This window comes from Vigna angularis, chromosome 1, assembly GCF_016808095.1.
Source record: "Vigna angularis cultivar LongXiaoDou No.4 chromosome 1, ASM1680809v1, whole genome shotgun sequence".
NCBI lineage: Eukaryota > Viridiplantae > Streptophyta > Magnoliopsida > Fabales > Fabaceae > Vigna > Vigna angularis.
This window is the reverse complement of record NC_068970.1, coordinates 19,906,301-20,050,479: the sequence shown is the minus strand read 5'-3', so window position 1 is coordinate 20,050,479 and position 144,179 is coordinate 19,906,301. Positions and strand designations below refer to the sequence as shown.

The 144,179-nt window shown below is 34.2% G+C and overlaps 6 protein-coding genes and 1 pseudogene across 9 annotated transcripts; 1 reads left to right on the top strand and 6 right to left on the bottom strand.

The window, feature by feature from the left end:
• Positions 1–1,194: 1,194 nt before the first annotated feature.
• On the bottom strand, positions 1,195–2,122 carry LOC108319152 (cold-regulated 413 plasma membrane protein 2). The gene is made up of 4 exons (XM_017550190.2): positions 1,864–2,122; positions 1,670–1,777; positions 1,521–1,591; positions 1,195–1,442 (listed from the first exon to the last, which is right to left on the bottom strand). Exons 1-4 carry the CDS (start codon positions 2,043–2,045, stop codon positions 1,195–1,197), a joined length of 609 nt encoding a protein of 202 aa, XP_017405679.1. The 5' UTR covers positions 2,046–2,122.
• Positions 2,123–17,956: 15,834 nt separating this feature from the next.
• On the bottom strand, positions 17,957–20,847 carry LOC108319176 (BTB/POZ domain-containing protein At5g66560). Its single transcript, XM_017550220.2, has 4 exons — positions 20,285–20,847; positions 20,138–20,207; positions 18,745–20,013; positions 17,957–18,658 (listed from the first exon to the last, which is right to left on the bottom strand). Exons 1-4 carry the CDS (start codon positions 20,323–20,325, stop codon positions 18,074–18,076), a joined length of 1,965 nt encoding a protein of 654 aa, XP_017405709.1. The 5' UTR covers positions 20,326–20,847; the 3' UTR covers positions 17,957–18,073.
• Positions 20,848–26,727: 5,880 nt separating this feature from the next.
• Positions 26,728–27,888, top strand: LOC108319169 (thioredoxin-like protein HCF164, chloroplastic). Of its 2 annotated transcripts, XM_017550210.2 has the most exons (4): positions 26,728–26,973; positions 27,183–27,386; positions 27,586–27,672; positions 27,806–27,888. In XM_017550210.2, exons 1-3 carry the CDS (start codon positions 26,815–26,817, stop codon positions 27,631–27,633), a joined length of 411 nt encoding a protein of 136 aa, XP_017405699.1. In that variant the 5' UTR covers positions 26,728–26,814; the 3' UTR covers positions 27,634–27,672; positions 27,806–27,888. The 2 variants fall into 2 exon arrangements, with proteins under 2 accessions (XP_017405699.1, XP_017405698.1); XM_017550209.2 differs by having other exon boundaries at positions 26,730–26,973; positions 27,586–27,888.
• A 1,259-nt stretch (positions 27,889–29,147) lies between these two features.
• Positions 29,148–33,653, bottom strand: LOC108319168 (wall-associated receptor kinase-like 14). 3 transcript variants are annotated; one of them, XM_017550208.2, is made up of 4 exons: positions 33,382–33,653; positions 32,371–33,169; positions 31,013–31,099; positions 29,148–30,663 (listed from the first exon to the last, which is right to left on the bottom strand). In XM_017550208.2, exons 2-4 carry the CDS (start codon positions 33,110–33,112, stop codon positions 29,393–29,395), a joined length of 2,100 nt encoding a protein of 699 aa, XP_017405697.1. In that variant the 5' UTR covers positions 33,113–33,169; positions 33,382–33,653; the 3' UTR covers positions 29,148–29,392. The 3 variants fall into 3 exon arrangements, with proteins under 3 accessions (XP_017405697.1, XP_052733255.1, XP_052733254.1); XM_052877295.1 differs by having other exon boundaries at positions 32,371–33,166; XM_052877294.1 differs by having other exon boundaries at positions 32,371–33,653.
• An 11,545-nt stretch (positions 33,654–45,198) lies between these two features.
• On the bottom strand, positions 45,199–46,100 carry LOC108319164 (uncharacterized). The gene has a single exon (XM_017550202.2). It carries the CDS (start codon positions 46,070–46,072, stop codon positions 45,761–45,763), a length of 312 nt encoding a protein of 103 aa, XP_017405691.1. The 5' UTR covers positions 46,073–46,100; the 3' UTR covers positions 45,199–45,760.
• Positions 46,101–60,108: 14,008 nt separating this feature from the next.
• LOC108319166 (uncharacterized) lies at positions 60,109–130,731 on the bottom strand. The gene is given in 37 exon segments (XM_017550204.2): positions 60,109–60,319; positions 60,322–60,520; positions 60,967–61,110; positions 61,573–61,656; positions 63,056–63,178; positions 63,291–63,389; positions 63,482–63,564; positions 67,513–67,661; positions 67,733–67,839; positions 67,930–68,019; positions 68,108–68,230; positions 68,408–68,575; positions 68,705–68,821; positions 69,360–69,679; positions 77,449–77,545; positions 77,626–78,033; positions 78,109–78,370; positions 78,485–78,571; positions 78,661–78,746; positions 78,896–79,170; positions 79,244–79,660; positions 80,736–80,949; positions 89,612–89,667; positions 102,947–103,098; positions 106,005–106,096; positions 106,322–106,438; positions 106,527–106,644; positions 106,750–107,405; positions 110,771–110,895; positions 110,975–111,101; positions 111,260–111,696; positions 111,773–112,046; positions 112,232–113,098; positions 118,219–118,333; positions 126,533–128,733; positions 130,000–130,096; positions 130,206–130,731. Coding segments are annotated over 37 exon segments (9,408 nt in total). The 5' UTR covers positions 130,487–130,731; the 3' UTR covers positions 60,109–60,278.
• LOC128195117 (5.8S ribosomal RNA) lies at positions 120,629–120,766 on the bottom strand (annotated as a pseudogene).
• Positions 130,732–144,179: the final 13,448 nt, after the last annotated feature.

The window sequence follows — 144,179 nt, the reverse complement described above, 5'->3', positions numbered from 1 at the left end:
GTAGTAATTTTTACATCAATTTTAACCAGTATAAAAAGTAGTAACTTTTACATCAATTTTGGAACCATTATAAAAAGTAGAAATTTTTTATATCCTATACTTTTATACTAATTTTATAATCAGTATAAAAAATGTTTTTTAATCAGTATAACAAGTCTTTTTCACATTAATTTATACGAGTACACAAAAGAAATATCAAACACTTTAAAGTGATTCCGACATAGCCTCGAAAGATCACAGTGATGATGCTCCGAGATCTTTTGCACCAAAAAGTGCAATGCAACACTTTCTCCAATGTCAACAATGTCAGGTGAGGGATCAAACGCAAGAAAAAGCACAAATAAAAAAAAATCCTAAAAAAGAATAATCGCAACAAATTTAAAAACATGGCAAAGGTTTTGCCATAAACCTTGCTTTGATACGAAACCTCAAGCTATTGCAACTATTACGAGAATCTTTTAATGTGTTTTTTAGTTTCAAACTCTTACTCTCATAAACTTTGATAGAATAGTATATTATAATCCCAAATTTTATAGAATAATTCAAAAATTGACTGATAAAATGGATCATGTTTATAAAAATATTGATTTAACATCAATGTCTATTTTAACCCACATATTTGGAAAATTATCAACAATTTAAAGTTTCAAACCTTTAGTTGAAATGTAAAAAAAAACGTAATTACTCAAATCAATTTCAAATTACACACTAATGTTTAATTAACATATATATTTCGATTTATCTATGTAAAAATTAAAATGGTAATATATCATACATAATTTTTTATGTAATAATAATATTCCGTGCTTTCAATGTTTGCGTCTTTTAAAATTATTATTTATTTTATTCACAAAAGTTTACCGATTCTTTACTAAACAAATAAAGACTAAAAAAGTATACAGAATTCAATTTTTTTTCCATCCATGAAAATTCAAGAAAATTAGTTATTAGCTATTTTTTGCCTTAATATTCCAAAATAGTGTTCAAAATAAATTTTGCAGGAGAGGATTCGCTGAATGTTCAGAACTGCCGAGGGAAATTATGTTAAATTCTACATAGGTGTGATAATGGAGTTATTTTGTGAAGACTAGTAACAAACTTCACCATCTAAAGTTTTATTTTTCTAACAGATTACATCATCACCAACTGCTATGTCTTGTATTTTTTTTCTTTGATGTCAATGATGCCTTATACTTAATGGATAATGAATGCACAAATAGGATAGACAATGAGGAGGAGGATGCCAAGAGTATTTGATATTCCATGTTTCTGTGTGAAAGAATTTCTGAATCCACCAGAAGCCCTGATATGTTCTTGTAGAAGGTAACAACCAATGAAAAGATCAATCGCTAATCCAATCCAGTTATTCCTTAATTTCTGAGCAAATATGTCGGGGGCTACTATCAAAATAAGAATCATTGAACCAGGAATTTCCAGCCAATCTGCACGTCATTTACGACACTAGTTATGCAAAATTGATCATGCATATTGAAACAAGGCTTAGAAATAGTTAAGCATACCAGGAAAATGTCTAGGGAAGAAAAGCCTCAGCACAACTGCGACGAATGCAATCCATTTTCCCACATCACCTCTGAACGATTATACTAAATCAATGTATATTTTGTAAAGCGATAACAAAAGAAAGAGAAACTATAAATGTCATGGTCACCTTAAAAAGGAGAACAGCGATTCAGGAAAGCTGAAAAATATATAAGGCACTAATAACGCTGTCAATATATTCGTCCTCCAGTTTGTGCTATCCAGTATCAGCAAATAACTGAAACAAATATTTGTCTAAGAACTCAATTAAATTAACATAAATATTAATCTTATATTTTTAAGAGGCAAGAAATTTGAACTTACATGGCAGCGAAGGAAGCGAGCCATTTAAAGAAAGAACCGCCAAAGGCTTTGCCTCCTACCAGGGTTGCATCGTGGAGGAGCTTCTTGGCCGCAAGCTTTAGCTCGTTTAGATCGGAATCAATTAAACTATCAACTACAGTATCGCTTTTCGTATCCACGTACTGTTGTAATATTCTACGCATTGTGCTTCTGATCTCTGCTCACAATTCACCACCAATGAATGAATGCAGTAAGTCGTTGATGTGCAGTGATGGAGAACGATAAGGGTATGGAGAGTTTGAAAGTGAGGAAGTGTAGAATGTTGTGTTATATATGATATGAGGTCCTAATTCGTTGTTTGGACCAATGGTGAGGGAATGTAAAACTATGCGAACTTTCGGATCCTCTTCGCTTTCACTCTTTTTATGTTTACCATGTCCTATTACGGGTTTGTGATCCAAATTGCATTCCGTCCTTTTCTTTAACATCTTGCAAACTGTCATTAATACTATATGCAAAATAAACTTTATTTTTTGCATGTTAAACTATAATTAAATAAATTTGATTTTTTTTTATCTGCTGCAACTAATCTAAAAGGCAGTTTTTTAATGTAATCTTATTTTGATCAATTTAGGTCATCTCCGACATAGGTATAAGAAACGTAAAAGAAGGATCCTCTTAAGTTGGTTTTCAAGTGATGCTTACGTTAGGTTATTATACGTACCATGTTCATACCATTGCGGGTTATGTGATTTCATCATTTTAACATCCATTAAATACTTCTTTTATGTATCGTATAATTATTTGATGCTTTTCTCTTTGTGTATGATATGAGTAGTTATAGAGGAAGAATTTGGATGACTAATTATACATTCTTTTTGCCCATATCTTAATTGGGAATAAATCATGTTTTATTCACTTATAATAGATGCGTAGTCCACGATAATAAAATCACTCGAGTTAATAAGATGAGTGTAATATAATATGTACATAATCTAAAATTATTTTCACAATATATGTCAAAGACATTCTATCTTGTTTTAAGTATGTACTCCGTAAACGACACAAAAATATTTGAGCCAAAGTTATATTAAATTTTAAGTTAGGGTTAATTTTTATCTATTAACCAATTATAAATTTATTTTTTCAAATTATGAAATAAACAATTTAAAATACAATATACATTGTTAATATTTAATTATTTATATCAAATCTTAAATAAACAAAATATTCCTATCGACGTACTTTTTTAATGCTAGTAGTTTCTCCTCTAACTGTTTGACCCATTTCTAAATAGATAATAAAATATTCTCTACCTATGATAGTAAGTATTTGTGAGCATACATAAGTATTTTTGTTATTCCTAATCAATATTAACTAAAATACATATTAAAAATAAATAAAGTTAATGTTGATTAATTTAATGTTTATATTTATTTAAGTTAGTATGGTGTAAATGAATGTTAATTATGAATAAAAGTAAGATAAATATTAAAATTAAGTAAGATTTAGTATCAATTTAACAAATATTATAATCTTATTTAATTTTAATATTTAATTTATTTAATTTAACATCAGATAAACAAATATTCAATATTAACAAACAAAAAAATTAAAATAACAAGCTTATCATCGATTTAGTAGACTAACCTATTTGTTTTTAATATTTTATTTAAGTACGTTAATGCTTAACAAACACTAATTATAAAAAAACAAAAATAAATAAGGTTAATTAGTATTAATTTAACTAACACTAACTTCATTATTTTTAATATTTATATTTATTTTATTGTTAACTTAATCAATGCTAAATTATATATTCTAAATTCATGTGCATTCTTCATATTAAATATTAATTGTAAGTTATTTTTAATCTAAACCCAGATTGAAAAATGACAAATATATTTACTCATAAATTTCTTCTTTTATTTTTATATCAATTCTATCATATTCATTTTTATTCATATTCATAAATCTCATCATTTATTTTCATTCACATTCATAAATTTCTTCACACTTATATATTTCATCCACACTAATTATCTCCTTCACCCACATTCATTTCCTTCATCAACACTAATATTTTACATCCACACATCTATTTCATCTACATTTTTTTTTCTCAGTTCATCCATATTCTTCTCCTCATCTCCTTTATTTATATACATCTTTTTCATTTACATTCATCTTTTCCATTTACACTCACCTCCTTAATTCATTATAATTTTTTATATCATTAAACATAAAGGTTTTTTTTTTAATTTATTGTCATTAGCATTAACCAAGCCAATACAAAAGTTTTAAAATAAAACTCTTAACATCGATCAAGATGGCTCTAAACTGCTTAATTAAATAATTAATTAATTTAAAATTAGTGATAACTTAGCATTGATTAAACTGATACTAGTTAGAATTCAAAGCAAATTTTAACAAATTAGCATTCATAATTTTGACATTATATACACATGCAATGCAAAGCTGAAGCAATTAGCATCAACTTTTTTTTAGCATCGATTTTTGACCATGCTATATAAGTTTTTTCTCATAATGTAAATTCGACCTATAACGATATAAATTATTATTTTATTATGATATTATAGAAAATGGGAGTAAAGTAGATGGGTTTAATGAATACTAATATTAAAATATATTTTTCCTGTTTTTTATATATATACAAAATCTAATCTAAATACTCTGAAACATATTCTCCAGTGTGGGGACATTGAAAGGCTCCCACAATAACCATGGTCATAATATTAATAAATGTTTGACTGCTTATACCATGTGCAAGCCACAAACTTTTTAGACGAGGAAGATTTGATGGTGTATAGTGAGAATACAAGACTTTGTCTAATATGAATAATGCTTTTAAAGTCCAACGGCTCATTAAACTCATAAAAATAAAGATGTAAAATTTAATAGTTTAATTGGCATAAAATCGGAATCAAATTATTAAATAACATCATAATTTTATGATAATGAACTTCAATAAAACACAAATTTATAAATTAATATTTAAAATACATAGAATAGTTTAAAATAATATATATATATATATATATATATATATATTATTTAATTAAAATTTTAATAATACCAATGAGTTTTATTAGGTCGGGACGAAAATTCCACGTGATTTAAAAGTTATAGGATTAGTTGTTTCTTTCTTCAGTTATAACTCCTCTTAATTATATCTTTGTTAAATTGTAATTGGGTCTTCCTTTTATATAATTTTCTTTGTCTTTCTTTTATTAATTATATTCATTCGTTCATTTATTCATTTAATAGACAATATGTTTTCTCTCTTATTTCTTATTCTTTTATTTTCTTTGTAAAATGATGTTTGTTAATAGTTTTTCTTAAGATGAAGTTTGCATTTATTTATACATGATAAATATACTTTATTTATAATTAATATGATATTTTTAACAATTTACACGTATAATAAAAATAACTAATAATTTAGGTTGATTTTTATTTTAATTTAAAACTACAATTGATCAGTTATTGTTCAACAATTTCTTATTTGATAAATTATTAAACGGGTTCACATCCGTTGTACCGATTTGATATGGATGTTGGTTTTCCCGTACAATCACTCTAGACTCGAATGCAATCACAATACTATCAATTTAAGTATTATAGTTATAATCTTCATTTTAAACTTAATTAACTAAACATGGAACCAATTATGGTTCGCTAATTAAGTATGGGAGTTTAATATAAATGCATAATGTTTTCTATTTTAATTTACTGTTTTTATTACATACATAATTTTACTTTTAACATTTATGCCAAAACAAAATAACTATTTCCTAAAAATGATAAGTACATACCTTAGAAGTTGTTAGTTGTTGACAGTTATATATTTTGTTAACATTTAATGACATGCATTTTTAAATAGTTTTAAATTGTATGCAACTTTTCTTCAAGTAATTGTTTATAATATTATTAAAAAGAAAATTTAGCTTCTTAAGTAGACCAGATAGATTCAAACCAATGAGAGTGAGGATGAACAAAAAGAGGGAGAGAGAGGAGGGAAAAGGGTGTTACAAACTTATTATAATCGTAGCTCTTAGATCAGATAATGTTCTTAGTATCTATCATTGTTATGCAAATATAATCGTACACTTCTAAACCTTATTATATCATGGTAAATATGTATTATTTATAGACAATGTTGGATCTCCCTTATACATTATTTCATATTGAAACATATATATAATTATACATGAATATATGATTTGATAGCAGTTTAAATATATATATATATATATATATATATATATATATATATATATATATATATATATATATATATATATATATATATATATATATATATATAAGTTTAATAAACAATAAATTCTATTAAAATAAGTTTTAAATGATTTTGATATCAAAATTTTGAATTTAAATCAATTCTAAAAAATTGAGTTATAAAATAATATTCTATATGTATTTATATATTATAAATCTATCTTATTTATGATAATTCAGACATCTCTAACCTAAAGGTGTAAAATTGGTATAATCAGGAAACTATAAAGCTGAAGTAAAATAAAAAAAATAAATCCTTTCTGAATGAGATGTGAATGACTTCCCAGCCATGCATATATGCTGAACTTGCAAGATAAGTCTAAAATAATAATTTAGAAGGGTTGAGAAAGAGGAAAGAACCATACCGAAAGACACATGATTATGTAACTTTTTATATGCAATTTTGTATTATATAAGATTGACTCAGTTGCAGGCTTAAGAAGCTTGCTGCATACTTCAACATGCTTGCTGGTGAAGCTAACTAAAGGGATCGAAATCTTATTTTAGGGTATAGGACTTACGCGAGTTCACTTGAGTTTGGTCAAGCTTATCTTTCAACCCAATCATAATATTTTGAATTCAATTAGTTCGGGTTTATGTATTTTTCTATTATATCCAATTCAATATAATACATATTTAAATTAGGTTTGGCCACTTAAGTTAATGGACTTAATTTCTTTCATAAAAATTATAATTTTAATATTTATTTTAAACATTTTAGAATACTTTTTAAAATAAATTATATTATTTAATATTTTAAACACATATTTAATAAATAAAATAAATTTAATAATAATTATTGTTACTGTGGGCTCATAGCCAACCGAACGGTAAAGGTGCAGAAGAGTCGACCGACCGATGATACCTCTCAGGTCAATGAGCCGATCCGTAAAAACAACCGTTAAGGTTAAGGTAATCAATGATAATAACTGTCGTTGATGGAGAGTCAATGAAAATAATTGTAATTTATTGACAGTTAATCGGAATAATGTCATTTATTGGTGATTAATGAGTCAGACCTAAAACTCGTTGTAATTACCAGATTTATTACGCAAAGTCACTGACTTCAGCGTCAGAGTGTCTTTTGCAGGCACCTCCCCTGCGGCCTGGACAAGAAAAAGAAAGAAGACAACACAACTGAATGATGGAGCAGACAATTTTAAATGTTTTGGATTAAGAATCTAAATCCCGTCGAAACAATTATATTTTTATTTTTATTTAATAATTCTTACTGAGTTAGAGTTAAGTATTTGAGTTTAATATATAGAACACGTATCTTAACTCATAGGAGATTATACTAAATAGATTGAGTATTTAAAATCATCATATGTAATTATATGTAACAATTTAAAAGAGAAAATAAATTTAATTTAAATATGTAAGAATGTATGGACAAATATAATTTTTTTTATATTCTTTTAAAAATACACGTGTGTTTCATTTAAAAATTTTAAAGTATTTTTTCATGGATTAGAAACAACAAAGGGAATTGAATTGTATTTTTTATTAAATTATACATGAAGATTTTGCTTCTTTGAAAGATAAAGATTATTTTTTCCTAAAAGAACAAGGGAGAGACCATATATTTTCACTGTTGATTTGTTGTAATTAGTTCTAGAAAAGCTTTCAAATTTCACTTTCGTACAAAAATTTAGTATTATTTATAGTATTAGTGACTCTTAGCCACACACACTCATATTCATTTTCCGTGTTTCAAGTATTTATAAGTTGTCTCATCTTGCACTGCCAAATAAATTAAAAAGAATATTAAATCAAGGTGTTTTAAATAGACGAATGAAAATTTTAAACTCAAACTTATAGCAAAAGCACTCAAAGAGATAATTATACTGAAAGTTCACCTTCTTTCATGTTTCCTGATAAGGCTTTCGAAAGGTAATCTTCTGCATCATCCTCTTAGAACATGATTTGTATGCCATTTTTTAAAATTATAGATTAAATATCTTTTTTGTTTATTATAATGCATAAAAGTGACTACGGTAAATATATTGTTTCGGTTGTATTGGGTCGATAAACGATAATCTTGTTCTAGTCTGCACTAAGTCTTAGTTGTTCGCGTTTGTCCTTCAATCCACTCCAAGCTGATTGAGGATTGACCTACATAAAACATTACGATGCTCAAGTTAAATGTATCTCAGAAAATCTTAAAGTATTAGAATATATCAAAAAGTGTCTTTACCTCCACATCAAATCTTTATTTATAAAATTTATAGTAATCAAACATATTAATTAATCATTATTGGCCATTAAGATATTCATTAACCATCCATTAATGATTGTTACCCTATTAATGAGTTTTTAACTACTTCAACCTTTGTTGTTACCGATTATGTCCGATTGACACATGATATCATATGGTACACATATTTATTTAAGCACATTCTTTAGAAATATTTGTTAATTTTTAGAATCAATTATCAATCACTTCTTAAAAGCAATCTAAATATAAATGTATAAGCATAAAATTATCTTAATTAAATAGCAAAAACAAATATTTGTTTTGTTTATTTGTAAATTTAATATTTAATTATGCTCTAGATTACTAATACAAATATGACTGATAAATAAGAAATATTACTTAAGATAATAAAAAAAATGAAGAATATTTTAAGTTAATATATTTGTATATTATTTTTAGAAAGTATGATCCTATCAAGTAATAATGAATTTGTTATTTTGTATAAATTAGATAATTAATTATATTTTTATTTGTAATATAATATGACTAATTCATAAAATGACGAATTGAGCCATATAGATCATAACAATGGTTTTCTGAGAAATTGCAGAGAGCTTATAGTTGGATGTGTAAAGCTATATATAAGTTATCTAGATATAGGTTGCTGAACTAAATCTAACTAGGGTTTCGTGGAAAATTTTGGTTTTGCTTTATAATTTTGAATATTGTAAAGATTGAGTATTATGTTGATGTATTATAAGGCAAACAAATATATAACAACTACTCACAAATTTTCAAATACAGCTGCAAATTTCATTGCATTAATAATACTGAAACATCTTTAAGAGCTCCATTATCCCTTAGTAATTATATTTACACATAATACATTTTCTTCACTTGAATGAATATTTTCCTAATATATCAAAGGTTTAGCAAGCACCATGGAGAAGGGAAACCGTTTTTGCATTTTCAGTTAATATTGCGATTAAATATTTCTTAATGCGTTGCATTGCACTGAGTTTAAGAAGAACTCGTTTTTAGGCACCGGTTCTATATGTAATCGAGGTATATTAACTGGTAGGTGGGTTTTAGGCACCGGTTCTTCCTGCAACCGAGGTCGTAACATTTTTCTGCTTCGGTCCTGTATGTACCCGAGGTCTATAAGATCCTCTTAATTTCACTTTTGCCACCGCGTTTTGATAGACAGTGGTTTAGTGTGAAACGATGCATATTTTGCGAGTTTAAAACCAAATATTGTACTAGTGATATATAAAATAGAGTGTGAGGTTAATTTGTAAAAAAATAGTTACAAAATATGTGGTAATTTTGTGAATGTGACAATTTTATTTTGAAAGATAATATAGTTTTTTCTTGATATTATAACTTTCACATGAACATAATAGCAAAGATTAAATTTCTTGAACTTTTTCTCACTTGTAGTTTTCATCTCTTCAATTTTTTTTAGAACGTATTGAACTTACTAATAACTCTGTCTTCTGTAAGATCGGGCGTCACCTACCTATCCACTTGTTGTGATTCTTCAGTTTTACTTTTCATCCAAACTAATGGAATGGTACATGCAGAGTTACTGTGATGTTCAAATTAATTTATGTCCAAACCACTGTAATATATATATATATATATATATATATATATATATATATATATATAACAACTACGTGGATTCTTAATTATACTATTCAAAATGAACTTTTACTTTTTAGATGAACTAATTAGGTCCCAATTACCATTTAATAATGGATATGCAAGTTAATTGAGATTATCCATTTAATAATGTTTTATTCCTGTTTGAGTACATTTAATAGTTCTAAAGTAGGGTTTAGGTCAAATACATTTTAAATATTTTTTTCCCCTCCTGCCCTTTAAGGCAACTTTTAAGCATAAAAATGTAACAGAGTTTTAAACTTAAAGTGAACAATATCTTGAATGCAGATATTAACCTTTAACGATATTTTGATAGACTTAGGATTTGAATGTTGGCATCTTTTATGAGGACGAAAACTCTTCTTATCCTCGATTGAGGAGTTTGTTCCGGTACATCTAATAGTTTTATATCATACTAGTAAAAAATCGTATTTTTAATTTGTATATTACGCTTCGATTCCAGCAAAACCGAAGCGTATCAAAATGATGTGACAGTTTCGTAATATTTAGAATACTATATGCCCCGGTTGTCAAGCAACCGATCTCTAAAGAGAATACTGCCTCGGTTAGCAGGGCGAACCGAGGCATAAGCCCCACATATATTGTATTAATTAAACCTTTCACCTGGTACGTTTGTGGTGGCAGAGATACTACCTCGGTTGGTAGGAAGGACCGAGACATATAAGCCTTTACTGCCACGGGGTAGGAAGGACCGCGGCATATAAGCCTTTCTAATATACGAAAGATGAAATTTTTCCCCAAATGCCTCAGTCAAGATGGGAAAACCTAGTGCGATTGAGTGCCTTCTTTCTCGCGTCGTCTTCTCCGAGTGCGGCCTCGTCCCCGACCACTCCACTGGCAACATCCTCTGCTCCGAGTGCGGCCTCGTCCCCAACCACTCCACCGGCGACATCGCCTGCTCCGAGTGTGGCCTTGTCCCCGACCACTCCACCGGCGACATCGTCTGCTCCGAGTGAGGCCTCGTCCCCGACCACTCCACCGGCGACATCGTCTGCTCCGAGTGCAGCCTCGTCACCGACCACTCTGCCGACGACATCGTCTGCTCCGAGTGCGGCCTCATCCTCGAGTCCCACTCCATCGACGAGACCTCCGACGGGCGACAACGACCTCAACCGTGTCGGTGGTCCCTTTAACAGGAACGAACTTCAGTGCTTCCAACTAGAACAGAAAGTTGATCGGAGTCAGGTTCTTTGCCAAGGGTTGCGAGGCCATGTTGGGTCCTATTAACGAGACTGAGGAGTCTAGATCCCCTCACGACGATGACGGTCACGACACCCACACAGCCAGCACAACCGCAGGATCAGTGGTTTCTAGCGCAAGTCTTTTTGGTTACGCATCCGGGACAGCGCAAGGGATGGCGATGCACGCGAGAGTCGCTGCTTACAAGGTTTGCTGAAAGGGAGGGTGGAATGGTTGATTATTACAGAGGAGCTGGTGGCTGATGCTCATTTGTTGCTGGCGTCGGCGGTGGGGAAGAAATTGATTTTTGGGGATGACAACCTTCGCAATGCTCATTGCATCAAAACCCATAAGCCTTTTATTCTTACAAAAGCTAAAAAGGTATTTTTTTTTCTGATTTTCAAGACGTTGCTGGTATTTCTGATTTTCTGATTTTTTATGGCAAAGTTATGCACTCCATGAACTACTCCAATCTGGACAATGACACTGCTGCTGAATTGATCAAAGGAAAAGGAATAGTAGTAATAGGCTCACATAAACATGTTATTGATCTTGCAGCTGAATGTGCAAATGCAAATGGTGAGAAATTGTTTTGGTTGCAAAATATTATACTCAACCTGCAGAAGAATTTATTTCAGTTTTGTCCTACATCACTGGCTAGTTTAGTACTTCTCAATTTTTCCCTTATGATGTTTTACTCCACAAATCACTTTTGCAGGAGTCATGCATCCTTGCACAATTATCCAAAGGATTGCATACTGGTTTTTTTCCAAATTTCCAGACTTGTGGCCATTGAAGAAGTATGGATTGATACCTAGTCACAACTTTATATGTGTAATGGGACCACCAAATGCATCTATTAATACAAACTAATATCCCACTACACAAGAATGTATTCTTTCATAAAATATAAAAAAAAAACCCTTATACTGCCTTGGTTCAACTCCAAACCGAGGCATAAGACCCCCTGTACTGACTCGGTTCACCAGTAACCGAGGCAAAAGCATACACCTTTATGCCCCGGTTCAGAACCGAGGCAAAAAGTGGTAGACTTTTTACCTCTCCTGTATATACCTCGGTTGCGGAACCACTGCAGATAGACGAAAATAACCGCTGTCATTTTCCTTTACTGCACTAGTGTCACTTAGGAGTCGAGATCAAAAATAAATTTTAACGTATGTTATTTTAGGCTTTTGACATCGGTTAAATGCCCGACGTCATAGTAGGAAACATTAAATTGTTGTTTGTTGTTCTTACAACAAGCGTCAATTTATGCACTTGTTTTTTTTTTAACTTTTCACCACTGAAACCATGGAAAATCAATATGCAATATAGGAATACACTACAAAAATTTCCAGAATTTTAGAAGTAGTAACAATCAATGAAAAGTGCAACAACCAATATATATAAAAAACCAAAAATGAAATTAATCATGAGGGTGAGGGAGTAGACAGGTGCCATTGTGAAGGTGAGGAGAAGACAACCACCGTTGGAGGAGGAAAAAAGAGAACTCAATAGTGTTTCAAATGGTGTCTATGTATGAAACCAATATGTTAAAATGAAAAGAAATCATACATAAAGTTATCAATCAATGGACATTTGGGTTAAGTGGGACAAACATTACTTTTGGTGGTCGCCGAAAACTTCCCCAGAGACGTTCGATCCGCAATGAAGAAAATACGCACCAAAATAGTGAAACAAGTGTTCTTTCTCGCGCTCTTAAAATATCTTCGCCCTCAAATTTTTATGAATTTAAACACTAATAGACGTTTGTTCTTTGACCAACACACATCAAAAAGGCAATTAACGTCTGTTCCTCTGATGGACAGATGTTTACTGAGTCTTTTAAAATATCTTTGCACTCAAATTTTTATGAATTTGAGCACCAATAGACGTCTGTTTTTTGACCAACAGACGTCAAAAGACAATTAACGTCTATTCCTCTCACTAAGAGACGACAATTACATGATTTTATTTACAATATTATCATCGATCATTTTTTATCTTGGGTATTTAGTTTTCGTTGAACGTTTTATGGCCATTTTACACTATTTTACACTATTTTACACTAAAGAGGTAAAGTAAACTATCATGACTTAACAAATTTAATCTCCTCATCATTTTGTTAGATTAATGAATTTTTAAATAAATATATATATATATATATATATATATATATATGATTTTATTTTATTTTTTTCACGTCGAGGGTTGTTTGTTAGACTCAATCAATGACGATGCCTAATTCTTAAAATATTTAAAATTTTTTATAATAATAACACTAAACAAATTGGTTGGAAAACATTCCAAACAGTATTATTTACTAAGCTCTTGAGAAGATATTTTGAACAATATTGTGTCCAGACCACATTTTTTTTATATTTTCTTAAAAAAAACATAGTTTGCCTAAAAGTTAAATTGAATGTCTCCAAATATGGTTGTATTCAAGACTGCGTCCAAGGCACACAAACACCTTCTAAAGAATTTTCCCGTTTTAATATTTCTTATATGTTTATCCTCTTTTTCTGGCTAACGTCTGTATCATGCACTAATGGATAAAAGCAACCACCGACACAATTGTGCAATGCAACTTTACAAACGGAATTATCGCTTTGACGCTGTTGTTTTTCATACAAGTAGTAGAAACAAGTTTTATATTCTTCTTATAAAGGACAACTATATTGTTCATTTGTCTCTCTTTGTACTAAGATGTTATATCAGAAGTTGTCACCTACTTTTAAAGTCAAAATGATATCGATACACCTAGAATTTGGCTCTTCAAAAGGAGTTGAATGTATTACAATTATACGTTCATTTTGAAAGGAGAATAAACTTATTTTTCATAAATTTTGAAAATTTTATGAAAATGAATGAATAGTATTCTTACATGACCCAGACCCAAAGCACACTATAAAGATTTCACAAGAAGTCTTCACTCTTTTAACCTTCAAGCCTATGTTCAAGTATTGTTTCTACTTCAGAGAAATGTGTTTACAAAAAACACTTCTTCAAGTCAGATGTATGTTAGATTGTAATAAATGATGTAACAATAAACATGTAAACAAGGCTAATTATATTAAATTTAATAAATATGCTTAATGATCTTGTTAACACGTTTTAACTCTCAATCTTCTTTACTAACTCATAGTTGATCATTAGTATTACAATGCAATGAGATTGATGTGATCTAGGTCACAACAAAAAAAGATGATATCAATCATGTCTTCATGGTTGTTTCAGATGATCTAGATAAGTATATAGGTCGAGATTCTCTTTGTTATAAGTGTAAAAAAATTATCTCGATCATTATGGATCAAGATGGTATCAAGATATATTCTCAGGTATATAGATCAATATGGTCTCAATTACAAATAGTGCAAGTATTTGAATTAATCAATTCTTATTAAACCAATGTTATATTCAATATTTTTTAAAATTTAAAAGCATATTGATCAAGTTAAGAGCAATATGAGATGAGGGCAAGAGAAAAAAAATGATACTTATTCATCTTCACAGGAGAGTGACGTTTAGTTGGTTAATCACTCTAATTAAGTTAATCTAATAATTTTTCAAATTTTAGAAAAAACCTTAAAAGAATATATAATAGAATCAAATATTTTAAAGCTTGTAAGATCCACAACATCATTAATAAAACTTTATCTATCACAAGTAAATTCTCTTAGTCACCCTACATAAGAACAACATAACTTAGAAAAAAAGAAAAGGATTATGAAACAAGCTTGCCTAGAAAAAACTTAAACCAAAAATAAAATAATGATGTATTCTCGATTAATAGCTCAAAATAAGTGTTTTTATATAATGCAAAGATCTTACTCAAAGGATTTTTTTCAAATGTCAAGTATTTTTGTTGATTAAATTTTGAGTTATTTCCTATTTAAAAAGAGGAAGAGCCACACCTTGGTAAATTTAATAGGTTTAACCAACTAAAACTCATTTCAGTAAGTTATAACAAAGTCAAAATGAAATTACACAATTTTATAGTTAGTTAAAACAAGATTTTGTTTAATTGATTTTACTCAATTAGAAGTTTGTTTTAATATGTTAAAGTAGAGCTCACTTCATTTATTAAATTACTTGATGGTTTTAGTTGACTAATTCCATAATTTAGTTGATTAAAACTCCCTAACTTGTAAACTCACCAAGTTTAAAAGGATTTTAATTGACCAAAACTCTTTCTGATTAACTAAAACATAGATAAGCATTTTAATAAAAATTCTTAACATTCTTATAGACCAATTATAGACCAATTTCATCAATTTTAATGTTGGAAGTCTCACATCGACTAGAGATTAGGCCAAATTATAATATATATAATTGGGGTGCAAACCTCATTTTAAAAGCCGGTTTTGTGAGATCGAGTTAGGTTTAAATCTCACTTCTTAATATGGTATCAGAGCCAGGTTCTGATCCATGGGACCTGTGGGTTACAAAGTTAACTAATATCTATTTAACAAAGATAAGGAACAATTGCATACTCTAAAACTGCATAAGTCATAAATCAATAAAAATTTCAACTCCAATATCAACACCTCATCACTTTAATCCTCAAACAAATAACTTCAATTTTTTCTTGGATCTTCAATGTCAACAAAGAAAAGTCATAAGGAAGAATAACTAGAAAGATAACATAAAAACGAAAGTCTACATGTGAGATAATACAAAGACTTTTGGATGAAAGCTTTTACATTTTACTCATTTACTCTTTTGCATTTGCATAAACTAAAGTTTTATGCTTCACTTTTTATCCTTATTTTGTGAATAGTTAAACTCACCAATTTTTGTTTGTGAAAGTAAAATTCATTTAATGTTAAAAAAATACGTCATTATTTTTTAATTAAATTGTGGCTAGACATAAATAACTTATATATGTTTTCACAAAATTTCTATATTTGTTGTAAATAAAGAGTGTTATTTCTAAAATTACTTATCACGAATTTGGATTGTTTTTGTTTTTGTAAGTGGAACCATTCTGAAAGGAAATCTAGACGTAGTTTATATTGAATCAATACAAAAACAAACATCTTCTTGTTTTCTTTTTCTCCCACTTTGAAACCATTGAATGTTTTATAATCTTTTTCCTAACTTATATATGTTCTCTTTTAAAAGGTTATGAAAAATAAATGTCTTTGTTATTCTAAGGTTGAATAGGATGAGATACTATTGTCGTGTAAGTGTGAAGAATTTTGTAGATCAAATATAATGAATCTATTGTTCTTAGTAGTTAATGGTGAATATTCTCTATGGTTTAATAAAGTGAATTATTCTTATTGTTATGTTTTATTTAAGATGAAGACATAGTTATTTTAATCGAATGGTAATTTGGATTTTTTTTTCTTGAATATTGGATATATGTCACAAGTGAATATTTAATATTGGATTTTTTTTTCTTGAATATTGGATATATTTTAATCGAATGGATTTTTTTTTCTTGAATATTGGATATATGTCACAAGTGGCTAATTTACTTTGTTTATATTATTTTGGAATTAATATATTTGGGTAACCTTGCAATAGCCGGGGAGAATATTGACTTTTTGAGTATTTCGTAGCACTATAAATTGAATTCGTTCTTCAAATAAATATAGATTTTAATGTATACTAAAAAAATATGTTTTCTATGAAGTGATCTTGGATTTGTCAAACTAGAGACGGATAATTCGAAAACTGAAAAGCTAGAATAAAAACATTAAAGCGTTATTGAATATATAAATTTTAATTAAATTTTGTAAGATAATTTTTAATTGTTTAGACAGTATTTAGTACAGGAGAATTATGATTATCCCCAAAAAATTTAAACAACAGTGTGTCAATTAGGTGTTTAAATTTAAACAGGAAAATGAGCCTTGCTAATAATGTGATCGAAGCATCCGTTATCCTGTTAGAGTAGTTTAAGTAACAAAAACAAATTTAACACTTTTATACATAATTTGTTATTTGTATTGCTTTAATTAAAATCCTTAAAATACTTACCTTGAAAATAATACAGATAGAGAGGTCATTTTCATGTTTGCCAGCTTGACAATTGTTTTTATTTTCCAATTAAATGTTGAAGTCAACAACAACAGCAAAAAAGAAGATGAAAGCTCAAAGTTTGCGACTAAAAACTTCCTGGCGTAATAATGATGGGTATAGAATTAAGGAAGACATGAAATAATAAGTTTGACTATTTGTACCCCCCTTCTACCCAAACCAAGGAGAAATGGAAGCAAAAGCAATTATGAGTCCAGCGTGAAACCCAGAAAGTGGAGAAGCCTTTGTAGCTGTTTCTGCGGATCATGATCACTAGTACTTTCAGTTTGGGAAAAGCACTTTAGCATAACCCCACCTTTTATTAGAAGCAATTATGAGTGTGATTGAGTACTGCAACCAACAATAATAATCACACAAACTTCGAAGAATTTTCCATTACCTATTTGCTGTCTCCACCATGCCACCCACTATCATTCATACCCTATTATTTCATGTCTTGTGTTTCTCACCACATCTCCATCACGTCAAAAGTTGATCTCCTCCAACAATTTAAATCCAATAATTGGTGCACTGTAGTGCCATGGCAAAAACAAACATCTTATCAACTCAAATTAATTTATAAAGCATTTCAAGCAACATTATTTTAAGTTTCAATTAATTAAAACATATTTTAGTAATTTAAATTATATAGTAATAAAAGTTCATCTCAAATTTTAGAAAGTAAAACTATATATTGATCAATTAAAATTAAATTTATGGAAATTTATAGAAAAAAAATGAAGAGTTACAAGTGGGGACCCGTATGACATTTACTCCAACAATGATTCTCACGTGAGAGGAGGAACTGTAACATGGTGACTATTCATGATGGGGATGCTGCTGCTGCGGCTGCTGGTGGTGGCGCCCTTTGCGGGTATCGACAGCCGTTGACTCATGCGAATCACAAACTTGAGTTTTAAACTTGCAACCAAACTTTCGCCCCAGCGACGCCCTCCAACCGCTGCCATGGCCGTCGCTTCCGCCGGACTTATCAAACTTGGCGATGACTCTCTTCATCGAGGAACACTCGCGTTCCAGTTGATGAACCCGCGTCCTCATGCTATCCATGTCCAAGCGCAGCACCTGATTCTCCCTAACCGCGACGCGCCACGTGCCGTTCCCTTCCTGCACATGCTCTAACCCTAACCCTTCTTCGCCTTCCTCTACTTCCCGTTCCAGCACCGCCGATTGCCGCCCAGGCTCGGCAGCCGCCTCCGCAGCCATCAGCGTTCCGGCGATGGCGTGTCGAAGCTGAAGCTGCTCGAAGAACAGCACCTGAACAACCGCGCGCAGCGGAAGCCTCTCGTTTTGCGCCGCGTGAGTGCACGCCTCCAGCGTCAACTTCTGACAGTCCAACAATCCGCAAATGTTCTCTCTCTCCTCTTCCGAGACCCACGGATGTGCCTGCAGAAGTGAATATCAACATTATTGACAACTCCATCAAACGAGAAAAATGGTAATTAACCCCAATGGAATCGGTAGTTCGGTACCTTCAGATACACATCGACTGCTCGGTAGAGACCGTCGTGGAAGAGTCTTGCCTCGTCGGGAAGCGAGATGGCGAAATTGTAGAACTTCTCCGGCTTGAGATTCGCGTCGGAAGCTATCTCCGATAGGTACCCGTCGATGAGTTTTCCAACGAGCATCAGCGCCGGCGACCTCGCTGCTGCGGGGTCTTCGTTCGATGCGGCGTTTCTTGCCTCTAAACTTTCCAGAAAATAACTCAAAATCCTCTCCACGCACTCGACGTCGTAAAGCGTTTCGTTCAGGTAGGAGTAACTCGGCACGAGAAGGTCGTCGAGCGTGGCTTCTTCGAGCTGCAGTCCTATCTTCTTTTCCAACGCGTCTCTGCAGGCTTCGGAAGCGCTCAGTATATTCGCCGTTCGTAACAATCCGAAAAAAAACCTCGTCGCTGTTGCGGCCTTCGAACTCTTCTGAAGCGGAAGATTCGAAACCAGCGTCTCCAGAAGCTCCTTCTGCTCCGCCTCTGTCGCAACGGACGACGACGACGACGAAGGTAACGGCAACGGCTTCCGATTCGATCTTGAAACACCAGGAATGTACTTCTTAGCATAATACATCACGCAGGTTTCAATAATCTCAGGACTCAGGTCCGCAGTTTTCATCGCAAGAATCAATCTCTTGAACAGAGGCAAACGCAGAAGCGCCAGATCTTCAAACCAAGAATCGCCGTGACCGGCGCCGGCCTTTCTTCTTCCTGCACCGTCAATTCCATTCCAGAGGACCTGTTTGGAAGCAGTAGTGGCGTCACTCACCGGCCATCCGAACAATGCAGGATCCGCGGACGAAGCTCTGGAAACCACAGAATCAACGCACCTCTGCGTGATTCCGAGCGTTTCCGCCATAGGCATCAAGGAGTCACAAGATTTTAGGGTTTTGACGGAGTCCTTGAGGCTCTTGAGCACGTGCTGCGAGAGGAACCTCTCGGTCTTGGAAACGAGGTTGTCTTCGGAGTAATCTTCTGTCATGTCGAGAAACTCGCCGGCACACCGGAGCGCGGCCACATTGGACGGGGAGAGGTCGATCTTGACGCCGTAACAGAATTTGGCGGCCATCTCGAAGGCCTCAGAGCCGCCGGGGAAGCCCGTGAACGTCACGTGGCACTGCTCTTCAACGATTTCGTCTTCGTCTTCGGTTTCTTGCTGCTGCTGCTGCTGCTGTGGGGCAGAGGAATGAGTCGCTGCCTCTTGCTGCGTTATAAGGTGGTGGAGCTTTCGGCTTTTGGACATGAGAGGAAACTGAAATAGGTATCAGAGACAAAGTTCAGAGATTGGAGTACGGATTATTGTCGCTACTGGAAGTGGAAATGTACCCATGTGGCATGTGTGTGAGAGATTTGATACTCTGTATGTTGAGGCTTACCTTGTGGAGATGGAATGTCATGTCATCAACTTCCACCACAATGTCACTCGGCAATCCCGTTGTGCAGAACCTGCAGAGTAGAAATGTGAGAAGAAGAAAAAGCTTGAAGAAAGTGGATGTGCATGAAGCAATAAGTTTCAGTCTAACCACGCTTGCCCTTTGGAGCTGGGTTTTTCCGTTGATGACATTTTTCCCTGTAAATTAAATATACGGGGATATGATTTTGGTGTTCTCTGGGATTTCCTATGTAGGTTACTGGACAGTCAGATCCATGAGAATGGGAAGATTTGAGGGAACGGAGACGCTGAAAATTTTGCGACTACGAAAGATTAGACTGGACAGATGCAAAATGTGGGGGGATAATACCCAGAGTTGTGGTAGTGTTGCAGGGGCTGAAATGGACTTGACTTGCACTACCAATTGGAAAAAAGAAAGGGAAGATGAGAATGAAATAAATTGTTTGTTTGTGCTTTCTGTTGAGGTTTTATGAAAGAAAACAACAGCTGAAAAACTTTAACAAAAGATAATTAAAAAATAAAAAATAAAAGTGAAACGGAATGGAATCCACAAACTCGAAGCGGACAAATGGACCTAGAGCAAATTCCTAAAAAGGGGATCACATTGGATCGTTTTTCCCTCCTTTACCAAACCTTCTTTCTTTTTCTTTTCTACGACTCATCAGATCACAATTTCACTCTCACCTTCTCCGTCTCTCTCCTCAGATTATAGAGGTTAATACCCTCAACAAAAGGGAAGTATCTTCCATGAGGTTTCTCCTTAAAACAATTTCAAAAGACAATAATCACCTATTAGACCATACAGTATCTTATTGATTGCCAACCACTTTCTTACATTTTTTTTAATACTTAAGTTTTGCGCAAATGATGGAATATTTTTAATTTTATAAATGAAATCCCGGTCATTGACTTACTCACTTCATTAATTTAGTTTAATAAATAAATTAACTATAGCTTTATATTACACCCAACGGATGGGATATTGTGTCCTAATGTAACCTATTCAGTTATTCAATATGACAGTCTTCAATAAAGACATGAAGTTAAGCACTACTAAAAAAAATGAGATCAATTTTAATTACTATGATTACCAGAGTACTTTACTTATTATCTGTCAACGTCATCGGCTAAGAATAAGTGAGTGTAACATCGTTCAAAAATATGTGAAAAGTATTGAAGCAAGAGCAGAGGTCAATTCTAGTGGTTAAATGTATGAAAGGATATTTGAAATTTGTGATGAGCAAACCACCGGGTCCAGCTCACATACTCACTCCATCGACTTTAATTGGTTCGAGATTTTCCATACTTTATCAAGTGGGCATACATATAAATAGTCATAAGTAGCAAACTGTGTATAAAAAGAAAGTTGCTTGATATGCATTACAGAATCATTATTGTTAAGATTTTTTAGTTTTCAAACTTTTGAAGTTTTCACCTCTGGTCCCCCTGTCATGCTCTTCTGAAAATGCCCCTCTCCCTTCATTTATGTTGCCATATCTGCCCTTTCATACATCCTTACTAACAATTTATGGCTGCATTTAATAAGTAGACAGTCATTGTAAGATAAATTATTAATTATTCCCATCACAAGTTCAAAGTGAACGCAAGTGTTTTTCAAATGTTCAAACTGTGTAGGAGACGACCGTCCAAGGAGAAGATCTGAGGGCACAATGTCCTCAACATGGATGTGGAAATGGTCAAATAAGCCCCACCTACCCTACATGGGTTTGAAATTTCTTTGAATGAACAAAGTTACTTGGATGATAAATCAATTATTTCAGAATGTGGTTTACTTATAGGTAATAGCCATGTCTTTGATGCTTCTTTTCACGTGTTTGGTGGCTCACCATCAGACGATTTGCACAAAACAAGTCGTGTCATTGTGTCAATAATGTACCCTATTAATCTGACCATGCATTTGGGTGTTCTCCAAGAACAATATAATGACAAACCACCAAAACCAAAATAACAAAGGGATAATTACAACACTAGCTTCTTTCACCCTCTTTCATTAGGCTAATTTGTTTAATCTACTTTCAATCCGATTCATAGGTATAAACAAACTAATTCAGGTCAATGTGTTTCACCTATTTGAATAGTAAAAAACCAAACACATTTTTACTCGTTTCAATTTTACCAACCCCAGATGTAAATATATGTTTCATAGTAAAAACGACTTTAAATCAAAGTGTATTCTTCTTATATTTAAAATCCCAAATGTCCCTCCATTTCCCTGTTCACCAATTCCCGCCTTTTTTTTCTTTCGCTCGAGGACATACACACATTTACAAAGAGTAGGTTAAAACAGGCTAGGAGCACAAAAACATGATACAAGATAGTAAAATAAGAGCAACTATTCAATTCAACAAGCTATGCGTGGCAAGCTTAAGAACCTTATATGAAAGTAATAAAACAATCAGCTCGAGAACAGAGGAAATTATTCTTTATTAATTGAACCATAACCATAGAAAAGCATGCATGTTTATGTCTATTATTTTAACCCCACCACCTCTACCTTACATCATCATATCCTAGGAAAATATTATTAGATATAATATATAAGTATAAAAAACAGGACTTCACACAAATTGTTAAATTTTACTGACTTCTTAATATTCTTTCCAAATGCTCTTCTCTCAACATATTATTTTGATTCCGTAATCTAAAGTTAAATATTAATTGAAGTTAAACTATTTGAAAAAAATAGTAATTAAAATAAAAAATAATTCAAATTTCCTTTTATTATTTAAAAAAATATAACTTTTTTCTTGCAAATAAGACCGAATCATAAATTTTTTTATTAATGGAGTATAACATAGTTTTTACAGAATCACAACAAAATCCACACTTGGCATAACATAACAAGAACAACATATGACTATTTTCATAGTATTATCATGTCAGCAACACCTAGGAGCAACATAGGTATCCAAATCCTGATTTATTTTTCCCCTCTCTCTCTGTCCTCATCGTCCCACCATAAGCAAAATATTCATTTCAGACCATCCACTGCGAGTGCTTCAAGAAATTGAGGGTTCCCAGCAGAAACACCATTTAGAAAAAAGTAAAATTCCTCTTTATAATCCTCTTTAGCACATTTATAGTCCTCCGTGCTCTGAACTATATATGTACGTAAATTAATCTGAATGTCTATCATTCAAGTATTATGAATAAGACAGCTGAACCGAAATCGCAGATTAAAGTGACAAGATGAACTGAAATAAACATTGAGATTAATTTGACACAACATAGTACACTATAATTAAACTCGCCTTTTCTTTATTATTATTCCTTTCGTAGAATCTCTGACCAAAGGAAAAGAAGACTGGTGTTCTCTACCACACCTAGGAGTAAACTGATCTAAATATAATTAGTTGACAATTTTTTTTAACCCATCAATGTTTGGATCAACTTTGATTACAACAGCAAAACTTTGACAGAATATTATAGATACTGGTAAATTTGAAGTTTCATATTTGAACGATATGCTATAACATTCAGTGACGGTTTTTAGTGAGACTCGAATCATGAATGAAGAACAAAGACTGAAAGTACATGGTAAATTGAAGTTTTATCCAAATATAATCCACGTGAAATGTTGAGCAAAGAGGAAGCTACTTGAATATGGTTGGTTCAAAGTGAAGTGCTTTTCTGGTAACCAAACAGGCCTTTGATAATTTGACCTGCGTATCTCCAACAATCAAACGTGCTTATACCTTGGGGTGGAGTTGTTGATTGTGTTGGTTGCAGTTGCTGTTGCTGTTGTCGGGGTATGACAACGCCAGGCCATGAGCGACACATACAATGGTTTCCCTCCCCTATGTTTCTGTAAACACTGGCCAAGTGGTCGCCACACCCAGCCCAGGAATATTTTCCACACTTCTGGCACAACACCTTGTAACACATGATGCTTTCTGTTACACTTCCGTTTTCTGCTTCTACCAATTGAATGTGGAACGACTTACTCAACCTAGAATAGAAAAGAGACATAAATACTAAGTTGGCACCTTGTAAACATCTACTATTTTCTTAGTTATGCCTGAAACTCATAGCAGCAACAGCTTGCTATTAAGGTAGTAACGCCCTGCATAGAGAGAATCACTTTTGAGATTGGAGTTTTCACCCACCCCACCTTGATCGGTTTTAACGTTTCAGGTAACAAAGATTGAAGTCATATGCGTTGCAAAAGCTTGTTTGTTGTTTTTTTTTTTTGAATTTGTTTGTTGTTATTGTTGTTTAGTTGAACATAGTTGTTGTTGTTTGATTGAACTTATTTGTTACTTATTATTGTTGATTGTTGTTGATACTATATTACATGTTCATAGTTCATACTTTATAAAATATCAAAAACTGAAATTTGTTGTTTGTCTGTTTTTTAGATTTTGTAGAGTTGTAAAAAAATTCATAATTAATTAAAAAACAAAAAAAATGATTAACGTCGAATATTGACAAAATTCAACGTTAATTTGTTTTAGTGTGAATGTCGAATTGTTCTATGTTCAACGTCAATTTAACGTTGACCTCGAATTCGACATGAAAGAACAAAAAACACCGACGTTATACGATGTTTTTGTACTAGTTAGTGGTGGTGGCTTGGGGTTAACATGAAGGTTCACTAGTGATGCAAGCTGAAGAGGAGAGAGTCGGGGTGACGATGGTGGCTTAGGGATGATGTGGGGGTTTGTCGATGATGCAAATGCTCGTCAATGACTTGCGATACTGATGTCGGTGCATCATCGGTGACACATAGATGGAGGACATAGGTAATGGTAACGGTGGTGATTTAAATGAGGAATAGAAAAAAGGAAAACAAATAAAAAATGGATGAGAATCAAAAGCATGAAAATGACCTACAGTGGTGGTGGCACAATGATGGACCGATGACGAAGAATAAAAGATGATGAAATAAAAAAAAATTAAAAAGGAAAAAAAGATTTAATCACACATTTTACCAATGAACATTTATTATTGTCCGTACTTACCAACAGATGTTTTTATTTGTTGGTAAAGTTTATCAACAATTATTTTATCAACAAATTTTTTTTTGTTTATAGTTTTTTATAAACCATATTTACGGATAAAAAATTTCCATTAACTATAAAATGTCATGGATAATATGTATTTTCTGGGAATAATGATGTGATGACAAAACTATCCACAATCTCAGGTTTATTGTTTGAGGTTTAATTCTATGAAATACACCGAGATTTCCTCCGTAAACTGCCAAGGAATGAATATAAACAGAATGTGATATGTACAAACAAATTGGCCAAGCATTTTTACTATCCAAGAAGATACACTTTGAATGTTTCTCAATGAAGAGTTCGAAACATCTTTAGCTAGAATAATATTATAATTAACTTGTATTTACTGACAATTAAAATAAAATAATGTACTTTTCATAAAAAGAATTTATAGAGTGATGTGTGTATTCCTCTCACCATTTGGTGGTACAATCCAAGAAAACTTTTGATGTTTTAGACGACGATAGCTTTGTCATCAAAGAAAAACATGTTAGTAGTATTTATTTTTTTCAAGTAAGACTGCAGTTGATAATTCTTCAAAAACACTTTTGTTCGGTTTCTTCGGATAGGAAAAGTGGTTACGACTGATGAAGTTTAAGAAACATGGCATGTCTGGTCCTAATAAATAATAGATTTAATTAAATTTTTAATATTTTATAAATACTTATATTTTTAAGTTTCTGTTTCTGTTGAATGGGACTGGAGAAAACTCCTTCTGCCTCAGCCCGGAAACACTCCTCCTCGTCCGATCGGTCCTTCTTCCTTCGCTCTCCTCGTGCTCGTTCTCCACGCAAATGGGTTGACCTACAGCAAACACTCTGACGCTCAAGTCAGAATGGGCTTTGGCAAGTCTATATAATTATCACATAACAGAGAGTTTACCTTCTCTTTTGACTGCTATTTATATGATTTCAGAGAATATTACCCATTAATTTACTTTTTAATGGCTTTCAATGCGCATCTTAAATACTCGACAATGACCGTTACCTCATTAACTAATCATTCATGAGCCTTCAACTGCTGTCTCCAGCCCATAGTTTTAGGTGTTCGCCCGGCCGGTCGTATTGCTTTTAAGAGATCCAATCAGACATACTAGGCTAAGACACCCGATCGGATATATCTCGGCACTGTCTAAACTCTTCCCGATCGGTTGTCCGCCCTCGATAGTAACAGTTTCTATTAAAATGTTTCTACTCTATAGAATGTTTAAAATATATTTTTTTTTTGTACAAGTACTTTGATTTTACTGTTAATAAGTTGATATAACTATTATTTTTATCCTTTTATCTTCAACTCCTCGAGGAGGGAATGAGCCTGACTAACAGGCTAGTTGAAAGAAATTAAAGAAAGAAAGAAATTGCAAGTTAAGTAATGAATTATGAAGAGGAAAACAAAAAATAAAGATTATGCATCATTAATAGAAAAAATAAAGAAAGAAAAAGAAGATTTATTTTAATATAGCTTATGTCATACCCCAACAGAAATATAGAGAGAAATCTAAACAGCAGTTGCAATCAAACTCAGCGTACAAGTTACCACCATTAGTTCCGTGTTATTGACTACATGCTACAGCAACTGCTACAAATACGTAACCACAGGATCTTTCCTTTCTAAGTTCTTCCTTTAATCTCTCTCAATGTCTCGCTTCTCTGTAAGTCTCCCAACTCTCCACACATTCCCACCATACTTAAAACATCATCAACCTCTTCCATTCCTTCCAACAATTCCGTTCCACCGTCACAAGAACCGTCAAGTCAAGATCTTAAATCAAAACCTAGACAAATCCTCAACAACGGTATTTTTTATTTTATTTCATTATTATATAATTAAAGAAATTTTAAAATTGCAAAGAAACCGAAGTAGATATTCAAATTTATAAAAAAAATGTAAATCTTTTAATGTCTCACGGTTAAAGCAAAACCCATAAGATCTTGAAGCTAAAATAAAATTTTAAAGATAGGAAGTACATGAGATGAGATGTTCCAATGAAATGTGTGATGTCAGGAAAAATCTGTAGCAGATTTTGACAACAGCAAAGGAACGAGTACCCCAAAAGGTTTTCCTCGCAAATTCCCAAGCAAAGACTTGAAGAAGAAAATCGCCATCGCTTCCTTTCTAGGAGCTATGGGACTTCTTTTATCTACAAGGCTTCACTTCTTTGGTGTTCCTTCGAAGGATCATTGTGCCCATGCATTCCCGTCCGAAGAGGTTTGTTCCCTAACGGCTCCCCGTTTCAGAATTTATCAGTCTTTTATGTCACAGACATTCAATAATTTTAGTCAAGATATATAATTTCTATCAAAATAGATAGAACATAAAAAGTGAGTGCATGAAATTAAAAAGGGGTGTGAGAATATCAGGAGTCCTTAGACTTATGGGATTGTTTCTGTGGTGTTGTATGTTCTAGGCTCAGCACAACGGGAAGCCCACTGTGGTGGAGTTTGATGCAGATTAGTTTGAATTACGTGTGGAATTAGCTCCTACTGTGCACAAAGTTGAGCAGCATTTTCAACTGATGACTTCAATTGATGCCTTCTGCAAAATTTCTCTAATTATTGTGCTTCTTGTGACCTTTTCGTGTACAATAATTTACTATCTTGATTCCACTGACATATATCTGTGAACAGGAAATGGGCGAGCTTTGTTGTTATGTAGAATGTGGATAATACCATGTGTGAACATGAGCAATTTATATTCTGCTTCCCTCTCACTCTCTGGTCATGCAACTTGTGTCAAATCAGACTCAGCTCACAACTAAGAAACCTAAACGAAATATGTTTGATGAATTGAACAAGATGCGCGTCTTCCAGAACTTTGTTAGGTTCTATATTCCTTTTACTCGGACACTCTTCTGGTTCAAGTCTAGTTGTAATGTTTCTTGTTGCAACACAAAATTATGTTTTCGCATTAATCAAAATATCTGTTACTTTTCCATAACCTGGAAGAAGACGTTGGTTTCAGCGAACTGTTTAAAAGCAAAAGTAACTCTCTTTTCAGTAAAAGATCGTGCAGTTTTTGTTAAAAAAGGTGAAATAAAAGTAGTGTGCTACAACTGGGATCATTGGGAACTTAAAATCAATATATAGGATTGCATGAACCGATACTATTTCTAATAGCAACACCAGGGGATACTTTTCATGGGACTGGTTAACCTCTTCATGGAACTATCATTTTTATTATTCCTACAACACAAATGCTACACAATCTGAACGCTTCATGTCAAAGCAAATTTCGTTACTTGTTCCTATCTTTGCCACCCAAATTATGGGTACTTTCAATAAGGGATTACAGCAAACAGTTAAAAACATAACCGTGAAGGAGCCATTACGTTCTAAACGATTAACCTTAATTTGAATGAATAAACCCATAGCATAAATATATGTCAAATTGTCATTAGTTCCCGACACTACCATTGAATGCAAAGTTAGGCCTACTGATATCATCAAAGACTAGAGAGGAAGAGTTGTTGGATAGTATTTCTTTTGAAACAAAATCTTATATTAGTCTCCAATCTATCTAATTTACAGCAATTTAGTCACTTATAAGTTGAATTTGTTGCAGTAATTTTTTTTTGTCGAAGAACTAAATTGGTGTGTATTTAAGTAGTTTTTTCTGTGGAATAACTAGATTGGTTTAGGAGGCACCAAGTTTCAATGGGCGCAGTAATGATTAAAATACCTTTTCAGTCAGCGTCAATTGCTTACTCTGAGCCTTTCCCTTTACTAAACTTTTCTACAAAAGGGGGCGCAGTAGGAATCGGAACCACGATATAAAACACCAATGAAAACCATGTTTGGTGTAACGTCACTTATTAACTCATTGACTTGGATAACTTCTATTGAAGCACCGTTAGCAAATATCAAAAGCAACATTCCATCACTGACTTAACATATTCAAACAAGATAGTTACAGGCTCAGTTGTTGGTTATTCCAGCAACAAATTCTACAAGCTAACTCTTCGTAGGTCACTTTCTTACGAACAAAGAATAGTGAATAGATTAATTCTGTATATTGAGTACATAGGATCGGTGAACATAATTAAATTGTCTTGGACATTGTTGGTACGATTCAGAGAGAAAGAAAGAAGAATCTCGATGCCAATCATCATCCAGATGGCTATATATCCTACAATTGAAAAAGAAAAAAGAAAACCATTGAATGACGTTTGCCATTCAAATAATGGGTATTTCACCCAAAATAAGTATATTTACTAACTAGCAATTTGTAGAAGGTGAGCTAGTTCCACTGAGCCAAGCATCATGCACAGATACAGGAGAGTTGTCCTTCACTTCCTTCACTGATTGCAAAAACATTTCACTCTTGGGTGGAACAATCAATGTCTCACTCCCTTGCCCTGCAACTCTCTCAAAACTAACACCAACCAATGAATTCTCTCTTCCTATTCGAGGCGATGAACAAACGGACCCAACCGATGAAGCTGTGCATATGGTTTCCTCCAAAGCTTCCCACTCACTGCGTCTGATAACTTCAAGCTCCTCAGCCACTTCAATCATGGTAGGCCTCATGTCACTATGAAAAGCAAGGCATCTAAATGCAAGCTCAGCCACCTTGTGAACAGAATAGAGTGTCCAAGCATCCCTATGTGGCTCAAGGAAGGGATCAATGATATCATCGAGACAACCCCTCCTAATCCTTTCAACTGCAAGTGCAGCCAAATTGATTTCACTTGTAGGTCGCGAAAAATCAACCACTTTCATTGCACTTATTATCTCTACCAAAACCACTCCAAAACTGTAGACATCACTTTTATCAGAAAGGTGAAAGTTCTGGTGGTATTGGGGATCAACATAGCCCGGGGTCCCTTGTGGGGCGGTTGAGATATGTGATGTTTCTGACATTCCAAGCCTAGAAAGCCCAAAATCTGCCACTTTTGATTGAAAACTGTAGTCCAAGAGTATGTTGCTGGATTTTATGTCTCTGTGATATATCGGAGGGTTAATGGCAGAATGGAGATATGCTATAGCATTAGCAGTTTCTGTAGCAATGGTTAGTCTTGTTGTCCATGAAAGTATTCCGCCCCTCTCCCTTTGCAAATGTTCAGATAGTGTTCCATTGGGCATATACTCATACACAAGTATCTGTTCTCCCCCTTCTATGCAGCAACCTAGGAGGCGCACTAAGTTTGGGTGACTCACTGAAGAAAGGAGCTTGATCTCGTTTATGACTTGGTCAACACTATTGGTGTCTCTATACTTAATCTTTTTTATAGCAACGCACTCATCGTTGTGAAGGTGTCCAGCATAAACTGTGCCAAATGCCCCAGTTCCCAGCCTATGTTTTTCATCGAAAAAACTTGTGGCTCTTTCTATTTCTTTGTACGGATATAGAGGAACAATAGAGTCGCCCGCAGCTTCTCGTAATAAGCGCTTTACTGTAACTTGTTTTCTCAGCCAAGAGGAACGACGCCTAGTAAAGTAACATAGAAGAGACAGAGCAACCACCAGAGTAGCCACAATTATCACCCCTGTAAGCAACAATGCAGCACTTGTTCAGATTCTACTACACGTTTTTAACTGAATCGATTATGTATCCGGATAATGGGAATAGAGAAATAATTCAATCAAGAAAAACACAAAATCCAGTTAGTGCTTAGTTCTCTCCAACTCTTGCTGATTTACTTTTTGTTCAGTTCTCTCCAACTTTTGCTTATTTTAGCATCTTTTAATAAAGATATGCAGTCAATAATCAATACTGGTAAACTAATTATTAACAAGAAACTGAGGTCCATTTATCAGGAAAGCATTGAATAAAATAAATCTATGAACTATACTACATAGAGGGTCATATATTGGCTGAATTTCGTAAGGTTCTACCTCCAACAAGGACACCGATTTTGATTGCTTTTCTACATCTGCCAGGCCATAGTGTTGAAGGTTTGCATTGAGGAACTGCTGAAAAGGCTAAAATGAAAAAAAAGGGGATTAGAAAAACGACAATATTAAATACACAGAAGCTTAAGTGTCCAATGAAATGAAATAGTTAATACAAGAATTGTGGCATGATGCAACTGATTTTTTTACACCCATAATTCTATTTCAGACACCAAAACAATAGAGTAAACAACTAAATATCATGGCATTATTCATATCTACAACATGTCGGTGAGTTCATATCCGTGTATCTACTGACCAATTCTAACCGGATCTGTCGTGCCTTCAATAATATTCCTTATAGATTGCGTCAAAGAAGATGTTTACTTAATTTTAGTTTTCCAATGACTCGTATCACCCTCAACTTCAACTTCTAGTGTCAGAAAAAGAAAAAATGATAAGCAACAAGCGTCGGTCGGTGATGTCCTGAACTCAGAAGTTACATGTAATATTAGGTTCATTTCCTACTTCCCCACTTGATAAATGTATTTGGCACCACTCTCTCCCCTCTGACCACTTATAATATAGAATCAAAAAAAATTCAAATCCATCCTACCAGACATGTGCTTTACCTACCATTTTGATCCATAAATAATCCAAAGGTACCACGAGAACATGTTGACTTCTGAAGAATTATTTCCTACGCAGATTACCCTTCAAAACAAAAACATATCAAGCCTAGCATTGAACAGTTCCATTCTTCCATATTCTCTGCGAAATTCTGGGTCACTAATCACCCATTAACTCAAAAACTAACACCCACACCCAGAAAGAGAATCAATATCATCATGGTCCAAATGGGTCCACAATAATCAAAATATTGAACTTTATGCTTAAATCTACATACCACCCATGCCCCCTAACAAATCAAATATTCCCATTGTGGACCTTGATAAAGCACACACTGATCTTTAAGAGATTCCCCCACTTAAAAAACCTCATCCCCGAAATTCCCGATGCACAATCCTACACTAGTATTATAAACTAAACCAACCTGGTTGCCAAAGCATAAAGCCGCAACCAGATGTCAAACACCACTTGGTCATCATTCATCAATCATAATCACCATCCATTATCATCGTCATCATCATTAATAACTACTTCACGAAAAGCAAACAATACATATACCTCCTCTCTCAATTTAAACGTTTTTCTTAAATAACACTTTAGACACTGTTTACCGTTTACCTTGTTACTACTATTAATGTATTAACCAGAATGAAAGTGTAATTAAACTAGACTTAACAGGTATGTATACAAAACCACAAAGTAACTTGTAATAAGAATGAGAAAAGACTCACTACTCCGGCAGCCATCGCCGTCTTTGAAACCGTCGCCTACGAAACCTTCATGGCACCGGCACCGGTAGCCTGGATCTCCTGTGGCAAGCTTGACCACCGTGCAGGATGCATTGTTGGAGCAATTACAGGGCCCTTTGAGCCACCACCCCAACTCAAGCATCTGTAATTGTAGCGAAAGCTCTTTTCCTTTACTCTTATCATAAGCAATGGCAGAAAACAAGAAGCTACACCCAATTCCTTTCAAATCACTCTGGAGCACATATTCACGCGAACTATTATTACGCGGCAACCGCTTGAAGCAAATAAAATTTTCACTTTTGTTTTTCCAATCACACCCCTCCACTGGGCCGTGCTCGCCAACGAAACTCGATGGGGTAGTATCGCAGCCATTCTGTTTGGACTTGCAACCCTGCAACAGAAAGCTATTGTTGAACGTAGGAGCAAAGTTGACACCGAAAAGAGGGTCTATGATTCCCAAGCTGCGGTTGCACTTCACCGGAAGACTCACGAATATGCTATCAGAGGTTATATTCTGAACCTCGAACTCGCCGATTTTGACTTTCGTACTGTCGCTGCTGCAGTTTAGTTTGACTTTGCTGTAAGAACAGAACCCAAAAGGGTATTTTAGGGAATGTTGTCCGCAACCGCAACTGGGCTGGCAGTTGCTGCTGGTTCGGGCGATGGTTGAACAGAAAACGAAGATGGAGAGAAGCAGTGCGAACTTTGTGCTGCGGTGGAACATCTCTGGATGCGAAATGAAACTTGGATTTGAGGGAACGGTGTAATCATCAGCTTTCTGCTGTAATAAAGAGTTAGGCTTTTGAGGAAGTTGGAAAAGCGTTTAAATATACGGTTGACTTTGGAAAAACGGAAATTAAATCCTGTGAAGGATGCGGTTGGACAGCCATCTATCTCAATAAATGCTCACAGGAAATAAAGGTTTGAATTAAGTTTGGAATGGAAAACAGAGAGAAAAATGAAGGGTGACGTTGATATGATATATATGCATACCTTTAGCTTCCGGGCTGGGCAATTGGGAAATTAATGAGTGTGGCAGAGGCAGGAGTTCTTCACCAAACCACTCGAAGATCGAGGTTGAAAGTTAATGGTGTGTGTGATGTGATGTAAGAAGTAGTAGAAGAGTTAACGTTGTCGTTTCTGAAGCATAAAGAGACCAAGGAATGAAAGAAGAGCATCGCACTGCGTAACACAGGCAAAAGAGCGTTTTGATTGAGTGAGTTTTCAGAGAAGCTTCTTCTAATTGTTGTGTGGCATCTCAGACCACTTGTCCTGGGACCCCAACGTAAACTACATGTCTTCATTTTTGGGTCTTTTCTCAATGACCAATCTACCCTTTGATTATTTTCTTCTCCACACAAAAGCCCCTGCTCTTTCTCACAATTTGCCTATGCACACACATGCTTCTTTGGCAAGTGTGGAAGAAATAATGTCCATAAAAAGAGCAAACATAGAAATACAAAATAATTAGGACATTTTTTTATTTAGATAAGTGAGAGTAAATTGAAAACAAATATATTGGAATTTCCTTTTATTTTTCTATTTTTACTACGGAAAAAATTACCTTAATAAACAAGCTCATATATACTTTATTAAGTAGAATAGTTGTTTATTCAGCCATAAAAACATTCTTAGCCACGTAAGATCATTATGTGAATTGAGAATAATCCATTTTACCTCAATCACAAATTATTGTTTTGAATGTCAGATACTAATAATAATATTAATAATTATATATATACAGAAAAAAAATCAATCATAAATATATTAATAAGTCAATATCATATATCTGGTATTAATTTTGTAATAAAAGTATGGAAATATGAAAGAACCAATTGTTCACACAAGTTATCACTTTCCAAATAATTGATTTTTCATCAGAAGATAATCCATCATCATACGTCAGATTAACGTTATATAGCATCTGAAAATCGATTTCGTGCATACTTCCTTTCATCTTTCACATAAAAAAAAGTTTGATTTGTACACTCCCTTGTTAACATATTCCCTTAATTCATTTGGTACAGAGAATAAAAATAAAGGAAAAGAAATAAAAATAAAGGATTTAATTGACGTGACAGATTAAAAAAATTTACTTTCAAATTCATTTTCATTTATCTTTAAATTCATTCAAATAAACAACAACAAAAATTTATTTTCAAATCCTGTCAAATACCTTTCACTCTCTCCCATATCCATTCAAGTGAACGAGAGATAAAAAAAAATGAAATTCAAACAAATATTCTATTTATTATTAAAAATTTAATTTATCAATATCTCATAATCTTACGTTGTATTAATTTATATTAAGATATTTAAAACCTTTAATTTTTGAAATATAAAATTTCTTTAAGTAATGAAACTTTATTTTAATATATGCACATAATATATGTATTACCACAATCAAAGAATTTCAATATTTAATTCCAAGTGATAAATATTTATGTTCACATAAATATTTTAAAGGAATGAAAATATTTAGAAAAATAGAAATAATATAAATTCATATTATGGAAATTTAAAGAAATAATTTAAAATTAATATATGAATAACAATAACTAATAAATCAACATCTTTAGATGTTTATTTATATATATGTCAAACGAATAAACCATTGACCAGAGTGTTGACTTGCCAAGACTAATTTCATATTTTATCTTTTCAGTCTTGAGTTAGGAGTAGAAGGTAATAAATACATTTATTTTTAAGCTCCTTAATTTATGCTGATAAAAAAATCCTTAATTTACATATTTTCACACATATAAACATTTTTTTATTTTAAGAATATTTCTAAATAATTGTTTGGCCAACTTCCCATTTAAGGAAAAAACAAAAGTTGGGTAAAAAAGAATTACTCTAAGTCTCTTCCATAACCATTTTGCAAAACATTTCTAATAAATAAAAAATAAATAAATATATTTTCTTAAACTATAATTTATTTATATGTAATTTAAAAAGAAAATGTTCGTATAAGTAGTGACCATTAGTTTTTGCAAACACATAAAAAGAAAAACCAAATAAATAAATTTATTTTATAAACTAAAATTTACTTATACATGGTTTAAAATGGGGAAGGTGTTTTGACTATAGGTTATCGCAAAAAAGGTAATATCAAAACAGATATTTCTTAAGTATTTGTATAAATTTATTATTTATATTGTCTTTCAGAAGTTTTACATTTTTTTAAACTATCTTTCAGTTAAACAAAATAAAATAATTAATAATATTTAAAATATAATTAATTATCTTGAAAGAGTCAATGACAAGAATTGATTTTTTCTCCTGGATAATTGACTATCTTTATTTAAAAACACCCTTAATTTATTTAAACATGCGTTTGTCTTATTCATGTTATATTGTGGACAAATATTTAACCATTCCAAAACTACCTTATATTCTCTAAATGTATACGAATTTCTTTCTATGTTCTACAATTTTATTATAATTATCATGTTTAATAATTATTTAATAATGATCACTTTACATACTATTATTTTAATATATATTATTAAATTATAATATGAATTATATATATATATATATATATATATATTGTATGTATATACAAATATGTATGTATATGATAATATTAGTAGATATAATATCATTGGTTAATAGTATTATTTTAAGTTTATGCATAAACCTAAAATGATATATTTTATTAAATTAATGTATGGTATTATTTTGTTAAATTAGATTAATCGAGTCATGTATCTAGACTTTAGTGATATTTGTGACTATTAACTGATAGAATCTACAATATAACATATTCTCTTACATAATCAATAATATAATAATTTAATATAATAATTTAAGCAACTTAATTTAGAATATCGAGTAGTAAGTATTAGAATTAGACATTACAAATTCATTAGACACTAATATGATAAAACAAGTTTGGATGATAACAAAATTCATAATATTAGTTAAATTATTCAAGTAATAAAATTATTGATTGGTTAAAGAAATAAGTATAATACATTCATATAAATAATGGAATAAACCTATTCATTATTGCTAAATACTCATTAGACGACTTGACTTATTCATCATACACTCACTGTTTAATTACTCACCCAATATAAGTTGTGATTACATTTTATTATCTAATGGGTCCTTATGAGTTGAAGTAAGATTCATAAAAAGTAATAAAGATCGGATAAAATAAGTTTAGAAGTTAAAGAATTTTAGAAGTTAAAGAATGAGTCAAGTCAAAGAAGTTCATCAAACAAGTCAAAATAACTAAGACAAAATTGTTGACCAAACGATTTAAGTCAAAGACATTAGCAAGACAATATAACAAATAACTTCATCAAACAAGTCAAAGTAGATAAGATAACTTATATTGATTAAATGATTAAATTCAAAACAAGTAGATGAGTCAAGTTAATAAAGTCGCCAAAAAAATGAATTTAGTGCACGAGTAAATACTTTGATAAGTATATCGAGACTTTTCTTATATATAAAGATATTGAAGTAGAGAAAAAATATTTAGAGAAAGAAATACATCAACCGTCATATTCTAAATGTGATTATAAATACCAAGGCATAGATGAAGAATATGAATGAATGATTAAACAAAGATAGAACAAGAACAAGCAAAATATTCATATACACATTGAGATTATAGAGTCAAATTTTATTTGTTGTGAGAAATATTAGATTATGTAGTTATTCACAGTAAATCCTTTCCATTAAGTATATCGTATGAGCTTTGATTGTACTTTTTAAATTTGTGAGTTGTAATTATTATTTCATTTGAGAGTTATTGATATTATGGAAAGATTAAGAAAAAGACCTAAGATGTTTATACTTGCTTAAGAGACTGAATGCAGTCTTAGTGTCTAAGTAAATCAATACAAATATGTGTGTGCAATCTCTTCTTTACACTTTCACTTTGATTATTTTACAGTTGTGCAAAACGTATAATATGTTTACAGATTCTATTTAGCTCCTCCTAGAATCACATTGTACTAACCATAAAAAGTTGAGGAAGAATTTCTTGTATGCCTAAAATGCATGATAAATGCATAAATATTAGTTGTAATGAACTTAAATCAATTTAGATTTTTAGTTTTTTTTTTTCTTTCAAAGTCTTGAATTAGGTCAAATGATAGTTTTATATATATTAATATGACTTTTTTTTAAAGGATGTTAGTCTCTTATATATTATCTATCTAGCGTTCAATTGTGCTTAGATTTATTATAAATCTATAATGTGTGGAAAGGACTCTTTTGATAAAAAATGTATTAAGTTGAATAACACTTTAATGTATATATTTTACATTCAATCATAAATTCCTAATTTTAAGTAACTTAAATAACTCACCGTATACAAAATTATTTTATTTTGTGTTATGATTGTATGTAGAACATAACAGATGTTGATACAAATTTTAGTGATAATTGTAAACAAATATTAAATTTTCATATAAGTCTTTCATTAGATTATATATATATGTTTTGATTAAATGCATCTATATTTTAGAATCGATATGCTCTATAAGCCTTTTATGGTGTATCACTCTTGTATTAAAACTTGTATAATACTAATATATGTGAACTTTTGCTTAACATAAATATATGTGGGTGTTACGACTAACATGTTTTAAAATTATGGGGAACAGGTCATGTGTGTGGAAAACGTCCTCTAGCATACACCAAATTACACGATAATGATTTCTTATTTGAAAAGAAAAGAAAAAATGTAGAAAAATATTGGTGATGGCGATGGTCAAGCAATAAATTATAAAATGGTATAACCAAAACACAAGATGAATGGAGTGGGAAATGTGGTGAGGGACCCAATGCTTTGCGTTTGCCTCCATCACAAACTTAGTACTCCATGTAAGTAGATAATACTTTGAATTATGAAACAATAAATAAATATCATTACCAAATCAATTTAGTACATACCATTCATTTTGATGATTACATAAAACAAACATTCTTTATTGGATAACCTAACACATCATCAATATAATATGCCACTTAACCAAATAAGCTGTTTTCCCCACAATTGGGAAGGGAAAACCTTTCTAAGACGTCCAGAAAAATCTCACCAATACTAATAATTATATAACTGGAATTTACCACTCTAGCCTTGCTTCATTTTTCTTAGGTGACCATTTCTTTATACCTTATTATTGTTAATACTTGAACATTTTTACCAGTTAAATGGATTCTCAGGTTTTTATAGACTTCACACTATTTTCTCTTTATAGTTTCAATATAGATATTTGGATCAAATTTTCCATGTTTTATAGCAAAAATTAAATAAAATTTTCTATGAATACAAATTACTCATAAACTAAATTATATAAATTTTTATATCACCTTTTTGTAAGTTTTCATCTTGTATGTTACATACTGTGAAGAAACTTATTTCGTTTTGTTAATTCCTAAAAATATTTATGAAAATAGTTTGTTGAAATATATTTTATATTAATATAGTTATTGACCTAAAAACTCACAATTATAATTTATTTTTTATTTATCTAATTGGGTGACTGAGTTCCCAGCTATAGGGAAAAGTTATAGTCATATCTGAAAAAATATTTTTGAAGAAAGAAAAGAATAGTAAGTTTAAGTATTAATTTCATAAAAATCAGTAAAAAAAAAAGCTTAAATAGAATACTGTATCTACCTCTACATACAAAACGGACATGTAAATATTTAATAAGATTATTTTGGTAGGTTATCAAGTTAAAATTTCAAATTTAATACCAGAATAACATCAATAACATATATGGCATTGGATAAATTTTTTTAAAAATAATTTATTTCTTGAATAATAGTTTCTAGAAACTATATCTTGTTACAATTCGGAAAAAAAAAAGTTTAGATGAATTAAGTCAAGAAAAGTAACACTTATTTTTCCGAAAAAGAACAAGATATTAATGAAGCATTGACTTACGAAGCCCAAAGGTTGGAGAACAAAGATGTTTTGTAGGTGTTAGATGAATTTGTTTATAACTCTTTTGAGAAAAAAAAAAGTTTTTATAAATTACAATTAATTTATATATAATTATACACATATGCTATGAAATTTTTAACAGCTTATAGTGAAAAATTAAAAGTTATAAAATTATAAACATTATTTATTTTAAGAAATAAATTTATTAATTAAATTAAATAAAAATAAGGTTATTAAAATTTTGCATATAATACATGTTATAACTAATGATGAAATTACAAAACAATTCATTCCTTATGAGAAACAGATTAAAAAAATTATTTCGTATTTTTATTGGGGACAGATCGGTCCAATATATTTTCTAAGAACCAAATACAGAGTGAATAAAAATGAGTAAAGTTGATCCACATTGATATTCATAAGATCCTCTACATTATTTTGTTTATAATTATTTGTTTGATCCACCAAAATCAACCTTTTTACTGAGTCTCACGCACCAAACCGATGCACCCTGTTGACTTTACCTTGACTTTGTGTGTTTTTTCTTTCTCAATTTATATTTGCCCCTTTTCGTCTTGGCATTGTTACAACTTAGAATACTCCATTCCACAATCACGGCATGTATATATATATATATATATATATATATATATATATATATATATATATATATGGCAAGTTCACGGTATCATCTGTCAATATAATCATGGCATGTTCAAGGTATGAAGCAAAATATGGTTATCTCCCTTCTAATTGTGACGGGTCAATTACTCTTAACTTGTTTCTTGTCTTTTCTTTATGGATCTTCTTCATGACGTGTGTGTGTGGATTTATTTGTATCTATTTGCATGCAAACACATACAAACTCTACAAATTGCCCTCCAAATGGTTTGGTTGAAACCACTATAATTCTCACACATTTATTAAGGAACCACGTAGACATGCTTTTTAGGAATTCTCTTGCACCCATAAGCTAAAGATATTTTCAGATCGTCATAACCACTTGCAGTCCACCGTTGTACAGAACATTGAAAGAGATTCATTTTTCTTTTTTAAAGTTTAACAAATAATAAATTTCTTTTAAGATATATTCTCATATCATCTTAAAAAAAAATTAATTTAACTCATTTTTATATTTTGAATATGTTGTATTTTTAATTAATGTGAAATTCTGACCAATGAAAAAGATGATGCTCCACTAATTATATGTAAATAGGCAGCTCTTTGAAAATTAGTAAAATGCAATTCCTCCCTCTTCTTTTATTGGTTTGTTCAAGGTTTTATTTTAATTTTTGTTTTTGTTTTTTAACGCACTACATTATTTCTTTTAGTTACTAACATGTGACAAGTGATAAGAGGTATGATATTGAGTTGATTCGTTATCAGCGAATAATTAAAGAAAAATTGTTTCCAACCTTTAATCTTTTCAACTTCTTAATATGTCAGTTATCATGTCTCAAAGTTAGAAATTTTAACTGATGAGCAAGTAAGTTAATATGAAACATTTATGTTTTGTTCTTCAACACTTTCATCTAAATATTTAATATTATCATCATTAGGACATTACTTAAACAACCTTGGATCATCGATATGGTCTACTTCAACACCGCTTTTACACGGTTTCAATATGACTAAAACTTTTACTATACTAAATATCTTTAAAAAAATTTAACTTTTAGATATAGAACAGTTTTAGTAAGCATCTTAAATTTAAGACCTATGTTTATAAGATACTCCCTAATTAAAATATATTGATGTAACTTGATGAATGTCTTAGAACTAAGACTTTAGTTTTGTGTAAGACACATATTTTTAGATTAAAAAATATTTTTCAATGTCACTCACATGTCTTGTGAACACCAACATTAAATGTCAGTCACAATGTCTCGTTGTTGTTTTTTTCTTTTCTTTTTCTGTTTGCTTTTAAGGGTCTTTCTTGGTGGACTTTCAGTAATGTTTTGACGTCCTTGTAATTTTTCAGAAAGACCATTTTACATTTTATCTCTTTTATACGTGAAAAGGTTTTTACTTTATTCTCCAATAATGGTGTGGTGGCTAATGGTTGTGTAAGTGGAGATACGGAAGAGTGTTGGTGGAGCCCTTAGTGGTAGTCAAATGTGTTGGGTGTGTGGTTAAATGATATAATGTTATTTGGAAATTCATTTGGGGTCTCTTGACATTATTTTCTTTTTGGATTTTATTATTTAATTTTTTTAATAGATAAATATGAAGTATATTTAGGATTTACTTTTGTTATTGTTAAATTACGAATTTCCTTTACCTGTACATACATAATACTCAATAATCAATTTTTCTCTGTCTTCTCCAAATCACCTTACCTCTGTTTGCGTCTTCATTTCCTTTATAAGGTTCCTACGCCATATCTAATAGTTATGAACTGTACTTAATGGAAGATAAATATTGTATTTTGGATAATATCGCAGTAAAAATAAAAGTTTTATATAAAAATTGTATTTTGGACAGTATCGTAGTAGTGACAAAAGTGAAGTGTGCTCAAGTTTGAGTACTACACCCATTTAAACACGATCATATTTTCAAGACCTTTAAATATGAGTCCTTCCATGTAGAGATAACTAAGGAACGTTGTACTATTTTCAAGCAAAATCATTGTACAAATCTAAGCAAAAAAAAAGTGTTAAATTGTGTTTATCATATTAGGATTGGAGATAATCTTATTTTATAAATCACTTACCTTTGTGAAAATATCTTTAAAAGTATATATTCTTTTCGTGGAAAGTTAAAAAATAATATTAATTTTATTTTTTAAATATAATTATTATTTTATAAGACGTGTTAGACCATAAATCTATAAATCTACGGGTCAACTTTAGCTAAGCTCATAAACTTATGAGTTGGTCTAACCTGAATTAATTTAACTTAGATAGCAAACAAAAATAGCCTTCCAAAAATAATTTGATTCAATTTACGTCATAATTATTTTAGTTTCACTTATTAATTTTGTATGTTTTGTGGGTAAGGATACCAAAATTATTTTACAGATTCTTCCTAAAGTTATTATTGATCTTTCTATGGGTCAGTATATATCAAGAATTGACTAACTCGTATATGGATTCTTAATTTGTGAGTTGGATAAAAACAGGTTTATAGTGGATTGAAAATTTCAATCAAATATGCCAAATAATCCATTTTGACACTTTTAGTTTTAGTAAATCCTATTCTAGAAATTATATTCCAAAAAGTTTATTTTGAAAATTTCAAAAAATTATCAGAATATGTAATATGAAAACCACTCTCAAGGAGGGTAAAACGGTTATTTTCAAAATTTTGGAGGGTTCTTAAGAAATTTTGGGATTGCAGAAAGCAAAAGCCTAAGCAAAAATAGCCTTAGACAAATAATCCAAGTCCTGACTATTTGTTTTCCCTTCTTTACTCTTCACATCTCTATCCAGATTTTGGATGACCTCTTCCTTCAAAAGATTCATAGAACAACATTAAAAAAAGAAAATAGAGGCTTCTCTAACCTAATCATTTCAGCTTCATGACAGACTTAATCCAGGTTTTTCTTTCTACACTTTCATAATTTCTAAATGAACCTCAGAGGATAAGTTGTTTTCTTTCCTAGTTCCTCCCATGCCAGTAAAGGAGTTCCTATGTCTTAGAATATTATCGTTCTCTTATTTATTATATATATATATATATATATATATATATTATTCATATATAATTTACTACAAATTATACCATTATGTTTTCAAACATTCAATTTCTAAATATAAATTTTCCCACTCTGTAATATTAAATAATTTAATCCGAAAATTTATTTTGGACTGTTTGCATTTATTTTACTAAATTACTTCTTTATTTTCTTTGTACATTTTTGGATTGAGTAATACTAATTTAAGTAATTTTTAAATTACAAACAACTTGGTTTTACTAAGGGTAAGAAAGCTATTATCAAAGACTTATTTATTTATTTTATTTAAATCATTCAAAAATATTTTAGTTAGAAAGATCCAAAATACGGTATTATTATATTTATTGTTTTTTCAACAGAAAGGATATATTCTGGAACACAAAAGTATATTTAAAATAGTATTATATATATATATATATATATATATATATATATATATATATATATATATATATATATATATATATATATATATATATATATATATATATATATATATATATATGAGCTTATGTTTTGAAAAAAAAAATCTATTGTTATCATTCTTAAATACATAAATAAAAGTTGTTTAACATTTCTTGAACATGTTATCTTGAATCAGAAGTATGAATCTGTGTTATGAAATATATATTCCAAAATCATTTTTTAACTGTTCCATGTACTAAGCTCCTCCATAATGTCTGAAAACTGATTTAGGAAAGATATAACAAAAAATTAATGTAGAAAATTGATAATTAGCTAACATTGAAATCTTTAGATGAATTTAGATTATTTTAATTGAGTGATTCAGTTTGACATGTGATTTAACACTGCAAAGCCGATTTAAATTGAACAAACAAAAATTAATTATTTAAATATTACTATATTAATTATTATTTTACTCATATGAAATATGTGTATATAAGAAAAAAATTACTATATCTAACTTAATTCATATTTATAAATTTAATCTATGACAAAATTATATTTATAAAATCTATGACAAAAAAATAATACAGTAATATATGAATGAGATGAATAAAAAAATTGCATTACTAAGTATTACATTCTTAGCTTTGAAGAGAACAATATTATAACAAACTAAAATATTAACAAAAGAATATAAAATTAATTTTAATATTTATATTTTGAAAATATTGTAATATCTTAGATGCTTGTGAGGAGATTTACTAAAACTAAAAGAGGTAAGTTATAGGAATTATTAATATCAATGTAAACAAAACATAAGCTATTTGCTAATTTTATTGTAGAAGTCTAACACTTTTTTGTATCTTTATATTTCTTTTACCAAGGAAACAAAAATTATTAATACAAGCAAGGAAAATGTTTAATACTATACACATGAAAAACAAGAATTTAATCAGTGAAGTGAAAAAAGTAAAAGTATTAATAACATTATACAATAGTGAAACAACATTATAGAGTAGGTGAAGAAGAAAAGATCAAATAAACGTATTAATTTAATTTAAAAATATTTTATAGTGATTAGCATAGACAAAAAGGTTATTTAAGTAATTTTTGAAATAATTTTCTGTCATGGAAATCATGAAGTATGAACTTAATTGTTCTTATTAAATTTGTGAATTTTTATGATAAATACTTAAAAAATTATAAATTATATTTTTCAAATTAAGTTTTTTTACGTCTAATATTATTTTTATTAATTAATGATGTAACGATTAATTAAGTATTGCATATTCTTATTCTGTTCTATCATCTGGGTTGATTTCATTTAATTTTATAATTTCTAAATTTTACAATTTTATAACTTTTATAATGTTTTAAATTTAAATTTCATAATTTTGTATCTATTAACATATATTTTTTTAATACTAAAAAGATTGTAAATATTTTTTAATAAAATTTTGAAAGATAAAAAATTTCCAAATTTATTTAATAGGAAGTTCCTAAATTAACTTAGGATCTGAAACTTAATAAAAAGTAAAAGGAAAGAAAAGTCTCCAAAGTAAAAGGAAAGATAACTAAACTTTAAAAGGAAGAACCAGAGTTACAAGCTCCATAAGTCATTTTTTACTTTGTTCATTTTAAGAATTGGATATTTAGAATCCAGTGTTCAGATTATGTTTTATTTGTTCGGAAACAAAATTCTAAAATATAATTTTTATATATTTATACGTTCCATAAGTTTAATAGTGAAATATAATTTCAGAATATATGAATATTAAAAATTATAATTGAGAATTTAAATTCCAATACATTTTATTTTACATGGATTGATATTTTAATATTATTTCAAAATAAGTGAACAGGAGAAAGTACTCCAATAGGAAGGTGGGTCAGAAATTAAACCTCCAAGTTGGTAACAGGTGAAGAGACTTTAGTAATGTTTTACTCCAAAAAAGATTATAAATTAATGATATTTTTCTCAAAATATTTTTAACTCCAATATATTTTAACTGAAAAATATATCTCATCTTAGATTGAGATAAGTAAATAAACAATCTCTATGGAAGTAACTAAATTATAAAGTATTATTATTATTATTATTATTATTATTATTATTATTATTATTATTATTAAAGAACAAGATTAAGAGCTTAATTTTCTTAAAGAAAATATCTGTAGACAGAGATAAACCATTAAATGGAGCATGAAGAGTTCTTATCATTAGGAGGAATTTGTATAAGCGATACTCATTTTTAGTGAAGATTGGTGCTTCTACTCTTTTAAGAGGTTATGAGAAGTTGCATACAAGATAATAATAGAAGGTGGTATTCAGAAGGTGACAAATAGTATAGTAGTAGTTAAGGTGTTTCCAGTTATGGAGAAGAGAAAGAGTCAGCCAGATGAAACCACTTTTGTTCATGCACAGTGGCGGAGTTGGCATCAGAGGTGTCCATCAGAGCCTCCAAAGCGCTTTTGGCTCTGTTGTAAGACCTGTGTTGCTGTAAGCGTCCAAGGACAGCTTGTTTGTCCAGACTCTGGAAACGGGCTTTTGAAGACTTCAACTGGAGCTGTCTGGATATCGCACTCGCACCCTCTGTTACCCACTCCTTCTCTCCTAAGCTATCAACATTCTCCTTTTCTCTTTCTGCGAAAGCTGATTGAGATCTGGAATTCGTGAAATCCATTTCTCTTTCTGGTTTGATTCATGATAAGCAAGGTTCATATATAGTGACAATGGGTAGTGGTTTCAGTTTCACTTAGTTTCAGACAGTGGTTTTGCCAAAACAGGGGTTATAGAGTTATAGAGGTCAGAGTGGTGTCAACCCAACATGAATCCACATTTTAGTTTCCTTACGTGGCTGCTTATGGTTAAGAGATATTTTCTTTCACCATTTTCTGCAAAACCGAAAACATGCCTTGGTTTTGGAGCAGAAACAAATTTGTGCATTTATTTATCAAATGCTAAAGTTAAATTATTAAAAGAGTGTGAGAGCGTGCCAAATGAATATATTTTTTATTAACATGTTATATTGCCAAATTTTTGTTTTTTAAAATGGGATAACTTTCTCTTGTTGTTTATAAAAATGAGGTAATTGATTAATATTTCATATTACAAGAGTAAGTCATATTGAATTTAGACAACTTCTAAATTAAAGTGGTAGTAAGTGAAGATAAATTTTTCATTCAAAATCGTTACGAATCTTAATAACTTTTATGAAATAAATTTAAATCAAAGTTATATGGCATGGTGACTTTCATTATCAATTTTTAATTGAATTGAAACGGTTATTAACGATGACGAATTTACTTTTAATGAATTTAGTTTTAATGAATTGTTTTGTAGTTTTTGATTTTTTTAAAATATAATCAAGTGTGAATTAATTTTAAACTATTAGGTTGTGTTAGAAATATTGGATTAAAAATAATAATAATAAAATTTTTATGAATTAATATTATATAATACTTAGAATTCTATTTATATATGATCTCTAATATCGTCTTTTTCTTGGTCTTTTAGATCGTTTATGTGGTTATTGTTAGTGTGATTTGTTGTTTTTCTTACTCTATTCATTTTGAGAAAAGTGAGGATGATGAACAACTGTTTATGATGTTTGAAAAGGCATTGGTGAAGGATAAAATGATATTGATGAAGTCCTTGAATTATGTCGATAGTATCATGCTTGAAGTGATAAACACGTGTAATGATCCTACACTAAAGCTTGAGTGAGATGAAAAGAATGCTTATGAGGAAGGGACTTGCTGGAATGAGGTGTTTGATGGGTTGCCAGGCAGAGGGTGAGAATATTCAAACATTTGATCGTGATCCATAGACGACTGACCAAAAGATTGTGGATGGTGTAGAAAATCTCCAGAAGACAGGACATAGGCTTCGCGATAGTGGAATGTGAGACAAAGAAGACTTTAATATGATATTTTCAACCATTGTGAGAGCAAGTCACACCACAACCAAACTGTTGCTTGATATAATATTTAGAGGGAAGAACATATTGTCAACCTTATAGTATAAAGAAGTAGATGTGAAGCAGATGAGCTCCAATTAGTATATTACATACGCAGCGTGGCTTCAAACTTCAACAAAAAGTTCAAAAACCATTACTTGAAGAAGTAATTAATTAACATGGGTAATAAAATTACTCTTTCATTCACAAGTCTTACTCTTTAATTCATAAGTGTACGTGACATTAAACTAACTAATTGATTTAACTTTCACAACTTACAAGGTCAAAAAACCTATATTGGATGCAAAGTTATCGACATTGGGATCCCACTCATGTCAAATGGCTTCTTGGATCAATTAAATACTATTACAAAAGTGGACTCAAGCCTATAGAGGCAGTAGGTTTAGTCACATGACAACAAACTTGGCTGAATATATCAACTCTATTCTAAAAGGACTGCGCCATGGTTTATTGATCGAGGCCTAAAGGTAGATTCTATGTTAAGATTTGGCCATCAATATCCAAAATATATAAATGAAATTATTAAAAAAAATCAACCACAAGCGAGCTTGTGTCATGTGCATAGATATGATTGATAAAATTTCAAATTTGAGGTTCAAGAGATATTTTCTCCACATGATCATCGTCCACAAGTGTCTTTCACAATTAAATTAAGTGACTAGTGGTGTGATTGTGGTCATTTCTAAGCTCTTCGACTACCTTATCATCATGTAATAGTTGTTTGCTATTTCTCCCATTTAGACTTGACCACATACATCCATTTTGCATATAGTCTCTATACCATCAACAAGGCATATGAACTTTAGTTTCATCTGGTTAAAAATAAAGATTATTGGTCCACCTACACCGGACCTGATTTCATTCCGAACCCACACATGCACCATAGGGCATCGAGACAACCTACAACTATTCGTATCCACAATGAAATGAATCGAACAAATCCCAATAAGCCAAATAAATGTTCATATTGTAGAAATGAGGGACATCACATGGGAACTTATCCCTATCGTGATTAGGTTTTCATATTTTTAGTTTATCATTATGTTATATTAATAAGAATATTCCATCTTGTACTCAATCACGCACACTAGTAAGTTTTAAACTCTTGAACTTCCTGGACTTCATTGCTCCAACATAAGTTGTTTCTTTTTTGAAAAAATAAAACACAATTGTAAGTCGTTATCATGGAGCACGACTTGAATTCAACATAGTGCACAATTGAAATTGTTACTTTGCGACTTTAGTTAAATTGGAAATTGCTAGTACTAATCATAACTTTGGTTCAAAATGTTAACACATAAGTCCTTACTATGCCACACAACTTTAACTTTTCCAAATTTTAAGTAGTTGTCTCCATACTTAACGAATTCACTTTAGATGTCATCCACACTGCACACGACTTGCCCTTTGTCATGGGATTTATTTGTCAATTGTTCTGTTTTTGTAAATAAGGCAAAGCTTCCCGCATTAGTTTAAAAAAAACCCAATTTTAACAATTTGTTAGAAGGAATAAAAGGTTAACACACTAAAATTTCTAAAAAAGGAGAAAAAAAAAGGTTATGAGATAGCATGTAATACAACAATAGAAATACTTTGGATAAGTTGTCCAAATGACATCGTAGAAAAACAACAGGTAGGGAAGCTGTTTTAAAGTAAACCAAGGACTATTCTATTCCCATTTCTTTTTGCTTTTCCTAATTTGCACATGAACACCAACGCAAGCAATTAACTACAAACACTTTCTAGTGATGAACTTCATAATAGATTTCAAATATTGTTTGTTCTACAAGAACTTGAAAATATGAACTGACTCTTATATTTTGTTGAAAACTACCTTGTTAGTTGCATATTTTTAGGGAAATTTCATATTTGTTTTAGTTTGAATTAGTCAATTTGATTTATGTAGAATTTATCTATAGTTATTAGTGAATTAGTTATTTCCTATTTTTCCAGCTAAGTCATTAGTAGTGATTGTTAGAATCATGAGATGTGATCTCTTAGTTAGTTATTTTTAATGAATTTAAATCAAGTTGCACTCAATAAGAAATTTATCTATAGTGTTATCATATGTTTTTTCTTCTTTAAACCAACAATTGGTATCTGAGCCCTTTTTTTCTTAAGGGACCTATAGAATGAAAGGAGAATCAAATTCATTTCCAATAACACTTCCCATCTTTAATGAGGAAGACTATGATATATGGGCCATAAAAATATAGTCATATCTAGAGGGATTAGATTTATGAGAAGTTGTGGAAGATGATTACTTTGGTCAACCCTTGGAGGAGAATCTTACCATGACCCAAATCAAAAATTAATAAGGAACAAAAAACAAAGAAGGCAAAGGCAAAGTCGTCCTTGTTTTTTGGTGTTACAAAATTGATTTTCACTAGAATTATGACCCTTAAGTAACCCAAAGAAATTTGGGATTTTTAAAAGGAAGAATATGAACAAGATGATAGAATAAGAAGCATTCAAATATTAAACCTAAGGATGAAATTTGAGTTGTAAAGGATGAAAGAGTTAAAGACAATCAAGGAGTACTTAAACACATTAGGCATTAACAACTAAATAAAGTTGTTGGGCAGTGACTTTGCAAACTCCAAAATTGTTGAGAAAATCCTTGTAACAGAGCCAGAGAGGTACAAAGCGTTTATTACCTCATTAGAGAACACAAAGAATCTATCCAAGATTACTTTGGCAAAGGTGTTACATGCTTTGCAAGCCCAAAAACAGTAAAAGATCGTATTGTTGAAGGTGTACTCCCTGTCAAGCATCATGAGGCCAAAACTCGTAAAAAGAAAATTTTCAAAAGGATCTAACCATCAAGCAATGAAAATGGTGTATACAATCATAAACAAGGTAAGGGTAAAAAGAAACATTATCCACTTTGTCAACATTGTAGAAAAATGGGTCATCCACCATTTAGCTGATGGGAGAGACTTGATGCAAAGTGCAGTAAGTGCAAATCAAATCAGTCATGAAGCTGTAATTTACAAAGCAAATATCCAACAAGCTGAAGCTGATGCACAAAATGCGCAAGAAAACGAAGACCAACTTTTTATTGTTACATATTTCTCTAGTAACAGTTTAAATGAATCTTGATAGGGGTTGCACCAACCACATGACCTATGAAAAATAATTGTTCAAGTGTTTAGACAAGATCAAAGTTAAATGGGTCAAAATTGGAAATTATGAACAAATTCCAGTAAGAGGCAAGAGATCAATAGCTATAACAACTTACATAGGTACAAAAAACCTCTTTGATGTCTTATATGTACCTAAAATTAACCAAAACTTGCTTAGTGCCAAACAATTGCTAGAGAAAGGGTTCAAAGTTATCTTTGAAGATAAAGGCTGCAAAATTAAAGATCCAACAAGCCTTTAAATGTTTAAAGTCAAGATGAGGAGCAAGAGTTTCTCATTTAATCCAATGAAGGAGGAGCAAGTTGAATTTCCAGTGACAACAAGCTCAATCAATCTTTGGCACAAAAGAATGGGTCATTTTCATCATTTGGGAATGAACTACATGCTGAAAAATCAATTAGTTTGTGCAATTCCTTCCTTGACAAAGAAGCCAGCTGAATGTGAAGCTTGTAGATTAGGAAAGCAAACAAGGAAACCATTTCCTAAAAGTAGTTGAAGGGCTAGTAAAAAATTGCAGCTGGTTCTCAATGATGTTGTTGGCTCACAAAAAACTCCATCAATAAAAGAAAGTCTTTATTATATTATTTTTATTTATGACCTAACAAGAATGTGATACATTTTCTTTCTTAAATACAAATTAGAAGTAGCTGAAATTCTATAGAAATTCAAAAAGCACATGTTGAAAATCAAAGCAATTGTTGTATTCAGATCCTGAGGACAAACAATGGAAAATAGTATATAGCAAATCAGTTTCAACAATTTTTGTGATAAAGTAGGGATTAAACATAAATTAAAGGCTCCTTACACTCCTCAACAAAATGGAGCGAGTGAAATAAAAAATAGATCAATCATGGAGATGGCCAGGTATATGCTTCATATAAAGGAATTACCAAAGTAGTTTTGGGCCAAAGTTGCAAATACAACTGTGTTTATACAGAATAGGCTTCCAACACAAGCTTTGCAAAGTCAAACTCCTTTTAAAGCTTGGTTTGGTTTTAAACCTTCTTTGGATTTTTTAAAGTATTTGATTGCTTGAGCTACTCATACATACCTTAGTTTAAGCGTGATAAGCTTGACAAAAGGGCTAAAGCATGAATATTTATTAGCTACAATACAATTTCTAAAGCTTAGAGGAATTTTCAACCTTAAACTAGAAAATTTCTGATAAGCAGAGATGTGCACTTTATGGAAGATGAAAACTGGTGCTGGAGTGATTCAAAGAAAAGTTATAACACTGAATTGGAAGTTGAAGACACTATAGATGATCCACCTGTTCGTGGAACAAGGTTACTCTCTGATATTTATAAAAAAAAAGCAATGTATCAGTGTGCAATATAACTATTTGTGAACCAGCCAATTTTGAAGAAGTTTTTATAGAGGAGAAATGATTAACTACAATGTAGGAGGAGTTGTCCATGATTGAAAGAAATCAAACCTGGGAGCTAGTTCTAAGACCTTATGAAAAAAATGTCATTGGGGGTGAAATGAGTGTTTAGAACAAAATTCAACCTTGATGGTTCATAAACAAGCACAAAGCAAGGCTTGTTGTAAAAGGTTATTCTCAAACATTTGGAATAGATTACTCAGTAGCAATACATGATACAATCTGGCTACTACTTGCCATTATAGCACAAAAGGGGTGACAAGTGTTTCATATGGACGTCAAGTCAACTTTTCTTAATGATTTTCTACAAGAGGAGATTTTTGTTGAACAACCAAATGGTTTCATGATAAAAGGACAAGAAGATAAAGTCTACTTGCTGAAAAAGGCTTTATATGGCTTAAAATAAGCCCTAAGAGTATGGTATAGTAGAATTAGTGATACTATACTTGGGCTTTCGAAAGAGCGTATCTAAAACTAAAATTTTATGTCAAACATGTTGATGTTGATCTTTTAATTGTTTCATTATATATTGATGATCTCTTGATAACAGGAAGCAACATAGCACTAATTGAAGAATTCAAGCAAGAAATGAGTAAGGTCTTTGAGATGATTGATCTAAGTCTTATGACTTATTTTCTAGGCATAAAGATCACTCAAAAGAAGAATGAGATTTTTTTCTATTAGAAAAAATTATGTAGAGGAGATCCTAAAGAAATTTTACCTTGATGAATGCAAAACAATGAACACCCCAATGAATAAAAAATAGAAGCTTATCGAGGAGGATGAAGCTAATAAAGTTGATGAAGCTCATTTTAGAAGTTTGATTGGGTATATAATGTATCTTACATCCACAATGCTTGACATTTATTCCTAGTTAGTTTGCTGTTAAAATTTATGAATTGTGCTAGTGAACTACACTTGAAGGCAACAAAGAGAGTTGTAAGATACATCAAAGAAACTGTCAATTATGGAGTTAAGTACTACAAGGTACAAAACTTTAAATTATTTGGTTTCTCTGACAGTGATTGGGTAGGTAACTTAAATGATATGAAGAGTATTTCGAGGTACTATTTTAGTATGGGGTCAGGTGTTTTTTGTAGGGGTTCCAAAAAGCAAGAGAGTCAACAACAGAAGCTAGGTTCATCTCAATTGTAGCAGCTATGAATCAAGTTATTTGGTTGAGGAATATTTTAACATATTTTAGTCTGAAACAAAATAAATTCACGTAAGTTTTTGTTTATAACCAAACAACAATTTCAATCTCACAAAATCTTGTATTTCATGAGAAGACTAAACATTTTAATGTGAAGTTGTTTCACTTAAGAGAAGTTCAACAAAGTGACAATGCATGTTTAGTTTACTGTTGCACATAAGACTAAACTGTTGATATATTTACCAAATCTTTTCCACTCAATAGGTTAGAATTCCTAAGGAAGAAGCTAGGAGTTTGCAGCTTCAAAGACAACGATGAGTGTTGAGAACTGCATTGTTAATAGCATATTTTTAGGAAGATTTTATATTTGTTTCAATTTGAATTAGTCAATTTGATTTACGTAGAATTTATCTATAACTGTTAGTGGATTAATTATTTCCTATTTTTTAACTAAGTCATTAGTAGTGGTTGCTAGAATCACTGAGATGTGATATCTTAGTTAATTGTTTTTAATGTATTTAAATCAACTAGCATTTAATAAGAAATTGCATTGTCAGTGTTATCATATATTTGTTCTTTTCTAAACCAATATATTTGAACATCAATGTTTTCGGGTGAATGAAATTATGGTGCCATCCTTGAGTGTAAAACTATGCAAAAATCAAAATCCAAAATCAAGTAATCATGGAAATCAATCTTTGGGTCTAGGATGAGAACTTTAAAGAAAGGGACATAATATAACGTGAAAAGGAAAAGATATCACCCATTAACACTAATAACATGATACCCTTCTAATTCATTTGTTTTCCTTTTCTTCTTTCCTTCTTTGTAATTATAACTAGCCTCAATCTTGACATAAAAAAAATAAATTAAGTTTTCTCTCAAGCTCTTCTACTGTTCTTCTTAATCTTGGTGCTTTTATAGTTTCACAACCATTAAGCAAGGACAAGTATAGTCCTTAGAGCATAGCAGAGGGATTTTAATTGTAATAATCCAAGAAATTGAGTCTTAAGAGTAGATAATGTGTTCTAAATAATGAGACTACTTTATTTTAATATTAAAAAGCTAAAGGTATAAATAGAAATTTCATTAAAAGGTCTCATTACTTAAAACACACACCATGTCTTTAGAGCTCATTCTCTAAACCTCGTTTATCTTCTCTCTTCGAGTTCTAACCACATAATCATCTTCTTGGCGATCAGAAAATATTGGTTAGCTGTACTTGTTTGGATCACTTGAGATGATGTGTTGAGGTTATAATTAGTGAAGCTTACTTGGTGTTTTTTTTTCTAGTTTATATCCGCTTTTAAAAGTGCATAGATTATGTCTCAAAGTTGTAAAAATTGTATTAATGAAGTCCTATTCGTTAAGTTGGCAGCAATGATGTTATCTCTATGCTGACGTGGTTAAGAAATCAATACTTTTTCTCCTCTCTCCTTCCTTTAGTGTGTTCAGCTTTTTCTCTCTTTTCCTATTAATGATTTTCAATTTCATTTCTTTTTTTTTTCTACTCATTTTTTTATTATATAATAATACCTTTTTTTTTTATAAAAATGAACAACGAAATTTAACCATGCCTTTATTAAATGATTTATTATGATGTACCTCAAATAAAACAATTACCATTAGGTATATTTATACTATCATTACTTTTTTATTACTATTATTAGTATTATAATAATAATAGATAATTAAAAAATAATGATAAAAATAATAAATATTATTAAAATAATCATGACAACTAATTTTATAATATAAATGCAAATTTTGCATTAAAATATTTATAATATAGTTAAATACGTTAATTTTTTCTTTATTATGTTCACTTTTATTATACAAATGATTTTTTATTTCTAAAAAAAATATCTTGTTACATAATTATTAATTTAGGTTTTTTAAATAATGATATTCGTATTGTTTTTTCTAATAATTCTATTTAATTCTTAATTTAATCTAATAAACAATGATAATTAAAACAAAATAAAAAATGATAAAAAAGTGTATTTAAAGATAAAGAATAGTAATAGAAACAATTTAAATAGATTGTAAATTATAAACTAACTGAAGTAGTATAAATTTAATTAAAATTTATGAAAAAATTAAAATTTAATTAAACTATGAAAGTGTACGCGTGAATTTAAACTTATGAAAAAAATTAAATTCCTTTTTCGTTTTTTTTGAGTGACTTTAGAATTTATCAATCAAGAAGTTGACTTACAGGAAAAAAATATGAAAGTGTACGCGTGAGAAAATAAACAAAAGTTTGTTGGTAGAAAGTTTGACTATTAAGGAAGAGGTTTACTGGGAAAATACAATACCAATGAGACATCTAAACCCAACTATATAAGGAATTGACATCACTCTCTACCCAAATAAGACAATGGGTTAATGAGTCTTTCATTTTTATATAGTGTTATACTTTCTCATTTCTATCCAATGTGGGACTTAAATTCACACTTGGATTCCCAATGGGCTCAGATGTCTCATTGGTATTGTGTCTCCTTGGTGAACCTCCTCCTCAATAGACCCAACAGTGGTATCAAAGCTTGGTTTGTCTTGGTGATCGACTCAGACGAGTATAATGATCCCTATACCGAAAGTCTTTCTAGCAAAGGTTATTCAGGTAAGCGAGTTTCGTTAAGATGAACAACGATTGGAAATGGCTACTCGTGGTTGTGGTTGTTTGGAAATGCTTCCGTTGGAGGGGGAGTGTACTTATGTGGAAGGAACTCACCGTTGAGGGGGAGATTGTTGGGAATCCAAGTGTGAGTCTAAGTCCCACATTGGATAGAAATGAGAAAGTAGAGCATTATATAAATATGAAAGACCCATTAACCCATTGCCTTAAGGTTTTGGGTAGAGAGTGGTGTCAATCCCTTATATGGTGGGCTCAGATGTCTCATTGGTATTGTGTCTCCCCGGTGAACCTCCTCCTCGATAGACCCAACAGTTGCTACCAACTAAACGGATAAGACTTCATTGATACAATTTTTACAACTTTGGGACACAATCTATGCACTTTTAAAAGTGGGTACTTGATAATGCTAATTCTTACCATTATCTAAGCATCATTTTAGTAGCAAAATAAACTCCTTTCTAACTTGTAACTTGCTTAATCCTATTCTTTTGTCTTGTTTTCTAAATAAATGTGTTTTAGGCTACATTGATGTATTATCATCACTAATCCCCTTATTTTGTAGTTAATATTATGCTTAGAAGAACCTCCACCAATGTATAGAGCTTAACCAGCCACAAAAGCAAGTAAAACAAAAAAAGAGAATTTTGGAATGCTGTGGCTGGGGTGCAGCTGAGCGCCACCTCTCTGGAATGCTGCCGTTGGGCTACAACTGGGGTGCAGCTGAGCGGTGACGCTGCTGATGTGTCAAAATGCCTATTTATTCAAGTTGTCTCGAAACATTTGGGGTCTTTGGTTCTTTGAAGGTGCATCTCACTCAGAGGAGAGCTTGGAGGGCTGTTAGGGCTCGTGGGAACACTCCCTTCTTCCTCTTGGGTTCTTCATCTTCTTCTATGGCCATTTTGTAAGCTTAAAGGCTCTCCATGAAAATGGAGAGCCAAACCCATCTTGTTGGGGATAGATGTAACCTCTGAATTCTTGTGTATTTGTTGAATGATTTGATTATATATAAATTCCTTTTCTATCAATTGCTAGTATTCTTGTTTCCGATCTTAAAGCTTGCATGTAATAGGAATGTTCATGACTTGATTTTGGGGTTTCATGGATTATGGGGACGTAAGTTGAAACCTTGAACTGAAACAAGAGTCCTTGTGCTCATTGATTCTAGGGATGGAAGATGATTCACATGTTGTCTTAAGATCCTAGCTCTTTAATGCGGGTTTGCTTCCAAGGGATTTGAGTTTAATAGGGAAAACCTAGGCTCTTTCACCTAAGGGATTAGGGCTACAGTGTTTTTGTGGATTGACTTTAGTAAATTGATGGAGGGAGATGAGATTGCGTATGCACAAGAGTGAAATAGGTGAAACCTAACCTTAGCAGTGTCCTTTCATACCATTTCTAGTCTATTCTATTTCTAAGTGCCTTCAAACACCAAAGTCCAACCATGTAATTATGTGCAAATTTATCTTTCTTGCACATGCTTATAAATGAATGTTACGTTCTTAAGTCTAAATGAGTTGTTAATCGCACAATTCTCTAGTATTACGAGTCTCTTGGGAAAACGACACCTGATCTTACCATGGTTTTATTACTTGAACGATTCGGTACGCTTGCCGAAATTGCCTAACAGTACTAAACTGAAAAAAACCATTGAATGTAGGAACCAAGTAAGCAATTAAGCCTTAGTGAAGTTTGCTGTTCCATCTTGAGGTAGTCAATAAATTGAGTTTTATGTTGGTTTTTGGTCCATCTTAAAGGTTTTAACATGTGAAAATCTAAAGGAGTTATTCTGTGATGAAACTAAAGGTTTGAGGTCTGTTTTTGAGTCAATTATGACTTGTTTAGACACTTAGTTTGGTGATTTCTAGTTTATAACATGTAGAATTGAGTAGATTTTTAGTGGTTAGGTTGATCTAGTGCATTTTGTTTCTAACTAAATGAGCAAATATGTACTCAATTTTAGTCATAAACATGTTTTTGAATCAATTCTAGTGTCAAGGATACCAATTTGGTCTTTTGGATAGGTTAGAGGTGCACCAAAATCAGAAAAATAAGTTGTTGCCATCTGGTATAGCGTTGAGTGACCCTGTGTGGCACTAAGCGCTGTCAAAAACTCGAGAGCCACTGGGCTCTAGGACTGCACACCATCCTGGGCGCTGAGCGTCACGAAGTTAGTGAGATCTCTAACTTTTGGGCGCCAAGTAGTAGAATTGGGCACTAAGCGCCACTTTTCAACTACAAGTCTGGACCTTTGTTTCCCTTAATTCGCTAGGCGAGAGCTCCTCTCGTTGGGTGATGTGTGTGGCTCACTGGACGCCTTGTCTCTTCGTTGGGCACCTTGTTTTTGGTCATTCATGTTGTTTTCCTTGCTCTCTTTTCTTGATTTTTTTGAGCTGGTTATTATGATGTTATGTGTATCTTTTAATGTTTATGAATTCCTTTGAATGATAATGATGAAAGTGTATTTGGTTTAAGTATGCAGTTAAAGAAATTTCATGGGAAAGATCCTTGTGTTGTGCTTGTGTGTAATATTGATGTAGGAGATTTGAAATGAGGAAATGTTTCTGACACTCTAATATGCATCCAACCTCAAGTTGAAATGGGTGGTTACGTCGTGAGGAGTAATAGGAGATCCTTAGCCTATGGTCAGTTTGATCATAGGAGTTTGACGGATTAACCTTGTCTAGTAGTTTGGATGGTATGTTGTTTTACCACACATGAGCACGTCCTCCAATAGTTTGACACCAATAAATGTATCCGGATGGTCAAAGTCTAGAGTCTAGATATATGTATCTGAATTGGATAATAAAGTTGGTATGTTCTAAATTGATTGAATTACATATCTTGATCCTTTTATAAATTAGCTTATCCTGTAATTTGTTTATTTTGTTTGAATATTTCTTTTTGACAATGATCACCTATTTAGTGTAAGTAAAGAAAAATATCACAGTGAAGCAGGTGTTGGGTGATGAGAAAGCTGACACTTAGATGGAGTAGTTGGGTTTATTTTCAATATTTTGAAAAACTTTTAATTCTTTTGTAGATATTATCAGTGGTATAAGACATCTTGTATATAAAATTTGAATTATGATTATATCATTTGGATAACTGTAAATTATATTTTATATATTTTTTTTAATCAATTGTTCTAGTTTATTGGATGTGATGATTTTTTCGTAGTATTAAAATTATAATTTTTAGATGTTACATTAATTAGAAAACATAGCTTCATAGAAGGAACGATGTCTAAGTCAAAGAAAACAATATTTTTTAAATTTCAATCTAGTGTGATCTATTTCCCTTCTATCACAACCATATGGAATAATCTCGAATCAGATTTCAGGGACACAATCATCTTCAAATCTTGTAATTGAGACGTGATTTGAGACTTATGAGGTAAGGTTCAATTTCTATCACTTTCTACTTTACAATAGTTAAAGCTTAAGGAAAGAATTGATCAAATATTCAAAAACCACAAAGTGATTGAGGTGACATGAAATCTTGGATTGATAGATCATGTTTTCAAGAATAGCTGAAAATAAGTGAGTTTAGGAAAAACTCATGAAGATAATGTCTTAATATTTTGAATTGACAGTGTGTCAATCTTAGTGTACTCATGTTTCATTTGACGGTGAATCAGTCAAAACATTAAGTTAGAGGTCAAATAGAAATATCACTACTTGAACTACAAGAATATTAGAATATGGATATGTATTATATATTATTTGTTCGCAATTCTATTAGATTCATTTTGTTAACATTAATAATAGGAGTCGCTCTGAAGACAAAGACTTAATTCTTGCATGGACTTACTTTTGAAATTTGCTTATAAAATAAAAACAATAGACATCCGATTAAGGTCTTCAAGAGTGTATGCTAAAAAGGATTAGTCTAAACATATTGTCTCAACACTAAACTTTAACAATTAATTCAAATTTGAAGTCGATCTAATAACATATAAAGGTTATATGCACATTCACTTTAAAATATAACTCAATTTTCCTGTTTTCAAGTTTCAATCAAAATTTTAAAACATTGACGAGATTTAGACATCTCTCTAATAAAAGCAATTCATATGAACTACTTCAAATGTAATTTATACTCTTTATCATACATCATCATTATAAATATTTTTAAACAACTCACCATTTTATACATATTTTAATTTAGATTTTATTATTATACGTAATAAAATTTGTTATTCAAATGAATAAAATAATATTTTAACTTTTAAAAATGGATTACTTAAAGTTGTTTAGAAAAGCAGCTAAAATATTTTTAAGCAGTATAATGTCAAACTACTTCAACAGAAAGTTACTACAAACAACTCAAACCAACCTCTGACATACTCTTAGAGAACACTTTTGAAATTTTAAGATTTTAGGTATTCCATTTTCAGAAAAAAAAGTTCTATGTAAAATAAATTATTTTAAAAATAATAAATTTATCAAAGCAAGCATGTCTTAGATTAGTTCATATCATTATTGACAATAGTAGAATTTACTCATCATCATTTTGATCAATATAACTCAATAGAAAACCACTAACTACTCTCCGTGCTACAGGATTGGGAATGCCGCGACATAGACGTCCATCAATATATGCCAATAAGCCAGACAAGACAAATTTGCCGATGCCCCATTTTCGAATGAAACTCACTTTCTGCACCTTTCGACTAGAACTCGCTGGCACATCTGCGTGACTGCCAACCTCGGACTTCTTTCCCCAGTTGATGCTGAATATAAACTTGTTAGTTCGCTTTCGCAGTATGCGTATTGCAAAGCTTACAAAAAGATGTTCGAACAATGTCAAGACTGTCGGTCCTATTCTCCATTCCTGACACAAATAATCCCGAATCAACAACTTTACATGTAACTAGCAAACTATATGCCAGTTATGCCATTAGTGATTGTATACTAAGTATGCCGGTTTCCCTTTCAGAAACAAGTGAACCACTTAACGTTAAATAAACTTACAATGGCAACGCCATACATGACAATCGAGGCGCTTACAAACTAAACTAGTGCATTCAAGGCATGCAGAGAAATATTAGTTTGGGAAGCTATTCAGCACGAAATCATTTGTATGTAAACCCATAATTCTCGTGTAGAAAAGACGGGGATACTTTAAATGAAAGTAAAAAACATAAGTGGGTCATCATTATAATCATTTAAAGTTACTGCTGTGACAAAACATAATGACTAGGAAGAGGGAAATACCATAGAGAAGAAAAAGATGAAATAGTAGGATAAATAAGAAATGCTCCCTAGAATAGAACATACACTTTCTCCGCGAAGACGGCTTAAAGGGCGGGATGTGGTTGACGGATCTCCTTTAAGTAATGCCTTGCTCACAAGGAACTCCTCAACACGATTTGTTATCTCATTGATAAGGGAATGATTTGGAGGTAGGTTTTTCAGGATAACCTAAACAGGTATATGAATCCATCATAACCACAATAAAGGGAAGAGGTTAATATTTTATGTATAGAGAAAAGATTATCATGAAAGCAAATAATTATACAGATAAAGGTCATCCACCACTACCAACAGAAAATTACAGAGACGAATCAAAACAAAACTCTATAGCAACAATGGACAAAGGCAGCTCAATCACTGTGCAGATCAGAATCAACACTACTTAATAAGATGTCATCCATGCGTATTTAAGATATTTGTTTAATGATTTTCAAGTTTGCATCCTCTCAAGTATTAAAATCAAATCAATCACTTCATTGCATAACATGCATGCATAGTTGTGAACAACAATTTCAAAGCAAGGTTCTTACTTGAAATTTCATTCGAAAGTACCAGCTAAGGTGTGCAATACAAATTTTCTAGATATATAGTCAAGCTCGAAAGATAATTTGAGTATGTGCAATCTATTACCTGATTGTCAATAACTCTGACTCTAAGGTATTCTTGTCTATAAACTGCATCCAGCATGGCTTGAATATATCCTTCAATGTATAACTGTACCAAACCACATATCTAATTAAAGACTAATGGCCAAATCAAGATTTTCAAAAATAAAGATGGAAGAGCTGAAATATAAATATTTCTTTTTTTAAAGACGGAAGAATTTGACAAATGTATGCTATTAAGAACGAAGGATACAACAGATATATGTTATAAAGATTGATCTTGTTTGTGGTGGCAACATAGTTAGGATGACATGAAATGATGTGATGTATTACAATGAAATGTAAAATATAAAGCACTAACCCTTATTTATATTAGTTCTAGATTCTTAATGCTAAAGAATAAATAACTTCCTAAAGATAAGATCTCTAAGAATTACATAAAGTTCCTCAAAGGATAATTTATTCTAACATATATAATAATATCTATTGAATATTTTTTATATTCAACAACAGGGTTAATATCCTCCATAACTAACTTTGTCCACATAGGTTTTTCAGCTATATACTGTGTTATTACAGTCCCACAACGGTCGGATTTGAAATTATTGTAACTACTTTTCCTATTAAAACAGAACATCAGTGACCACAAAAATATAATTTAGGAGAGTAATTATTTGGTTAGTCTAATAATCTAATGCTGTGTGCAGTTTCATTTATTAAAAAATGATATTCCGTCCTTTTTTCATTCAATTATTTTTATTTTTAATAAAAAACTCATGTTATGCATCACATACATTTTGACATCTCAATTATGCTCACATCCTAAAGTACATCTCTCATCTACCATTACATAAAAAAAATAAAAATAAATAAAGAATAATGAATCATGAAGAGAATAGACCAAACCTATGATAAAAATATACAAGACAAACTTCAAAAAGAAGCTATACACTCCTATAAATAAGTTGGTACCTATTATAGAAAAAATCCAAACAAATTTCGATGTTTACTCGCCAGATATTTGATATGTCTCAGAATTTGAACTTAGGGTTTAGTCAATCAAATAATATCTCTATCTGGGACCAAACCATCACCCTAGAGACGGGGATTAAGGCAAACTAGGGGTGACGGCAATAAAAATGACTTTCCAACTCTGCTCCTCATGCCTATGGTGACTGGCTTGGAGCAAGGAAAATGCAGTGCAGGTGGCTCAACAATTGATTTAAGATGGGCTTTAATACCATCTTAAAATTTAAACTTAAGATCTAAGTTGAGCATTGTCATGCTTTAAGTTCTATGTAAGTCATAACTTCAGTCAAGTCAGGATGAAATCACTCCCGTATTAAAGTAAGTTTGGAGTCAGCACAACTCAGGTGACTTTCCAACAATATGCATACATTCTTTCTAAAGTTCGAAACAATTTTGTTTCAAAACAAAGGAATTAAGAAAGACACATTTCTGGAAATGAACATACAACCCAAGAGAATAATATTCGAAATATTTAACACCTCGTCAACTCCTGGACTTCGATCAAGCAGTATTTTTCTATCGGGGCCACCTTCCATCAAAGCAGTTCCCAGAACTGATGGTTCCATAGCCAATTTTAGAATTCCTTGGTGGAAGCCACTCATCTTGAAAATTAAATGACAAAAATGAAGTATTAAACTCATCACAATTCAATAGAGAATAAGTCCCTAATAAAATGATAGTAACCAAATTAACAAGCAGGTGTTAATTCTTTACCAATCCATTGAAACCATTTGCCTCTGCACCTTTCAGAACAGAGTCTGATATTTCAGCTACAGCTGCAAAAGCAATATTGGAGCCTGCTGATCTCAACTGCTGAGTAGTTTTGAATTGATTAATATGCTGATACCCCATAATCACATTTGTAATTTAATGAAAAAATTGCCAACAAAGATTTAAGAACTCACAGTTTTCCCTAAATCACCAAAGTACCGTTTTGTCCCTGAAAAACCTTTACCTTTGATACATTTACTTATAATTTTAAAAGTACCTGGTAAACAGAAACACCAAACAGAAAATACAAATTATAAGGAGAAAAGTGGGAATTCTTGTTCTAATGTAATTCAAAACAGTAGACACAACATCAGTCTGCATGAATTATAGACAATTTAACTGAGAAATAAATGAGTTTTGAGAATAAGCACGAGTTTAGAATGGGCCATTTTTTATCATGGCAGAAGGCAAAGGTAACCCTTCCATTCCTTGAGACATCCATTAAAGCCTTTTGCAACAATTCCTTGACCATGAATATTAATGGTTCAGAGAAAATATTTAGAAATGTAATTTCATAAAAAAAAAGAAATTCATCACATTAACCGGGACTAAGTAGCAAGAGTGTAGATATAGCCACTGCAAGAGGTTACATCTAAACTAACCGCCTAAGCTAAGGACAGCTCACATAATTTCTCAAGAGCACTCGTAAGAACTACACTAATGGTAGACAAAATTACATGCAATATCATATGTGTTCATGATCTTCTCTGTTTCAGAGCTTGTGTCTACTCCGGATCCGGATCACAAATTTTCTGGATTGCAGTGGGTTGATGTTGAAGTTTGCAACTTGCAGTGGACAAAATAAGAGATTTATTACAAACTTCATAACCAAGGGGCTCTATCATGTACATTTGTTCTAAGAAAGATATTATTAACATTAATTGCTCCAAAGACCAACCATAAGTAAGAGCAATGTGAACATAATCCGAATAGTGACAGGTTTTATAATAGGAGAGAATGTCTCACTGATAACAAAGCCATAAAGTTAATTAAAACCCTTTACAATGAATCATGTCGTATATTTATTCAAAGAACCATCAACAGTTTCTTTTACATAAAACCCATTTGCAATCAATGGGTTTCCTGTTAGAAGAAAGAATGACAAGAGTCTAACTGTTATTAACTTGAAGGATAGTAAATTCAGCTTTCATGGCATCAAGCTAGTTGGTGTCTTCTAAGGCTGGTTTGGAAGTGTTTGGTTCCAAGTGGATGAGGAGAAGAATGGGATGAATGTTTTAGGGACAGGGAGATGTGGGTTGTTCTGGTGGAGTATTGACATTAGAGGGTGAAGGATAGGACTGATCTATTGGACACGAACAAGAAGAGACATTGGGGTTAGGAACATTGGACAGAGGGTCAATGATTTGTCAGGACTGCTGTGGGATTAATGAGATAGAGAATGAGGAAAGTTTGCATTGATGGACAGCGAAAGGAGGAAGTTAGGTTGAGTAGGGTAGCGGAACTCATTTAAGACTAAACTCCTTGGAAATGATCAATTTTGTACTGGGCGTAACACATTTATAACCTGTGTTAGTAAAGTAGCCAAGAAATAAGCACTCTTGCGAGCAAAAGTTAGTTACGGTTGTTGTATGGTTGTAATTAGGGATAGGAAGAAAAACCAGAAACTTGTAAGAAGTAATAATCCAGTTCTTCTATGAAGATGTTGTTGATCAGTTATACTGCAACAACAAAGGCATGCTAGCAACATTTTAGGGGTGAGGATGCTTGGTGATGAAGGGTTAAACCAAGATTTACTATGTGACTATATTTGGCGATGGATACAAGGACAAGTTAAAAGGACAAAACTCTTCGTCAACCAAAATGACCACCATGTGAACAACCTCCATTGCATCCAGGACACTATATGTATCAAAGACCAAAGAGATAATGGTGGGTATGGAGATAGCCTCTAAAGAAAGGGAATTAGATCCAATACAGAGACAAGATTCAAAGAATGTGACATACGCTGAAATCAAATAACAACAAAGGGAGGATGAGAAAAACTTAAACCCATTTTGAAACCGAGGAAAGCCTAAAAGGTCATACTTATGTGATTGAGCTAACAATTTACCAAGACTATGACTAATATAGCAAACAATAAAAATACTTCAAGAGTTGATGAGGTAACAAAATAGTATAGGTATTTGGTTGTTTAGGACAAAAGATGGTGCCTACACGTTTAGGATTCGTATTGTTTTGTTGTTACAAACAATCATGAATTCAATAGTAAATAATGAACTAGGAAGAAAAATTAAAAATTAACCAATCCTAGACATTAGAATGATCCCTCAAAATCCAAAGACCTAATTCTGAAATGAAAATTGAAAATGAAATTAAATGCCAATGCCCCTATGAATATGATCTACATTAGTTGTGAAATCTTGTTTGATCTGCTTATGCAAATAGAATGTTCATCAACAACTTAAGTACTTAGTGAATGAAATGACACAATCAAGAAAACAAGTGAGATGACAGAGATAATAAAATCAATAGAGACCCTAGGACATTGTTATTGGAAATAGAAGGGAGAAAAAGTATAGTACAACATCAAGTAAAAAACCATGGACTTTTCCCAAGTACACAACCATGGAGACATATATGTTGTGAGGGGCTATGATACTCAAGAGATTGGTAAAAAACATAGAGGCATTATCATTGGTGTACAACAACCAAGTGTCCTTCCAAACCCCAACATGTCTCATGGCTTGAAATATCTGCTTCAAGAAAAGATGAATAGTCAACTTAAGAACATTACAAATTTAAGCATTATCTTTGGTCTAGAAAGGGTGACCATTTTCATTAATGGTCTCAATAAGATGGCCAACTCAATCCTGTTTCTTAAGCAAGAGCTTAATATCAGAGGCTTAAACATCATTATTACTACCATCTAACTTGTCAATGGAGAGAGATTCATCCCAATTAGTAGTGGGAAAGCCACGGGTCACTTGGAGGAGACAGATGAACATCCACAAAAAGGAGAAGAGAGTGGTTCGCAATGACCAAACCAAGACTAGTCAGGAGAAAAGACATTGAGGCAGTGAAAGCTGCAAGTAATATGTGTACACAATAGCAGGTTACTGCTTTGACAGATGTGAGATCAACAACACTAGAGTTGTTCGGACAATGCAACTCCATCAGTGAGGTTTAGGTTGTAGTAGCTAATGGCAGCAATTTCAACAGCAGAAACCTTATAAAATGGAAAAAACTGACAGAAAAAGATGTATGATGAAGAGGGCAGAAAATTAGAATAAGACAACTTCTAGAAAAAAATCAGAAAAAATTCAGCACTAATGGACTGTGGGTCCATCGGCAAGGCACAAATTTGGATTAGGCCCTAGATACCATGTAGAGAGAGTCATGTGCAATGGAATTCCTTGTGCTTATTATAAAACACAGAAACACATATATATAATACATAGTCTAGCATAGCATTACATTGAGATGGGCTCAAGCCCAAATATAAAATACAATTAACATGTGGAATGCAGTATTCACTCCCCTTCCCCAAACACTTACAGAGGGCAACATTGATAAAACCTAGCCCCATGGAGTTTGTGTCTAAGAAACTAAAATTGTGTTAAAGAGATAGGTTTAGTTAACAGTCCATTGTTCTTGAGTAGGAATGTGCCAAAAACAGTAAGCTGATTCTTCATCACTTTTCTTGAAAAAATAGAGGTCAATTTTCATTTGTTTAGCATAGGGATGAAGAGGGATGATGAATGTGATTGAGGGAAATGGAGACAATAATCTAATTGTCACACTAGATGATGGGAACCAAAAATGAGAGTCTCAGTCCAAAGATTTCTGCAGTTGCTTGAGCTGAGCTACAATATTCAGCATTTACACTTTATTTAATAATCACTTGTTGATTCTTAGACCACCAAGAGACTAAATTGTGACCTAGGTATATAACTTCCCCGTATGTAGATCTACAATCATCAACTCAACCGACATCATAGTATGCTTTGAGAGTAAGGGAAGAAGAGGAAGCAACAAGCTTAATAAGAACATAGCATAGAATACCCTTGGTGTCTATTTTAAAATTTAATAAAAAAATTGCAACTCATTTTTTCACTTCTCTTTAATATCTTTTACTGAAAAATCAATCTATTTCTAGGTTCTTAAAAGTGGAGCATACAAGAAGCTAATAGAGCATATAATATACCTAAGGTGAGTCCTGGAAGATCTGCCAATCCACGAGATGGATCAAAGAATACATCAAGGGATGATGAAGCCAAGTCATCGAAAATAGAAACAAAATCTGGGGGAAGCAAAGTGCTTCCTTTAGCAATATATATGGCCCTCATTGCATACCTGGAGAAACTCTTTCATTTTGAGTCATGAATTTGATACAAAATTGAAAAGAAAGCCTGTCACAGGCTTACCATGAATAATGTTGTGCACATTTAATAAATAATTCACGTATTGTTATCAGAGCATGGGTAATCAGGACGCCATTCAATTCTACTACCATGTTTTTTATGGGAGGTACCTGTTGAGAAAAATAAGGATTTATCATGACTAACTACACAAGTATACATCATGTTTAAGAAAATAGGCTAATGAAGAAATGTTAAACAACCTTTATCACACTATGAATTAAGGATCTCAAAGCCTCCTGCGTTGAGCTGTAACTTGAACGTGATTCCCCAGGGATAAAGCTTGCAATGATCTACAAAATACAAAAATATATTCAAAAATATAACTTAAGCCAAAACATTCAAATTAAATGAAAGATAAACTCCAATGAAGAAGTAAACCTTTATTGGATGGATTTCAAAATGGTCAAAGTAAAATCGCTGACTCTCAGAGTCACTAAGAGAAGTTCTCCAAAATGATGCAACTTTCATCAATGTCTCCTCATCAAGATTCAAATCAATCGGCTAAACAAAACAGTAAGTCAAATCATATAAGAACAATACCAGCGCACACATGGAATTAGTGAATTCATTCTTTAAAATGGAAAATTCTTGACTTCTAACAATTTAAAAAGCTTAAAAGTAAACAAAATTCTAGAAAGATGGGGGAGGGTTGGAGAAAAAACTAGTATTCTACTTTACCTGAAGAAAAATTGATGAGTATCTAAATTGCTTAACGTTGGAGTATGACGTAAGAACAACAAAAACAATCTTTAGTACACTATCATTGGAGTCACTGTAATCTAGTTGATGTCTGCGAAGCATTGATGCAAAAGGAGCTCCATTCCACTTAAGCTCCAAATTCATGTACTGGATTAATAATGAATAGGATAGTATCAATAATTTCTTTGACAGAAATACTGTCTTGAGACTTGGTATGAACAAAAAAGGTGAATCAAGTTAGTTAAGAACTTGGGTAAAGTATTTTATAGACATTACCTGTAAACTGAATTGGTTATATGTTTGATTATTATTAGAAACAGTAATCACGTGCAGATTCCCAAGCTTTGCAATTACAATTGGAGTAAAATCTTTGCACTCATTGTTGTCTTCCTCCTTAAGAAAAAAAAAAGCTCAGCAAAATCAGTAGAAATTAGCAAGAGTGCAAATGTTTCAGAACAAAAGCGTGAAGTTTAAAACATAGGGGGGAAAGAGGCATAACCCTTCCTGTTGTGCTTTCACTGTGAATTGAATATGACAACATACTGTAAACTAGAAAAAATCAAATCCCCTTTTCAAGGAAATATTTCACGCCACTAAAACTTCACAATCACGACTTTTGTCAATGTTTGTGATTGACCCACTACAACGCTATCCATATAAAATCAGTAATTATAGATGTATCTAAGATACTACTTTCCATTTTCATTTTTCTCTTTGGATGGATGGACTCGAGACCCTACAATCTACATACTTTGAAACGTTGAGTACAATATGATAGCATTCAAGAGACACTATATACCTTTTGCTCCAAAACTAAATTATATTTTATGCGCAATACACAAAAATATTAAACATGGAAAGTACAACTTCAACTACATTCAACAGATAGTAGATGTTGATAGATTAAAACACCTAATAGAAGCAAGAATACCTGTTTTACATGTTCAAGTAGGTGAATTGCAAACTGAGAAACTCTCAATTGAACTTTTGAACACAAATTAAGAACTGTATCCATCTTGAAACTATTATGGATCTCACAAATTCGCAGAACTCTTGTTGGACCCTCTGCATATATTTCATACCCCACTTTTTCCATTTCCAGGCCATTATGACGACTGAAACTCATCATCTGATCTCTTGATCTTCTGTCCAAAAGCAAACGCGGAGCTAATACCCTTTGCTGCTCAAGTTTAAAAAATGGTTTCCATGCTCGCACCTTATCCAATTTAATCTCTCGTAATTGAAGGCTATCTAAAACAAAAATTAAAAATACTATTAGATTATTACTTGATCCCTCCGGTACCACTACTGCTTTAGACTGAAAAGAGAGGGCTTAATAATACAACAAAACAGTACAATCATATTGTTCAAGATAGTATCTTACAACTTAACAACAAAACGACGCCACAATATCATTAAATATTCTAGTGCCCAACACATATACTGTTGTAATTTGGGATAATATCATTAGAATCTTTCTAATTAGAGGAAATAGATACATAATCTTTTATTTTATTTTATGTTCCTAGTTTTCCTATTTCTCTTTTTAGAAGAATTAGATTATTACTAATAGAGGGTATGAGAATGTACTTTTTTATGATTGAGAATAATAAAATAAGTCTTATTTTCAACTTGGTGTCAAAGCTCCTGATCTTGGGGCTCCATTTCTTGCAACAGTCGCACCGCCGCCGCTGTCCGACCACCGCCGCTGCCACCCTCACCGGTTGGGGTCGTTGATAGGGTAGAAAGGTGCGGCCAACACCGGCAATCACAACGCCGGAAGTCGCTCCGTGAGAGGAGCCGCCACGCGCCACCACTATCGCCAGCGCGTGTAGCCCACAGATAAGGTCGCCGGAGCCTCCTGAGTCTATTCCTAAGGTCGGTAACGACTCGTTTGGGCTATATTTGAGTAGATCTGAGTTTTAAGTTCTGCCCCTTTTTTCTCGGTGCGACCCACTCGCCTCCACTACCGCAGAGGAGTCGCCGGAGCCTCCTGAGTTTGTCCCTAGGGTTGGTGACGACTCGTTTGGCCTATATTTGAGTAGATCTGAGTTTGAAGGTTTTGTTCCTTTTCTTGGGTATGGGATGTCTGAAGTAAAAAGTATTCCTTTGGGAGTACCTAATGACCTACCAAATATAGGAAGTACCTGTTGGTTGGATGGTCAGAATTACTTACAGTGGAGCCAATTTATTCGAAGGGTTCTCAAGGGTCGTTCAAAACTCATTTTTCAATTTTGGACAATGAAGATTCATTAGTTATGACTTGGATGTGGCAATCCATGATTCCTGAGATAAGGAGAAATTACATGTTTCATTCTTCTGCAAAAGAAATATGGGATGATTTACAGAGTACCTTTTCTTTAAAAATCCAAACAATAAAGATGTGTAAAACAAATGTTGCCGCTCTTGCTGAAATCATTGAAAGGGAAAAAATCTTTAAATTTCTCCAGGGCCTGAATCATGAGTACGACCCAATCTCGGTTCAAATTTTTGGAAGAGAAAAATTACCATCCCTGTCAGAAGTTTCTTTTATGGTAAGAGGAGAAGAAAATCAGAGAACTGTCATGCTTAATGGAGGGATCTCCAACACAGGCTCTGCCATGACAACTAGAAAGGGAGGCCACAAGGGCACAAATGCTGGGGGAAAGACGTTTGAAAAAGGTACTAATGGGGACTATTGTTCATATTGTAAAAGATCTGGACATACAAAGGAAATATGCTTCAAACTCCATGGAAGAAAGAATGTTCTCGAGCGCATGGGAAACAACAAAGGGTCTACTTAAAGATGGGTAAATCATTCTACCTCAGAACGGGAAGCCACCAATCCATCTAGTCCTTCACACACACCACCAGATCTTGATATGAAAGCTTATAAGGAGAAACTCGAACGCTTGGAAGCAATGGTTGAATCAATGAGTAAGCCCTCTGAATCATGTACTCTGTCCATAAAAGGTAAGATTTGTCTCAATACTGTTGGTCATGTGTCTCAAGGTATTTGGATCCTTGATTCGGGTGCAACTGTTCATATGACACCTTTTAGTGGGTCTTTTGACTCATGGAAAAAGCAACAAATAACAACTTATTACAGTTGCGAATGGTCAAGGTATACCTATATGTGGCTCTGGGAATATAATTTTGGACTCATCTATTATATTAAAGGATGTTTTACATGTTCCTCAATTAGCTAATAGTCTTATCTCTGTGCAAAAACTCACAAAGGATTTAAATTGTTCAGTAACATTTTTTCCAACTTATTGTGCTTTTCAGGACCTTGCCACGGGGAAGACGATTTTAACTTGTAAGGAGCAAAGTGGGTTGTAATTTTTAGAGTTTGATGACCAAAGCAACACACAAATCATGAGTCAACAAGTTACATCTGAGACGTGGGCAAATTCCCAAATATGGTTACATCATCAAAGGCTTGGGCATCCTTCATTTAGTCTTATCAAGTCCTTGTTTCCCCATTTGTTTACCAAGGAGTCTGTTGAGTCTTTTAATTGTGATATTTGTCAATTGTCAAAACACCATCGTGCATCTTATCCTATTAGTAATAAAAAGAGTATTTCTCCATTTGATTTAATTCACTCTGATGTTTGGGGTCCTGTCATAGATTCTGTTTCTGGAGCCAAATGGTTCGTTACTTTTATTGACGATTGTACCCGTGTCACGTGGACATACATTATGAAAAATAAATCCAGTTTTTCAAATTTTTGTTAATTTTTTCCGTCTTGTCCAAAATCAATTTGGAAAAAATATCAAAAGAATTAGGTCTGATAATGGTATTGAATATGTGAATCATGAATTTCTGAATTTTTTGTCTCATAATGGTATTGTTCATGAACTAACCTGTGTTAACACCGTTCAACAAAATGGGGTTGCTGAAAGAAAGAATCGTCATCTTCTTGAAGTAACTAGAGCTCTTCTTTTTCAAATGTCTGTTCCAAAAAAATTAATGGGGAGAAGCTGTGTTAACTGCCACATATCTCATCAACAGGTTACCCACTCGTATCTTAAATGACATTAGTCCTATAGAGTCTCTATTGCCTTTTGTTCCTTTTTCTTCCCTAACAACGAGTCTACCTAGTCGAGTCTTTAGATGTGTTGCTTTTGTTCACTCTCATCATCCTCACCATGGTAAATTAGATCCCAGAGCTCTTAAATGTGTCTTTATTGGGTATCCTTCTAATAAAAAAGGGTAGAAATGTTATCATCCTCAGAGTCGTCGCATCTTTATCACCATGGATGTCACCTTTCATGAAACACAATCCTATTATGTCTGTCCACCACTTCAGGGGGAGAAAGCACTTGAAGTGGATGAACTTTCTTTCTTGTCATTACCATGTTTGTCTTTGCAGGATGCCCAAGACATGAGCAATGAAGCTACCATTGTCCACAATGAGGAAGAAGACAGATTTTTTGGCAAAAAATATGAAAGAGGAAAACAACCCACTTCAACTCTCGAGCAAGAAAAATTGTCTACTCTGGAGGTGAGGATCCCTGAAGATATCAATGAGGAGGAGGTAAGTATTACTGAGGATTTACTCATTGCATTGAGAAAGGGGCTATTATTCAAAAGGGAAGACACATTGACTATGAAGATATATATTGATGCTAACTATGCAGGTTCTATTACTGACAGAAAATCTACTTCTGGGTATTGTGTATTTCTTGGAGATAGTCTGGTAATATGGAGAAGCAAAAGCAAGATATAGTATCCCGTTCTAGTGTACAAGTTGAATTTTGAGCCCTTGCTCAAGGAATGTGTGAAGGACTCTGGATGAAAATCATTTTGGAGGATCTTAAAGTCAAAGTGGAGAACCCGGTGCAACTACACTGTGACAATAAGTCTGCTATGAGCATAGCCCGTAACCCAGTACAGCATGACAGAATCAAACACGTTGAAATTGATAGACATTTCATCAAAGATAATCTTGACAGGGGCTTTGTGATTACAATTCATGTTCCTACAGAACTTCAAATAGCAGATATTTTTACAAAAGGGCTTCCTCCGGGTAGATTTCAAGATCTTGTAGGCAAGTTGGGAATGATTGATATTCATTTACCAACTTGAGGGGGAGTGTTGTAATTTGAGATAATATCATTAGAATCTTCCTAATTAGAGGAAATAGATACATAATCTTTTATTTTATTTTATTTTCCTAGTCTTCCTAGTTTCCCTATTTCTCTTTTTAGGAGAATTAGATTATTACAAATAGAGGGTATGAGAATATATTTTTTATGATTGAGAATAATAAAATAAGTCTTATTTTTGCACTGCAAGAAGTGAGGTAAGTGATGTGGGACTCTCAACACATTGCATCTAATCCGTCCATGAAAAACACAAATAGAATGTCCCTCTGAGAAAGATGTCTAAAGAGAAATCACAACTAACCTTTGACACTTTAATTACTGTTAGATATATTATCTTTTATCTTTTAGTTGGTTTGTTATTATTTCTCATTTGTATTTTGGGCTTAGCCCATATTTCTTCTATTATAAATAGAGAACACTATGTGTGTATTTTACACAAGAGAGATTAATCTAAATATAGTTTTTCACTATATTCAACATGGTATCAGAGCAAGTTCTCTGATCCTCTTCTGGTGGTCTCTGCTGTCTGCCGGCTGCCGGCCAGCCCCTAAAATCTCAGTGGGCAGTCCATTTTTCTTCTTAAATCTCTGCCACAGTCAGCACCAGTCCAGACCCAGTGTGCCACTGCTGTCGCCGCCACTTTCCGCTGCCGTCACTGCTAACTCCGGCCACCGTCGCCACCGCTGCCGCCGGCCACCGTCACAGATTCGACGGGTGACCTGTGGATCTGGACCGTCTCTTCGAGCGACGGCCAACCACGCCGGTTTCGAGAGCCACCTATCAGTCACGCGCCGCCACGCAGCGCTTCTTTCCGGCCAGTCCGCCGCCGCCTTGTCGCCGGCCACCGTCACAGTTCTGTCCGGCGACCACTAGATCTGGTTTGCCTCTTCACGCGACGACCAACCCCACCGGTGCCGGCGTCTGACTCTTTCCCACGCTCCGTCACGCGCCGCCTTCCCAGCATTGGCATCAAACCGCGACGCTTCCGGTTGTCTCGCCGGACCTCCCTCTCTCTGTTCAGACCTTCCAGAACAGCCATTGCTGCCATCTTCGTCTGTCTTCAAAGCATCTTCATCTCGCCGCACGTTCCGCATTGTCGGACCTTCCTTTCTGCGTTGTGTGCTTCGTCTCAGCTGCTGATGCCGTTCCAGCACCGTTTTCCGTTGTACAGGCACCGTTTGCTGCTGTCCGGCGCTGTTTGCCGTTGTCCCGCGCCGTTTGCCGTTGTCCCGCGCCGTTTGCCCCTGTCCCGCGCCGTTTGCCGCTGTCCCGCGCCGTTTCCCGCTGTCCCGCGCCGTTTCCCGCTGTCCCGCGCCGTTTCCCGCTGTCCCGCGCCGTTTCCCGCTGTCCCGCGCCGTTTCCCACTGTCCCGCGCCGTTTGCCGCTGTCCAGGCACCGTATGCTTCCAACCACGGTAGGCCCCCATCACCTCGTCAGTTAGTGATGGCAGTCCCTGTAGTTTTGTCGCTTCCAGCCACTACAGGCCCCATCAGTCAGTGATGGCAATTTAGTCCCTACAGTTTTATAGCAGTCAACCGCCGCTACAGTCGCTACCGCCTCAGACAGACGCAACTGCGTCAGTTCTTCTTGGGCTAGAGTTTAGCCCGATCTTCTTGTGATACACGGCTAAGTATCACCACTTGGGAGTTGTCCAGCAAAGAATTTTGGACCTCCAACGTATCTTTGGATCTTTGATGTCTTTGTTTCAGCATTCTAGCTTAATATTTTGTTTTGTTTTAGTGGTCCAACAACTGTGATATTCCACATTTCCGCCGTCACACTAAGGGGGAGTACGTTTCCAAGACACTGCAAGTCAAGTCACATATATATGGGTGTAGTCCCTGCAGTTTTGTAGATTTCAGCTACTACTGTTGATCCCGTCACCCATCCATCATTGATGAGAATTTAGTGTAGTCCCTGCAGTTTTGTAGCTCTTAGCTTTCAGCTACCACTGTTGATCCCGTCACTCATCCATCATTGATTGGGAATCAGTCCTTGCAGATTGTCATTGTCCACCACTGCTTTCCTTCATCCACTTTTGAAGTTGAAGTTTCACAAGCTGTTGTTAGTTCATCTATGTTTGCCTCACACTCTTGAAGACAAATCATCTAGTTTAACACTGAGTTCATCTATTCCAAGCTTAGTTCATACAATTTGTATGCTCCAGCTTGAGGGGGAGTGTTAGATATATTATCTTTTATCTTTTAGTTGGTTTGTTATTATTTCTCATTTGTATTTTGGGCTTAGCCCATATTTCTTCTATTATAAATAGAGAACCCTATGTGTGTATTTTACACAAGAGAGATTAATCTAAATATAGTTTTTCACTATTACCAATGGGTAGATGTGTTCACTAAAGAAGAATTGTGATTCTCTAACATTAAGACTTAGAAGACCCACAACATAATTCTTATCCTGAAATTTTACAATTAAATGAAAGTGAATTTGAATCTATTTCACATTCCAAAACCCATTGGATTAGTTTATCTTTACCTTCCTATTGCTATTTGGAAATAGGATAGATCATGCAACCACCACCCCTTATTTAATTGTGTCATGGAAAACTTGCCAAATTTCAATTTACAATTGTTACGTAGAGATCCCAAAAATTGTAAAAGATGTCTTCAAAATTCCTAAATGCAAAAAAGTTGTCCAAGGAGAGATGAAGTCTAAAAAACTAGAGTTGCAAATCATATCATGTATATATGAATAAAATTTCCTATAACCACTTGTATACTTTTTACAATCAACCTCAAATAAAAAGGAATTTGGTGTGTAGTTTAGATGCAATTTCAAATAATCCAAATTATTACAAATATATTGTTGAAAACACACATGAATAGTTTTGAATAACAAAACCGTTGGGCTTTTTCAAGGGTTGACACTAGGTAGATTTAGGATATACAAGTCATGGGAAAACCCATATAAGAAACCATGACACTACCTTAAGGAAATAGGTTTGTGGCTTTCGCTTTATATGTTGCTCTTCTTGCCTATTCTTATCAAATGTAGAACTCAAACTCACACTTGACTCCAACAATCTCTTCCTCTAGTGTGAGTGTGAGTATCTTCTAAATTGCTACACTCTTCCTCAAGTGGAAGCATTCTTCACCCAATCTACAACAATACTCATATGAGTTGATCACCTGAACCAACCACTCTGATACTACATGTTGGGTCTTTTCAAAAGGGTGGGAGATTTGGAACTTGTAAGTCATGTGCAAATACATAAGAAACCACAACATCACCTTCAACTAAAACCTTGAGAAATAGTTTTGTCGGTCTAAGGGGAGTGTTGAAAAGTTGTCTTAATTGTAGTCTCTTTTAGAGGTTGCCTTAATTACAACCTTAACCGTGGTGATTTAGTCTTACATTGACTATAGATATGACATAAATAGAACTTACAAATCTTATGTAGTTTTGCAAACCACTTTTGTTGGTTTGAGTTAGACCCAAAGTTCAAATTTTAAGAGGTAATCATAGCTAAAGGTATCAAATATTCCACTTTAGGAACATCAAATACTTTAGTGGCTAAGGTACTATGCTAGAAAGTTGTCTTAGTAGTGGTCAACCCTAGCCCACATTGCTTGTGGTCTCTTTGAAGGTTGCCTTAACTGCAACCACAAGGATGGTAATTTAGTCCCAAACTTATGACTTAAATAGAGTTAGTAAAGCTTGGGCTATTCTAATCTGACGAGTCAGGTTTATAGGATTGGTTTAGGTCCAAACCCAAATTTTATGATATACTAATCTCAGGCAGATTTAATCATTTATGTGGTTTAAACTCATTAGTTGGATTTTTCTTTTTTCGTAGGTTTTTTTACAAAGCTTTACTAAATTTTAACTTTGCCAATCATAAGGACCACTCCAAATTAGTTATACGGAGAATTGTTAACTTAAATAGTCTATAACAAGGTTCAAAGGACAACCATTGATGCAGATAACCAATCTTCGAGGAAGGGTTAAATCATCCCATACATAATCAGCACTGCATGCAGGTCCAAGAACTTCTGGTTCCAACAAACCCTGGAAATTTCTCAAATGATGTGATGGGAAAAAAGGCAAATGATAAAGGAAACTATAAAACAGAGAAAACTCTTATGCACCTTTTGATAGTAAGTAATTGATAGACTTTGCAAACAATTCTCAATTCGATAAGGCAGGCTCATAGTTGGGGGCCTGTAGAACCTTGAAACAAGTGTAGAACCTTCTTCCACCACATGCACAGCTGCGAATTGTGTCATTTTGTTGTCTGATATTGTAACTTCATTAGTCTGTTTTTTGAATTTCAGGAAAAAATGTCCTAGAGAGGCTATGCAAACTGGCCCAGACCATCCCAATCCAGCCTCATTTAATTGAATCTGAACATATAACAAGGTATTGTCACTAGAACTTCTGTGCTTTCTGATAAAATGCTCAAATACACTGAACTCTCTCATCTTTTTAAATCCTTCCTTCAGCTGTAGTGGCCTTCGCTGTTTGCTGCTAATGGAGATAACACCTGCCACCTCATCCTTGAAGACAGCTAAATCACTTACTGAAAAGAGAGAGATAAATGAACAGGTACATTATACATACATAATGCATACCTGTAAATAGCATTGGCGAATGGTGATACATTCTTCAGATTCATTGCAAATTACATATCGTGGAACCAAGGTCACCATTTGTGATGGCACAGCAATTTCTCCTAAAGAAGGACCTATAGAAATTCCAAGCTTTGTTACTGATTTAATTCCAGATCCCTCTTCTTTTTCAAAGCTTATCTCTGCAAGGCCTGATAGAGAACCAAAGTCAAGCAATGCCTCAGATGTATGGTCCTCCAGCAATTTCAGAAGCACTCTTTCAGATCTGGAAACAAAGAGACAAATAAGACACTGGAAAAATAAAGATCATAAAACAGGCAAATCTAGGTAGCATTGTTTAACATTAAATCATTAAGCGAACAATAATAACTCATCTTACTTCAAGAACCATGAACTAGTCGACTTTGGTGGCAAACATAAACCTAGCTCTGAAGGAACACCCAGATTTAAGTTCTCTAATTCAATTCTGTACATGGAGAGAAAAACCATACGCAAGAATTTATATAGATGATTCTAATGTTTCTGCTAATTTGAAAAAAAAGGGTGTGGGATTACCTGGATAAAGGAGACCTTTTCGTTTCAAGAACAAAAATTTGAAAGTCTGTATCATTCTTAATGGAATAGGATGTAAAAATGACAACCTGCAAGCAAATTGATGGACTCGTAAGAAACTAGAGTAACGGAATCAATATATATATATATATATATATATATATATATATATGTGTGTGTGTGTGTAGACTTCACTTATATATATTCACAGAATGAAAGCAAAGGCTAGCAGAATAACCTCCAGTACGCTCCTGTTTCCACGGTACAATCTCAAGGTTGCAAAAAAATTTCCTCCAAAGTCCAAATTTATATCCAGATGATGTACATCATTGTTCTGCTTCAGAAACTTCTTCATACAGTCTCCACTATTTACTGGCTTGGAACTTGAATTGGAAGAAGGTAGAGACACAGTGAAGTATATAACTTCTGGATTGGCATAAAAGTCAACTGTGGAACCACATGATATAATCGCCTGCTTCCCAATTTTGTCATATCCAACCAGATTTGACTGATCTTCACCATAATTAACATTAAAAATTAATACAGAATTAAAACTAATACATTTGTAAATGCTTTCATTTTATACCTGTTTCACTTAGAATGACATCTATCTCAGAATGCAATAAATTAGTCACCCGCACAGTAGGAAGAAGATATATTTCTTTCTTTTCTAGCAATGAAACTGTTGGATTATCATTTTTCAACACAGCAGCAGACTTTTCGGGTACAACAGGGATTTCCGTAGCAATTGTTTGAATGAGAAAATGCATATTTGCAATATTCTTCCCCTCAGACTTGAGGGTGCAACATGATGTGCTAAAGGAACACTTGACTGATTTTTCAAATAATGCCTTGCGAATTCTGTAGTTCAATTTATTAAATATTCCTGATAGATGAACAGCTTTTCCACCTTTAATATAATCCGACCATTCCAAAGAAAGAGAACTTTCAGAATTAATCAGTTCCTCTGCTATTTTGGGTCTAAATGAAAATAAGAAGTTACCTGAAAAATAATCACCAAACTCCATATCAGGATAAAGTTTAAATGGTACTACTATCTTGGGAAAACAAATAATGACAGATCTGTTGAGAAAACGTATTTATCCAGAATAAAATAAAAAGATGGTAATAATGAAATATTGATCAAAGACATAATATGCTACTGAACTAAACCCATTTGTTGACGCATCTAGCGAAGCAACTGCAAAAGAGACAGTCGTGTAGTGTAATTACAATAATTATAAAAGATTAAACCCATATTTAGGAAAATTTTGATTACACTTGATTTGTACAATTCATATTCTGTTGCAATTCCTTAATTAGACTAAATTTAGTGTACATGTATCAAACACTCATACTCTCATAATTTAGGGTAAAACGTATATCTTATTACGCTGAGATTACAAATCCATATATACAATGCTAGAAAGCTATTTTAGGAAGTATAATAATAATTCCTAAAGAAAGAATCCCTATATTTCAGGGATATCCTAATCATACCTGATAATTATAATCTCCTAAATAAAGAAGAAATATAATTAATAAAAGCAAAGACTTTAATAGAAATAATACAGATAAAAAGATTCTAACACATACCAATAACAGAATCAGTTTTATATGTCTTTCCTTTTTCCTCCTAACCTAATACTAAATTTATAATTTGAAATTGATACTAAATCCAATGACTAGAGGACCCTTGTGAAGTCCCTTGAGCTAAAAATTTCTTCCTTTTTCTGGTGTTGATGTATATCTGAACGGTTAAGAAGTGGAACTTAACAAAATTGAGAATGAGAATGCAATATTATTAACCAGCATAGAAGGGCTACCAATACCAAGAGCAGCAACATACACTTTCCTATTCATGTTTTACTTTTATGTAGTAAAACAATGCATTATAGTGAATGGACAACGGGTTTACTATTTGAGTTTACCAAGCTTTGACGAGTTTAAGTTAATTTTCGAGTTTGACAACCTTGATTATAACTTCTAGGTGTGAATAGCTGAGAATTGCAAATAGAAGAAAAGTTGTGAAATGAAAAGGAAAAGTCAATAAAAGTACATATAGTGAAAATGTATACCAACACTCAGAGAAATTAAAGCCCTCTTTACTCCCCCAGAGAAGTTTATGGCATCAAACATAGCCATAGAATCATCAATAGAATCGCCTGGTCTTAACAACAGAGATGCAAACTCATCTTCCTTTGGCTCAAGCCGCTGGAATCGAAGTTCCATTGAAAATCCAGTTCCATTATGTATTCTAATCAAAGGTGAAACAACAACCAACAGGCCGACCTGATAAAAGATAAAATCATTAGACCATATAGATGTAGATGAGGTGGTCTATCTATGATATAGACTATATACATAACATAAACATATACATACTCAATTATGTTTCTTTTTTACTTATATTGAAAGAATTAATATAAAAGAAAAATAAAATTTATTCAATTGATTCATTTGAAACAGTACATCAGTCTGTATAAATAGAGAACTCTAAGTAATAATTACAAAGAGATCTCTAGAATCTTCTAACAACTTCTATTAGCTTCTAGTAATACATTTAATATTCTAACAACATCTGATAACGCATTTAATATCCTACTTACAACACAACTCTTAATAAAATAATTAGAGAAAATATTTATAGAATCTTCTTAATTAGAAAAAATATTTATAGAATCTTCCTAATTAAATAAAATATTTGTAGGATCTTCTAGATTATTTTTCAATATATTGTTTCCTTATTTCCCTTTTTTAGATGATTAGATTGCTACAAATAGAGGTAAGGAGAATATAATTGATATGAATGAAAATAATAAAGTCACTCTCTTTTTCAAGTCATTATATACAACATTTTAATGTCATTTTTAATTATAGGCAGAAGCAAGGGTGGGCTACCTTTTCATGTGTTTCACCATGAAAACTTTACATTCAAAATGACATTTATTCGTAAATAATTGAAAGGTAGAGATAAAAATGTATGCAACCAGTTAAATCAGTTATAGTGTTTTCTAATTACTTATATAATATATATTGTTTTACACATTTTTCCTACAAATTCAAGAATGGGAAAAAGGCACCATAATCTCTATCTCATTCCTTCCAGCAACCTACAACCTCCATCCCATTATCACAACCAAAAAATATGCCCAGAAATTAAAAGAAAAAATAAAACAGAAAACCACAAAAAATCTCCATGCAAAAACATAAATAACTAAAGTAACAAAATTATTATAACAGTATGAAGTTAAAAAAAGAAGAAGCTGTGACATCTCTTTCAATTTCAACCCCTTCACGGCCAAATTGAAAAAGGAACTATACAGTTTGCAAGAACACTAGAGGGTTGAGAATCTCCAACACCAAAGATCTGTGGGAGAGTTATTCTCATGCTTCTGATTCAGATTATAGAGCAACATATTTTGGCCTCATTGATCCTAACATGCAGAACAAGATATTTAAAGACTTCAAACAGGTGAGGTTGATGGCAGGGAGGAACAAGATGTGGTATGTTGAGATATCTGTCACAATGATATTACTACCAGCACAACCTTCAACATTTTAAACTTATATTGAGATATCTGTCACAATGATTGTAACCAACTCAAACTATTGTCTATTTTCAAAATTGTTTTCCATTTTGTTGGCAGTGGTTATCACACTCGCAGCTCTGATTTGTCATCCCTGTTGCCATCTACTCTAGGGTTTTCTATCCTTAAAGACAGGGTACAACAGTCACCAATAATATAACCTTACTGCTTGCACTAAATTCAAAACTACTTAAGACAACTATAAGCAATATGTCCAAATTGTTTGCAAGAAAATCATTGGACAGCGTATCAAAATCTTTACTTCTTCGGGCAGCGTATGGAGCCCTCACAAGTTCAAGAAAGACAATGTCATGAGACCTGGATCCTTGGGTAAGTAAACATTGTTCTTCCCTAAGTTCACCCTCACATATATCAAAAGAAGGAACAAGATTCCTATTTAGCAAGGCACTTTTGACAATCTCAAACTCTAAGCAAAGTCTCATGAGAAATTGATAGAGCTTACTAGTTTCCTAAACTTCCCGGACAATCGAGAGTGATGTTTTAGGAATGACAGAATGAGAAGTGGCAAAGTGTTCTATTCACAAACTCAAAAATCCAAAATAATACTCTTCAAGAGACAAATTATCGTGTTTGTAAAAGTGCTTCAAATGATACTACATTTGTTCAAAAGTTGTAAAAGGGTTCATATTGTAATTAGAGAAGATATCTTTAGAATCTTCCTAATTAGAGAAAATAGATATATAATCTTATATTTTATTTTGTTTACCTAGTTTCTCTTTTTAGGAGAATTAGATTATTACAAATAGAGGATATGAGAATGTATTTTTTCATGATTGAGAATAATAAAATCAAAATCCTATTTTCAACTTGGTATCAGAGCTCCCGATCTTGGGGCTCTATCCCGTTGTACAGTCGCGCCGCCGCCGCTGTCCAACCACCGCCGCTGCCGCCGTTGCCGGTTAGGGTCATTGATAGGGCAGAAAGGTGTGCCCAACACCGGCGACCACAACGACAGAAGTCGCTCCATGAGAAAAGCCGTCACACGCCGCCACCGTCGTCGGAGCGTGTAGCCCACGCGCCCACCTCTGGCGAGACCCACTCGCCGCCGCCACAGACAGAGTCGCCAGAGCCTCCTGAGTTTGTTCCTAGGGTCGGTGATGACCCATTTGGCCTATATTTGAGTAGGTGTGAGTTTTAAGTTTTGATCCTTTTCTCGGTGTGACCCACACACCGTCATCTTCTCAAAAAAGGTCACCGGAGACTCCTAGTTGCATTCTACGGAATGTCTAAAGTAAAAATTATTCCTTTGGGTCCTAATGACCTACCAAATATAGGGGGTACCAGTCGGTTGGATGGTCAAAATTTCTTACAATAGAACAAATCTATTTGAAGGGTTCTCAAGGGTCGTTCAAGACTTGATCACATAGATGGAGGAGGACCAGGACCAAACGACACTTTTTTCAATTTGAGACAATGAAGATTCATTAATTATGACTTAGATGTGGCAATCCATGATTCCTGATATAAGTAGAAATTATATGTTTGATTCTTCTGCAAAAGAAATATGGGATGATTTACAAAGTACTTTTCCATAAAAAAAGGATCTTGCTGCTGACTATGACATTGAAAACAGGATATTTAATACAGAACAGGGCTCTCTTTCCGTATCAAAATATCACGAAATCCTGAATGGTCTTTGGATGAAATTTGATCAGAACCAAACAATAAAGATGTGTAAAACAAATGTTGTCGCACTTGCTGAATTCATTGAAAAGGGAAGAATTTTTAAATTAATCCATGGCCTGAATCAGGAGTACAACCCAATCCGGGTATAGATTTTTGGAAGAGAAAAATTACCATCCCTATCAAAAGTTTTTTTTATAGTAAGAGGAGAAGAAACTCGGAGAACTGTCATGCTCAATGGGGGATCTCCAACACAGGCTCTACCATGACAACTAGAAAGGGAGTTCATAAGGGAGCAAATACTGGGGAAAAGTCATTTGAAAAAGGTACTCATGGGGACTATTGTTCATATTGTAAAAGATCTGGACATACCAAGGAAACATGCTTCAAACTCCATGGCTAGGGCGCATAGGAAACAACAAAGGGTCTACTCAAAGATGGGTAAATCATACTACCTCAGAACAGGAAGCAACCAATCAATCTAGTCCTTCACAATATAATCCTCCACCACCACCAGATCTTGATATGAAAGCTTATAAGGAGAAACTCAAGCACTTGGAAGCAATGGTTGAATCAAAGTCCATAAAAGGTAAGAATTGTCTTAATACTGTTGGTGATGTGTCTCAGGGTATTTGGATCCTTGATTTAGGTGCAACTGATCATATGACACCTTTTAGTGTGTCTTTCAATTCATATGGTAAAAGAAATAAAGAACAACTTATTATAGTTGCGAATGGTCAGGGTATACCTATATGCGGCTCTGGAAATATAATTTTGGACTCATCTATTGTATTGAAGGATGTTTTACATGTTCCTCAATGAGCTAATAGTTTTATCTCTGTGCAAAAACTCACAAAGGATTTAAATTTTCAATAACATTTTTTTTCAACTTATTGTGTTTTTCAGGACCTTGCCACGGGGAAGACGATTTTAACTGCTAAGCAGCAGAGTGGGTTGTATTCTTAAGAGTTTGATGACCAAAGCAACACAAAAAGCATGAGTCAACAAGTTACATTTGAGACGTGGGCAAATTCCCAAATATGGTTACATCATCAAAGGCTTGGGCATCCTTCATTTAGTCTTATGAAGTCCTTGTTTCCCATTTCTTTACCAAGGAGTCTGTTAAATCTTTTAATTGTGATATTTGTCAATTGTCAAAACACCATCGTGCATCTTATCCTATTAGTAATAAAAAGAGTATTTCTCCATTTGATTTAATTCACTCTGATATTTGGAGTCCTGTCATAGATTCTATTTTCGGAGCCAAATGGTTCGTTACCTTCATTGACGATTGTACCCATGTCACGTAGACATACCTTATGAAAAATAAATTCGAAGTTTTTCAAATTTTTGTTAATTTTTTCTATCTTGTCCAAAATTAATTTGGAAAAAATATCAAAAAAATTAGATCTAATAATGGTACTGAATATGTGAATCATGAATTTCTCAATTTTTTGTCTCATAATGGTATTGTTCATGAACTAACTTGTGTTAACACCCCTCAACAAAATGAAGTTGCAGAAAGAAAGAATCGTCATCTTCTTGATGTAACTAGAGCTCTTCATTTTCAAATGTCTATTATATCCATAATCCATAGTGAGGAAGAAGAGGAAAAAGACAGATTTTTTGGCAAAAAATATGAAAGAAGAAAACAACCCACTTCAACTCTCGAGCAAGAAAAATTGTATAATCCGGAGGTGAGGATCCTTGAAGATATCAATGAGGAGGAGGTAAGTATTACTGAGGATTTACCCATTGCATTGAGAAAGGAAAGAAAATCATGTGCTAAATATCCTATTTCTCAGAATGTTTGCACTAATAATCTCACTGATAAGCACATAAGTTTTATTGCTGCCATTGATGCCATAAAATTTCCTACCTCAATCCAGGAGGCCATGAAACTTGAACATTGGAATCAAGCCATGAAAGAAGAGATGAATGCATTAAAAAGAAATTCAACTTGGGAGATTGTTGATAAGCCAAGAGACAAGGGACAATAGAAAGACATAAAGACATATACCCAAACATATGGGATTGACTGAGGAGACATTTGCCCTAGTGGCAAAGATGAATACAGCTCGAGTTATTCTCGCTTTGGCTGCTCATTTTGGATGGGACTTACACCAGCTGGATGTGAAGAATGTCTTTCTTCATGGAAATCTAGAAGAGGAAGTGTATATAGAGATTCCCCCAGGCTTTGAAGTGAAAAATGAAAGAAACAAGGTATGCCTCCTGAAGAAAGCATTATATGGGCTTAAGCAATCCCCTAGAGCATTTACAAAAGCAATGGTTTCCTTGGGATACAGACAAAGCCAAGGAGATCACACTTTATTCATAAAGCACTCTTCTACAAGTAAACTCACTCTATTGTTTGTCTATGTGGATGATATGATTATGGCAGGAGATGATGAAATAGAAAAATTGGCAGCTCAATTTGAAATGAAAGACCTAGGAAAACTCATATTTTCTTGGAATAGAGGTTGCCTACTCCAAGAACGGGATTTTCATCTCCCAAAGGAAATATGTACTTGATCTCCTCAAAGAAACAGGAAAGTTGGGATGTAGAACCTCAACAGTTCCTATAGAACAAAATCATAGAAATGGAAGTGAAGAAAGTGCTCCTGTAAAGAAGGCCCAATATCAGAGATTGGTAGGAAAATTGATTTATCTATCACACATAAGACTAGACATTGCTTATGCAGTTAGTGTAGTGAGCCAATTTATGCATGATCCAAGAGAGAGACACATGCAAGCAATTAACAAAATTCTCCAATACTTGAAGTCAAGTCCAGGAAAGGGACTATTATTCAAAAGGGAAGACACATTGACTATGAAGATATATATACTAATGTTGACTATGCAAGTTCTATTACTGACAGTTGGGTATTGTGTGTTTGTTGGAGAGATGGTAACATGGAGAAGCAAAAAGCAAGATAGAGTATCCTGTTGTAGTGCAGAAGTTGAATTTCGATCTCTTGCTCAAGGAATGTGTGAAGGACTCTGGATGAAAATTATTTTGGATGATCTTAAAGTCAAAGTGGAGAACCCGATGCAACTACACTGTGACAATAAGTCTGCCATAAGCATAGCCCATAATCCAGTACATCATGACAGAACCAAACACACTGAGATTGACAGACATTTCATCAAAGATAATCTTGACAGAGGCTTTGTGATTACAACTCATGTTCCTACAGAACTTCAAATAGCAGATATTTTTACAAAAGGGCTTTCTCCGAGTAGATTTCAAGATCTTGTAGGCAAATTGAGAATGATTGATATTCATATACCAACTTGAGGGGTAGTGTTGTAATTAGAGAAGATATCTTTAGAATCTTCCTAATTAGAGAAAATAGATATATAATCTTCTATTTTATTTTGTTTACCTAGTTTCTCTTTTTAGGAGAATTAGATTATTACAAATAGAGGATATGATAATGTATTTTTTAATGATTGAGAATAATAAAATCAGTCCTGCTCAAATTATTGATCATTATTTGAGGATCAACTATGCTAAGCATCATCTACTTCCCACATAGCTAAGGTCGAGTCCACCAATGACTGCATAATGGATCAGACTATATAATCAAGGACATATATATGGTTATGGCAATATCTTTAGCAATTAAAGAACTGATGTTATGGGTTACCTTAATGGCATAGACCCATCGACAACCCATTTGTTATTTTGATTGAGTGTTTGCATCTCTATAATCAAGGCTTGTTGCCATCCGTGCTAATCAAATGCTTCATTCAAAGTTTTGGAAATAGATATAGAAGACACAAATGATATAAAAGAACAATAAGAAGTAGACAACCTGTGATAGCCAAGAAAATTATAAATTGGATATGGATTACAAGTGAACAAGTACCTTTTCAAAGCGAAATAGGCCGAGCTAAATCATCATTAATAGGATTTGTGGTATTATGTGACAATTGAGAAGAACTTGTTGAAGAGGATTCACCGTAGAGAATTAGACTAGTCATTTGCATCCTATGTTGGTAGGTCTTATGAGAAGGTAGTGATGGTTTAGGAGGTTTTTGAACAAGGTTGGAATTGTCAGGAACACGAGGAACAACAGACTCAACTAATGGTATAGACTTGCACATAAGAAACATCTTGGATAAACAAAGAGAAGAAAGGAGTATGTTGAAAGAATATCACATTAGCAAACATGTAACACTGCTTGTTTTAAAGAGTAACAACGATACCCTTTTTGAAGCCAAGAATAACCCAAGAAGACACATTTAACAATGCAGGCAAAGAGTTTATAATCCTGGAGATAAATCATGAACAAAACAAAAACCAAACATGTGGGAAGAAACATGAAAGAGAGGATCATTTGAAAAAAGAATGGAATAAGGATCTTTATTCTTAGGAGAAGAGGATGTCATTCTATTAATAAGGAAACAAGTAGTTAAGACAACATGGCCCTAATGATGGATCAATATATTGACACTAAGCATTAAGGTATGAGTAGTCTCAACCAACTACATATTTAGGACCATTGGCTAAGGTTATGAAATGAGGAATTTCTGGAAAAGAAAAGGATGAGAAATAAGTATCACCAAATATGTAGCCAGAAGCACATGAGTAAATTACCTAGGTTTTATTATCCACATATTGTCAGATGCAAGCTATAGACAAGTTGGGATTTGCAAATCATTGAGCCAAGTTATTGGATTTCAACCTCATGATTTGGTGTGTGATGTTAATAAAATACGTTCAGTTCATTCTCTCTATTTGCTTCATCTAATACACCCGAGCATCCGCCTTAATTTATATACTGTTAAATTTTTTAATGAATTAATAAATTTATAAATAAAATAAAAGTTAATTATTGAATATTATATATTCAATTTGTAATTAATTCTGGTTACAATGATCTATTATTTTTCATGCTATTTAACTATTGGTTTAATACCTATTTTGGTCCCTCGGTTTGTAGGGTGTGTTCAAAGTTGTCCTCCTTTTTTTCAAAAGTTCACTAACTTCCTATATTTTACGAAAATGGTTCACGTTAATCATTTTTGCTTACGGCGTTAAAAAGGTTAACGGCAGACTTGTTCTGTTGGCAAAAACTTGATGACATGTACAATTATTGTTGACGTGGCACTGTGAGGTCATTTGAGGCCAATGAGAAGATGCTACGTAGCAAATCCCTTTCCACCCAAATTTAAAGTTTCACAATTGCAAAATAGGCAAGGGCTTTCTCTGCAACTAGAGGTTCTACCACGAATTGACGTGGAAGCACGATTCAGGTATTCACAACGGTGGCACGATTGTTGCGCAAAGGAGAACACCATGGCACTACGAATCGGTCCTCGCGATGTAAATGAGTTTCTGGTTCTATTTTGGATGTAGGTTGATGGCGGCACTAGTGAGGAGAATGGGTTTCGTGCATCAAATGACCTCACAGTGCCACGTCAATAATAATTGTACACGTCATCAAGTTTTTGCCAGCGGAGCAAGTCTGTCGTTAGCCTTTTTAACGCCGTAAGCAAAAAAGACTAACGTGAACCATTTTTGCAAAATATAGGACGTTAGTGAACTTTTGAAAAAAAGGAAGACAACTTTGAACACACCCTACAAACCAAGGGACCAAAATAGGTATTAAACCTTAACAATTTAATTCTATGTATTCCCTTTAAAAGTTATATCGATCCAACTTAAATGTGGAAGAAATTATATGCCTGCAGAACAGTGACATTGCAGATACCTCTGAATTTCTGGTAATGCTAACCACAAATATTGGCCCGGGGAAAGTTGTTGAACCTGTGCATTGAATAATGAAAACAATAAGGACAGTCTATGCTGATTTTACACTCTCAAATATGCACAACAATAAATAAACCACATGTAGAACATAAAACATCCTTAACTACTCACTACCTCCATCCATGCTTAAGAAACTCCATGTTATTATTGATGAATTAATAAAATTTATAATTCTCCATCATGGTAAGATAATCGCATTTATATTGCATGTCGTAAATGATTAAGAAGATATAGTAACAAAATTAATATTTCACCGAAGCTTTAAAACTCCAGAAAATTGTATTTTAGAAGTGATGGTAGTCTAAAAATAGTAAGACTCGATTATTTTAATATTAAACGATTTTATTATAAATAGTTTTGTTATAAATGAGTTTCATTATTTTAAAACGTACCATCTCTCTAGAAATCACTTTTCTAGAGTTTTCTACCTTCTTTCTAAGAGTTCTTGATCTCAAGTCATCTGTTTGACAATCAGGAGGTGCCTAGACGATCACAGCGTCAAGGTCTACCATTCTATCCGATTAGTTTCTTCAATAGAGCAAGCTCGTCCAGGTATTCCTTGCGGTTTAAGTAATCGGCAGAGCGTATATGAGAGGAGAAATAGGAGGGCGAGTTAGAGGGGTTAGTCAGTTAAGGGAGCTGAGGAGGTGTTAGTATAAATAGGAGTTGGTTAGTTGGCAGAGGGGAGATTATGTTTTGACAGTTAGTTGGTTAATAGGATAAGTCCTGTGGAGGAGGGTTAAGCCTCTTGTATCATTGATGCATATTCAATTCTTTGTGAATAAGATACGATACTATTCTTTTTCTCTTTGCGTTTCTCTGTTGCTTGTGTGAGAAGAGTTCTTGATTAGGTTCCCAAATTAGGAACCTAACAATTGGTCCGACCTGTCGGATCTACTAGAAGTGAGCAACGACGTTCGAGGGAAATGGAGGGAAGAGTGGTGACTGTTGAGGGGCAAATTGAAGCGGTGGAGCTCGTGATAGCAGAAACGAAGGCGGAGACAGTGTTCTTGCGGCATGAAACTGGGACGCTGAGGCAAAACTGCGAGGTGATGCGCCAAGATATTCAAGCAATCTTGACGATCTTGAGAGATCGCAAGAACGACAATAGGGGAAGCGTCGGGATGGCAGTGAATCATCTGTAAACGATAACGGAGGAGGGCCAGGAGGCGATGGAGGACAAACAGGAGTAGAACGAACTGGGACGATGCTCAATTGGCGGAAGCGGGTGGAGCTTCCTGTGTTCGAAGGGGGCAAACCTTGGAATTGGATTAGTCGGGCACAGAAGTTTTTTGAGGTGCAGAAGGTAGAAGAGGAGGAGAAGTTGCAACTGGCGTTTATTAGTATGGAGGGGTACGCCGGAAGTTGGTTCCAATTCTGGCGGGAGAAAACCAAGAACTATTCTTGGGAAGGGTTGAAGAGAGCTTTGGGAATTCGATTTGGAGGAGGAACGAGGGGAATGGTTTATGAGAAACTATCGACGATCAAGCAGACAGGAGCAGTGGAGGACTATATCAGGGATTTCGAGGTGCTAGTGGGTCAGACGACTCAGATTCCGGAGGAGCAAATCCTTGGATACTTTATGGAGGGACTCAGGGAAGAGGTGGGCGACCACGTGAGGCCGCATGATCCCCCAGATCTCATGACGACGATGCAGATCGCGAGGGACGTAGAAAAATTGTGTACACCGCTGAAGACGGGAGGAGGATCGGGTTTCAAAAATCAGAATTCGTGGGGACGATCGACGGGCGTCGTCACACGAGTTGATCCACCGAGGGACTCGCAGAACCGAGGAGGAGGGGGGGGGGGGGGCTGTTGAGAGTGTCGGGTCTGTGAGGAGGGAGACGACCCCAGGAAGCGGCGCCGCCACAACCACCGGCGAAGGAAGAGAATGGGGTCCACGTAACTTGCTGTATTCTGAGTACTTGAAAAGGAGGGAGGAGGGAAAATGCTTCCGATGCGGAGGTCCGTTCAGCCCGGGCCATCGATGCCCAGAACGAGGACTTCGAATGTTGATCATGGTGGATGAGGAGGAGGAAGAAGGAGGCGAAACAAAAACAGAAGTGAATATCGCCGAGATGGAATTATCGGCCCTGTCGGCGGGGGGCCTGACTACTCCCAGAACAATGAAATTAAAGGGGCGAATAGGACAAAGAGAGGTGCTTGTTCTGATTGACAGTGGCGCGAGCCACAACTTTATTAGCCGATGTTTGGTGGCGGAACTGGGTATGGCGGTAAGGGAAACCCAACCTTATTTCGTAAGTTTGGGGGACAGTCAGAAGAAAAGGATTAACGGGTGTTGTGAGCAAGTAGTTTTGGAGCTGGGGGGCACCGAAATTGTAGAACAATTTTACCTTTTTAAGCTTGGGGGAGTGGAAATAATACTAGGAATTGAATGGCTGAAGAAGCTGGGGGAAGTGACTAACTGTAGATTGGGGAAAACTTACGATGGTATATCGGCAAGGTGAGAAGAAGATAACTGTGAGAGGGGATCCCAAGCTGGAACGTAAGGTGGTGGGACCCAAGGCTTTATTAAAAATAAACAATGCAGAAGCTTGGATGATGGTCTGGGAATTGGGCTCCATTGAGGCCCAGAATAGCGGCCAGAAGTATGTGGGCCTTACGGAAAAGCAGAAGGATGAAATGGAGAAGCTTCTAGGCCAATATGACGTGGTGTTTGCTGAGCCCACCAGCTTGCCACCTAGCAGAGGCATGCAACATCGGATAACACTTAAAGAAGGAAGTGACCCCGTCAACGTCAGACCCTATCGGTACCCGTACGTGATGAAGACCGAAATAGAGCAGCAGATTGTCGAGATGCTCCGGACGGGGGTGGTCCGACCAAGTCACAGTCCTTATTCGAGTCCGGTAATTCTGGTGAAGAAAAAAGACGGCAGCTGGCGCTTTTGTGTAGACTACCGGGCACTCAACCGCGCGACTGTGCCAGACAAATTTCCCATTCCCGTCATCGAGGAGTTGCTGGACGAGCTGAAAAGAGGGACTTTCTTCTCCAAAATTGATTTGAAGGCCGGATATCATCAAATACGCATGCACGAGGAGGACTTTGAGAAGACGGCTTTTCGAACACACCAGGGGCACTACGAATTCGCAGTAATGCCATTCGGACTCACCAACGCGCCGGCGACGTTTCAGAGCGCAATGAACAGTCTTCTCCGACCCTATTTGCGAAAGTATGTCTTGGTGTTCTTCGATGACATACTGATTTACAGCTGTAATTGGAAAGAGCATCTCAAGCATGTAGCGAGCGTGCTGTCGACATTGAAGCGAGAACGGTGGGTGGCTAACCGAAGGAAGAGTGAATTCGGGCAAACCCAAGTTAAATATTTGGGGCATCTCATTTCAAGCAAGGGCGTGGAAATGGACGACGATAAAATAAAGGCCATAGTGGAATGGGAAAGACCGAGAACAGTGAAGAGCTTGAGAGGGTTCTTGGGGTTGACCGGATACTACCGGCGATTCGTCAGAGACTACGGAAAATTCGCCAGACCTCTGACAGAGCTGCTAAAGAAAGGTGGGTTTACTTGGAACGCAGAGGCAGAGGAGGCTTGGAAGACGTTAAAGAAGGCTATGACGACAGCACCCGTGCTGTCACTGCCCGATTTTAAGCAGCCCTTCCACATCGAATGTGATGCTTCCGGTCGAGGAGTGGGGGCAGTTTTGATGCAGGAGAGGAGACCCATAGCTTATTTTAGCAAGGCGTTATCCGAGGGGAAGTTGAGCAAGTCAATATACGAGAAGTAATTAATGGCTCTAGTATTGGCCATACAACATTGGAGGCCTTACCTCGTCGGGCAGAAATTCATCGTTCACACCGATCAAAAAAGCCTTCGACATATGCTGGAGCAACGTATTACCACCCAAAATCAACAGGATTGGATCGCAAAGTTGTTGGGATACGACTTCTAGATAGTTTACAAATCAGGGGCTGCGAATAAAGCTGCAAATGCCCTGTCTAGAAAATATGAGGGGGAAGAGGATGAAGGAAAAGAACTGGGCGTGATGGCCAGACCTTTCTGGCAGGATTTTGAGGAGGTGGTGCAAGAAGTAGAAACTGATGACTTCTTACAGAGAGTAATGGAAGATATAAAGAGGGACCCTATTACCCACCCAGCGTACACCCTAGAACATGAGAGGCTACACCATAAGGGCCGATTGGTGCTGTCGGCACAATCAAAATGGATTCCCAGATTGATTGTAGAATTTCATGTGACACAGACTGGAGGCCACTCAGGGGTCTACCGAACTTACAGGCGCATAGCCCAGTCCTTGTATTGGGCTGGAATGAAGAAAGAAGTGACGGAGTTTGTAGCCAGGTGCGTTGTATGTCAACAACATAAATACCTCTCTTCTTCTCCTCAAGGGCTGTTACAGCCATTGCCAATTCCGAATGCTGTGTGGGAGGAATTGAGTATGGACTTTATCGTGCGGCTACCGAAATCACAGGGGTACGATGCGATATTGGTGGTTGTGGACCGTTTGAGCAAATACGCTCATTTCCTTCCGCTTAAACATCCTTACACAGCCAGAACAGTAGCGGAAGTTTTCATCCGGGAAGTCGTCCGGTTACATGGGGTACCTCAGTCCATCGTGAGTGATCGGGATCCAATATTTCTTAGCAATTTTTTGAGGGAATTATTCAAAGGACAGGGGACGCAACTAAAAATGAGTATTGTGTATCACCCCGAAACCGATGGGCAGACAGAGGTGGTGAATCTAGTGTTGGAGGGATATCTTCGGTGCTTTTGCTCTGAGCAACCAAAGGGATGGATGGCAGTTTTACCGTGGGCGGAGTACTGGTATAATACCAGCTTTCAGGGGGCTATAAGGTGCACTCCGTTTGAAGCAGTTTATGGGAGACCACCCCCCTCTCTGCATCGATTTATTCCGGGGGAGACTCTGGTAGAAGCAGTGAGCCAGGAGCTTCAAACCCGTGATGAAGCGTTTAGACAATTGCGGTTTCATTTGGAGAGGGCCTAAGAATTAATGGTGCGACAGGCAAACAAGAGGCAAAGACCAGCGAATGTTGAAGTGGGAGATTGGGTTTTCTTGAAGATAAGACCCATAGGCAATCGTCAATGCCAACCAGACTTCACTCAAAGTTGGCAACCAGGTATTTCGGACCTTTTCAAATAGTTCAGAAGGTTGGGGAGGCAGCATACAAGTTGCAGCTTCCAGAGACAGCCAGGATACACCCCGTCTTCCACGTTTCCCAGTTAAAGAAAGCTGTAGGCATGCAAGGGGTGGAGAAGGAGCTGCTGCAGGAGCTACAAGGAGAAGGGCCATCGTTCTGGCCAGTGAACGTGTTGGGAAAGCGGCAGATACAAGGAGATGTGGAAGTGCCACAGTTGCTGATAGAGTGGCAAGTAGGAGGCCCAGACAGTGCAACCTGGGAAGATGAAGTTACGATCCGGGAGCAATACCCTGACTTCAACCTTGGGGACAAGGTTGGACTTCAGGAGGCAGGTATTGATAGACCTAAGGGTAAACAGGGGTGGATTGTATATGAGAGGAGAAATAGGAGGGCGAGTTAGAGGGGTTAGTCAGTTAAAGGAGCTGAGGAGTTAGTATAAATAGGAGTTGGTTAGTTGGCAGAGGGGAGATTATGTTTTGACAGTTAGTTGGTTAACAGGATAAGTCCTGTGGAGGAGGGTTAAGCCTCTTGTATCATTGATGCATATTCAATTGTTTGTGAATAAGATACGATACTATTCTTTTTCTCTTCTGCGTTTCTCTGTTGCTTGTGTGAGAAGAGTTCTTGATTAGGTTCCGAAATTAGGAACCTAACAGTTTTGTTATAAATGAGTTTCATTATTTTAAAACGTACCATCTCTCTAGAAATCACTTTTCTAGAGTTTTCTACCTTCTTTCTAAGAGTTCTTGATCTCAAGTCATCTGTTTGACAATCAGGAGGTGCCTAGACGATCACGGCGTCAAGGTCTACCATTCTATCCGATTAGTTTCTTCAATAGAGCAAGTTCGTCTAGGTATTCCTTGTGGTTCAAGTAATCAGCAGAGCGTTTTTTAGAGTTTGGCAGTTGGTCTAGAGGTAAGGGAAGCTAGTAAATTCTTTGAATTCTGTAATTACTGGAGTAGGTTTGTAGAGAAGATGATTTTTGAATTATTATGAGCTGAAATCATGATTTTGTGGTGTATGTGATAGGACTCCTACTAAGGATGGGCCTGTTAATCAACATAAAACAATTATAGAGGGAGCAAGGCCCAAAATATGGAATGTTTACGTGAGAAGAAAGAAAATGGGGTTAGGAAAAGAAAGGGAAGTTAGTTAGAGAGGGGAATGACGTGTCAGGAATGAAGGGAAGGGCAATTCTGTTATAGGAGAGAGAATAGAGAGTGTGAAGGGGGGATACGGAGTAGGGGAGGTTTTGAGTTCGTTAGGAGGAGAATAATCCTCTGGAGGAGTCTAGGACTCTAGGTTTTTCCTTGTGGCTGTAGAGCTTTCCGCTCAATCATCTTTTTACTGCATAACACTCTAAATAATACAACTTTGATATTCAGTAATTGTTTGGTTTCTATCATTGGTCCGACCTGCCGGATACCCGAGAAGAGCTAGCATTGTTGTCCATGCCACCCAAAATGTCTGACCGAGTCGACGCATTGGAGGAAAGATTGTTAGCGATGGAAGTGTCTGTACGTGAGACGTTGGGGGAATTTCGCCAACTAATGTTGGAAGAGCTGACTAAGCTGCGTAACGAGCAAGCGGGAGAGCGTCGAGAATCTCCGTTTTCAGATATGGATTCAGGGGCAGAGTACAGGATGGCAGCAAAGAAGGTGGAATTGCCATCATTTGATGGTACTGACCCTGTGGGATGGATTACCAGGGCAGAGACATGTTTTGAAGTGCACGGCTCTACAGAAGAGGTGAAGGTCCGATTGGCAAAACTAAGCATGGAAGGGGCAACCATTCATTGGTTTAATCTTCTACAAGAAGCAGAAGTGGGGTTGTCGTGGACCAAGTTAAAAAGAGAGTTGATCGGTCGTTATGGTGGTCGTACTAGCGGTAATCCTTTCGAGGAGTTGAAAGATTTGTCGCAGACGGGCAGCGTAGATGAGTATCTAGCGGAGTTCGAATATATCTCCTCTCAAGTTTCTCGTTTACCAGAGGAGCAATATCTGGGTTACTTTATTGGAGGGTTGCGACCGGAGATTCGGCGGAGGGTTCGCACCTTCAACCCGATGAATCGTCTCCAAGCCATGCGCCTAGCTCGAGACGTGGAAGCAGAAGTGCAGGGAGAGGGATTTCAGCGTGGAGGAGGATTACGAGGGTGGAAAAGCAATCGTGATTGGGGTACGGGTCAAGGAGAGAAGTCTGGATCCGGGTCGGGTCAAGGCCCACATTTAGGGAAATTAGGCGTTGGGTTAGGCCCAACCCAGAGCATATCAAATAAACCATTATCGGCAGCGGGCTCCAGCCTTCATGAGTCACGCTCGACGACGCAAGGCAGTCGCGTTTCAGGTGATCGTTTTCCGACCGCCACCGAAATCGCGGTACGAAACATTTGCCGTACTCTGAATTGATGAACAGGACAGCTCAAGGGCTTTATTTTCGATGCGGTGAAAAGTATCACCCCTTGCATCGATGCACAGAGCGGCAACTCCGAATGGTGGTGTTAGCGGATGACGAAACAGTAAATGAAGCGGGGAGGTGATCGCGAGCGAGACGCAAGAAGAGGAAGATGACCATAACTTGGAGTGTGGGTCTATGGGGCTGTTCGCAGAAGTTGAAGTACCATGGGGTGGTCGGAATAACCCTACAACTTTGCGCATAGAGGGTCTTCTCAATGGGGTAACCCTGGGAGTGCTGATTGATAGTGGGACCAGTCACAATTTCATTTCTCCCCTTGTAGTGGCTGCTCTGGAGTTGAAAGTGGACAAAAGAAAACAGATTGGTGTACGTTTGGGAGATGGACATAGGGTGTCTACGGCGGGGAAATGTGAGAAGTTGGACATCCAATTAGGAGAATTCTCTACTACGGTAGAGCCATATGTGTTGGAATTGGGGGACGTGGACATGATTTTGGGAGTTTCTTGGTTGCGAAGGTTTGGAAAGGTTACTTTTGATTGGGAAGAGATGACGCTAAGTGTTTTTTGGCAGGACAAATATCTAGAGTTACAAGGTCAGAAACTGAGAAAACACGGACAACATATAGCGTTGATGACATCTTTCCAGAGTGTGGTGAAGGAGAATAGTTTGGGAGAAAAGTCCATTTCGAAGCAAAGCTTATCAAAGACACAAGTTGAAGATATTCAACAGATTTTAGTGGGTTATGCGACTATATTCCAAGAGCCACAGGGGCTGCCACCTTATAGAAATGTGGTGCATGTTATTACATTGCAGCCAGAAGCAAAAGCCGTGAGTGTGCGACCATATCGGTATCCACATCAACATAAAGAGGAGATTGAAAAACAAGTTGGAGAGATGTTGACACAAGGAATTATCAGACCCAGTTCTAGCGCTTTTTCCAACCCGGTAATTCTTGTTAAGAAGAAAGACGGTTCATGGCGCATGTGCGTGGATTATAGGGAGCTGAATAAAGTCACAATTCCCGACAAATACCCAATTCCAGTGGTAGAGGAGTTATTGGATGAGTTATATGGTGCTACTTATTTTTCTAAACTAGACTTGAAATCTGGGTATCATCAAATACGCATGGCGGAGGAAGATGTTCATAAAACAGCTTTCAGGACACATGAAGGTCACTATGAATTTTTAGTGATGCCCTTTGGTTTGACAAATGCCCCTGCGACTTTCCAGTCTACTATGAATCAGATTTTTAAGCCCTATTTGAGGAAGTTTGTACTAGTATTCTTTGACGATATACTGGTTTACAGTAAAGGATGGGATGAACATTTGAAACATTTAATGAGAGTCTTTGAGCTGCTGTGTGAACAATCTTTCATGGTCAATAGAAAAAAGTGTTTTGGGGAGTCGGCAAGTAGAATACTTGGGTCATCTAATTTCTGAGCAAGGAGTTGCAGTAGACCCAGAAAAAATTAAAAGTGTGATAAATTGGCCCATACCTCATAATGTCAAAGGTGTGAGGGGTTTTTTGGGATTAACGGGGTATTATCGAAAATTTATTGCGGGTTATGGTAAGATTGCTCGGCCCCTTATTTGAACGGGGTCCAAATGCATTATTGGCCTTTGAGGAATTAAAAAAGGTGATGACTCAAGCTCCCCTATTGGCTTTACCTAACTTTTCTAAACCGTTTGAAATTGAGTGTGATGCTTCAGGGGCAGGGATAGGAGCAGTATTGATGCAAGACCGACAACCGATAGCTTATTTTAGTAAAGCTTTGGCACCGACTAATGTTAACAAGTCAGCCTATGAGAAAGAATTAATGGCATTAGTGTTGGCGGTCCAACATTGGAGACCATACTTGATTGGAAGGAGTTTTAAGGTGTACTCAGATCAAAAGAGTTTAAGACACCTCTTACATCAAAAAATCACCACCGAAGCTCAACAAAATTGGCTGGCAAAGTTGTTAGGATATCAGTTTGAGGTGATTTACAAACCGGGCCCAGAGAATAAAGCTGCTGACTCACTATCAAGAATGTTCGAAGCGGGTGAATTGAGGGAGATTCAGTCTTTTCCATTATGGTTGCAGGAACAGCATATCCAAGAGGAAGTGGAAGTAGATCCTTTCTTACAGCAAGTGGTGCAGAAGTTACAACAGGAAGATGCATCTGTTGCAGATTTCAGTTTGCAAAGAGGAGTATTATTTTACAAAGGACGCTTGGTATTGTCAGCTAAGTCAGATTTAATTCCTACTATCTTAAATGAGTTTCATTCTTCACCAGTAGGGGGTCACTCGGGTTTTTTAAGAACCTACAAACGTATCGCAGCAAATCTGTACTGGACGGGAATGAAGAAGATGATTCAAGAGTTTGTTAAAGCATGTGATGTGTGCCAACGACAGAAATATGAAGCAACGTCTCCAGCTGGATTACTACAGCCCCTACCTATTCCAGATAGGATTTGGGAAGATATTTCCCTAGACTTCATTACGGGCTTACCAAAATCGAAGGGGTTTCAAGCTATATTTGTAGTGGTGGATCGATTGTCTAAATATGGCCACTTTATTTTATTGAAACATCCTTATACTGCCAGGAAGATTGCTGAATTATTTGCTAAGGAGATTGTACGACTACACGGCTTTCCGCAATCGATTGTTAGTGATCGAGACCCTATGTTCATGAGTCTTTTTTGGCAGGAATTATTTCGATTACAGGGAACAACTTTAAAAATGAGTTCTTCTTATCATCCTGAGACCGATGGTCAAACGGAAGTGGTAAATCGATGTTTAGAAGCTTATTTACGATGTTTTGTGTCGGAACAGCCCAAGAACTAGTCATATTGGGTACCTTGGGCAAAATTATGGTATAATACTACTTTTCATGGAGCAACAGGAAAAACCCCTTTTGAAATTGTGTATGGGAGAACACCACCTGCTTTAGTGCGTTTTACACAGGGCGAAACACGTGTGGAAGCTGTAGCCGCTGACTTGGTTGATAGAGATGAAGCTATTCGACAATTGAAATATCATCTGCTGCGAGCCCAGCAACAAATGAAGAAATTTGCAGACAAAAAGCAGAGATTCATGCAGTTCGAGGTCGGAGAGTGGGTGTTTATTAAATTGCGTCCCCATAGACAAGTAACCATAGCTCGACGTATTAATCAGAAGCTGGCACCTCGGTATTATGGGCCTTTCTTAGTGGTGGAGAAGAAGGGAGAAGTGTCTTATAAGGTGCAGTTGCCGGAATCAGCAAAAGTACATCCGGTTTTTCATGTTTCTCAATTAAAAAAAGGCTATTGGTAATCATGCGGTAGAACCCACTTTACCAACAGAGTTGAGTCTTGAGGAGGAAGATCAAGAAGAACCTGAGACGGTGTTAGCAACCAGGGAGATTCCTGAGGGTGGTACTATTACTAAACAATGGTTGGTTAAATGGAAGGGAAGAACAGAGGAGGAGGCAACTTGGGAAGATGAGGGACTATTGCGAAGTCAATTTCCTTATTTTAGCCTTGAGGACAAGGCTGTTGTTGCAGGAGGGAATAATGATAGGACTCCTACTAAGGATGGGCCTGTTAATCAACATGAAACAATTATAGAGGGAGCAAGGCCCAAAATATGGAATGTTTACGTGAGAAGAAAGAAAATGGGGTTAGGAAAAGAAAGGGAAGTTAGTTAGAGAGGGGAATGACGTGTCAGGAATGAAGGGAAGGGCAATTCTGTTATAGGAGAGAGAATAGAGAGTGTGAAGGGGGGATACGGAGTAGGGGAGGTTGAGTTCATTAGGAGGAGAATAATCCTCTGGAGGAGTCTAGGACTCTGGGTTTTTCCTTGTGGCTGTAGAGCTTTCCGCTCAATCATCTTTTTACTGCATAACACTCTAAATAATACAACTTTGATATTCAGTAATTGTTTGGTTTCTATCAGTATGAGTATGATGAAATGTGATGGTTTTTGGGTGTGAATTAATGAATTGAAGTTCTAAACTGTTTTGATTGATGATTGGATCTGTCTTGATGATAGGGAGGGGTTACAAGTTTGTGATGAGGTTGGTTAGTCTTGAATTGGAATAATTTTGCTTTGTAGTAAGTCATTTTAAGGAAGTGAGGTAGTGAAAATGAGAATTTGAGGTTAGATGCTCAATTGGTCTGTTGGGACAGCATAAGTAAGTCAAATGTAACTTGTTTGAGTCACTAAATTGCTTAAAAATGTAACAAAAGTAGTAGAATGAGATTTGGGTCCCTAGGTTGAGAAATTTGGTGTTTTGAAGGGGGAATTGGTTAGTAATCACTTTAGAATGTTGGTAGTGAGGTTTAGAAACACTTGTTCAAGTTTAATTGAGTGTATAACACAATCTAGGAGAGTTAGAAGTTGGGAAAAATAGTTAAAATTGGTAAATTTGGTGTAGGTTGCGTAATTCTGCAGATTTGGTGTTGCAGAATTATGCAGACTCGCTGAGAAGTGAATTCACTCAGTGAGTGGTGGTAGAGGTGGATTTTCTGTCAGAGGACTTTAGCTTAGCGAATGATATGCGCTGAGCGAATTGTTGAGGTCTGGGAGCACTGTCAGTTTTATTCAGATAGCGAATGGTATGCGCTAAGCGAATTGTTGAGGTCTGAGAGCACTGTCAGTTTTATTCGGATAACAAATGGTATGCGCTGAGCGAAAATATCAGATTTTTAACTAAGATTTTATATGTTTTCTTAAAGTGTGTACACTGTATGTGAATGTTTGAATATTGGTTTCTACTACTAGTTGTGGAGTATGAATTGAAATACATAATGTTTGATTCTTGAGGTTATGTATGTATTGAAAGTATGGTTATGGACGTAATTCCATGATCCTCACGGAGAGGTTACATGGTGGTGTCCAGTGTTGTGATTTAAAGTGAATGTATGTGGTTTTAAAGTAAGTTCCAAAGTGAATGCTCTTTAGAATGAATGCAGGAGCTCAGTGTTGGGGGTTATCCTGAAACTCCAATGGTCTTTCATTCTCACATAGAGAGGATTGATCAATGTCGTGAGGAGTAGCAGGTCTTAGTCTTGGAGGCTTCTAGTATGCTCCAAGGCCCGGAACAGACTAACCTTGTGAGTGTGGTAGGGTGAAACTCATTGGCAATGGCTTTGCAAAGTAGTAGAAGCCACCACACCACGAGTGCACAACCCGCCATAGCTCGGCAATCATTCTAAGTTCAGACAGTCAAGTCTAAGTCATAACATGTTAGGATGTTTTGAACTAGTTTATTTTGCATGAATACTTATGTATATGTGGTATGATATATCAATGTATGAATTCTTTTTAAATCTAGCTTACCCTTGTTTTTGTGTTGTATGTTGTGTGTTGTTTCTCTTTTGCGATGATCACCTTAATGGTGTGAACTTAGGAATACAATCTTTTAGTTGACTCAGCGGGAGGTTGGAAGTGAGGCTTGCAGTTTATGTTGTACTTTTATTTTTCAGGTGAAGAATTTTATTCATAGTAAATTTGTAGTGTTTGTTATATCATTATCCATGTAATGTTGATTTTAGTAGTTTTATATTACTAAATTGGAATGTTACAGAAGCCAACACACTGCTTTAGAAATGTAGTTCATATACTAAGATGGCTAGAAACAACATTGTCATAGTAATGAAAAAATGTCTGTATTTAATTTTACTGTAGACCGTTATAGGTAATGTCAGTTTAACAATATAGCATGATAAAGAAAATAGTAAAGAAAAACCTTTTGTAGACATTATCCGAGTTCTCCAAGCAAGAGTTTGTGTTCGTGAAAGTAAGACATTATTAGAAGAAGTTGCAAATGAACCAAGATCAGTAAGTTGGATAGAAATAGAAGTTGCTTCTGAATCTTGATTTTTGAAATTAGAAACCTCCCTGTTACGTAAAAATAACAAATTCACAATCATAAAAAATACCAGTATCCAACAATCAACATTAAGAACATTCTCTTGAATAACAATATTAATAACCATTAACTATTACATGGAACAATCATACACTTAAAATAGAAAGAGGTTTACAAATGAGAAAAGAAATATGAGATCCTTCCAAAACATTATCATAAAATCAAAGAAACAGAATATGAACACAATTTTATCAAGAGCAACCTCACTGAAGCAAAACTCAAGATCTTGGACCGAATGGCCAAATTTCCAGTCAAATGATAGAGCTAATACTCACTCATGAAAATCAATCAAGAACATGCTATGCATAAAAAAATTAATTAAACAACTGTGGGAATAGCAAGAGGTGTACAAATGAGAAAAGAAATATGAGATCCTTCCAGAATATTATCATAAAATCGAAGAAACACAAAATATGAACACAATTTTATCAAGAGCAACCACACCGAAGAAAAACTTAAGATCTTGGATCGAAGGGCCAAACTTCCAATCAAATGATATAGAGCTAATACTCTCTCACGGAAATCAATCAAGAACATGTTATGCATAAAAAAGTAATTAAACAAATGTGGGAATGAGTGTAGCATAAGAACAACGATTGATATTATTCATAGAGGAGCAATTGCTCTTAAATAAAATACAAAGACTTAATAACAAAAAATCTTAATTTATGATGGATGTAACTTATCCCTATAATTTAGGATCAACGTTCCTGTATAATAAATATAAAACATGTTGTTAGCCTATTAATCCTCCTGATTACAGAATGAAATTAAAACTATACAAGGAAATATTATCTGCAGCATAAACTAAGGAATTCTAATACTCCCTCGATGGTGAGTGGATGTCATCCATTACCAACTTGCCAACAATAGACTGAAAGGTAGCACCACTTAGTCTTTTTGTCAATACATCTGCAAGTTTTCTAGAGGATACAAATGGTATACATATTGTCCCATTTTTCAATTTTTCCTTTATGAAGTGTTTGTCTACTTCAACATGCTTAGTTCTATCATGTTCTGTATTGCTGACTTGTTATCACAATATAATCTCATAGGCTTCTTCCAATCAATCTTTAGGTCTTTTAAAATTAACTTTAACCATAAAATTTCACAAATTCTCAAGGCCATTGCTCTAAACTCTGCCTCTACAATTCATCTCACCGCAATATTTTGTTTCTTGCTCCTAAAGTGACTAAATTTCCTTTAAGAAGAGTGCAATATCCGGAGGTCGATCTTTTCTCATCCATAGAACCTGCATGGTCAACATTTGTGTGCGCTTCTAGCATCATCTCATTCCCCATTGTAAATGGAATTCCATTTCTAGAAGTTCCTTTCAATTACTGTAGAATGTGCTAAATAACTCTCAAATGAGTCTCCTTCGGATTATGCATGGACTAAATTACAACCCCTAAAACATTGGCAATGTCAAGCCTAGTGTGAGAAATGTAGATGAATTTCCCAACCAATCTTTGATAAGATTGTCTATCCACAACAGTATCTTCTATTGATTTACCAAGTTTGTGATTCTACAGGTTTACATCCAAATTTACCAGTTTCAGTCAATAAATCCAACACATAGTTTAGTCAAGAGATGAAAAGACCATGATGGGAATGAGCCATTTCCATACCCAATAAATATTTCAACATGCATAACAACTTAATTTCAAATTTTGTTATCAAACATTTTTTTGTAACAATTAAATCATTTATATAGAAAATTAGTGTAATAATAAATTCTCCTGAAGCTAAATTCTTAATATATAGTGTATGGTCACCATGACTTTGCTTGTACCCGATCTTCTTCATTACAAGAGTAAACCTGTCAAATCATGCTCTAGGAGATTGTTTCATTACATAGAGTTCCTTTCATAGTCTACACACCTTTCCCTCGATTTTAAATCGACGTGTGACCTCCATGTAAATTTGTTCCTCAAGAATGCCATGCAAAAAGCCATTTGTGACATATTAAGCTTTAATAGGCCCAACAAACAACAGATCTCACGACGATAAGCTTTAATCCATGACTCTTATACCATATTAAGAAATAGACTTTAAGTCTAACTCAACCCCACAAAATCGGCTTGTATGGTGAGAATTGCATCCACTTATATACTATAAATTGACCTTATCTCTAGTTCTTATGAGATCTCCAACCAGACTTAATTTTAGGAGAAAGTTTTTTAGTAAGAATGAATTATCCTTATCTTCAATGCATGGGCTTTCCCCCAATGATAAGGTTGAAAATATCGTGTATTTTCATCATAGGTCACATCACAAGACACAAGGAATCATTTTGTTGGAGGGTGGTAACATTTGTATCCCTCTTGGGTAGAAGAGTAACCAATAAACATGCCACTCAATCGGCCTAAGGATCATGTTTCCCCCAATAAATAAAATGAACATGGACAAAGGATACATAGTCAAAGACCCGATGTATAAGATGATTTGTCATCCTAAATTCTGAGAGGAATTTGGAGAGTAGTTGGATGAAGCTGTTATTGTTTAGAGTTTTGAAGGGTAGATGTCTAACCAAATAGGTAGCGGTAAGGATACTTTCCTCCCAATATTGTTTTGGCACAATTTTATGGAGAATAGATGCTCAACCTACATTTATAAGACACCCAATTTTTCATTTTCCACCCCATTTTGCCATGGCAGTTTCACCCACGAAGATTCATGAATTATTCCTTGTTCGTTGAAGGAGGAAACAATGTTGTACAACAAATATAAAATATATTCTCAGCCTATTAATCCTCCTAATAATGAAATGTAATTAAATCTCCTGGATATTTACTTAAAATCATACAATGAAATATTATCTAAAGCAAAAATCAAAGGAATATGACAATCTACAAGGAAACAGATAATTGCATACCTTAATAGAATAGACGCAGATTGCTTTCTGGGTATTATTATACTTTGCTGGTCAAAGTGAACATGAAGATTTAAGCCTGTTTCATTTTCCACCTGCCATCTAGCAATTATTATTAGTAGATCATAATTATATCAATTGCACCACTAATTTGGAAGAGCCTAAAACATTATTTTATTTGGCATAAGGTAAACCAGATATAGAAAAAGAGAATCTCACGCCAAGAATTACGAGCTTAAGAAAAAATTGAAAATGAATGATATTAGGTTCACTTGTTTCTATATAATGGTAAAAACAAGTTGAAGCACCATAGCTAGAACCTTGCAGCAGTTAGCTTGAATGATGGAGTCTCGGAGTGAGTAAGGACCAGATAGATTCAATTTCCCAATCAAAAAGAGAAGCACGTCCAATGAATTCTCATTCAAGAAAATGTCCAGCTGTACAGATGATCAATAAATTTTAGAAATGAAGATATAATGTCAAAATGAAAATGAAGAAACAAAAGACAGATATAACTCTAACAACCTCTTTCATTCTGCAGAAGTAATTAACAGGCACAGCATGAGATCTATTTTCTGAAAGCTGAGCTTCCATGTTAGATCGGTAAAAAAGGCAAATTTCCACAGGACGGAGAAGTTCTCCCCTAAATTTTTAAAAAAATTAAGTAACATCACGAATGTAGTTCAATTTAAATGTGTAAAAACTAAGTGTACAGGAGTGAACATTTCAAATGAGAATTTAAACTAACCATAAATTTCTTTCAACATCAAAATAATGTGCTTCTGCACATGATGTGCCAATGACCCTGGATTTCTTTGCTAATGTTTGTATATTGAGTTGTGTACTGTTCAGGAGCAAGCAAATGAGAGGGAAGAGATACTCCGTATCTGAAAGTTCATGAACAATATTCAGAGAAACTTTTTCAACTTTAATATCAATACAAGGAAGTTTTCCACCCTGCCAGGAAGTACTTTCTTCATCTGTGTATAGAGTAGTTTCCGTAGCCATTCTAGGATAACTAGCTATATCCGAAGCACTATGAGCAGCAGTAATATCATTAAAAATTTTGAACTTGATTGGATTTCCAGGCTTCTTGACAAACTCTAAAGCACCATCTACAAAAGCAATAGCAGAGTCGTTCTTTTTGTTCACAAGGTAGAAAGTCCTCTTGAAGGATTGATTGTTAACCTCTGAGTCAATGTATCCTACATCATTTTCGCCCTGAGCAGGATTGGCTCTCCATAGTGCACATCCTCCATCATTAGCACAACAGATGTCAACAAAACACGATCTTGGTCGAAAATTTAATCTCAACGGAACACCCATACCATTCTTAGCAAACAATGATATAAAGGAAAACCACAAAACTGTAGAATTCCACCCCCTTTGACGAATATGTTTGACCTGTGGAAAAGCTTAGTTGACACATTTGCTATGTACACATCATGATACTAGAAAAAAATACATGAAATTTAGCTAAAAGACAAAGCAGAAAAAAATAAAACTATTGGAGATTCCACATCCATGAAATAAGGTCAATTTATAGTATAAGTAGGACAAATCTCCTCTTATAAGCTGGTTTTTGAAGAATAAGTTAAGTTTAAATTGACTTTCTAATATGGTATTAGAGGATGGTAGCTAATTCGTGAATCATATCGTGTATCACAGAGCTTATGTTTAGTATAGTGAATCGTATGATTCATAAACATTTACAAAATATAACATAAGACATACAAACATGTAAAAATGTAATTAATAATAATAATTACATTAAAAAAGAGTGGTTATATAGTAATAAATTAAGTTAATATTATAATTATTGGATTGAGATAGGTTTTATAACCCACCTCCTTTGTTTAATGAAAAATAAATAAATAAATGGGTTCATAAATATTTGACTCCAAAAAAGTAACTTTTTTGTGTGCAATGACGGTTTTGATAATCACCTTTTTTTCTTTTGGGTGTGCTACAATTTTAGAGAGTTACTTTAGTAATTGGCTTTTGATAGCTTTAAATGGGCTAAACTTTTAGGTTAAAAACATCTCTATTTTCAACCCACTAAAACACCCTAGCTTGTCTCTCTTTAACCACAAACGCAAAAGGTCAGGTCATGGCAGCCACGTTGATGCCTTGAGAGTCGTTGCCACCCAAAGAATCGCCATTGCTTTGAGTCGCCACCACGAGGTCTGTTAGCTTCTTCTCCTCCGTCCCTGGGAAGGACTACACCGCGAGGTAGCAAGAGGCACCGCGAAAAGAGACCAGCATTAATAAGTTTCAGGGCACAAAAAAAAGGGAAAAAAAATTAGGGTTTCACATTGAGGGTAGATCCGTATCTCAAATCACAATTCATTCGATTCACACTTGTATAGTACAATTCGAGTATGATTCGGAAGCAAAAATGATACACCTTACTATTCGTATTGTTTAATTTGTATCTTGAGTCATACGATACTTACTACACTATATTGGAATCTATCCTAGCAAAATTTCTTAGGCATATCATACTACCTACTATCGAACTACCCACAAATATCTAGTCCCACATACAAGATGTCCATGCCTGTGGCAGAGGATGTGTTGGAGATCTCATATCAATTACAAATAAAACCAATTTATAGTGTACATGTGAGGCAAACCTCACCTTACAAGTCATCTTTTACAATGAGTTAAACTTAAACTCACTTTATTATAACAACCTACATTGTAGTTCACAAGCAAGAGTGGAAGCATTCATTAATTAGAGTTTGTTTTCCAACCGCATCCTCTCAATGAAAATAGATGATTTCAAAAAACACTACTTGAAATTGAACCACATGAATGTTCTAGTTCAATGCAGGCAAATGAATTTTTCAATAACTCATTTACATGAAAATTTTAATTAGGGATCTATCAACCGACACACTCATCTTTCAGGGACCTATTTGTGTATTGACTCAATTTGATTGGGAAATATTTTAAAATATATTTTCCATCATAACATAGTGATTTTGTTCCTTGTCATTTCTTTTTCATCAAATTAAGAATTTTCATGTATACCACCCATGAAATTCATTATATTTCTTCTCGTTTTCTCTCTTGTCAACATGGTACCACGGTAGTGCCCCTTTTGACTTGTTTCTTACTAATCATTTTAACATGGTGAATATTTTTTGAATCTTTAACTAGTTAATTACTATCTCTAATTGAATGAATTGAAAGGATGGTTGCTTTTACTAGTCAAATAACTCGATTATAATCAATACTGAAACTTAATTTAAAATTGTTCATGATTTAAATTAAATGTCATTGCTTGTTTGCATCCTTCAAGCAACACACAAAATTGTAATCGTAAATTACTCTTTTTTCTTATTTGATTTTTGAAAGTCAATTTTAATATTCTACATAGAATATAAAAAAATTTTAAATATGTAAATGGGTTAGGCAGGGCGAGCTGAATATGCTACCTTGTCCTGTCAAATTCATAGCATGCCAGCCAGCCAACCAAGCCTAATTTGTTTTGTAATCCTCAACGTTTATTGCTTGGAATTAGAACAATTTGATTTGAGGAATGTTTTATCACAAGAAAAGCTTGACGAAGTTAATAGATTTCCAACCAAAATAAGGTAAAAATATGGTCAATTATATTTTCAATTTGAAAAAAGGAATCATAAAATTTAGAACAATTCTACATACACAGCATTTTCACTCCTGTTGATGTTGACTATTAAATGAACAATATATGATCTCCTTTACTTTTTTGAAGATTGTAATAAACTTAACCTTCCAAAACCATGTCTGGTGTGATTGGAGTGAATAGAAGGAAACAAAGGAACCTAACAAAAACGGACAAGCAATACTACCTTAGAGCATGAAAAACAAATCAACCCACTATTCTACCTCCACCAAATCTTGAAACGAGACCCTATAAGTAGGAGCTTGATCGTTTGAAAACAATAAATGAACAATTAAGTCCATCAAAGATAAGAATTCATTCAATACAGTTGGGCAAGTATCTTACGGTGTTTGGATAGTTGATTCAAGAACCATTCATCAAATGATTGTTTCCTATTTTTTCAATTCATACATTAAAACAAATAGAAAACAACTCATTACATTTGTAAATGGTGATAGCATACATATGGTGAATCAGGAATATAATGTTAGAATCATTTATTAAATGAAAGGGTGTTGTATATGTCCCAACACTGACCAATAGTCTTATCTCTATACAAATCCTTACAAAAGACTTGAACTTTTACTTGTGTTTTTCTCCTCTTACCATGTCTTTCAGGACTTTTTCACAAGGAAGATCATTTTAATTGTTAAAGAGCAGACAGAGTTTGTATATGTTAGAATCCAAGGACCCGAACAAAATAGGGGAGTACGTAAGTCAACTAGCAACAATAGAAACATTGACAAAATCTTAGTATTTAACTTTCTATTTTATCCTTGCCATATTTTAAATCTTTATTACAAGTGTATGTTGCTATTAAAACTAGGATTATGTATTTAAAAACAATCCCATAATTACAGAGATTTGCTTCCTTAAAATTAACTCTATATTTACGAAAATAAACACCAGGCTCACGTATATATAGGTCCAATGACCTCATTATTGAAATATAGAAGAAATATATTATTCTTTTTAAATTTTGAGATAGCAAAATTATAATATATTATTATAATTGAAATAGGAAGATCTGCAAAATTTATAGCAAATAAGAGATAGAACAGAAGATTGAAAAATGAAATAAAAGAAAATAGAAAGATATTTTAAACATAATTCTTACCCTGAAAAGAGCCCTTTCTCCTACCAGAGAATAATGAATGACACCACCTACTCTGAAAGTCTTTTCTTCACCTTCAACTGTAAAATACATGTGTTGGTTGACATCCTGGATAGCAACAATTGCCCCTACACACAATCATTGCTAATTACAATCGAAATTTCACGAAAGACTATAAACAGATAACATATAGCTGAGCCTGAGTACCATCAGGAATCATTGCTTCCAAACAATTGTCAACTTCATGGCTAGAAGACCAATCATTTTTCTCCAATTTTTTTATTGTATTCTGACTAGATATCTCAGAGAGTGAGGAGGACATTGACATAATTGTCTGGCATATTGTCATGACAAAATATAAGTTAGAACAAATGTAACATTAGTATCAGTACATGCAGCAATGACAAAAGGCCGCTAAATTTGATTGAAAAACAAAGCAGCAGGGACAATGAACTGAATATTTAATAAATAAAGAATAATTAGAAAGTTCACCTGAATTTCAGCTATAGAAAGTGTGATATCAAAACCTAAAAGAGAACCAATGCCAAACCAACACCGAGAAAAAAGCATAACACCATTATCTGGCCTCTCCAGCGACAGGAAAGCTCTTAAGTTTTTCAAAATTTGGTTCTGATGACTAATAACCTGAATAGGAAGAGTGTTTTTTGAACAACTTGCATCACTAATTGAGTTCAATTGACCAAAATTCTGAAATCCTGAAAGAGGATTTCCGGAAGCATGCAGAGGTGACAAATCTTTTGATGTGACAGAAGAAAAATGTGGAATTGCTGCTTCATCTTCCACTCTCCTTTGAATAGTTTGAGATAGAATTGATAAACGAGAAAGGTCAATTGTTAATTTCATCCCAGTAATTGCCAAAGCAAAATTCATATGGATGTCAACCTCTACTACAATTTCTTGGATACAACCTGCAGCACTGAATTGTATTATATTTGGGAAAGAAAAATACAGTTACACAACAAAACTAGAGAAGAGGTTATGTACCAGATTCATTTTCATGTGCTAAAACAAAAGCAAAGTGAGACAAAGAAAAGTCACATGCTTCTGGCAATCTACTTGCAGCTTGTTGAGAAGTGCTAATAGCTCCTCGATCAATAACATCATGTGAAGTATAGTTCTCTCTGACATTCTGTTCCCACTTGGTGCCAGTTTTAGGTAGCTTTGCATCAGAAGTGAGATTCCCAATATAACAAAGATATGAAGAATAGCTATCAATGGCCATTGGCAAAGATGTTGTTTCAAGCAAAAAGAATCCACCCTGTTCAATAACATTAAAATTTTAGTATGACAAGTCGTATGCCTTAAATCCTGACAAAGAAAATAGCTTCATCTGTAAAAAAGATAAAGTCCCTGCGATTCAATTTATAACAGAAAGCGCAAATAAAAGATGCAGGAACATGCCTTCAAGATTACATTTCCCTTTCTAGCTCCTTAAATAATTACCTGAATCTCCCAGGATATAATATGAAATTCTCCTCCAATTGAAAGCAAAGACAAAAGCTTGTTCAGTTTATGTGCTTGAATCAGTTCACTTTTCAGTGAGCATCTCCCTATGAATATACTAGTTACTGCAACATCTATTAGTAACCAGTGATTTGTTGAAGATGGCACACTGGTATTTGATGGAGACCCCATTTTGAGAATTGATTGGGGAGATAGATTACTTGACCTTTCAAAGGCTGTCAAATTAGTTTCACGTACAAAGTAAGAAGAATTTCCATTAGAACTACCAAATGTTTTTCCTGCATTACCTGAAGAAAGAGCATTTTGAACAAGACCCAAGCTCAAAGTAAACGAGAAACCAGAAAGAGATACTTCATGTATGCAATTAATAGACTGCAGCAGTAAACTTTCAGGAACAATATGATCTATGTTGGTTCCAATTGAACTCTGATACTCAAAAACGAAAGAAAGGATTCCAGATAAATCAGTCAGGAGATCCATTTTCCCTTCTTCGCAAGATATTACAACAGTTGTGTTTTGAACCAACATCCAAATTCCTTGCTCAGGCAACTTATGCACAGCCATTTTGTTGCCAGTTAAAGAGTGAAAAAGAGTGGCAAAACTCTCTAAACCATCACTTGTCCTAGAATTATGAAGAACAATCTCCATAGACTTGAATCTGCAAGTCACATCAATAAAAAAAGGGCAGACATTATTTGTCAATAAAGCCCTTGTGGTAGTTGTCTCACTTCTATCAGGTGCTGCAAACAATGATTCTTGTTTCATAATTTCAGGATGCACGAAACCAGTATCACCAGAGCTACTACTAAACAGATAACACACCACAGCAGACAAACCTGTCACTGCCTGTCAATAGAGAAAAATATCCTTGAGTCATGATTTGCTAATGTACATGCATAAATTAATGTAGGATTGCAATTATTAACTTTTCTATTGAAGAAAGTAAAAGGAAAGTAAAATAACCATGTGTTTTTGAAGAAAAAACACCACTTTTGTCACAGTCCTGCACTAACTTTACCATAATTATTGAAAAGAACAGCTGATTCTTAGTTAGCAATTAAAAAACTGTCTTGCTTAAGGAAAGTGAGCATATTGCTTAGCCTATAAATATAATGTCTTGCATGATTTTAATATTCATTCAAGTTTACATCGTTATTCCCAATCTAGGAGCCTATTTTCAACTGTTCTTGGCCCCTCACTGCTGAGCAATTGAGTACCCTGCCTCCATAGTAGGTGCCCCTTATGCCTAGCCATCATCGTAGGCAACTTCCAAACAGATCACTAACACAGCAAATTGAAGGCTAAGGTAGCATACTTTTATATCAAATGGATTGAGGTCTGAACACTATGTTAATAGTTCTAAACATCTTGTTCTCACTGCTGCAATTTCTGGTTTAGTCTGATTTCAGTTTACGATAGAGGATGGGCTTATAGATGGAATGGTTCTGTCAAGGCACTCAGTCTTACAACTGCATATAATTGTCGTTTTCCTCAACCTACGCAACACTTGTTTTTTGAATGAAACTTTGCAAAACGTCTCTGGCCTAGCTTAGCAAATCTTTTCAATGCCACATTGCTGCTGATTCTGTCTCTTCCATTATTTGTTTCTTGCAAATATCTTGGAGCATTTAAGCTGAGACTGTTACACATACTTCTTTATTTGGTGTTATGAAAGCTATATGAACAACTAGGAATGAGATTTGTTTTGATAATCATTATTTATCCAATGAGAGAATTAAAAACATGCTTTGTGTTGAGGTCAATTGGGCTGGGAATTGTTATACTCATTGTAAAATGTCCAAAGGCAAGAACTCATTATTCTTAAAAGTTTTGGAGTAGACATACATCCTAGGAAGATTATGTCCTATGGTCCTGTTTTTTGGCTTCCTCCTCCTTTTCATTGGATTTAAAGGTAATATTGATGGGGAGGCTAAAGGTTCTCCTTGCAATCTCCAAAGGATGGACTAATCTTTGGATTGAGTGTGACTCCCAACTTGTTATTCAAGCTCGATCCTACCCTTCAATCATTCCTTGGGATCTTTGTAATAGATGGTTGACTTGTTTTGTAAAAGTAATACTATATGCACTCGTATTTTGCACACTTTTAGAGAGGGTAATCAATGTGCCGTTAAATATGCTAAGTTTGGTACTTGATCACAAGATTACACTTGGTGGCATAATGCTCCTAGCTTTATTTGTCCTAAGTTTTTCAGGAATAGATTGATTTACCCTTTCATAGGGTTAGGGATTAGTGGGCCAGGTTCCCCCCCACTATTTTGTGTAATTGCTTCTTTCGTTTATGATATGTTGAGGTGTTGCATATAATTGATGTTCTTAGTGGTACCAACACATTTGGGATGGCAAACAACACAGTGATGCCTCAGTACTCTCATGTCTATTAAAAAAAGGTATCACTTCCAATTTCACATTCTTCTAATTCACACCCAACCTTCATTAAAGAGCATGTGCATGATAAGTCTCATGGACAGCCACAGACAGAAAGGAAAGCGCAGAGCAAAGAGAACAAACAAGTAGGCTCTTGATACCATATTATAACTTAGACTAGCAAAAGAAAAGTAATCCTTTGGGAGAACTTTTCAGTATCAAAGCTTCAAAACACTGAACTGATATCATATTTATACAGAATGTACTGAAATAAACAATGACAAATATAAAACAGAAATGTATCACGAAATTACATAGCAACTAATGAACCTATAAACCATCACACTAATCTAAACATGTTTCCAAAACCACTAACTAACCTTTGGCTACATTCAACTAGCCAGGATTTAACAGACTCTCTTAATTGGTGGCCTACCATCAGGCAGATACTGCATCCAACCAGTTAAAATAGTGTAGAATGTTGGGGAGCAAAATGAGACTGGCTTTGAGACAAAAGTCTTATATAAACTGGAGCAGAAACTTAAAAAAAAAAAAGGAAAGGAAACTCAAACAAAGGAATTGAGAATTGCGTAAGGAAGTTTCAGAAATTCCTTTACAGACACCCCTTGGCACTTCAAGGGTCCAGGAACCTCCCACTAATCAACTAATTTTCTCCCTCCTCCCCAAACTTGAAAACACACCTATATTTATACAAGTTTCCCAACATAACAACCATGGTTATTGAATCGAGATTCAAACGGTGAATTGATTTACATGAATTTGAATCACAAATCAAATCTTATTTTGAATCTTAAGGTACATAACTTGTATAACTTAAAAGATAAAATAAACAAAACCCTTAAACAATCACTATTATTTATAGAAAAATAAAGAATATAACAAAAATTGTATATAAATTCAAATTTATTTCCTTTTCAAAAAAATTTAATAAAAAATCCTTAAATATTGACTAATGTAGTATAAAAAATATAAGAATAAATATATACAAATTTAAATTGAAAAAATTTTATAAAAGAAAATAGTAAACAATAACTAAAAAAATATAAGAACCATCATTATATATTAACACTTTCTCAGACGCTCATCTTCTCACTGTTCATGGGTTAAACTTCTAATAGGTTGATTTCCTCTCCCTTTTCTGTTCATCCTCTCCCATCTTCTCCTGATTTCATCTTCTCCCTTCTCACTATTCATCTTCTCCAAATTACTTTTTACTGTGTCTTCTGCTGTTCTATTATTTGATTTTCCACTATATATTTTCTTGCTGTTTATCTTTTCCACTGAACTTTCATCTTCGTTGAGTTTCTTTTCCTGTCTTTCTGTCTTATTTTTTCAGTTCTTGTTCCTTCATCATGAATCATATGTAACGAAAACCAAATCATAAATCACACTATTCACATCTGATTCAGAGATTCATGCTACGATACAGGTTACAATACGATTCATTAAACGATATGGATTGCTGGGGGAGAATTTTTTCAATGAATTTCAATTCGAATAGTACGATTCTAACTACAATGATAACAACTACAGATTTCACAGCCGTTTGAATTAAAACAAATAGCTGCAATTTTCCATTTCCCTTGTTTTTTCTTTTAAGGACTTTCATAATAGGAGGTTGTGTCCTAACAATACCCGGCCCATAAAGATTCACCTTGTCTTCAAGATTGAACTTGGAAAATTTCAACCATTATAGAAACTTCCTCCATTTTCGTGCTCTCCTTCCGCTTGCCCATCAATTAACATCATCACATGGAGTTGTTTGTTCTTGCAAACCTGATTCACATTATATTTTTCATCACAGCAAAAACATTCTCCTTTTCTGATTTTTTCTTGGAGCTATGATTGTGTCAACCTTTTAAAGTTGTCTTTGCTGTGGCCATCATTTTTAGCCTTTTCCTCATTATTTCTCTTGCTAGTAACAGATTGAGAAAAAGAATTTGCTTCTGCCGATGATCTGGGTGGTGCTTTATTAGCTGCTATCATTAATCTTGGAGATGCTGTTATCAATTCCTTTGTTCCTCTTTGAATAGGGAAATTCATGTCCCCTCCTGTGTCTGTAATTTTTCCTTTCAATAGCATGGGCTTCATTCATTATTTCCGAAAGATTTGTTATTTTATACAATTTCAATTCTGCTCTGATCTCTTCCCACAGCCCATTAGAAAAAATCTTCATCAAATACTGCTGTTCCAATCCCTTAATAACTCCAGCAAATCTTTCAAATTGAATGATGAATTCACTCATGGAGTTCTGCTTCAGAGCCAACAACGATTCCAAAGGCTCTGCCACCAAAACTGATTGCGTTCATGAAAACAATCCAAGATTGGTTTGGATTGCACATTTCCCACCACTGCAACCAAGATAAGGCAATTCCTTCTATTGCCACCATAACAGCTTCCATTTTCCCCTCTTCTTGCACACCTCTCAGGTCGAAAATATCTTTCCACTTTACCTATCCACCTAGTAGCATATTCTCCCTCGAAAACTGGAATATCCAATGTCGTCCACTTATCACATCTCTAAATTCCACAAAACTCTTCACCCACCGACTCCTCTTGTGCAAACACAGTTGAGATCCTCTGGTTCACAGTATTTTCCGCACTTGCATTCTTCCCTCCTCCCTCTTGCACAAATCTTTCCACAAGCCTCTCTAACCAACCTATGCCAGAATCTTGTTGTAAGAATCTGGCTTTTAAATCTGCATCCCTTAGGGATAATCTTGAAAGCAATCTTTCTTCAAAACCTTCCTGTAGCTGAATCCCTGTGGCTAAGGTTTTCTCCAAAGTCTCCACACTTGATTCCATCATTCTAGTAGTCACCATGTGTATTAACTGACAGAGCCCCAATCGAGCTCTGATTCCAGTTTATAAAAACTGGATTAGAAACTCAAAAAAAGGAAAGGAAACTCAAACAAAGGAACTGAGAATCGTGTAAAGAAGTTTCAAAATTTCCTTTAAAGACACACCCTTGGCACTTAAAGGATCCAGGAGCCTCCCACTAATCAACTAATTTTCTCCCTCCCCCCCAAAACCTGAAAACACACCTATATTTATAAAAGTTTCCCGACACAACAAAAACTTAACTAAGAGATTTCACTGCTGTTTGAATTAAAACAAAAAGCTGATTTTTTTTTCCCTTGTTTCTTCCTTTATGGACTTTCATTATAGGAGGTTGTGTCCTAACAAAGTCTTAAAATCTTACAATACAAAAACATAAACAGTGAAATATACAATAACTTTCAATGAATATCATTACAGACATAAAATATCTCTTTCCCACAACTAAATAAGAAGTAAATAAATAAATGTTTTACAGGTATTTTACATTTATCCTATATATCTCAACATCTCCATTGTCCTAAATTTATCTTAATAGAAATCAAAATAAAATATTAACACCAACATTAACTGCTTTAATAAAGAATAGTGCTCACTTATCACTTGAAAAATACTAAGCAATACATAAGAAATATTTAATACCACTCTGAAAACAAATTTATTCACGTACCTATACGACAAAATAAATATCATTAGACTTAAATAGAGAGAAAAGATATAACCTTATAGATCATATAGACCTCATCCAAAAATGTTAACAGAGTGAATCCTTCAGCTGTTATGTCAGAAGCAGATGATAAGGCAGACATTGTTGTGCTCAAGGAATAAATGCAATTCCTGCAATATCAAATCAATAGTAAATGTTACAATGAGAAAAATAAAATGTAAAAGATAATAAAAACTGTGTGTGAACTACAAAACAGAGTCCGTTTAATGTAAGTTACTTACAAAATATACAAAATTATTATAGGACATTTTATTCCTATATACATGATATGATATGCCTATAACTCATGTTCTCGTAAATTGAGTTCCTATAAGACATTCCTATTCATAAAGACCCTATTAAATACGGACGTAAATCAAAATATAAAAGAAGAATAAATCTTAAGACATCATTTAAGATACTCTAAAATATTACAAGGTAATATCTTTGGATATTCCTTACGATATCATCCAACATACTCTAATATTATAAGATAATATCTTCAGATATTCCATATATTTCAATCACTCCCCATCAAGATGAAACTTATTAAGCTTTAGCTTGTTACAAGAAAATAAGTTCCTTCCTGCTATTTAAAAAAAAATCAAGCTCCACAAAAAAACAATGGTTAGAAAACCAACTTTTATAGGTCACAAAATCAACTCATAAATATTCTGCCATAGGATTAAGCAGTTCAGCTTTTGAAAGAATTGTATTCATACTCGGAATGAAATCATTTGCTCTTCAGCTAGAGGTAGAGTGTCGGAAATAAGACTAAGAACTCCTTTAATGTTTATTTTTCCAAGTTGCCTTGGTAATTGGTAGAGCTAGGTTCAGTGCATCATAGAAAGTGGTGGTATCTTAATTTTTCTTTCTTTTTTTTTCCATTAATCATCCTCTTTCTAATTCTCTTGTATATAAATAATATCATTCTGCTGGGTGCAATAATCACTCAAACATATTTAGAAAATATTTATTTTTCACCTTTAACACTTTTACTACAATTCTTGTCATGTTCAGTATCATGGATAGAAGACCAAATTGCAATGAGAGGCTTATAAATCTTCAAAATCTATAGCCATGTCTTATAATTGTCATTGTTGAAAGGAGTATTGAAAAAACAAGTCACAGACGATGAGAAAAGAGAAACCAAAAAGAAAGATAATGAATTCCATGTGTTGTGTACATACAAGTTCCCTGGACCTGACTTTCTTCATATCAAAGTGACAATCAATCTTTAATGTGTTTCGTCCTTTCAAATCATATTTTTAACCATGCCCCTCAAGCTAGAACATATGTATCATGAGTCAAGCTCATTAAAAAGGGATAGAGGGCCCAAGAGTAAACTGCACTTGTAGGAAAACATCAGCAGTAATAAATAGTAGTTGAACATTAGCAGTAAACAGTCCTAGCTGAAAAACATCAGTGGTAAACAATATTGGCCGAAAAAAATGTACATTAAATAGAATATCCAATGTGAACGGTTTGTACAGAATTCTCACAGGGAAAGCATGGATTCAGGTTCCTTTCTCTTTGGCATCTTGATACCATGTTAAAATAATTAGCGACAAAACAAGTTAGGAAATACAGTACAACACGATGTCGAGAATAGAGAAACCAATATAATCAATTCAATGTGTTGCTTAAACACATGAGTACTCGTATTTATAATAAAAAAGAGATAAAATACTACGGAACAAAATAAAATTAAACATTAGGAATATTCCGTAAAATAATTCGCTATAAAATCATATAATATCTCCCTATTTAATGTAATTAAATCATACCTCTAACAACTATATTACAAAACAAAATATTAGACATCCGGTGTTTTAAACTTTCTAATTGGAGATACAACAGGATTTGTACATCCCTTTCAAATGTGAAATAGACACAGGAGAATGTTAATATGACATAGGTGGCTGACAACCTATAATTTTGATTAAGAGCTTAATACAACAAAACTTAAAACATGGAATAACTGCGTCTGATAGACATTGTACAAATCATGAGCGTGCTTCGTCTGCGATATAGCACCATGTAAATTTTACCACTTTGTCATAGTAAAAGATTGATGATGATCAAACAAACTTAAAATATATTCCTGAAGCTTAATTCTACAATGCTAGGAATGTCTTCATCATTTGTTGCCAAAGAGAATCAAACCAATTACAAGCTTCATTCAAACATCTCTTGGAATTCGAGCTAAAGTTACTATCCTAACATAAACATATGCCAACTCGGGCTCAGTCATTTGCCCAGTACAGTGTGCATTTTTAACACTCTTTGAACTAAAAAAGTATGAAATAAGAGGAGATAAGTATGGCTCCCCCGTCATTTTTAACACTCTTCGACCAACCACAATGAGTGTCTCACGGGAGGCTAGCTTTCACCCCGATGTGCATTTGCATGGGAATGACGATGTGTGACACCCAGGCATGCGTGCCCTCGGCCTAATAGCTTCGGGTGCAACTTGCATTCAAAGACTCAATGGTTCACGGGATTCTGCAATTCACACCAAGTATCGCATTTCGCTATGTTCTTCATCAATGCAAGTAAAAATTTTGAAGTCATGGTTTTTGAGACTTATGGATTGGGAAACACTTCAAATGGAATAAAAAAGGTACTTAGTAAGAGCGTCTTTGCTTTCCGCCAAAAACGTTGTAGGGTCCATCAATTAGATTACCTTCGCTGGAGTACCCACTGCCACGATTAGTCTCGAGCGTTGCTCTTCCACCGTTTATCGCAGGGGGACCCCGTCGTTACCTTGGTTTTCAACCAACCACGTTTCTTTTCCTCCGCTAATTGATATGCTTAAACTCAGTGGGTAGCCCCGCCTGACCTGAGGTCTCAGTAAGAGCGTCTTCGCTTTCCGCCAAAAACAATATAGGGTCCACTGATTAGATTACCTTTGCCGGAATCGAACCCTAATTCTCCGTCACCCGTCACCACCATGGTAGACCATTATCCTACCTTCAAAAGTTGGTAGGGCATAAATTTGAATGAAGCGTCACCAGTACAAGGGTCGTACAATCCGACAAATTATTGACAGTAATCATTTGGGGATATAAAGAGCGCATTCCAACCCCTAAGTCTCAAAAACCATGACTTTGAAAATTTCTCAAATCTTGCCACCAAGCACCAACCTAGCCAACTCCCAACACCAAACTTCGCTAGCTTGAAAACCAACCAAAAAGACAAATTTCTTGCACCAAGATTTTGATTGTAGTAATTTGGGGATAAAAAGAGTGCATTCCAGTCCCTAAGTCTCAAAAACCATGACTTTGAAAATTTCTCAAATCTTGACATCAAGGAATTCTTTCCCCGCTGATTCTGCCAAGCATGTTCCCTTGTTTGTGGCTTCGCTAGATAGTAGACAAGGATAGTGGAATCTCATTAATCCATTCATGTGCATTACTAATTAGATGATGAGGCATTTCGCTACCTTAAGAGAGCCATAGCTACTCCCGATGTTTGGTGTCAAGATTTGAGAAATTTTCAAAGTCATGCTTTTTAAGACTTAGGGGCTAGAATGCACTCTTTGTATCCCCAAAATGACTACTGTCAAAATCTTGGTGCATGAAAACGCGCATCGGGACGAAAGCTAGCCTCCCGCAAGACACTCATCATGGTTGGTTGAAAACCAAGGTAACAACGGGTCCCCCCGCAATAAACAGTACAGTGTGCACTTTTAACACTCTTTAAACTAAAAAAGTATGAAACAAGAGGAGATAAGTATGGCTATAAAAAGAAGAAGAAGAAGACATTCAAAATGACTTCAAAGCTACCAAACATTCAAAAAAGGAAAATGAGACTATTTAAATACACTCCTTGAAGAATACTAGAAGAATAGCTATCGTTTGCAAGTGTTGAAACTCTATCAAATTTTCTTTGAATCCTAAAAACTTTGTAAGAATATTGTTTTTGTACATTCTAGCATACTAGTAGAAAGAACCTAAACCTTGTATATGTCGAAAGAGACTACCCTCTCTAGTGAGTGAAAATAGTGATTTGTTAATCACAAGAACATTGTATTTGTCTTAAGTCAGGCATAGCTTCTTGTTTAAAGATGCTTGGTTTGAGCCAAGAGTGGCTTGTTGAAAGAATGGGTTGAGCCAAAAGTGGTTTTTGAAAAAATACTTGGGTTGAGTCAGAGGTGACTTGTTAAAAGAATACTTGAATGGGATCAGTAAAAAGTAACTGAAAGTCAAAAGAATACTAATTTTTACGTTAAAATGATAGTCTACTTAGTAGAACTTAATGGGTTAGTCAAGAACTAGACATAGTCCATGCTATCAGATAAACCAATATAAAATCACAAAGTACTCTCTTGTTCCATTAATCTACTATATTGCATGTTATATTGAGTATAATAACTTAAAGAAGGAGTCTCCAAAACTTAGCTTGTGAAAAACACTTGTTAAATCATCCAACTTACATAAAGCATTGTCTAACCAATCATCTTCAGGCAATACTTGCAAAATATTAAAAAAGTCTTAAAAACACAATTCAACACTCCCTTAAAGAGTTATAACAATTATAAATTACTCCAAGACAGAAGGACAGGAATATTCACTAATAACTACATATAGATTATCAACAACAAAATAGCCACATGTTTCCTAACTAAGAGAGTGTAACTAAATCTTCAACTGAAAACTAACTATTTATAGCTACCAAAATTACATGATCCGGTAACTAAAAGAAACATTAGCAAACTATAACTTCAGTTAGAAGCTAAAGCTTTTCTATACAGCAACATACCATTGCCATTAATCTTAATAATCACCATTATCCAAACTGGGGGTTCAAATTTTCATATTGACTCATGTTAAAATCTAAACTAGTTCTTTCTTTGATTTGAGGAAAAACCAAATCCTAATCAAAGGAAACAAATCTCCTAAAGTAAAGACATAAATATACAAACATAAAGACTCTAAATCATCTTAGTAATTGGATTTATGCATTACTTAACAAAATCAGATTGTAAAGTGAAGATTGCATCCCGTTTATATAATATAATTTGGCCTTATTCCTAATGAACATGGGATCTCCAACACATCCTCTTATGTCGAGAAATGAACATCTCAAAGCGTGGAATTAAATATTTGTGGGTGATCTTGCTGGAGCCCAATATTGGGTGGCACAACCCTAATAAACTTGACTAGGATAGGCGTTGATACCATCTTAGTAAGTGAGTTTATGTCAAATTCAACCTCATAAAACTAACTTATAAATTGAGGATTGCACCCCACTTACGTATAATAATTTGTCCTTATTCCTAGTTGATGTGAGATTTCCAACAAATCAAGAGAAAATCTACAATAAACTCCTAATCTCAATCCTTTAATTTTATGGATTTCTTACAAACAAATCTATATTAACTCATTATTCAATCTATATATATTTATTATTCAATCAAGCTATATTTCTTCTATATTAAATGTGCAATATTTACATCCATATTTCAACACCCCCTCTCAAGCTAGGAACAAATATCCTCCATTCCAACCTTGGTTGAGTTGAGATTATGAAAGTCTAAGGAATTGAGTCCCTATCTCATCACATCAATCACATGTTGCTTGGACAGAGTGTATGAAGTGTGAATAAATATCCTTCTTCTAATTTTTCCTCAATGAAGTGTGTATCCGTTTCTATATGTTTTGCTCTATCATCCTGAATGGGATTATGTGCAATATTTATTGCTGACTTATTATCACAATAGAGCTTCATGGATCCCTCCAAATTAATCCACAAGCCATCTAAGATAAATTTTAGCCATAATAACTCAACTATCATGCAACGGACCTGAATTTAGATTCAGCGGATGTTCTTGCCACCACATTCTAATTTTTGCTTCTTTGTGTCAATAAGCTCCCACCTAGGAAAGTACAATATTCAGTTGTTGATCCTATATCAACAAAAGAACCCAATTAACTTGCATTAGTGTAGGCTTCAAGAGTTAGTCTTCCATTTATTTTGAATAGTATTTCCTTTCAAGGGTTTCCCTTCAAGTAATGAAGAATTCTATCTGCAGTTTGAATATGATAGTCCTCCAATTTATGAATAAACTGACTAATGGCACTCACTGAATGAGAAATCTTTGGTCATGATAAGTAGAAGGTAGAGAGAGATCTGACCGAACGGTAGAAAGAAGGCAACGAGTTGACCGAACGATAAGGGAGAGAGTTGGCCGAACGGTTGGAAGCAGCGAGGAAGTATCCTAACTGCCACAGCAGTTAGGATGAGCGGGAAATTAATTAGAATAACAAGAGAGATATTCAGAGAAGATATTCAACAAAGGAAAATTAGAGTAATAAAGCCATATCTCAGTATATTATTACATATAAGTTAAATATAGTAAATAAGGCTAAAATATTCGTATCAGATAATTATAATAAATAGGGTTATTTTATATTATTCATTACCTTTTTGGGAGGGAATTAAATAGTACAAATAAAGAGGAAACCTAGGATTAAAGGTATGCTTTTGATTTGTGAGTTTTGTAAGAGAGGTTATGCTCTCAGGTAACTGATGGAGATCCTGCTCCCAGTTATTGTTTGTTGGATTCAGTTATTTCAATTCAATAAAAGAGGTTTATTCAGCTACTTTCCATTGTTCCTTGTTTGTGAGAGTGTGTGAGGAAATATTCTAGTTACGTTCCATACTCGGATACGTAACAATTGGTATTGTTACGGTATAAGGTAGGGGGTAATAATAAGGTTTGGAAAGTATATGAGAAGGAGAAGGCCGAACGATAGCCGAATGGTGGAAGGCATGGAAGAGTCTAGCCGAATGGTGGAAGGTGGTGAAGAGCGGTAGCTGAACGGTAGGAGGCAGGGGGAAGCAAGCCGAACGGAGGAAGGCGAGGAGCGAACAAACCGAACGGTGGAAGGCAGGGAGCGAGCAGGCCGAACGGTGGACAAGGTGGAGCGACCAGGCTGAACAGTGTGAAGCAACGAAGGATCTGAACCGATCGGTTGAAGAGTGACTATCCTAAATGGAACAATTAGGCGAGAAATATTTAGAAATAATTATAGTAAATAAGAATATATCTTAGGGAAATATTTTATTTAGAACAATATTCATATTTTATTCTAAGGAAAGATTTTATTCTAGGGAAATATTTTATTTAGAACAATATTCATATTTTATTATAGGGAAAGATTTTATTCTAGGGAAATATTTTATTTAGGAAATAATTAGTATAAATAAAGGGAGAGTCTAGGGTTAAAAATATGTTTTTGATTATTGAGTTTTGTAAAGGAGATAATGCTCCAGAATAGTTAGCGGAGGTTATGCTCCCCATTATTAGAAATAGTTGACGAAGGTTATGCTCCCAATTATTGTTTGTTTTCTATTTGATTCAGTTATTCTTATCAATAAAAGAGGTTATTCAGCTATTTTCCATTGTTCCTTATCTGCGAGGGTGTGTGAGTGAGCGTTCTAGTGACAATTGGTCCCCTATCTTACACCATAACACCCATCATCCCTATATTTTACTATAAATATCCTTTCGCAATCCAATATTCTTTTCTTTGGGTTTGTCAAGACTTTGGTCTATCAATAAACCAAATGGTGGGACTCGTTTCTCAAGAGTCTAATCAACCACCTATATGGACTCTGCTGCATGGCAGTCACTAAGGACGGAAATGTATTTAATAAGGAAGCATGGTCATGCAGTAGTTATGTACTTAAATCCTCAAGACAATTATGCAGCAGTTGTGTGTCTAAGTATGCAGGTGAGTGATGCGTGGAAGTTATAGATTTTTACTAAATAAGTAGGGGTTTGGAGGCCGCTATTATGTCTGTATTTGGCAATTAGGTAGATTTCCTTCTCTGAAGGAGTTTCTAAAACATTTTCAATGTAATTTCTGTAAAATTATGTGTTTAATCATATTAAACTTAACATCAATTTCAGTTAGTAATCCATCACCAAACTTATTCCACAACTGTCAACTGCCAAGCTACCTAAAATTTGAGAAAAACTGACTATTTCCCCTAGCAAGGGTTTAATTTGAAAAAAATGCACCCAAACACGAAAAGGATAAACTCAAGATAGGTTGATATCAGATAGAGCTTCCATCTATGGGTGTGAAACCAGACCTGAACAAATTAAGTCACCATCATGACCAATATACTAACAATTACGTATATGAACTTATCACAGCACATGAAAATGATAAAAAAGGGTTAGACAGTTTCTAAAATTTAATTCAAACCATAAATTAAAATGTCAAGAAGTGCAAAACCAAGGAGTAAAGAAATAATTCAAGATAGAGGAAGTTGATAATAAAAACAAAGTACCGGCCCGTATCCAAAGCTCCTACCTAAAGGACAATATATTGATAGTGATTGGCTTCAATAGAAAAAGTTGAATCGGAAGGTTTTCTTCTGGTTTCTCCAAACAAGCATTTGTGCCATTTAGAAGAAGGAAGAAACGTATGGAAACTTTTCCTGAGGTTGAATATTTGTCATTACTTGGTTTTGGAATTTCAATCACCCGAGGCTCCAATGTAACACACTCTGGTTTAGCATTGCCATTCCCCAATTGACCTGTCATTGGTGTCATATCAAATGAAGAAGATGAACTGACAACCACTTTAATCTCACGGAAATCAAAAGTGAGATCAAAATTGTCCTGACTGATAATGTCGTCAATTTCTTGATTGGCCTCCCTTCTGAGTGAAAATTTAACAGAAAGACCCTCAAAAAATACTCCAAAATGAATGAGTTTCTCGGGAAGCTTTTGAAGCAAGATCATAATCAATTCTTTGGAATAGTCATATTTGTCAATCCAAGCAATTTCAGCTTTGTCCCTAAACTCTGAAGCAATGGACACTTCCCTTCTGTCCTCCCAGTAAATAGCATGTTGGATCTTACCAAGAACTAGAGAGAGTAACGATACTGAAGAATGACTCAAAACTAAATTTAATTTCCCTAGCATTAAACCACACTCACAAAATCCAAAATTTGGATTCTTATGGTCTGAGCACGTGGAAGATATCTTAACCTTAGAGAGAAGGCATGGGTTTTCAGAATACTCAATCTCAGTATCATTCAATTTTCTGCAAACTCCTTTCCAACTCATGGACAACCTTTCCATGAAGCTTTCAATATAAGCATCACAAGCATCTTCAGTTTGGCCAGCATCAATTTCTGAAAGAAATACTTTGGCAGGTGCAACCCACATAATAGATTCCATATGATTCTCACCTTCCATTTCATTTCCTTTAGCTGAACTAAGTTGATTCACTGCACATGCATCTCCTGCCATTGTCAAAGGTGTAGATTCAACCTTCATTTGCCCACATGATAGAAAGACTTTCTGTTCAAAAAGATCTTCTATAGATACTAATAACAAAGCATCAATACGAAGCCAAATTGAAAGGCCATCTAAGCAAACAATCCCAGCAGATGACTGTAACTTTTCATATACAGATGGATGAATATTGTTGATTGTGGAAACTGTCATTATGATTTTCCCAAAGTTGACAGTAAGACAATAAATTTGACAAGAGTTTTCAATAAGACTTTCCAACGAATCTAAACAACATCCATCAATATCTGAATCCTGCACTGTTCTTTTCCCAGAAAATATATTTGCTAGACAATGGACAGTCACATAGATCATTTTCCACATAAATCCCAGAATAAAAAGAATAGGACGAAAAATTTTATTTGTGGTAGCGAATTCCTCATGACAATTAATTGAAAACTTCAATGCTGCTCTATGACGGGCTATTCTCCTTCCCAGTGATATGCCTTCAATAGGCAACTTTTTCTCAATGTCAGAGATCAACTCCCAATGACATCTAGCAGAACTTAAAATCGGTTTATTATAAGACATTTTAGAAATGAAGTTTTTCCATGTGCAGCTAGTAGAATATCCAAATAACAGCAAGATATTCTCATAAGCATTGACGTAATGTATCCATTGACCTATAACTCCAACTAATCTATATAATGACAACCTAGAAGTTACAGTCACATGGCCAATTCTGCTGGCAGCTATTCTCCATAATTCTCCAGCACTTCTAGATTGATTATACTTATTAGATAGCAATTTGTGAAAAAGTAGACATGCAGAAATGCCATCTGGAGATAACGAAAAAGCCAGTTCTGGAATACAGAGAGTGCAATTTATCAGCTTAAGATCTCTGAATTTAATATAAATTTGTACATCAGAAGAAACCAAAGCATGGTCTGTGGAGTTTTTTCCAATTAATCTGACCCTGAATCCATCACCTTTTAATATAACAGTGTTCTCTTTCACTGGAGTAAAGATTGTATGGACAAAACCTCTAAGTAAGCATTTTCTATCCACACATTTAGGTCTTGCACTAAACTCACTTATTTCCCCAAAACACGTAAACTCATCATTTAAGATTGGCAATTGAACCTCCACATGAATGCGATGTGCCACTAGATGACAGTTTTTCAAAATAATATTCCAAAAAGATATTGTTAAATTTTTTTTCTCAGATACATCAAATAAGATTCTCTCCAAAATGTGATGCAATGAACAGCCCTACAATACAAAAAGGTAACCAGTAACAGTTATCACCATAATGTCATTATATTACACAAAATAAATCTGCCTGGGAAAGCAATAAACAAAAATCAGCAGCTTAAGCATGTGTCTCTCTAAGAATCAGAACATATATCAATCACAAAGTACCTTTCCTCGTTTTCAACAAATCTACCAACTCATCCCTAAACAATTTCCCTATTCTAGCAGCATTCTCTCATTATAAAAAGGTATAAATGGTTAAAAGTTCGAACATGTGATAGAGACAGCCACAATCTTCAACACTAAACAAAACCTAAGTAATTTCTGCATTTTTCCATTATTTTACTTATATCTTGTACAATACCTTCCTACAAAAGACAAGGTTCACTAGTATAAAAATAAGTTGGGATGGGACCTCTTTGATTGATCTTGTAAAAAACAGTTCTTCAAAAGGGTGTTACAGTGTTTGTCAGTATGATAAAAAAGGAACCTAAGAATAGAGTGAGTACGAGCAAATGTGTGAAACTGTGTGTGTATACAATTTTTAATGATTAACACAAAGTACTATTTTTCTGTAATCCTATTCTTCTTTCCCCATGCACATGTGGTTTCTTCCCTAACAAATGGGTATCCAAAGCCTGCATCATCTGTTAACATGTGAGGTACGCTACAAGTGTATGTGCTTTAATCCTATTGTGGTTAAAGCGTGATTTAGTGTGTTCTTGGACTGTATAACCTGCAGAATCTTGAAATAAGGAGAAATGGTTAGTTATACAATGTTGTTTCTTGTTCTTTACCAGTGTTTGATGGGGAAAAGTTCGATGATTGAAGATGACAGACATATTTGGTTTTCGAGATGCAAAAGAAGTGCTGAAGGTCGGATTTCAAGAATTAGGAGAAAATGTCACTAAAGAACAAAAGACAAATCATTAAGAACTCAAATGACTTGATAGTGAGGAGCGATTCTTGTTCATCAATGAGTAGATGCAATGCAACTATCTTTGGAGGAATATCCAAGGCCAGTACAGCAAAACACGTCTGGGATATGTTGGTTAAGACCTATGGTGGTGTTGACAACATATAGAAAGTCAAGTTCCAAACTTAAAGAAGCCAATATAAGCACCTTTTTTATGAATGATCAAGAAGGAATTGCAGATTATTTCAACAAAAATCAAATTATGGTAAATTCGTTACTAGACCAATAAAGAACCTCGGCAAGAACAACACTCCTCGTCATACTAAGTGTGAATAGTAAATTCAGACTCGGAGAAGTGCGTTCGTTACCTCAGGATCAAGAGCCGAGAGTTTTTTTCTCAGATAATCCGAATGATCATACTTCGAATTTCGCAACCGCGCCACGCATTCCTCAGCTTCCGGCTTCCTTCAAACAAAACGGTTACATCAATGGTTAAGGAACAAAGAACAAGAATAAATAAATAAATAAATAGAGCTGATAGTGCTTTTTATATATTTTGCGACTGTTTAATTACTCGAATGATTGCACGACGCGCACGTCGTGAAGTTCGATCGTGAACGCCGGAGGGAACCAGGTGGAGAATCTAAAGGTGATGCGATCGACGGTGAGGTCCTTGAAGAACAGGAACGCGGGTGCGTCGAAGAGGCGGTTGAGAGAGCAAACGTCGAAGCTGAGGTTGGTGAGAACGGCGAGAGAGTGGAGGAACCCTAATTGGAGATCGAGGTGAGGCTCTTCTCGGAGCCATGGCTGAAGCAGAGACAATAGTCTCCGCCGGATAAAGCTTTTCAAGGGCATGGACAGTGTGACAGTGATATCATGGATTTTTTTATTTGGTTTCGTTGTGCTGCGTTGAGACGGAGAAGATGAATTTGAAGGAAGGATTACCAGAATTTCAGTTTGGGAGTGATGAAGTTTGTGATTAGGCGGGAAAGGGAAATGGTTGATGCGTCTTTGGCAACCCTCGCGCTCACTTGAGTTTCGTGTTAAACACGATATCTAGGTGTCTTCGTCCTGCTTTATCCACAAAGATTTGTTTCCTTCTAACCGTCATTGAATTGAATTTTCCCAATATGTAAAAGGAATTAGACACCCGACCCGGTACACTTGTTAGTTTGGGCTTTTCGGGAATGCGAAACTACCTCATTTATTTTTATATCTTTTTCTTGAATGTGAATGTTTTAAAAGTATAATGATAATTAGAGTGATGTTCATTTGAAAATTCATATTAACCAAAAAAATTTCTATTTCAGAATTCTGTTAAGCTTTAATTTCAGTTAAGATTTTTATTTTTATGGATCATTTATATTATTTCAATATATAAGTGCTTTATATTAAATTTTATGAAAAGTTAACAAAACCATTAGGAGTGTAAGTTACATTTAGTACCAATAAAATATCATGATAATATTTAAGTGAAATATGTGGAATGTGATTAGACATATTGATAAACGACTTCTTTATATTCAAGCACATTATATCTTACGACAAATATATTTACTAAAATGTTTTATATATAAATATATGTATCAAATATTCAAAAATAAATATTGTGATATCGATATTGAATGAAATAAATTTATATTCCCTTTATATATATATATATATATATATATATATATATATATATATATATATATATATATATATATATATATATTATATTTAGAGCAGTGAGCCCTTTATAAACTTTATATCATATTGTTTTATTAAAATACTTTGTACACACTTTTATTTAGTGTACATTAAAAATGCTTTTTATATGTTTTATTTTCAAAGTTTTATTTTCTTTTATAACAGCAAAAAATTGAGTTAGTATACATATTTTATTTCATTTTTTTTCAATATATTGTATACAAATTATTTTTTGCATTTTTATATTTTCCTTTCGAGTCTCTATAAATATAAAAAAAAATTACCTTATCTTTAAAAAATAAATTTTGAATTATGTAATCTAAAAGTCATTATTTACCTCCAAAAATCTGAAAACTTTCTTTACTTCTAAATTGTACAATCTAAAACTTTCTTTACTTTTAAATTGTATAATTTAAAAACTCTTTTACTTGCTGGTTACACAATTTAAAAGTCTTACTTTTGCATGAAAAAAGTTTTTAAATTACACTTGAAAGTTATATTTTACATTCAAATTATGTAATCTAAAAACTTGTTTACTTTCAGCTTGTGTAATCTCAAAGTCTTTTTTTACTAAAAAAAAGAGTTTTCTTATTATACAATCCGAAAATAAATTTTTACTTAATATTTGTGTAATCTAAAAATTTCTTATAGATTACACCATTTGAAAGCTTTTTTTCATAAAAAATTAACTTTGGATTATACAATCTCATTGAGTTCATTGATGACAAAACACATAGACAAAGGTGGCAATCAGGCAAGGAAAGCCAACAACAAGAGAGTGATAATGATTTCGGGTGGTGCAAAGAGATGCACATATATAGAATGCAAAAACAGCCTACAACATCGAATATTTTTTACCTTTCACGTTAAATTTAAGAATAACGTCATATTGGAAGACGTTAAAGTGACGTTGAATTTTGTCAATATAAGATGTTAATTTAATGTCAAATTTTGTCAATATACGACGTTAATCAATTTTTTATTTATTTTAATTAATTGTAATTCTTTTTTACAACTCTACGAGACCTGAAAAGCAGAACTATGAATGGTAATATAAGATCAACAACAAATAACAATAACAAACAACAAACAAGTTCAATCAAACAACAACAATAAACAAGTTCAACCAAACAACAACAACAACAAACAAATTCAACAAAAAAACAACAAACAAGTTTAACAAATAAGTTCTTCAAAACAAAAACGAAAACTAACATTCAAAAGGTGGGTTCATCGGAATAAAGTATTGTCATCAGTGAGAGAGAAAACAGAATGCGCCTATGAAGGACAAGAACACAAAAATAATTGGTGAAAACAAACGAAAATCATACCTAAAGTAGTTAATTAACATGCATTTGTATCAAATTAAAGAAAGATTACATGTGATGGTCGTCAAACTTCGTTCGAGAAAAGTTTGAGCAGAGAAGAGGGTCTCGTAATGAATTTTCAATCTCCCGCTCAAATTTTTATTGAATTCACTAACCTTTTGACGTCTAACACTGAGGCATTCAACGTTTTATATCATTTTACGTCGAATTATAATTCTAAACGTCGTTTAATAATTGCATTTATTTACAAAGTTGTCACCGGTTATTTTTAACGTTGGCTATTGAGTGGTTAGACGTTGAACATGTGACGTTATACGTTGTTTTTGCACTAGTGAATATTTTAAACGAATTTTTTTAAAAAAATTGAGCCCTTCAATGTAACCCTAGTGTGCTTGTAGTTTTTTTTTCTATGTTAAACTTCAAAAACCCTAAGGTCCAAAGTTATAAAATAATAAATAAATTGGATAAAGAGGAACTCAATCATTTAGTTAGATTAATTGAATACAATATTTGATATTATGACATATCTAGGCCTAGAATTTCAAGTTATAGATTTGAAAGTCTATAGGCCTAGAATACAATATTTGATAAATTTTATTTTATTTTTTATTTATTTTTTAGATGGGTTTTGACCCTTTTTTTTTCATCTATAAATAAAGATTTCTCCTTATGTATTCTTCATATCTGAAATTGAATGAATTGAAATATGTGAAAATGTTAGTTATCTTTCATATTTGAAATTGAATGAATTGGAATATGTGAAAATGTTAGTTATCTTCATGAAGATGAAACTCTTTTTCATTTTATTCTTATGTTGGAGTGCTTTTCAACTTACTTATCCTTGGGAAACCTAAGTGAGGTATTCTTTTCCATTCATTTCTTTAATTCAATTTTCTTTTTCAATCTTACCTTGTTTGTTATTTCTTTGTCTTAGCCAAACATACATTAATGGAACTTGCATTCGTTCAAAGTCTTCTTTCAGTTACTTATGTCCAAAGGAGGACTATATCATTAATGAAATTGAACTTCAAATGGTTCAAGCTTATATGATGCCATTGTAAACTAAATCTTCACAAATGTTATGTTTTTCTTCTCCATTAAACTAAATCTTCTACATTTTTACCTTTTTTTATTATATGTTCTTATGTTCATTTCCTCCATTATATTAGTTATCCTTTTCTCATTCAATTATATCTATTATTTGTATCATTTACTTTTCATTATTTGGTTCAAATGTCTTATTTTCTTAATTAGTTTGGTTCAAATTAATCTTATCTTTGTCATAGGATGCATAAATTGTTCTATAACAGAAATTAAGTAGATCAAGTCACAATCAAATTGTGATACTATGATTGATACACTCTTAAGTAAAAAGAGTTATACCTTAATTATTGACTATAGCTTTTGATCTCGTGATCCATAATCTTTATCCTTCTTAATGTATTTAAGTTGTTATTTATTCTTATGTTTAATTATTAGTCTTGTGCTTATTATACCAACCATATTTTATTCTTGTGATTAGAATCCTTTATTCAAGTCTCTTATGAAATCAATTCAACATTCAAGCAATATTAGAATCCTTTACTCAAGTCTCTTATCAAATCATTTCAACATTTAAACATTAGAAAGATTCAACTATTTTTTAAGTTGATGTTTCATTTATTAATTTCTTTTATTTTTTATATGACATCAATCATAAGTCACTTAGAATCAATGTTACATGCACATCATTATTAGTTTATGAGAGGAGGTTTGTCACATGCACATTATTATTTTTTTGTTATTGGTTTGTGGAAGGAGGTTTGTCATACTGTTAATTGTCATTCTCGTTTTTTTTTCTTGTACATTGTCAAGTATTCTTTCTCAATGAGATTTTTTAATCTATTATATTAATGTCACTAGTGCAGTCAGAAGAAACGACAACGGTTATTTTCGTCCATAGGCAACAGTTCCTAAACCGAGGCATATACAGGCGAGGCAAAAAGGGGTAGGCTTTATGCTTTGGTTCTTAACCGAGGCAAAAATGGATAGTATTTTTCCTCGGTTCAAAGGTAACTAAAGTAGTAAGATTTTCCTTTTTTTTATTATTTTTTTAAAAGAAGTTTTTGCCTCGGTTCCCTTCGAACCGAGGCAGTATCTCGGACTCTACTGCCTCGGTTGGGACCTGAACCAAGGCAGTAGAGTGTTTTTTATTTTTTTTCTTTTTCGCCAGACTTTCTGCCTCGGTTGTGACCTTAACCGATGTCATAGAGGGCTTTCTGTCTTAGTTATGGCCACAACCGAGACGTATTCCCCTATTTTTTTTAAGAATAGGTTTGTTTCTGCAACAGTTGAACACTTCTTTGTACCATGTTTATACATATGGTGGGACTTGCACTATATGTCATTGTCATCAATTGGTTGCTTATCTAATCTGATTGGAAATCATAACCACTTCATTTTATTCATATTCTTTACAACTTTGTTTTACCATGTTTAAAGGTTTCAGCTCAAACTATAAACAATCACGTCATTTATCATATAATTGATAATATTTGTTGTAAGTTCCACATTAATTATACATAAAAAAAATTACAGTATTAAAATGTGTGCATGCCTCGCCCTATTAGTCGATTTTGTAAGGTATAGTTAAGCTTAAAGTCCACTTTTTAACATGGTATAAGAGTCATGAGTTAGAAGCTATCCTAGCAAAGTTTTTTGTTTATTAGGTTTATTATTTCACTCGTTATCAGTGTTGGAACAATCGGTACCGTTATAGAATTTTGCACAGCAGAATAACTTATAAAGCGGAAAGCGTGTTCAGTCAAACTCTTAATAAGATGGTCAGTTTTAGAAATTTAATTTTCTTAGAGACAAATTTCCAAACCGTTGATGTACGTACAATAAAATAAGTATAGGGAATAAGAAGAACAACACAGAATTTTTATCCTGGTTCGAATCAAAAGATTCTACGTCCAGTCGTTAATCACTATAAATAGTGATTAACCTTTTTCACTAAAAATTGTTTAACAGATTACAAGATAATAGACAATAAAAATGAATAGAACTACTCTACCAACTTGAAGAGAACCACTTCAGCAATCGACCAACGATTCACAAGCTTCTCCTTTCACAAGACCAGGCAGAGCACCTTGCTAACTTGAAGAGAGTCTGCTCCGACTATCGACACACGATACGCGAGCCTCTCCTTTCACAAGACCAAGCAAGGGAACAATGAACAAAGAGCTTTCTGAGAACGTTCCTCTGACACACAGTGTTCTAAGCTTTCTCAGTTCAAAAACAACGTTTACGTTCTAATTTCTCCAAAACAAAATATATAGCCAAGTACACTGAATGCCAAAGGTCAGCTCCCAACTGCCATGAATAATCGATTATTGTAAGTGATAATCGATTTATTCAAGTCCGTTATAGGTTTTCAAAAGTGTGATAATCGATTATATGAAGTGATAATCGATTATTCAAGTATGACTTGTGATAATCGATTATTGCTTCATCATAATCGATTATTGTAGTTAAAAATGTGAGTTTACAAGGTTTACAAGAATTTCCTACTACATTTAATTTCTACAAATTGCTTTTAACTAATTCTAATATCTTCTGCAACTAAAACTTCTTGTAACATCATCAAAACAAATTTCTTCAAGATTTACCAATACTCCTTATTGGTAACAATCTCCCCCTTTTTGATGATGATCAAAAATTCAATTTTAAAAGCAAATTTGGCTTACCTGCAAAACATACAAGCTAACAAACAACAACAAGGTTAGCAATACCTGTAATAATTTATACTTCTCCCCCTTTTTGATCAGAAGCAAAAAGATCAGATGTTAAAGGCTCCCCCTAAATATGATCTCCCCCTTAATTAATCAAAGGATGCATATAATCAAGAGATCATTTTATTTATGAAAATAAAGATTACATTGGAAGAAGACACATAACAGACTGAATTATAACATAGAGGAAATGGCAAGTAAACAACAAAACAGTCTTACAGAGAACCTATATCTAAAACTCAGGACTAGGAGATCTCTCGGGAGGTTGAATGTTGAGATGATGCTCGATGTTAGAAAGGCGAACATCAAGATCAAGAAATTGATCAACCATGTACTCTTCAACAGATCGTTGCCAATCATAAATCTCCTCAAAGTGAGTCTTTTGTGCAAGACTCATATCCTCCAATTGTTTAGATAACCTTGCAAAATGTTCTTCCATAGAAGTTGAGGAAGAAGAGGGTATGTTGGATGGTCCAGCATCAGATGGAGCAGCAACACTTACTGGGTCAGCCATATGAGTGTCCATGTCATCATCTTCATCGACATCAGGATGATCATCATCTTTGTGAATAAGGACTCTGCCTCTAGTAATGAATCCCATCTGACGAAAGGTAGTATCGCCAATTTCCGAGCCAACAACTTGAGTGGCTTGGACAAGTTCTCCTTCAACATTGACACATTTGTACTCCAAGATTCTAGAAATAAGAAGAGCATAAGGAAGGTGATAGGAAGGGGATTTCTTAGCTTTTACCATAGTGTCAGCAATGAGAGCAGGCCAATCGATGTGTATGTGATTTAGGATCCCATACAGAAGAAGTAGATCCTGTTCAGAGCATTGAGCATGATTGGTTGCTCTAGGACATAGGATCCAGACAAGTAAGTAGTGAATCATCCTTTCTTCAACCTTGAAACCCCCCAACAAGCAATTGCCTTTGATTAGTCTGTTGTTCAGGGTGACGTAGGAAGGATTGGAAGGTCAATAATCGATCGAAATCTTGGAGTCCGAGATGAACTTTGACAGCATCATCCCAGATGGGTAGTTGGGCAACGTTGGTCCACACATCATCATCTAAAATTATGCGGACACCCTTGACTTTAGTGGAAATAATCCCATCTCGATATCTCATGTTGAAATAGAACACTCTGATAAGATCGGGATAAATGCAACCTTTTTGCTCCACCAGATTTGAGAGTCCTTGATCATTAAAAAGCTCTGGAAATCGAAATCCATAGAAACGGAAAAAATCAAGGCGAATATACTTTACCGCCATGATTCTTCTCTCTTGCTAGGAAGTAACATAGTCCGTATGTTTCTCTTGATCTGAAATCCATCCATCAATAGTTGCCGGACGTGGTTGAGAGGAAGAGGATGCTCCAACAGTTCTGCGGCGATGTCTCCTTGAATCTGCCATGGAGAAAGGTTGAGGGAGTGATGTTTGAGAGATTGAGTAAAATTGGAGAGATTTGAAGCTCAAGATTTTGATTTCAGCAGTTTCTGGGAGCAAAGAGATGGCCAATAATCGATTATTGGGGCCTATTTATAAGAAGAAGGGAAAAACTAGCCGTTTATAGCCGTTTGGAGCCGTTATGGGAGGCTCCAACGGCTTTATTTTCGAAACTGTTTGCGTGATAATCGATTATCGTAAGTGATAATCGATTATCGGCTCATTGGTCTCTTTCCAGAAATTGTGCGATAATCGATTATGTATGAAGATAATCGATTATTTGCTCATGATTTTCCAGGGAGGAGTTTGAAGATTCATAATCGATTATGGGGTAAGATAATCGATTATCTTAGTGTAGAGGATGTATCCCAGGTTTGTAATAATCGATTATGACCTGATGATAATCGATTATTAACGCTGATCTTATGAAAATTTGCAAAGAACCATAAATGTGGAGTCTAAGACATGTCTAATACCCCTAACTCTCTTCTAAGCTCATAGAATCTATCTTTAGGCAGGGCTTTAGTAAAGATATCAGCTAATTGATGTATCGTGTCAATGTATTCAATTTGGCAATCTCCCTTTTGAATGTGATCTCTCAAGAAATGATGTCTAATTTCAATGTGCTTAGTTCTTGAGTGCATTATGGGGTTCTTAGTTAGGTTGATAGCACTAGTATTATCACATTTCAAAGGAATGTGATCAAGGAAGATATCAAAATCCTCCAGTTGCTGTTTCATCCATAAGATTTGGGCACAACAATTTCCAGCAGCAATGTATTCAGCTTCAGTAGTAGATAAAGCTACACAAGCTTGTTTCTTTGAATGCCAAGACACTAAAGAACAACCCAGAAAATGACAAGTGCCACTAGTACTTTTCCTATCAATTTTACAGCCACCATAGTCTGCATCAGAATAACCTATTAAACTAAGTGAAGCATCAGATGGATACCAGAGTCCAAAAGAAGTGGTTCCTTTAAGGTATTTCAAAATCCTTTTGACAGCAATTAGATGAGATTCTTTAGGATGAGCTTGGTACCTAGCACACACACATACACTTTGCATAATGTCTAGTCTACTAGCAGTTAGATACAGTAAGGATCCTATCATTCCTCTAAACATGGTTTCATTTACCCCTTCACCAGATTCATCCTTATCTAAATAGCAAGACGTTGCCATGGGTGTGTTGGCTTCTCTACAAGTATCCATACCAAACTTCTTAAGTACTTCTCTACAATATTTAGTTTGAGAGACAAAAGTCCCCCCATCTATTTGCTTTATTTGCAGCCCTAAGAAGAAGGTAAGCTCACCCATCATAGACATCTCAAATTCACCTTGCATGATTTGTGCAAATCCCTCACATAATGAATTATTTGTAGACCCAAAAATAATGTCATCTACGTATACTTGAACAATCAAGATATGTTTTCCTACTTTCTTAATAAATAGGGTGGAATCAACCTTTCCTCTAGAGAAATCATTTTCAATCAAGAAGGTACTAAGTCTTTCATACCAAGATCTAGGTGCCTGTTTAAGACCATACAAGGCCTTTTTTAACTTATAAACATGATTAGGATATTTAAAATCCTCAAAACCAGGAGGTTGACTAACATATACCTCTTCTTTAATAAAACCATTCAAAAATGCGCTTTTCACATCCATTTGGTACAATTTAAACTTCATCAAAGAGGCATAAGCAAGTAATAATCTAATTGCTTCTAACCTGGCTACTGGAGCGTAAGTTTCATCATAGTCGATACCTTCCTCTTGACAGTAGCCCTTTGCAACTAACCTGGCTTTGTTCTTTGTGATGTTTCCATCTTCATCAAGCATGTTTCTAAACACCCACTTTGTTCCAATGACTTGAAAATCATCTTGTCTAGGAATGAGTTGCCAAACATCATTCCTTTCAAATTGATTAAGTTCTTCTTGCATAGCAACACACCATTTATCATCTTGAAGAGCTTCCTTTATGTTCTTAGGTTCTACCTGAGACACAAAAGCTACTGTTAAGCAGAAATTATTAAGATTGTGTCTAGGAGTTACCCCTTTTAATATATCTCCGATGATGTTGTCCAGAGAAAGTCCTCTTGGTTGTTGATAGCTTTTAGGATCAACTACTTGATGTTCATTTTGAGTTTCTGGTGGATAGTTTTCATTTAGATACATCTCTTCAAGAGCTTCCCTCAAATAATCCTCATCACCTGCAATTGATTTATTTGACTCAAGAGGGTTCACCTCAAGGTCCACAATTTCATCAAAGACAACATGCATTGATTCTTCAATTGTCAAGGTTCTTCTATTAAACACCCTATATGCTTTGCTAGTTAAAGAATATCCTAAGAAGATTGCCTCATCAGATTTAGCATCAAATTTGCCTAAATTATCTTTACCATTATTCAAAACAAAACATTTACATCCAAAGATTTTCAAGTGAGATACATTTGGTTTTCTACCGTTAAACAGTTCATAGGGAGTTAGCTTAAGAATAGGCCTAATTAGCATTCTGTTTAACACGTAACAAGCAGTACTAACTGCATCAGCCCAAAAGTATTTTGGCACATTTGATTCATTTAAAAGAGTCCTAGCTAGTTCTTCTAATGACCTATTTTTCCTTTCAACAACACCATTTTGTTGGGGAGTTCTTGGAGCAGAGAAATTATGAGCAATTCCATGTTTTTCACAAAACTTTTCAAAAGATTCATTTTCAAACTCACCACCGTGATCACTTCTCAAGGTTTTTATTTTCAATTCCTTTTCATTTTGAACACGTTTTGCAAACGATTTGAATGCTTTAAAAGCTTCATTTTTAAGGGTTAAGAAGAATGTCCAAGTAAATCTAGTGTAATCATCAACAATCACAAGAGCATAGTGGTTTCCACCAAAACTTTTAATTCTAGATGGACCAAACAAGTCCATATGCAGAAGTTCTAAAGGTTTTGATGTTGAAATCATAGTTTTAGATGAGAATGAGGATTTGGTTTGCTTTCCCTTTTGACATGCAGAGCAAAGTTTATTTTTCTCAAATTTTAAATTTGGCAAACCAATCACAAGATTTTTTGAAATCAATTTATTCAAATGTTGCATATGTATATGTGCAGCTCTTTTATGCCATAGCCAAGGGTTTTCCTCTTTAGCAACTAAACATGTTATATTATGACTAGATGCATTTTCAATATCAATCAAGTAAATGTTATTATGCCTAACACCTTGCAAAGCAATTTCAGTAGAATCTTTAAAATATACGGTGCATCTATCACGTTCAAAAGTTACCTTGAGACCCTTGTCACATAATTGACTTATGCTTAGGAGATTATGTTGGAGACCTTCAACACATAATACGTCCTTTATAGTCAATGTGTTTCCTCCTCCAATGTCTCCATTTCCAATGATTCTACCTTTGTTGTTATCTCCATAAGTCACAAAACCTTGCTTCTTCTTCTCAAAAGAAATAAACTTTTTCTTGTCACCGGTCATGTGTCTTGAACAACCACTGTCAAGATACCACAGTGACTTCTTTGACTTAATAAGTTCCTACAAAACAAATTTGAGCAAGACTTTAGGTCCCCAATCTTATTATGGGTCCTTGGGGTTAGTTTATGCCAACATACATCATTTTACAGTTTTAACCCATGCATATTTACCATTTGGAACACCAGAGTGTTTGATGCTGCATTTGTTTGAGGTGTGACCAAGTTTCATGCAGTAAAAACAACAAGCCTTATACACTTTATTTTTCACAAAAGTCCCTTTTTCTACCCAAACTCTACGGGTTCTTATCACTTTAGATTTTTTGTGTAGATGTGTGTTTCCACTTCTTGCATTGCTTTTCTCAAAGTTTGTTTTGGCATATGATTTAGACTTAGTTGCTTTTGCAAGTAAGTGCTCAAGAATGTCAATATCAAATAGATGACTTTTACATGATAGACATTCAATAGGATGTACAATAGTATCAGATTCAGATAATTTAGTTTCCAAATTACTAACTTTGTTTCTTAAAACAACTTCGTCATCTAGAACTTTTTCATATCTCAATTTCAATTCATTATGCTCTTTCTTTAGCTTTTTATGAGCAACATCAAGTTTTTCAGATTCATTTAACAAATCAAGAAATGTCTTTTGTAAGTCAAACTCATTACTTGACTCTAAGCTAGAATCACTTACTTGGCTTCCTGCATCTTCTAGGTCTGCCATTAAGCACAAATTTGCTTCTTCATCTGAAACGCTTGAGCTTGAAGAACTAGAAGCATTCTCTTCCCAAGCTATGTAAGCTTTCTTCTTCTTTGGAAACTTTCTTTCTTTCTTTTCTTCACTTTTCTTATTTTTAGGACAGTCAGTCTTCACATGACCTCTTTCTCCACATCCATAACATTTAATGCTTGAAGAAGATCCATGATTTTCTTTCCTTTCTTCACGGTATTTGTCTTTTCCCTTGGCTTTCATAAATTTTGCAAACTTCTTAATCATAAGACTCATGTTTTCTTCATCATCATCGGAGTCATCATCTTCAATCCTTTTAGAGTTCTTTCCTTTGGAGATCTCGGACTTGAAGGCTAATGTCTTTCTTTTGCCTTGATCTTCTTCAGTAGTTAATCTTTTCAGCTCAAGCTCATGCTCACGAAGCTTTCCAAAGAGAATCGCCGTTGACATCTGAGTGAGGTTTTGAGACTCCGAGATGGCAGTCACCTTTGGTTGCCAAGACCTGTCTAATGATTTCAAAATTTTCACATTCAATTCATCAGTGTCAAAAGTCTTACCTAAACCTGTTAGGTGGTTCACAATGTGAGTGAAACGCTTCTGGACATCAGAAATTGGTTCTCCAGGTTGCATTCTGAACATCTCATACTCCTGGATGAGTGTATTCTTCCTTGCACGTTTCACGTCGTCTGTACCCTCATGTGTGACTCTGAGGACCTCCCACATTTCCTGTGTTGTCTTACATACTGAAATTCTATAAAATTCATCAAGTACAACAGCAGATGAAATAATATTACGAGCCTTAATATCAAATTGGGCTCTTCTATTTTCCTCAGGAGTCCAGTTAAAGTATGGTTTTTCTACTTCTACACCATCAACAGTTCTTTTAGGAATATAGGGACCATTTAGTACAACTTCCCAGATGCCTCTGTCAACAGACCCCATAAAAATTTCCATTCTGACTTTCCAGAATGCATAGTTATCACCAGTAAAGAGTGGTGGTCTGTTGATGGAAGCACCCTCGGCATATACTTGAGTTTGATGACCGGCCATTTTCGAAAGGATTTGAAAAAATATCAAAGCAAGCTCTGATACCAATTGTTGGAACAATCGGTACCGTTATAGAATTTTACACAGCAGAATAACTTATAAAGCGGAAAGCGTGTTCAGTCAAACTCTTAATAAGATGGTCAGTTTTAGAAATTTAATTTTCTTAGAGACAAATTTCCAAACCGTTGATGTACGTACAATAAAATAAGTATAGGGAATAAGAAGAACAACACAGAATTTTTATCCTGGTTCGAATCAAAAGATTCTACGTCCAGTCGTTAATCACTATAAATAGTGATTAACCTTTTTCACTAAAAATTGTTTAACAGATTACAAGATAATAGACAATAAAAATGAATAGAACTACTCTACCAACTTGAAGAGAACCACTTCAGCAATCGACCAACGATTCACAAGCTTCTCCTTTCACAAGACCAGGCAGAGCACCTTGCTAACTTGAAGAGAGTCTGCTCCGACTATCGACACACGATACGCGAGCCTCTCCTTTCACAAGACCAAGCAAGGGAACAATGAACAAAGAGCTTTCTGAGAACGTTCCTCTGACACACAATGTTCTAAGCTTTCTCAGTTCAAAAACAACGTTTACGTTCTAATTTCTCCAAAACAAAATATATAGCCAAGTACACTGAATGCCAAAGGTCAGCTCCCAACTGCCATGAATAATCGATTATTGTAAGTGATAATCGATTTATTCAAGTCCGTTATAAGTTTTCAAAAGTGTGATAATCGATTATATGAAGTGATAATCGATTATTCAAGTATGACTTGTGATAATCGATTATTGCTTCATCATAATCGATTATTGTAGTTAAAAATGTGAGTTTACAAGGTTTACAAGAATTTCCTACTACATTTAATTTCTACAAATTGCTTTTAACTAATTCTAATATCTTCTGCAACTAAAACTTCTTGTAACATCATCAAAACAAATTTCTTCAAGATTTACCAATACTCCTTATTGGTAACAATCAGGTCACTATCAGACCATCCATTAACCTCTAATTTCACACTTAAGATGTATATGCCTCAACGTTAAGGGATAC

Bases quoted from the DNA above. Each gene is read 5' to 3' on its own strand.
- LOC108319176 (XM_017550220.2), bottom strand. From the start codon at position 20,325: ATGTCATCAACGGAAAAACCCAGCTCCAAAGGGCAAGCGTG. The intron at 20,208-20,284 runs GTTAGACTGAAA...TCTACTCTGCAG, and splicing joins AGCTCCAAAGGGCAAGCGTG to GTTCTGCACAACGGGATTGC. The intron at 20,014-20,137 runs GTAAGCCTCAAC...TACCTATTTCAG, and splicing joins TGACATTCCATCTCCACAAG to TTTCCTCTCATGTCCAAAAG.
- LOC108319152 (XM_017550190.2), bottom strand. From the start codon at position 2,045: ATGCGTAGAATATTACAACAGTACGTGGATACGAAAAGCGATACTGTA. The intron at 1,778-1,863 runs GTAAGTTCAAAT...TATTTGTTTCAG, and splicing joins CTCGCTTCCTTCGCTGCCAT to TTATTTGCTGATACTGGATA. The intron at 1,443-1,520 runs GTATGCTTAACT...AATGACGTGCAG, and splicing joins CTTCCCTAGACATTTTCCTG to ATTGGCTGGAAATTCCTGGT.
- LOC108319168 (XM_052877294.1), bottom strand. From the start codon at position 33,112: ATGTTCCACCGCAGCACAAAGTTCGCACTGCTTCTCTCCATCTTCGTT. The intron at 31,100-32,370 runs GTGAGTCTTTTC...TTTTCATTTTAG, and splicing joins CGGCGATGGCTGCCGGAGTA to CCTTTTCAGCAGTTCCTCAA. The intron at 30,664-31,012 runs GTAGAACCTTAC...TGTTGCTTACAG, and splicing joins AATCGGTGTCCTTGTTGGAG to GGGTGATAATTGTGGCTACT.
- LOC108319164 (XM_017550202.2), bottom strand. From the start codon at position 46,072: ATGGATTTCACGAATTCCAGATCTCAATCAGCTTTCGCAGAAAGAGAA.
- LOC108319169 (XM_017550210.2), top strand. From the start codon at position 26,815: ATGTCTCGCTTCTCTGTAAGTCTCCCAACTCTCCACACATTCCCACCA. The intron at 26,974-27,182 runs GTATTTTTTATT...GTGTGATGTCAG, and splicing joins TAGACAAATCCTCAACAACG to GAAAAATCTGTAGCAGATTT. The intron at 27,387-27,585 runs GTTTGTTCCCTA...TGTATGTTCTAG, and splicing joins ATGCATTCCCGTCCGAAGAG to GCTCAGCACAACGGGAAGCC.